At 39.7% G+C, this 144,179-nt stretch overlaps 3 protein-coding genes across 6 annotated transcripts in view; all 3 read left to right on the plus strand.

The window, feature by feature from the left end:
- The window catches only part of LOC114456877 (uncharacterized), a 21,017-nt gene extending 12,153 nt beyond the window's left edge, over positions 1-8,864 (plus strand). The window contains exons 4-5 of the mRNA XM_028438913.1: positions 238-1,083; positions 8,053-8,864. Coding sequence (XP_028294714.1) covers positions 238-1,083; positions 8,053-8,563 — 1,357 coding nt within the window. The 3' untranslated portion in view covers positions 8,564-8,864. The remainder of the gene's footprint in view (positions 1-237; positions 1,084-8,052) is intronic.
- A 47,830-nt stretch (positions 8,865-56,694) lies between these two features.
- Positions 56,695-87,443, plus strand: galcb (galactosylceramidase b). Of its 2 annotated transcripts, none has more exons than XM_028438687.1 (17): positions 56,695-56,878; positions 56,946-57,014; positions 57,080-57,143; positions 65,179-65,292; positions 68,375-68,514; positions 68,643-68,681; positions 71,041-71,168; positions 75,478-75,633; positions 75,774-75,898; positions 80,254-80,381; positions 80,463-80,552; positions 80,628-80,717; positions 81,733-81,877; positions 83,198-83,378; positions 83,447-83,610; positions 83,700-83,776; positions 87,022-87,443. In XM_028438687.1, the coding sequence occupies exons 1-17, from the start codon at positions 56,738-56,740 to the stop codon at positions 87,163-87,165; spliced, it is 1,995 nt and encodes a 664-aa protein (XP_028294488.1). In that variant the 5' UTR covers positions 56,695-56,737; the 3' UTR covers positions 87,166-87,443. The 2 variants fall into 2 exon arrangements, with proteins under 2 accessions (XP_028294488.1, XP_028294487.1); XM_028438686.1 differs by lacking the exon at positions 71,041-71,168 and adding an exon at positions 72,931-73,061.
- Positions 87,444-91,184: 3,741 nt separating this feature from the next.
- Positions 91,185-102,629, plus strand: ak7b (adenylate kinase 7b). 3 transcript variants are annotated; one of them, XM_028438938.1, is made up of 18 exons: positions 91,185-91,462; positions 91,596-91,745; positions 91,845-91,953; positions 93,111-93,205; positions 93,402-93,512; positions 94,613-94,696; positions 96,647-96,735; positions 96,812-96,902; positions 96,983-97,060; positions 98,190-98,339; positions 98,441-98,566; positions 99,675-99,723; positions 99,819-99,941; positions 100,010-100,066; positions 100,541-100,738; positions 100,803-101,017; positions 101,915-102,073; positions 102,158-102,628. In XM_028438938.1, exons 1-18 carry the CDS (start codon positions 91,379-91,381, stop codon positions 102,206-102,208), a joined length of 2,019 nt encoding a protein of 672 aa, XP_028294739.1. In that variant the 5' UTR covers positions 91,185-91,378; the 3' UTR covers positions 102,209-102,628. The 3 variants fall into 3 exon arrangements, with proteins under 3 accessions (XP_028294739.1, XP_028294742.1, XP_028294743.1); XM_028438941.1 differs by lacking the exon at positions 100,010-100,066 and having other exon boundaries at positions 102,158-102,629; XM_028438942.1 differs by lacking the exons at positions 101,915-102,073; positions 102,158-102,628 and having other exon boundaries at positions 100,781-100,965.
- Positions 102,630-144,179: the final 41,550 nt, after the last annotated feature.

The raw sequence follows: 144,179 nt of genomic DNA on the forward strand, positions 1-144,179 counted from the left end.
TCTACAACACTAGCACCACACGATCCCCCTACGCTGTTAAAATGTCCTGGTGTGAACTCTTGTGAGAAGTCCCTACAGAAAAGTATCGGTATGACTTGAATCAAAGTGTTTAACAGAAAGGAGCAATAAATGAAAGTGTAGCAATAGTAATGTGTCACTTTTTCCTCTGAAAACGTTGTGATTAAAACCAAATCAACTTCTAATTAGGAGAATTCTATTTTCCCTGCTTTATTCCAGCTCAACTAAAGAGGACAGCTCTCCTGACTCCAACCTGACACTCGAGTCCGACTCCAGCGGCGTCTTTCTGTCCTTGTCCAACCAAAGCCAAGAGGAGACGGGCTCTGACAGCGACCAGCCAATCAGTGGTTCCGACCTGGGCAGCAGCAACACGTCGTTGGAGAAGGACGGAGATGATGATGGTTTGAAGGAATGGGGGAGGGAGGAGAGCGCAGAGCTGCAGTGGTGCTACCCAAGTCTTCTCAACACATCCCAACAAGACGTGGAAGGAGTTGGCGAGAGAAACGATGAACACCTGGAGGGAGATGAGAACATAAGTAGAGATGATAAAATTGGAAAAGTCTCCATTATCAAGACCCAAAAAGAACATTCCGTTATCAGGAGCTCTGTGACCCAAAAAGCTGTGAAAAGTGTGGAAACGGCGCCGAGGAAAAAAGTAACCCTGATGGGATTAGACTCGCCCCTACTCTCCAAAAAACACCTTTTAGATCCCTATCAGAAACCAATCCGAACATCAGGTCTGGACTGTGGAGACATAGACCCGTTTGTCCAATCAGATAGCTTTGTTTACCTCGCAGTATCTGCAAGATCGCCCTCCAAGGGCCATGCCCCGCCCACTGCAGGTCAAATGTCCCCCCATGGTACCAAACTGGACACGATGCTAACAGGACAGGAACGTACAGAACATGTGGAACAGCCCAATGTAGAACCAGACACCAAAGTGGCTCACCTGGTCCCACAGAAACCAGAAGAAGGAGACTTCCTGTGCACGGACAGCTTCGTCTACCTGGCTGCACCAGCCTGCCTCCTGCTGGACCCCACAGGGAAAACATCCTACAGCGGAAAGTGAGTACACGTTATTACCATTCTCCATCACAACAAACCTAGTAGTGCAGCTCAGAACAAGGCAAGTGGTGGCTGCATGGAGACCCCCAAAGTAAATATACAAAATGCTTCCAGAAATAAATAATGACAGAAAACTAGACAAAATGACAACAAATATACACAAAAATTACTGCGAAAACTTAATACGAAAACCAAAATGACACTTAAACACACAAAACAAATCGAGAACGCACACAAAATGTCTTTAAAACACACAAAAGGACAACAACAAAAATAGGCAAAATAACAAGAAAAATGACCACATAAACAAACAAAATCAAAATGGATCTTTTCTGTATTAATGCTCAGATTTGGTCAATATTCTGAATGCTCACATTCATTCTGATAACGTGGCCTTAACATTTAGCTGAAGGACTTTTATGATATTTAAGGAAAACTAAACAATGATTGGACTTAAAATCATACAAATAGTTAACATTTCATTTATGATGGTGTAGTGCAGAAACTATTGGTCCAGGATACAAATAAACACAGAAAAACACACAAAACAAGATCACTCAGAGAGCTACACCTCCTCCAAGCTCCAAATTCTGTCAGTGTTCTAGATATTGTCAGTTTTAACGATCAGTGATCCTGATCATGGATCATTCAAATTTTCATGACTTTCTATCCCCATTAATAACCATACAGTAGGTCACAATGTATGGACACCGCCATTTTTCAAATGACTACTGTTAGTTCTCGTTAGATCAGAATACAGTTTGGTATGAATACTCTATGAATGAATATGATGAGACGCTCTGAGCCCTTCTTTTGAAATGGGGCTCGGGGGCCCACCCCCCATTTTCAGTAAATTTATGGGAACATAGTCATGTGATATATCGTTTCAAAGGTAATTCGACGTAAATTACAATTATGCCTCACAGAATTTGATTAGGGGCCCGGGGGGCCCGTAAGCCCACCCCCCCTTTTTTCAGCAATTTCATGAAAGTAATTTTCTCATTTATTTGTGAGTCAAATATTGCGACAGCTGGTGGTACTGAATCATTGACACATGCCAATATATGAATGGGGCCCATTACGCCGCCCCTTTTTTCAAATGACTACTCCTCTCTTATTGCTCGTTGAATCGGGCTGTAATTTGACATTTATATTCTATGAGCGGATGTCAAGAGCCTCTCGGAGACCTTTTTGAAAGGGGGGAGACGGGGGACAACCCCCTTTTTCGGTATTTTCTAAATTTATCGAAACATACGTAGTCGTCATATGTCGTTTCAAAGGCAAGCCAACGTGGTACGTGCTATTCGGCGCGGAGACGTTCCGCAAGCCCGGCCGTAGTTCATCAGAAAACCAGATAAAATCTGGATCCAATCCGGATGAACCTTGGTGAGGAAATGGAGGAACTCACCTGACATAAGATCAGTTTATGACAAACCGAGATGTGATTTTTTCCAATTTCTCCAATAATGAGAGATTTTAAATTTTTTCCAAACTGATCCAGAATCAGTATATTGATCCAGATCTCGTCTAAAGTTGAATGTAATCTTCCATGGTCAAAGCCAAGGTCTGTTTTTGGTTTAAATTAATCAACATCCATTAAGTACTTTTGAATTAATTCTGCTGACAAACAAACAAATAAATTAAAATATGACCTCCTTGGATGACACAAAAATGTATAAATGAAAACAAAAATACACAAAATGGCTCCAAAAACGCAAAATCATACAAAATGAGAAAAAATATACAAAATGGCAACTAAAAAACACAAAAACAAAACTGATAAATCCTTTATTGTTTCCTTCTTTTACTTATGACTGCATTTGAAAAGTAACTTCACGACTTATTACTTTACTTTTCCATTTCTTAATTTACTGTGTAGATACATCAACGAACATCACGCAGCCAGTCTGCTTAGTGTTTATGGATTGATTGATGTTACAACCTCAAACAAATAAAAATGTACAATAAGTACCAAGTAAATATTCATAAATATGAATATAAAAAGTATGAAATATTTGAATAAACAATTAGAATGTTATAAAATGACAGTGAACAGTGTGAGTGTAAACACAGAAGGTTCTTGTTATTTAGTCTGACGTTCAGTTGGAATGAACCACCTGTTTATTATAGACATGTATTTATGATGATTGGTTTCTTCTTATACCAATAGAGTGGCTCTGTTATTACTGTAAGTAGCACTTTATGCAGCATCAGACTGCTCTGCACTACTGTAACATATCATAGTTATAGTTATATATATTTATTTTCTCACTGTAAATACTTGTTGTAATGTTGTTGTCCTGTCTTTATGATTTATATATTGTACATTATCATGTTTTTGTGTTTGTAAACGACTCAGCCAATCAGAACGTGCTGCTACTCCCACTGCGATTAACAAAGATTCTCGTGTTTCCATCTACACATAGACTCACCTCTTCACTGCTCCACGTCTGCATATCTTTTATGGTTTCATTGATACAGTAACTGATCCAGTTCAGTCACTAGACCAGTGATGAAGGCTCTACACTTCATCCTCCTAACACCAGCTAAATGTGTGTCTACTAGAAATATTGGTAACACCAGAACGCACATTCCTGTAGTATAGTAACGTAATGTAGTTACCAATATTATAAGTGCAGAGCATTATTTCACTTTGTGACTTTATAAGGCAACACTGCCTGAGGGACCTCTGGTCTGTCTGTACTGACTGTAGATACAGTATGGCTAACATCTCATGCAGGCTAATCCTTGTTGTCAGTCGGGGTTTTCCCACAGCAGACCTTTGTTGTGTTCCTACACAGGAAGAATTGTCAATTTAAATAATCTTAATGTCTGTGTTCTGAAGGCTGCATTCATTCAGATTAAACCTGTGCCAATGAAGTGACCCAATCTTAACATTCTGGTCCTGTACTACAAAGCTCTTATCACGCTAACTTCCTGGATTTATTTGGAGTGTGTTGACAGCTGAAAGAATGGATAGATGCACACCTTTCATTCACTGATGACGTGCGTCTCTGAAGGTACATTTATTTATGATTAATTCATGTATGTATATATATATTTATAAATATGTTGTGGTGACGCAAAGAGCCTCAGTCCTGTAAAATATCCAGGTTGTATAAAAAACAAATATTGCCCACATTATGATGTAGCAATTTTGTTGTTGCTAGCGCCGTTGAGCGTAGGGTCCTCCAACGTTGTCATTTTGCTCCCGTACAGAACGATGGCGCCGCCTACGCTTTGTTTTCAACAACATATGGGGATTTTCTGTTGTTTTTTTTCCTTTTTTAATCGAAACCATTGTAATAATTGTTGCACACTTTTTTTTTATCTGAATAATCCAGCCGATCTGCTCGGATGCTCCCGTCTTTACCCGAGGACCCCTGCCGGTACTTAGCTGCCCCCGATGCTGCCTGTGTGCATCATCCGCGTAATTACCGTCCAATATAAACAGTCTAGCTTCAACCGGGACGTAGCGTGTTGCGACACATGTTCATATCTCACAATGGATCATTCTACATGTGTGACGTCTGGTTGAAACGTGTTTGGTCTTAAACAGACATCGGCTTCATTCAGGTTCCACAGGTTCAGGCCTTGTTCTCTCAGGTCAGATCTTCTTTTTTTGGCCCGATTAAAGCTCTACTGTGTGTGTGTGTGTGTGTGTGTGTGTGTGTGTGTGTGTGTGTGTGTGTGTGTGTGTGTGTGTGTGTGTGTGTGTGTGTGTGTGTGTGTGTGTGTGTGTGTGTGTGTGTGTGTGTGTGTGTGTGTGTGTGTGTGTGTGTGTGTATGGGGGGTGAATCCATTATTCTAAATTCATGTGCACCAATCCAACGAACACGTAAACGAACGTGCACCCTGTGCCTGCACGTCTCATCTACATTTTCCATTGTCACGGGCAAAATGTCGGCATTAACACTGGTCCATTATCTGCCTGTGTTCTTTTCTTCCTGATTTTTCTGCAGTTGTTTTTGGTCTGAGCTTTGGATTTTAATTTTTCATATTTGTAGAATTATTCCTCACTTGTGACGTAAGTTGCTCCACGGTTTCTCTGCATTTGAGATGGTTCTGACCCGTTCCATGTGAGTGCATGAGTCTGAAATCACAGGAGTTAAGTGAACATGTTTATATCAGAATCACAGAATTCCTTTATTAATCCCAGGGGGAAAATTGCTTTTGTTACAGCCAGAGAAAAAAAATCACAAATAAAAGAATAAAACGTTTAACAAAGACGAAAGAAAGAATAAACGTTAAATAAGTGTATAATTAAGTAAAACACTGTTAAAAAAATAGGGATCAGATACACACACATTACAGTATTAGAAAATAAAGTAGGATAGATAATACTAATAATAATAATGTACAAATTACATACAACTATGATACAGATATTTACAAAAATAATACAAATATAGAATTATGATTTAGATACATCATTTATATCCTGCTTCATAGTACAGGGGCTCTGTAACAGAGAATGTTTGGATAGTGAAACTAACGCAGAGATATCAGGATATATTCATTCAGCTACAGGCCCTTAGATATACTGTATATTAGTCTAACACATTTTCACTAAACTACCATCAGAATTGGTTTATAATTGTATTGTCAAATTCCCATATTCCACTGAAGCTTGATTGTATTGAACACGAAGCTTATAGATGGTGGTTATCTGGTTATTGTCCATTGATGACACAATATTTGTTGGACAAGTGTCATCCTGGACAATCTGTGCGCTCCTTATTTAATACACAGAAGGCTGTGAGACTCTGTGTGTCCTCACACGTTTTAAAGCAGAATGACTTATCTCTGAGAGTCTGTCCGAGCTTCTTATATGTAAATATGTAACAATTCCTCACTTTTTTTTCTAAAGATTACCGATCACTTTAGAGCAGAGATATGTGACTTTTCATCACCGTGAGAGACACAAACGTGTGATTTTATCTGATCTGAGGGTCACATGATCAACATTCATGTCAGCATTAGAACAATGAACAATCTGAGCATTATTGTTGTCATTCATAGTGTGTTTTTGGTGTCATTTTGTGTATTTTGGTTTGTTTTATTATTCTGTATATTTCTCTGTTACACTTTGTGTGTTTTTGTTGTTGTTTTAGATTTATTATCATATTGCTTTATTCAGTTTAGCAGTCCAACAGGCCATACATGTACATACACTGTACATTTACAACAGCAAAGACAATAATAAAGTCAGTACACTGACAGAGATGCTCATTTCCACGTCAGTATTTAGGCAACATGTAGTTCAGCGTCCAACAGGCATTAAAATAAACTCACAGTATGTGGTCATGTTGGGAAATCATTCCTTTAGCCTTTTTAACCACAACCTGTTTCTCCCAAAATGAATGAACTCATTTTATCAATGCTGTAGAGACAGACCATCAAACCAACAAACAAAAGAAAATCACAAAAGATTTTCAATAAAGGACTTGTAAAAAAAACTACACAGCTTTTGTCACAGGCATTAAGGGTCTGTACTACGAAGTTGGATCAATATATCCAGGATATTTCTTCTTTAGCTTCACCTAAGCAAACATTCTCTGTCAGAGAGCAGCTGTACTACGAAGCAGGATATAAATACGTTCACTTAACCCAGGGGATTTCAGTGTGCGCTCCAGTGACAGGTGGAGATTGCAGCGTCAGACCAATCACAGTCACAGAGAAACTGTGCAGAGCAACTTCCGTCACAAGTGAGGAAGAATTCTCTCAAATCAAAAACGAAAGGAACATAGGCAGATGGGTTTCTATTACAGATTTTCTCTAAATAAAAGTGGTTTCTAAATGTAACGTGTGTAATGTGACCAGGTACGTCACGTTTTGTCGTGTGTATTTGCACAAAAAGTGTTCCCATAGCGACATATTTCAATATGGAAACGCCTGAAATACCTCTTTATGGAAGCGTAGAAACGTTTGAGCGATATTTGAGTACTTGTTCAAAATTCAGTTGTTTCCATGACCAGTTTCTTTTGCGCTATTTAGATTTTGTGAATTTCCAAGTGTAATGGAAACACAGCCACTGTTAATGCATAAAAGCGTGAGATTATCCAATATGAATCCATGGGATGATAAACAGACAGCGCTCTGATCAGTTCCACTTTATTACAGCACAGACGTGTTTCTATTCAGGTAGTCCTCCATTTATCACACACACACACACACACACACTGTTTCACTGTAGTATGTTCCTGATGATGCTCACAGCCTCACTATAGAGTATGAATGAGTGAATGAGTTGACGGTCTCTCTCCACAGGCTTCATCAGCTGACTGTAGATCAGTCCGTCAGATATAAATCTATAAGTTTCCATTAATATCCATTAATAATCTTTCTTTCCTAAACTCAGATGTCACAACCAGGATCTTTTTACATGAGAACTGATTGGTCAGGAGGCGGGGCTTTAGTACTCGCTCAAATCTTATCCACTTCATAACCTGGTCCAGACCAGTTTAGGTGTTCAGCCTAAGTTACCATGGTGATTTAGCCCAGTAGACGTTAGCCAGTGTCGTAGTACAGCACACACCGAATAAATCCTGAAAGTTATCATGATTAGAGGAAATCTAGCTTTGTAGTACAGGCCCTAAAAAACAGTTTTTGTGTGTTGTTGGTAATAGTTAGTATTTTTCTCTCTCAGTGTGTGTTTTTGGTGTCGTTTTGTTGTTTTTTGTTTGGTTTTGTATGTTTTTCTGTTATTTTGGTGTAATTTGTTGTGATCCTGTGTATTTTTCTGTCATTTTGTGTGTTTTTGGAGTCAATTTGTGCGATGGCTACATGTGACGTGTGGGTTGCCAGTGGCACATGTCGGCTGTAGATATGAAACCCCCAATGGGAGATGGGGGGGTGTGATCTCATTGACTTTCTGCATTCTGATTGCATTAAACACAAGCTGTAATAAGATGATTTGGATTGCTTTGATGACTCTTCTACTTCTCACCCAATGAATGTGTTTTCCAGAGAATCAGACTCAGAGAGTTCAGGCTCTGGACCCGTGGACGTGTCCGTCCTCGGCTGTGGCTCAGTGGTGGAGGACAGTGACTGGGATTCCGATCTATCTGACTCTGATCCCACTCGATCCTCCAGATGTGCCGGCGTGGGCCGACAGAGGCGCCTGCCCACCGACCCTGACTGGGACACGTCGGAGGACACTCCAGGACCTGGAGAGCAGAGCGATCCATTCACCGATGAAGGCACGAGCCACGACGCAGAGACGGTTACCATGGAAACTACCATGGAAACCCAAGCATCCACTTCAGCAGAGAAGCCAGCAATAGGAGAGCAGCACTCGACCAAGAAGGTGACGTGGCAGTTTAAACCGGCTCAGAGGTCGGTTTGCACAGGAAGCAGAAAAGAAAAGGAAGTCCCGCCTTCATCTCAAAGCTTCACCGAGGTGGGTGCGAGGAAGACCTGTAGGCGTTCCTCCTCATCTTCATCGCAGTCGTCACCTTCATCATCGTCATCTGGTTAAACCGGCAGAGAAGATCATTTTTTGGGGGAAGATTTTCAGGAGTTTTAAAAAGATTGAAACTCTTTTAAAGTTTGTGTAAAAAAAAACCTGAAGCTTGAACATTTCTTCCATTTTCGCTGCTGCCATCGCCTCCTCTGACTGTGAACATCAACTTTCTGTAGATTACACCTCACAATACTATACACAACACCAGGGTTGGAGTCAATTACATTTTTCACTTTTTTAATTATAACTCAATTACCTTAACAGTGACCTGCATTTTTTTCCAATTACAATTACAATTAAAATTGCAATTATTATTTTCCCCCTGAATGTCAATAACAATTACAAATACTGAGCATTTAATAAATAAGCCCAGAAACATAACTTTCCTCTTGTGTTAGCTTTGTGTTAGCATCTCTCAGGTTAGCTTTGACCCATGTTTTAAATCAGCTGTAAAATACATGAATAAATATAATCTATCATCTAATTAGTTTCCCATCTATTGGTTACCTTGTTAGTTTTTATTATCCATGAAAATATTGGTATTAATATTTTTGGTGTCACTATACCCTTGGATTTTGTATTTTTTTTAATGGTAAAATGATCATAAAAAGAAGTGACAGGTATTGTTGAAACACATTTTAATATTTGTTGACTATGTATGTGTAAGCCATAGAACTGTAACAGGGTTCAATTATCACCTACATTTTTTGTAGAATTTCCATGAAATTCCATAGAATTACAATTGCAAGATTTCATTTACGATTAAAACAGCAACAGATTTTTACAATTACAATTGTAATTACGACATAATTGTAATTAATTATCAATTATGCGATGACATTTATAATTGACTCCAATCCTGGACCACACAACGCTACAGTATATACCGGTTGAATGAAGGTGCGCTAACACTCAACAGGTTGGATGTAGAAAACCATTTCAAAAGGATAATATTGTTTGATTTTTCATTGCTGTTCTTCCAAATATGATTTGAATTGTGGAGTAAACACTTAGAAACAGTCAACCGTTGTCATTTTAAAGGTGAACTAAGTGTTTTTAAAACGACATGAAGGACTTTGTTCAAAGGGAAGTGCAGCTCATACATCGTGTTTATTCCACAGAATGTTTATAACTTTGAGTTAAACAGTGAGAGACTTCTACCATGCAATGGGAGCACACAGTGTAAATAGTTTATTTATTTGAAATGTTTTATCATTGGATTAAATAGTGAATGTACTGACTGAGCAATATGCTTACAGATTTATGCTATACTCTGTGTTTTATATGCGTGTACTTGTACAAGAATAGCAGGGTTGACTTTATTGATAATGAATGTGAAGGCTCCCATTCAGGGTGCTTTACTGGTACGTGACATTTCATGGTCATCAGGTTGTTTAGAACAAGTGCCATAGACAGAAGACCCTGGATGAGATGATTGACGGCTTCTGATGTCACAAAGTTTTGTTTGAGTTTCCAACGTGCAGTAGCACTCAAGTAAAGAGAAATCTTTATTATTGATCAGTCCAGACTCCGGGGCGGATTCAAATAAAGGGTGGGACACCAGGTGCGTCCCTAAATCCTTTGGTGGCGCTGTTTCCTCACCTGTTGTGGTAATTCACTAACATTGCACCACTAATAGGTGTGACGTGGTGGAGACCACCCTATTTAAATGAAGGTTTTGCTCGTGCACAGAAGCACAAAATGACATTTGAAGAAGTTCTATTGGAGGCAGATGCACAAACATGTGATCATGTAGAAAACTAAATAAACAAATAAAAACTTTAAAACCAAACCTAAAACCAATATTTCCCCCCTACTTTACTGTGGGTGCTCCGCTAGGTCCTGTAACTTTGCTCTAAAAACAGGCAGATTTGAAGATGATCTACTGACCATCATACAGCAGGTCTGAGCTCCGAAGCAGCGCTTGTCACACAATCTCATTTGTGAACATTGTACCATAAATTGTGCAGCAACTCAGCTGATTCTGGCCTGGCATCAACGCGACACGAGAGTTTTAGGGTCAGAACATGGAGAGAAAGACACAGGAGCTCCTTGGAGCGGTGCGTCCAACTCAGGAGGAACATCCATGGATCTCAGTGCAAAGCATCCTCTGCACAGCAGCCACACACTCCACACGCGCCGCCTTTTCTCTCCCTCACACACTTTACTCTGCATTTTCTTATTCGGTGGCTGTTAATATTGACTATTGTTTTATTTAAATGATTTTCTTATACTTGAAAGGTTAACTGCATTGCACCCACTGCATTAATTTATTTGTATTTCCTCCTCCCATTTTTTTTTGTGTCCCTTTTGAGCTCCGCCTACATTACCTATTCATCAGAGGGAAGTGTGCTAAAGGGATTGTGTGTGTATTGTGATGCGCAGAACACTCACAGTCCTGGTTCCATGGGGTTTGTGCTGCTTATTAGCGCGTGGAGTAACGTTTGCACACGTTGTAATAGCCCTAAACCTTTAGTGAATCTGCCCCATAGTGTAGGCTTATATATCAATAAATCAAAGATTATGTAAAAAGTTTAAATTGCAGCTCAAAAATTTGTTCTGACCTCCACTGTAAACACTCAATTTATTGACATTGTCATTAAAGTTTTTGTGCATTGCATTGTGGGATGTGAGTCCTGTAGACCAGTGGTTCTCAACCTTTCATGCCTGTGACCCCCAAAATAAAGGTCCCAGAGAGCGGGGACGCTTCTGGTTCCTTTTCACGTCCTCACACACGTCCTCACCCAGAGAGAAAATGATGCACAGCAAACAAAGCAGGAGCTGTCAATCATCTCAGCAGTGGTTTTTGTTGTCAAATAATCACACTAATGTTTAGCAATGAATATGGAAACCATTATGAGTGTTACGTGGCTTTTTAGGCCAGTGTCTGTTTTGGTCATTGAATTTTTCGTTCAGAAAAAGAAATTGAAAAACAAAAAACAATTGGTTATTTGATTTTCTTTTTCAAATTGAAAAAAACAAAATTTAAATTCAGGGCATATTTCTTTATCAGGGTCAAGAAGTGATAAACAAACATTCAAAAATCTGTAGATTTGCAATGTTTGTTTCTAAAACCAAAAAACAGAAATACCAAAAAAACAAAACAAAAAATGCTCATTTTTCATTATGGTGAGCATTAAGTTGTTCTTTTCAAAATAAGAGCACATATATGAGGACGCTGCTTTTTTTCTGGCGCTAAAATATATTAATTATCTTTATATTTTCCCTGCTGTTTAAAATGTCTTTTAAACTGTTTTCTGTGCAAAATCTCACGTTTTGCTGGAAAACCTCTTCCACTCCCACTTTGTTGCCGTATATATTTGCAGCAATTTCTGCAAATGACAAGCCTTGTTTTTCCATTTCAAAACTGATGTCAGAGAAAAATTAATTATTGCTAAAAAAAAAATAAATTAATTTTTGTTCATTTTTGTTTTCAAAGTGAACGGACATGTGTTTTATATGTTTATTGTATTATGTTAGGGTTGTAATCTCAGTACGGAGGTAAACTCAGACTGTGACACCGATGTCATGAGTTTACCTCCGTACTGAGATTATAACCCTAACCCTAACATAATCCATTAAACAAATAAAACATGTTAGTTCACAAAAAACAAAAATGAATTTTTTTTTTCAGCAAAAATTAATTTCTCGGTAGTACGCATGTGCGCACATGCGCATATACAATCTCAGTACGATGTGAACTCAGTACATAACACCGGTCTCACCATCGTGAAAAACAAGCATTTTTTTGTTTTGTTTTTGTAAGTAGATAAGTAAGTAATCTTTATTAATAGAGCACTTTTCACAGGTAAAAACCACAAAGTGTTTCATTCATCCCGTCTAAAGAGAACATGGAAGAACAGTCACAAATAACATGGGAGACAAGAACGGGAGAACTCTGTATTTTGGTTTTATAAAGACAAAAACTGGAAATCAACCGATTTTTAAACGTTTGTTCATCCCGTCTTGACCCTGATAAAGAAATATGCCTTGAATTTAAATATACATTTTTCAAGTTGATGACAAAAATCAAATAACCAAACGTTTTTTGTTTTTCCTTTTCCTTTTCTGAAATTCATTGACCAAACATACACTGACCTTTTTAACCAGTGTGAAAAGAAGGAGGAAAGATAGACTTTTTGATGCATGGAGCGACTGTGAAAGGACGTGTTTGGCTTTGCAGACGAGTTATGAAACATAAGCCCTTTATCTGTGTGTTGAAACAGAGCACAAGTTCAAATATTAGCAGATTATACTTGAATAGAGATGCGTAAATAATGGAGACAGTAATTCAATGAGACAGAAAACAAATAACACAGACAAACTAAGCTAAGTGAACTCCAATGATTAGTATGTTTGCAGCAGAGATCCTCCACTGTTTTTACAAATGTGACCTAAAACCTTTGAAATGTGTTTATTTAAAACCAAAATATTTGTTTAAATAACTTTTAAAAATGGGACTACTTTACAGTTTTAGAGCCTGTGTTCCTCCATCTTCAAATCACATGATTGATGATGTCACACAGCTTCACTGCCTGTAAACATCCCTTTGTTTTCTATTATTTCTAATTCTGTACAATGACGTCTCCAAAGAACAATCTATGCTATGCTAACTAGCTACTCAATACTCACTATTCCTCTCTAGTCACAATTCTTTTAATCCAACCTACTCACCACAGACTCCACAGGTGTGGGTTCTTATAGAAGGGGCGGGGCTAATAGTGACATAAGAAACCTCCATTCTCAGCCAATAGCAACATTTGATTGTAATCGCTGGGTTTCAACCCTAGAGGGCAGTCACTGTGACATTTTTACAACAAAATACGCTAAATTAAAATACGTTGACTCAAATGTCAAGAGTTGGACTGGAATCAATCACCAACACTTCTTCATATTAATTAATACATGCATTTCATTTTGTGCCTCTTTAATCATTATGATGTGAGAATATCAAAGCTAATTGATTGGCCAGCACTCAAATTTGGAAAACAGACGATGCCATGTTAATTAGCTACAAAAAATGTTTGTTAGCTTTTAAAGATGCCAGTGGGCTCAGTATTATTTTGATTAACACTGACATCAGCCCCAGTGTTAATAGATTATTGGAGTTTATAATTGGTAAATAATGCGTAATATCAACCAGCATTTACTGACAGCAATTGGTTTCAAACGTCTGTAGTGATCACTGTAGTTTTTTATGCTAAATGTACACAACCAGTAGCTCAGATTACAATAAATATCAGAAGTAATGTGGATTTTAGTTGCAAGCTATCAAAGATCAAATATGAAACTGGAGGTTTAGTCATGTTATTTTCTTTAACAGCAGCAGGAGGTGGAAAACCTTCTTACGTATTTATCAGACAACTTTATTCAGGAAATTTACTTTGATCTCCTGACATATTTTGACTGTGAACTTTGATGTTTTTTTGACTTCCGCATAATGAAACAATATTATATATTTTGCATATATTATTCAAAAAGAAGACAAAATTAACTTCAGAACCAACTTTATTTGTCATTACACATGTTACAGAGCAACAACATTTCATTTCAGTTTCATCCCGTCCAAGAAAACATGAAAAGACAATCACATACTGTAGAACACGGGAGGACCGGAGCGGGAGAACTGTGGCTCGCCACAAGGGCGGCGCCCCGTATTCAGATGAAAAAAAAGGGAGAACAACAGAAGGAGAGGTGAGGGGAAAAGGCAGGTTTTAAACTGAGTTCCCTATTGGAGAGGACAGTATACAACTTGCTGGAATTATTACACGGAAGTCAAGAAAACATCAAAGCAATCAACAGACACCTCTGAAGAAGACTGGCAGTTGACAGTTGAAACATGTCAGGAGATCAAAGTAAATTTCCTGAAAGAAAGTTGACTGAATAAATGGAACTTTAACATATTATTCAAAAAGAGGACAAAATGTACTTGGTGGAATTGTTAAGTAGAAAACCTGCTTGTTGGTGTGAGAGACGGTTGCCGCCATTAATGCCCCAAGTTGTAAGCAGGTGTTGTGACAAAATCTGTGACCCAACAAAATGGTGGCTCCAGTGGCTGAAGTCTCCAGTCGTAGACGGGCTGTTAACGTCATTAACATAGTTGATGCTATTACGGCTGCCTGAGCTTTTTATTGTGCTATGAAAAATGTTGCCTTGTGCTGCTTTCACAGCCAGCCTGACAACACTGGGAGTGTGTGCCAGTGGAAGGCTTTGTGATGATGATGCTGTGTGTCACCCACAGGATTTAAGAGAGACTTCCGTGCACCTGTCGACTTTCAGTGTTTTTTTAGAGCTAACGTGTCCTCAGAGGAACTAAAGGATTTATTTGGACTTTTCTATTTTACATTTTGCAGTTTGGGTTTTTAATGAATGTTCATGAGGACAAAACTAATGCACACTGAAGGTTTGAATGATTATATATGATGGTTACATTTGTAAATCTTATACAATTTTGTACAGACACAAGAATGTTTGAACTTCCTGTAAAAAAAAATCCATATATTTAAAGCTGTGTAGGCGACTGAGCTGCATCATGAACACCTACACTAACATCTACTAACATTTATGTTACAACAATATTACCTTGTATCAGACTATTTATCTCCTTTACGTTGGTGGCAAACTATTAAAAATGATTAAAGGTGGAGTCTGCAATCATGTTCAGAAAGACTTTTTGTTGTTTTGGGTGAAATGTTCCTTCCATCCTGAGAGTTTTTATACATTATCTATTCAGAAAAAGAAAGGAGAAGTATCAGAGCTCTGTAGCAGCTGGAAACCTGTAAAAACTTTGACCAATCATTCCCTTTCTGTCCGAATGGAAAGAACCAATCAGATGCCTTCATGTCTCTGTCCCTCCCTTTTCCTGCAAATAAGGATGTGAAGGGTCTGGAAAAGTCCTGTCGAGGTTTTTTCTTTACTTAACTTTGGGAGGATTTGTTATTTTTATATCAGAAGCGTTTTCAAGCTTGCGGGGGCGTGGCTTTGGACAGATACATGGAAAGGGGTGGAGCTTAAAGGAGGTCTTGCTAGCAAAATTAATCCTAGCTTTCTAAGATTGTGGACTTCACCTTTAATGATGAAAAGCGTCATCATGATTATAAATATATTTTTCCAAAAGGCTGTGTTGTAAATGTCCCACTAACGTACTACACATTATGAACTCAATGAGTACATACTGTCTACTATATACTATTAGTATGATTAGAAATTAGCGTTGATGCATTTTGAACCTACAAGGACAAAAACCTGAATCACACTGAGGCTAAATATCGCTTTGAAAGCTCTGAAAACATTTTTAGTGAGAAAGTGACCAAGTAGAATATCAACATGTGCTCATTTCATCCATAAAACTCATTTCAGTTTTTTGGAGACTCTCCATTGGACTTCTGACAAAACTTCCTGTTAACTGCAAAAACAAGAGCCCTATTTACAAAAGAGTTCGAATGAATAGAAGACAAGAGCAGGTGCTTTTATTTTGAAAAGGGGATTTTTTTTTTCATTTTTAGCTTGAAGCTGGTCCCAGGATAATTTTACATTCTGCTCGCAATGCATTATGGGACGGTTAAGTATGACTAGTGTGCCCACGTGCACACTTAAAAAATATCTTGTCATACTATCTAATGTGAACGCACTACATACATATTTAGACGTCAGACTTAGTAGTACTAAGTAGTACGTTAGTATGACATTTACACCACTGTCCTAATGTCAGCTTTCAACATTACTGTATAAGGTTTGCATTCTGGATTATTGTTGCCCTGGTGACGAGAAAAACATATTAAAGTTGTTATTAATTTGCAATGCTGTGAGGTTTGTTTTGTGTGTCCATAACTGTAAGTGTTTGTATGAAGGAGTTAAACTTAAACTGTAGGACTTCTACAGGTAAGCCATGACGTGTTTGCAATAAGTACATGTTAAGCTTTTAGTATTTATAAAAACTATATACAGGAATATAATTCTATCCTAACATCGCTGATCCAAAGTAAGTTTGTAGATCTTTGCTGGGATTCTTCGTGGCATTCATGAGTCCTGCTCCTATCTATAGATCTATGACTAATATCTGGAACATGAACAACCTGGTTGAAGACTGACTGACTGCTTTTAGATTCAGCAGGAGCTGTAATGTGATTCCATTTTACAATAAAATTTCATATGGCAAGTTTTGATCGAAATTGTTTAAACTTTTACCAGATCCAATGCCTCCCAAATACGATGCATCCATTACAATGAAGAGAATATTTTATTTTCATCAAACTCACCTGTTCATCTTTTGCAGAACTGACAACTTTAAAAAAAAAACCTTGGAGTGAAATTCAGCGGAACCGACCACAAATTTGTCGTTCAGGCCTACACATAGGCATATGCCATATATCAAGATTCAAGATATATCAGGTTTTCTGTTTTAGTGATAAAGGAAAGTACAATATATATCAATACATTTTTATTTTATTTATAATAATAATAATAATAATAATAATAATAATAATAATAATAATAATAACAACTAGGCAAGACCTGTATTCGTAAGGTGAATGTATTCGGCAATTTAAAATGAAAAAAATTGGCAAAAATGATGACCTGTATCTGGAATTGTTGACAAGTTTGTTCTTTTTACTAATTAAATTGAAAATAATAATGCAGGAAAAACACAAGACTGACCTTGAACTTTGACCCCTACCGATCTTTTTACTGGTAGGTCGTACAGCTTTGATCCAACAAAATAAAAAACTCCACTTGAAATGAGCTTTTCATAAATATAAGCATCAAACTTGTACGATAAATATTCATATAGATATGAACATTTTTGGTTTTTGACACTTGACGCAACCTTGACCTTGACATGAAAATTTTGGCTTCAAAAAAGGTTGATTGTACATTCTTGACATTGTCCCTATGAGATGACATACGTGTCATTAGTGCTACGTTAATAACCTATAGGAGGAGTTCTAGGACAAAGCAGTTGTTTAAGAAAAATAAGAAGAACTCCTACGATTACAATGTATTGGTTCCTCTGTTGACACTGATTTGTTTTCACTTTTTTTATATTTGCAATGGAACATATTTTCACCTGAAAATTACAACATTCCTAAATCTTCTGAACTGAAAACAAGTCCCAAGTATAAAAAAAATAGAACTTTTAGAAGTTACCGTAAAATATAAAAAAAATTTAACAAACTGCTGAGTTTTTTTTTTTGCTTAATTGTGAAGAAACAAAATAAATAATTATAAAAAAAAGAACCATAATTAAACAAAAATGTAATTTAAAACCATGTGTAAGCTACAATCCAAAGGTAGATTCATATTGATCTGACGTGGATTATTCTGACTGTTCCTTTTTGATTATGTATATGTCATATAAAGATGTATAAGAGCAGCATTAATGTCACCTGATTTCCCCTCAGGGATCAATGTTTACTGACTCTGATCAGGATTTGATCAACTTAAGTTAAACTAACCTAATTTAAAGGATCTCGATGACATCATTCCAGACCGTAATGATTAAAACAAAAATGAATAGACACAACGATCAGTTATTTCATGATGTTTAATACCCTGGCATTGACGGTCTCGTCCACAACAACACAACTGTTCTCACAGAGCTTCTGTAGCACTGATGAGCTGTTACTCAAACACTCTGAGCAGGTGAAGCTGACTCAGCGCTTAATGAGAAACAGGCGGAGCTTCACAGACAATTTATAGTATCGTGGGAACTGGTCTGTATTTTGGAGTGAGAGATGAGTTGCGTAGTGTTTTGGCAGTTTAGACGGTAAAACAGACGGTGGCTGTTTTAACATGTTGAAACGGCCAAGTGGGGGGGGGGGGGGGGGGGGGGAATAATGTGGACGGCGTCAGACCGAGTGAAATCAAACAAATTGCGTGAATCTCATTGACGAATGCGTGAGTGTTGTCTTTCGTACATGTTTGTCCAACACTAATTTATACCATACTACACAATCGACTGGTGCACACACACTGGATGAGAAGTGCCTTCCTACAGCAATAAGCCTTTTCACACTCTCGTTCAGCTCTCGCTGAGGTCAAAGGTCAAGGGAGATAAACTCTCCATGGCTGACGATGAGTCTGACAGAAATTTAGACACATTTTTACCGTTGAAACATTAATTTCTTGAAAGATTGTTTGCGGAAACGAGGTATCGCTGTCCAAGGTAGAAAGACCGAGTTAGCTGCTAAAGCTAATGCTGCTAAAGCTAATGCTGCTAAAGCTAATGCTGCTAAAGCTAATGCTGCACAAAGCTGAAAATTCAAGTTTTTCCAGGCTTTAAAACAGTGACTAATCAGCTGATCAGTGCTGTTTCACTGATCCGCCTATTTACTGTCCATCTTGTGCACTTCCTCAAAATGTATAAACTGAATTAAAATGATATCTTAATAAATATAATCATGGACCTAGTCAAAGTGAGAACTCATACTGTCCTTTTCACACTCAGACATCTCGCTTCACCATCAATAATAATAATAATAATACATTTTATTGATAAAAACTCAGACACTACACAAGTCAAAAAAAGACACAAACAATAATAAAGGTAAATACAGAAAATACATAACAATCACAAGTTAAAAGCTTGGGAGAAGAAGTGTGGAAGCAGAGAAGGTCTGTCGCTGTGATTCTGCTTCTGTCATCGGTTTTACTAAAGTGATCAGATCAACGAAAAGCCATGATCCCCCCGAGTCTGAATATGTGCGTCGTTCCAGGGTAGAGTCTGAATCCCACCCACTGGAGACCCAGGTAGTCGTGTTGTCCTCCACCAGGGGTCACCTGTGTGGAAGCGAGGGGACTGCGGCTTAGCTGCTCCCAGAGGTTTTTAAAAGTGCTCGGATCGGCTAAAAGTGGAAAGCCCTGGTCCATCCTGGAGTCTGAATATGTGTAATATGAATAATATAAACACTATTAAAACACCAAACATCTCTGGAATGACGCCCCTCTGTCCACGCAGAGCAGGGCCACATTATGCACAAGTGGACGCATTTGCATTAAATTATATATTTTTTCTCCTTATCCCTATCATACGCTCCACAGAAGCAAAGATGTCAGTGAGTACGTTCTTAGGAAATTTAAATATGTCATTCAAAGCATTTCTGAGTTAAGGATAAATGTGAACATTTACAACAGAATAATTTATTAGCATTTCATATGATTCAGACACAGAATGGAAAATAAAATGTTTCCACTGTAGTTATAAATGATTAGATTGTTAAGCTCTCTGACTCAGTGTGTGTGTGTGCGTGTCAGTGCCTATCCTCGTGGAATTTAAAATACTAACAATAATAAAAGAAACTTGTCGACTGCGCTGTTCTATAGCTTTCAATATTTTTATGGTGAAAATCAATGAAGTGACGCCTTTTCTGTTGAAATCCAGTGGAAAATGTGGAGGAGAGGCACTGACACACTGACTGTCTCTCTTTATATCACCAATATACGTGTTTGATTACTCATTTACTGCACGTTCCACAGTCTGTTTGATACATTTAATATATATATGAGGGACGTCTTTCTGAGGGGTATTACATAAAGTGGGTTATGTTCAAACTCTGAGTATGTTCAGGCTCAAATGAGGGAAACTCTGAGTATCCCATTCCTAAATGCGAGGTATGTTACCATGGTAACATTGTCCTGAACTAAACCTGTTTGCTGGCAGGTTTAGTCAGTAGTAGTAGTTTAGTCGTGACTAATCCATACCTGTCAAGTATCCCGTTTTGGCCGGGAAACTCTCATATTTTACCCCTCTTTCCCGCCATCTTCCCATATTAGTATTTTCCCGTAAATATCCCGTATTTTAATGTAATAATAATTAAAAGATGCCTTATTTAACTGAACGCCGTCACTAGCCTCATGAGAACTTCCACCTAAAATGACCTGAGTGGCAGTTATCACGAGATTAGTGCTGACATCAGCAACAAACCCAGAAACAACAGAACAGAGATGATGAATGAAGACGTTCTGGTGATAAAAACAAAGAACTGGTGTAAATACGTTGTAAAATATAACATAGAGTTTATCTTCATAAAGACCATCAGGATGTGACACAGTTACACGTTCTGTTAGATTAATAACTGATATTTTAACGTCTACCACAGCAGAAGGAACCACGTAAGTCACCATGAAAAATCAAGCTCCACAAATATGCACTCCTTTCAAAGAGGTTTAAAAGGTATAAAGTCTGTAATAAATGTGTCTAATAAGTCATTAGTGAATATCAGAGAACCACATGAGTGAGTATGAGAAATTAAAAGAAAATATATAATAAAAATAAAATGTTAATGTCTAACTTAAAAACAAACAATGTGAAATTAACAGTAAATATTCAACGTGTTGACTTGTCTATAAACTGTAAGTATATTAAATAAACACACGTGCTTCATATACACATTTATGTTCTTATTTAGGCTGTTTTATATATTAAACTATATTTTAGGAATTAGGGCTGGGAGATATATCGAGATTCAAGATGTATCGAGTTTTCTATTTTGCCGATATAGAAAACTACAATATTTCATATATCAATATATATATATATATATATATATATATATATATATATATATATATATTTATATAGTAAGCTATTATATATATTACAATGTGTATCAAAACATTAGTTTTAGGAGTTTTACTTCTCAGAACAACATGTAAAGCTCAGTTAGATGATTAATAAGTGTCACATATTGATCAGCTGTTTATTAATAAATGAGCCTGTGTAGCATTTTTCATCAGCAAATTTAACCCAGAATTGTTTTTCTAGTCAGACTTTATTTAATAAAATGATCTAGATTTATATCATATATCATCATTTTGAGAAAATATATTAGATATGAGTTTTGGTCCATATCACCAGCCCTAGTAGGAATGTTCACAGCATTTTAATGTTAATAAAGGTCGACCTACCAGATTATAATCACATAATTATATTTAGTAAGTGTTTGATAAGTGGGTATTTTAGATTTATTGTACATCTATATTAAAATATAAGAGATACTGGAGCTTGGTTGAACTTAGTGGGACGGCTGGTCGTGGGCACCAGAAAATTTCCCTTATTTTCAAATCCAAAACTTGACTGGTATGAACCAATCACGGGCGATTTAAAAGACTATAGTCGCTGAAGTGGCATTCTATGTGAACGCACCTTTAGAACAGGCTCATATTCCACAAACACCAGCTTATTTCACCCATCAGGGAGAAAATAAATCACTCGCTTCCAGGTGGTTGCCATGGCAATATTTGACTCACAAATAAATGAGAAAACGACTTTGATGGAAATTGCCAAAAAAAAAAGGGGGGTGTGCCCCTCAGGCCTTTAATCAAAGTGTGCAAGGCATAATTGTAATCTACGGTGAATTACCTTTGAAACGATATATCACACAACTATGTTATGTAAATTTATGTTCCCATAAATTGGTAATTTACTGGAAATGGAGGTTGGGCCCCCAGGCCCCATTTCAAAAGAAGGGCTCCAAGCGTCTCATCATATTCATTCATAGAGTATTCACACCAAACTGTATTCTGATTTAACGAGAACTAACGAAAGAGTAGTCATTTTATAAATGGGCCCCCTGGCACCCTCGTGACACGTACAGAGTAATGGGCCCCATTCATATATTGGTATGTGTCAATAATTCAGTACCACCAACTGTCGTAATATTTGACTCACAAATAAATGACAAAACGACTTCAATGGAAAATGCCAAATGTGCCCCCAATCGAATTGTGTGAGGCATAATCGTAATCTACGTTAAATTACCTTTGAAATGATATATCACACGACTATGTTCCCACTAATTTGTAATTTACCAGCAATTAGGGGTGGGCCCCCAGGCCCCATTTCAAAAGAAGGGCTCCAAGCGTCTCATCATATTCAGTCATAGAGTATTCATACCAAACTGCGTTCTGATCTAAAGAGAACTAACGGAGGGAAAGTCATTTTTAAAATGTGGCCCCGGGGGCCCCCTGTCACACTTACATGGTGATGGGCATCATTTATATATTGGTATGTGCCAATGATTTGGTACCACCAACTGGCGTAATATTTGACTCGCAAATAAATGAGAAATCAACTTTTGTTTTTTTGTTGCACCAAATCGAAAATCGGGTTCTGAGCGTCTATGCGTAAACATCTATAGATTATATCTACCACATTTCAGCCTAATCGGTTCACAAATAAAGAGGAGTAGTGATTTTAACAAGTGTACACAACGTCAACAACAACAACAAAGTGAGTTTGAGTCCGGTAGCCCAACCGAAAAGTTTCTTAGATTCTTTCCAAAAGTAATGTCCAATAGCGTTACTTACACACACACACACACACACACACACACACACACACACACACACACACACACACACACACACAATACAAAGACGTTTAAAAAAATGTAAGCTTCTATTGGGTTCTTAATTTATCAACCACCTCCAGAGGAGTCAGATCAGCCTCAGCGCACGCTACTGGTATTAGTGTATGAGATGAGCTGAGATCACATGACTGCGCTCCATCAAAGGTCCAGTGAACCCTGTTCTTTCTCATCCCTCACAGCTTGGCAGAAGCCACATGGCACCTCACTGCTCTACTGGTTATCCATTAAAGAGCAGACGCTGTCACAGCATCATCAATCTCAGCAATAATCACACCTTTATATCCACAGCGTTATCGACAGCTGATCACAGGGAAAGGATGAGCAATACGTACGGATCAGAGACGCTTTTTGACTTTTCACTAATCATCTCATCTTTTAATCACCCTACACACATACATTTATATAAGCACGGTCGGCAAGATTACACAACACGATCTCGACACACCGTTCACTTCATCTTTGTCATGGCAACCACATATCTCTCATCTTCTTCCCTCTGCTCACTTTTCATCCCTTTAGCTTTGCAGATGTCCTCCAGAACTGTGTGTGTGTGTGTGTGTGTGTGTGTGTGTGTGTGTGTGTGTGTGTGTGTGTGTGTGTGTGTGTGTGTGTGTGTGTGTGTGTGTGTGTGTGTGTGTGTGTGTGTGTGCGTGCGTGTGTGTGTGTGTGTGTTTCCCAGCAACTCTACACAAACAGGCTGATTTGCGTCCTAGTTATGCATATTCATGAGTGGGCGTGTCTATAGACGGGACACTGACTTCCTCCTCCCCGCACAGTGACATAGGGCCAGAGGATGACCCGCCCTCCTCCCACCCACTCCGTAGCTGAGCTCACGCTGCTTTATAAACACGAGACAGAGCGTGGGGGCGGGGCGTTCACTGGTACATACGTAGACTGTAGAAAATACATAGCACTGTGTGAAGGACGCTGAAATGCTCACCTTTGTGGGTGTGTCTGTTTACATGTCAATCACGGCAGAGAGCTTCCTGGAGGCGTGGCTTCTCCAGCTCAGTCATCAAAGTGGGAACGCGTCATCAAATTGTACCCTGCAGTGAAAAAGGAGCAAATCACCCTCCAACTAACAATTGATTGAATCAATGAAAAAAACACTTCAGGCATGTGTATGAAGCCCTAATAGACCTTTATCATGTTTAAAGCACAGAAAAGTTAGTTTAGCGTAACATGGGCCATTAAAACATAAATGCAAATATAATCATAGCTTTGTCGTTGCATACATTCAATATTCAATCATCTTTTATTAAATGTTCTGTCTTCGTAAAAAGACACAATGTTTTACGAGACACTGTGAGATGTCAGTAAAATGCTGCCGGCTGTAGTTTTTCCTCTAGTGATTACATTCACTGAAAAACCACAACGAATAAATCTGCCTTCACAAAAACCATAGTGTTGAGGCTGTAATTAATCAGTATATAAGGGTGCTTATGTAACAGTGTACAGTTGTCACATCACAGTTTATATATATATATATTTACTGCCCTTACTGCCATTCCTCATGCATCAACACATGACCTCTTTAAAGTCTGTTAATTAGAAACGGTCATGTGACTATGCTCAGCCAATGGTAACATCAGAGCAGCCATTTTACCTGCAATTTCTTAGTCACACCTGGGGAGAAAGTTTCCAACAGTCTGAGCAGGTTTGTCTCCAAACAATTCTAAATATCTAATCCCTCACTGTATGTAACACTCTGTAAGCACAGTACCTTATGTTTAACCTTTAGGGTCTATACCAGAGCTGTTTAGAGAAAGAGTTGCGACAACGAAAGTTTGAAATAGACTCAAATAGTTCTTGGTGGGCAATTTGAATCCGAGTGACATAACTGAGATTTTAGGTAATTTGTCAACAATAACTGCACTGATTTACAATATTTATACAGTACACCGCCATATGCACACGTTAACACACTCAGTGCCATTGACGAGATAATTCATCATTTCCAATACAAACTCAGTGTCATTGATGAGAAAACTCGTCATTTGCTTTTAATCACGGAAATGACTAGAAAACTCCCTGGCGGAGGTGGCAGATACAAAATACAGTAATCAAAACATTCAACTGTTAGCCAGATAGCACAATAATAGGTGACATGTAGGTGGCAGCAGAGCACCTTTGGATGAGAGATCACCCATGATGGGCAGAGCTCAGAGGGAGAGGAAAGGAGTTTATGAGACAGAAAATAGTGCTACGAGAGTTGATGCTGAAGTTTCCACCAGCTCACTGCAGCTCACACTCAACCAAAGCATGTGTGGAACTCAGTGGACTATTGAGAGTGTGGCAATGGTGAGAAAAAATGATCAAAAAAACGGGGTGAGCGGTGATACTCGGATGTCCGGGAGGAGGAGGAAGTTTTGTGTGGGGAGAATGACGGGGGAGAGACTTGGAGGAACGCCAAAATACAGTAACAAATCAATTTAACTCTGACATAGATAGTAAAATAATAATAATTTTGCCATCAAAAGCCTGGTCTCAGTGTTGTTTTTGTAGTTTTATAGAAGGAAACCAATGTTGAGGTGTCACTAAGGCAAAAAAAGCAATGCTTCAAAGTCACTAATAGATTTTTTCAGAAAAAGACGTTTTTCTCATCTTTTTGTCACAAACTGGGTGATTTGTGTGAAACTTGCCTCTATTCAACTGCTGATTACAGAAGAACGAAACAAGCTAGAAACAAAATTATTTTTCTGATGAAATTAGATGTTTCAGAATCTGGTGTCAGAATTCAGATTGTCATAGTACTGTGGGTCTTTAAAAATCAGTCAAAATGCTCAAAAACGGCTGGCACTGAATAATGTATTATTAATTAATGAATAATTAGTTAATGGGTTTAGACACGCTGATGATGATATGATGTGATATGGATTTTAATTATTCATATTTTTAAAGAATTATTCCTCAATTGTGACGTAAGTTGTGCTCTCCAGTTTTTCTGTGATTGTGATTGGTCTGATGCTGTAATGTCCACCTCTGTCACAAGAGCGTGCACGCAGCCAGGCTGAAATCAACTCGCTTAACTTAGTGAGTTGTAATCGAGATTCATAGGACAGCTTCTGTGTGACTGAGAATGGTTGCTTAGGTGAAGCCCGCTAACGGAGATAAATCCAGTTCTGTCAGGACCGCTTTTGTCAAAATAAATGACTTATTAACAATGAAAATGCATTAGTTTTTTATATAGCGCCTGCAAGCGCTTTACAGTGATGTGCATGCAATCTTGTATAAGTCTGTTCCGGGACCTCCTTGCCCTTTACCGCATGCTTACATGGAAAGCCAAAGGTAGGGAGAGCACTCTTCCCTGACCTTCCATGAGCCCTAGCTAAAGGCTAAAGCAAGGAGAGCGGTTTGCAGAAACCCCCAAGACAACATACACCGCCGGGCTAAAGCATATGAAATGCTATGGGTCCTCCTAATCCAAGGAGACAAGGTACTCCTTGCTTTTCCATGCTGGCCCAGGGCTAGGAGAGCACTCCCTTTCCTTCCATGAGCCCTCATGGAATGCCTGAAGCAAAGAGCGCGGCCAACCAGACCCCCCAAGACCATATAATGCCGGGCTAGCAGTTTAAGCAGCATGAGTCCCGAAAGACAGCATTATGCCGGCTGGCAGCTGAGCAATATGAAATTAATATGGACTTGTTATGGGTGCTACTTGCTTTTCCACGCACCCACGTGGAAAAGTCCAGGGTGGGGAGAGCACTCCCTTTCCCTCCATAAGCCTTTATGGAATGCCTGAAGCAAGGAGCGCAGTCAGCCGGACCCCCCAAGACCATATTATAACGGGCTTGCAGTTAAGCAACATGATGAAAGATTAGAGGTTTTTCAGAGGAGTTTACATACTGAAATGTCAGCAGTTAGAGTGCTCATTGCTTTTTGAGCATTAAAAATGGCTTGAACCTCGGGTACCTTTCATAGGCAGAAGATGTCCAAAGTCCAAAGCCTTTAGTGTGGAGACTGGTGCTATGAATGCTGCACTGGTTGCTGCTCCGATGTGGAATGAATGAGTCGTGTGACGTTGAGGAGAAAGTCTGCAGGATTGGCAGCATTGAAGCAAACCAGGCACAGGATATAGACTACCCCTCCCCCGTAGCAAAGAGAGGCTCTTGTTTGCTAGCCTGAGATTGGCTCCTCGGGTAACAAATCATAGAGGACAGAAATTAGAATTGATGTTCCTTTATATTAGTCTTGGAGTGCTTGAGAATAGGGAAAAATGGTGACTGTTGATATTGACATTGGCTATGGTGAGATCCTGAGAGGGATCAAAGGATCTTGTGCATGTAACGAATTTGCCACCTCTATGCAAGCCATGGAAAGCAGAAGGACTGAAAACACCTGTTCCTTAAATACGTAATTTCTTTAAGAGTGGAAAAGTGAGAGGGATCGAGTATCATTGCTTTGAGGGTGTACTTTCCTGAGGCCGTTTAGCAGGAGATGGATGGATGGGTTTTCCAGCAGGCTGATCGTAGATGGAATTGAATATGAGACCTTTGATGGGGCGAGTGGCGAGACTCAAAGCTATGTACTATGAAGGCGCATATGGAGAAAATTGCAATGAAGAAATTGGCTCAAAAGCAATTAAAGTAAGACCATGTGGAATCGTGCATTTTTTTATGTAGATTTAGCCAAGCCAGAGCACATGTAGTATGCCACGGAATGTATGTAGTCCTACCATATGTAGCTCAATCCAACACTGTTTGAGCGAAATGGGGGGCAGACCAGGCTGGATGGAGCTGCTCCCATAAGCAACTGGTGGACTTTCTGAATTGAAATTGAGACAGAAAATCAGCAAGTTAGTTATCCAAGCCTGGAATGTGGGCCACTCGGATAATGAATTACCAGGTTAGCCACCTCTCAAGTCTTGTAACACCAAGTTTGTGTTACAAAAATCAAAGAAGGAATTCTGGTGTTTACAAGTTTAAGTTTTGCTCTACGGTTTAAAATCTACAAGCATGACACTGGTTTACAAATAATGATGTGTCGAGATGAATAAAACATTTTTCTGCCACTTCATGATCTGTAAGTTTCCATCAATGTCTCTCTCTAACGGTTTTTATGTCTTCATGAAACAATTTACTGTATAGACATTGTAAATTAATCAAAAGATAGAGAAAAGTGTTGGTTGGAAAAAAAGATCCAAAAAATGAACCAAAAAGCTAAAGTGATCAGTGAAAAACATTGATACAGATCTCGACTGTTTGTGCTAATTCTGCCATGAATATTCACTGCTGAGATATTTATAGACAGCTATTCTAAATGTGTTTGTATCCTCCGCATTATTCAGCTGTTAAATGTGACTAATCATTGTGTGCAGAAGCTTTTTGAAACAGGGAGGAACGTTGAGACTACGAACAGTGGGTTACAAAGGAAACAACGGTGGCTCCGCCCCTATTTTGCAGACTTTTAGTTTCTTAAAGCTGATATCCAGAGTTTCTTAGAGGACGTCTCGATGTCCCGCCCTCAACAGCTCCACTTTCTCTCACTGCCTCTGCAACCTACCAGAAGCCACACCTCTACTTTTCTGCACACGCATCGCGGAACATGCAACACAAGCAACAAGAAAAATCAACACAAAGCCACATTCCTCTTAAATACACGATGGACTAAACCATTAAACCATTGGTGGGTTTGGTCCATATTTAGTCCATTTCAAAACACACAATAAATATTTACACATTCATTAAAAAACATATTTACCCACATAGCTCTACAAAAAAAGCAGGCTCAATGCTTCACTAATGGGATGTTTACAGGCAGTGGGGCCCTGTGACATCATCAGTCACGTGATTTCAAGATGGAGGAACACAGGCTCTGAAAATGTGAAGTAGTCCCATTTATAAAAAGTTAATGAAACAAATATGGTGTGTCATAATGTGTTTTGTTAGGCATAGATCTACTAATAAGTACATTTTCAAGGTTTTAGGCTACATTTGTTAAAACAATGGAGGATCCCTTTAAAGCTGATATCCGGACGTCTCAATGTCCTGCCCTCAACAGCTCCACTTTCTCTCACTGCCTCTGCAACCTACCAGAAGCCAAACCTCTACTTTTCTGCACACGCATCGCGGAACATAACAAGGTCACATTGATATATGTCTACGGGTCATGTAAGAGACAACATCATATTTACCTGTTTGCTGTTGTGACGCGTGGCTTTGTTTCCGTGCTCAGTTCCACATTCACTTTGATTGACAGTCTCAAAAACAGGAAGTCGAAGCCCATTGGCTGAGCGCAGTCAGCGATCGTTTCCATTCGTATCGGGGTCTATAGGACGAAGGAGGGACTTATATACAATAATGTATATGAATGACCACCGACAGTAGACCATTGTAAAAGACTAGTTAGGGATTTTTCACATTTCAAAAGAATCAGACATAAATATAGATTTCTCATAAACTCCAGATATCAGCATTAAAGGATGTGTTTCAGGACCAACAGAGAAGCCTGATGGGATGTAATGATGGATAGATGAATCATTCATCCATCCAGCCATCTATCCATTCATCCAGGGGTGTCAAACTCCAGTCCTCGAGGGCCCGATTCCTGAGACTTTTAGATGTGTCCCTACTCAAACACTCTTGGTGGAGACCAATGTGTTGTGATCAAGCTCTGCAGAAGCATGATAATGAGCCTTTCATTTGATTCAGGTGTGTTGGAGCAGGGACACATCTACAAGTCTGAGGAGTCCAGCCCTCGAGGACTGGAGTTCGACACCCCTGGATGAATGGATGGATGGCTGGATGGATGATTGAAAGTAACAATGGATGGTTGGATGGGTGGTTTGTTGGTTGGATGGATGGTGTAATGGATGGTTGGATGGATGGTGTAATGGATGGCTGGTAGGATTGATGGATGGTTGAATGAATGCATTGATGGATGGATGGATAGATGATTGGATGTAACGATGGACGTAAAGATTGATGGATGGTTGGATAGATGGTTGGTTGGTTGTTGGATGGATGGACGTTGTGATGACTAGATTGATGGATGGATTGGATGAATGGATTGATGGTTGGATGGATAGATAGATGATGGGATGGATGAATGGTTGGATGTAAGAATAGCTGAATGATGGATAGTTGGATTGAGGGACAGATGGATAATGGATGGATGGATGGTTGGTTGGTTGGTTGGTTGGTTGGTTGGTTGGTTGGATGGCGTAATGGATGGTTGGTTGGATGGATGGTTGGTTGGTTGGTTGGATGGACAGTGTAATGGCTGAATGGATTGATGGATGGTTGGATGAATGGATTGATATGTGGATAGATAGATGAAGAGATGGTTGGATGTAATGATGGATGGATTGATGGATGGTTGGATGAATGGATTGATATTTGGAAAGATAGATGAAGAGATGGTTGGATGTAATGATGGATGGATTGATGGATGGTTGGATGAATGGATTGATATTTGGATAGATAGATGAAGAGATGGTTGGATGTAATGATGGATGGATTGATGGATGGTTGGATGAATGGATTGATATTTGGATAGATAGATGAAGAGATGGTTGGATGTAATGATGGATGGATTGATGGATGGTTGGATGAATGGATTGATATTTGGAAAGATAGATGAAGAGATGGTTGGATGTAATGATGAATGGATTGATGGATGGTTGGATGAATGGATTGATATTTGGATAGATAGATGAAGAGATGGTTGGATGTAATGATGGATGGATTGATGGATGGTTGGATGAATGGATTGATATTTGGATAGATAGAAGAAGAGATGGTTGGATGTAATGATGGATGGATTGATGGATGGTTGGATGAAGCCTTGCTCTGACTCTTTCTTCATAAAGTCAGAAACAAAAACCTCTGTTTATTCTGTCATTCTGAGTCTTTATTCAGTTCTTGTTTGAAGATCTTTTTCACTCTAATGACTCTAAATTCACCTTAACTTTTCATTGCTGGTCGATTTACACGTTTTAATCAATGAAATACAATTCAATGTCTGCAGTTTCCAGTCCTGCTGTTCATGCCACTGCTGATCTATTCTACTTCCACTGCTAATCAGCTCAGGGCTGATTAAAAACCATTTATTAGAAACCTCTGCACATTTCCACACCTTCTTCAGTCACACAACAACTTTGTTCTCTTGGTTTTCTGCTTCACGGCAATGCAGGGCTTTGGTTTGAATCTCAGGGACACAACTTGGTTTCCTTCCACAGTCCAATCAGGTTGATGGGACTCTCCTAATTATCCATAGCAGGGAGTCCATGTGAGGATGTTTCCCTGCTCCTGGACCTGAGACTTCACAATGAACGAATGTCTACTCCACTCTGTTACAGTGTGAGTGTGTTGTGACTCATTAGATCTATGGTTCTTAAACTTTTCAGCCTGTGACCCCCAAAATAAAGGTTCCAGAGAGCGGGGACCCCCACTGTAGCTGAAGGTGGTTGAACACAGACATGAACATTGAAGAACATTCATGTGGAGACAGGACCATCTATAAAGGGGAATAAAGGGGAGAGATTTTTGGGGTCCATCCATAAAGTCAGTAAAATGATGGTCCATTGTTCTATGAATCTGTGATAACCACATTTATTTATTCATCCAGGAATGTTTATTATTATTATTATAATCATCTTAAAGATGGAAATCATTGTTTCATTCAGAAATAGAATTTGGCAAAAGTGACAGAAAATTGTAAAAAAAGGTGGGGAAATGGGATTTTAACAAAAACAGAAATTGATTAAAAGTTGCAAATTAGAGTGGCCAAAAACTGACAGATTTTTTTTTTTTAAAGGGTTAAAGTGTCAATATTGGAACAATTAGTTGGCAACTGGCAAATAATGGGCATGACAAATCGTGAATGTGGTTAAAAGATAAACATGAAATATGGTGACAATAATTGGTCAGTTAATATGACATCAGGTAAGAAAAGTGGTGGAAAGGGTTTATACAGTAGGTGCTGAAAATGTCTTGAAAGTGGAAAAAATGTGTAGAAAAGAAATTGAAATTTCACGGAGAAGTGGCAGAAATGAGAGTAATGTAGCAAAAATGCATTAAAAAGAGCAAAAATATGACAAGTTTGATGTAGTTGCAGAGAAAGGATTTAAAAAAGTTCAAATTTGGTCAATTTGTTCAAAAAATATTCTTAGTTTTTTGAAGGTCTGGTGACCCCCTCAAACGGAGTTCTGGCTCTAATTTGGAAGTAATGATTCTAAATTAACTTATTCAGAATTAAAGTTTTCTGCTTCATGTTTACATGGTATTAGTAATTCCAAATTGAGGTTTGCATGCAAAACAGGTTTATTCGGCTTTATCTAATTCTGCCTTTGGTCTGTAGGTTGGGAATGGTTCTGATTGGACTGGGGGCGAACAAGACGTATTTACATCTATCGGGAAAAAACACACAATAAACTTTTTCTTTTCGGCTCCAACATAGAAGTCCACATAATGAGAACTATTTTCACTTTTATTTTGATTGTAGTTTTAAAGCAACAGCTTAAAGATAACGCACAGTTTCACTTTCATCCGCGGAGCAGGAGAAGGAGATAGAGTAGCGGAGAAGGGAGGGAGAAAACCATAGTTTGGTCAATCAAAGCCAGCGGTTAATGCAACAGCTGCTCTACCTCCACTATACAGGACGTTGAGTGAAAAATGTACTTTATAATGATCTGCGTGGGTCTGGTGCTTCATATTCCCATGAAGCCTGTTCCTTTTGCCGATGTCCATGTGTGTGTAATAAGTCCCTGCTCTAGTCCGTGTGAATGTCCGCATGTTTATTCTTCTATTCATCCACTCTGTTCATTATATCCATGTCTTTTAACGCTCTTATTAAATAAATAGTTTTAACTCTAGTCCGGTTAGCCACCATGACTATGTCGGTCAGAACGACCGGAATTAACTTAAAGCGTTTGATGTTTACAAGATTGAGAAATTATTTAATTCAAAATTAAAATCGGAATAAACCAGCCACCTAATTCAGATTTAGGTTTAATTCAGAATTACATTTGCATTCGGAATAACTGTAAGTGTTTACAAGGTCAGTTTAAAGCGGAATGAACTTTTATTCTGAATTAAAGAGGAATTAAGCTCTCATGTAAACATGGCCATTGTTTTGTGTGTTTGGGGTCATTTTATACATCTTTGTTGTTTTGTGTATTTCATTTATAATTTTTTTTTTTCTGTTATTTTGTGTGTATTTTTGTTATCTTGCGTATATTTGGAGTCATTTTGTGTCTTTGAGTCATTTTTGTGCGTTCTGCACATGTCTGAACTACTGTACATTATTTTTGAGGATCATAAAAACTTAAAGTGTTGACATTGGAAAGGTAACGGTAGCTATCATCACAGAGACGGCACGGTGTCACACACCCTGATGTGTGATGTGTGATTTAATTACAAGCTCTATCAAAAGATGGTGTATAATAAATGAGGGGTGTACAGGTAAAGTTAGTCAAAAATGCCTGTGGAGCAGAGAAGAGCACTAAGAATCTGACCCTCAGAGGACTACTGTATGTTTAGCACCATCGTACTGGCTGACTGACAGTGACGCAGTGCTGACACTAACCTATCATTGTTTCTGAACAATGAAGAAGTGTAAAGCAATTTGTTGCTATAACAACAACAGAAAAACCCGTTCACATTGAACGTGACTTCAGCGACTGTAGTTGCTTAAATCGCCCGTGATGAGTCGCTTGAACATACTCGCGCTTTTTGCTCACTTCATCGCTCCAGTGACGTGACGACCGGATGCAGCACATAGAGGAGCGGGCTGCACTGAGAGGGCTGCACTGAGAGGAGGGGGCTGCACTGAGAGGGCTGCACATAGAGGAGGGGGCTGCACTGAGAGGGCTGCACTGAGAGGAGGGGGCTGCACTGAGAGGGCTGCACATAGAGGAGGGGGCTGCACTGAGAGGGCTGCACATAGAGGAGCGGGCTGCACTGAGAGGGCTGCACTGAGAGGGCTGCACTGAGAGGAGGGGGCTGCACTGAGAGGGCTGCACATAGAGGAGGGGGCTGCACTGAGAGGGCTGCACATAGAGGAGCGGGTTGCACTGAGAGGGCTGCACTGAGAGGAGGGGGCTGCACTGAGAGGAGGGGGCTGCACTGAGAGGGCTGCACATAGAGGAGCGGGCTGCACTGAGAGGGCTGCACTGAGAGGAGCGGGCTGCACTGAGAGGAGGGGGCTGCACTGAGAGGGCTGCACGTTTACAGCACTTATCATAGACAGCTCCACTTGTACTTAAGGTTTAAATGATCAACTTACAGACTTAACAAAGAAGAGTTCATTCAATATACACTGAGAATTGAAAAGGCTCATTAGAGGAGTATGCTACTTTCATTTTGGCCCCAGTAAGTTGAAGAAGTGTACAGCCCTCTCAGTGCAGCAGACAGTGACGACCGGGTGAATGACCTGGGGAGAAAGTTTATGCTGATTGGATGTTGCGACACAGCTTCACTCGACGTTGCATGAAAAGTTCAAAATGTGACTTCTAGTTGCTGGAAGGTAAGTCGCTTGACACTGTGTCATTTACATTGATTTTAAATCTAATCTACTCGCCAGAGTCGCTGATGTCGTGTTTGGTGAGTTAATCAGACGTTGTCTCCATGATAGTTAGGTCCAAAACATAAATTCCGTGACCAATCTCTGGTTAGTAAGGTTTGACAATTGATTTGACTTCTATTGACCCCCACGTCCTTCGCAAAAATTCCAGCGTTTTTCACTAGGGGCCAAAATCCAAGATGATTTAGAAAATTAGATTTTGAACCAGACAGAAAATTATAAATGGTAAATGGACTAGATTTATATAGAGCTTTATCACCACTGAAACAGTCTCAAAGCGCTTTACATATCAGCTCATTCACCCAATCACTCTCACATTCACACACCAGTGGGACAGGACTGACATGCAAGGCGCTAGTCGACCACTGGGAGCAACTTCGGGTTAAGTGTCTTGCCCAAGGACACTTCGACACATAGTCAGGTACTGGGATCGAACCCCCAACCTCTTGATCAGAAGACGACCCTCTACCACCTGAGCCACAGTCGCCCTATAACACCTATAATCATGTACAGAGACACTTTCAGGTAAATTGACCTCAAAAATACCAAATCTGACATCAGTTTGAATTATGAAATCCAGAAAACTTAGATGGTCCCTATTCGTCAGAGCTAAAACATAACTTTGGAATGGGACATAACCATAATAATGCTACAGGATACACACTTAAAACATTTCAATTCGGACTAAAATGGGGGGTATGTTGAGGACCGCTTCAAGCCGAGCTGCCATGAGAGGGATCTGTGGGCTAAGCTAATGGGCTAAGCTAATAGGCTAAGCTATAGGGCGTGAAGACAAAGTTACGTCTGAAACCAGACAGAATTCCTTCACCGAAAGTCCTTCAATGCAGCTTGTAAACGTACTTGTTCAGAGCACGACTGCTTTCTGCTATCGGGATACTATGGGGGGGTGTCGTGGCACTAACCGCACCCCCACCACATTGTTCCCTCTTATTTCCTTGTGGCTAAATGATGAACTCTGTCAGGAGAACTTACCTGTTACTTAGGGCGCTGTCAGTGCACACACGGAAACATAACAACAAAAAAAACTACACTTCCTGTTACGCCTCTACCTCCCACAATGCACCATTTCTTTAAAGTGATCATATCCTGACCAAAATGGCAGCTCCCCATATTTTATGTTTAAAATCATTCTAAAAAGTCCTTTTAATGTGTTTTATTTTTCATAAAACGGGGCACATGTTTTGTTTATTGGTAATACATTAAGCACATTTTTGTCATATACATGTACACTACAGGTACCCTTTAAGTCTTTTGACTTTTGACACGATTTGCTTGCTTGAAAGTTTTTTGAGTACTTCTAATATTGTTTTAAATAACAACATGAAATGTAAAGGACACTGGGAAAATTGATGTTTCTGTTTACTTTTCCTATTATTTGGTCTTAAGATGCTGGGGTCAGTTTCAGGGGGTCAGAATGGGTTTGGAGGCTGAAAGCAAAATAAATTGGTTGGACTTCCTGTGAACAGTAACCAATAGTCCAAACATCTGAGTCACCAGTAGAAATAAACTGTGATTGTTCCATCATAGCTTTATAAAGTCAGATATTTCAGTATGACCACAAAAATACCCCAACCTAGAAAACACCAGTTCAACGCCTCAGTGACCCCCTCAATATGAAGCAGCCATAGCTTGCAGTGCCATCTGTGCATTAAATAGTCAGTAATGTGGGTCTGTCTGTCTATTTAAAGCTGATTAATTAGAACACTTTAAATCGGGCCAGAGAGGAGGAAAGAAAGAAGAGAGAGCACCATGAATAGTTCATCTGTGTACCAGTTCAACACTTTACACATTCACTGGGCCAGATGACACAGTGTTTGTCACACAGACTGTAAAAATATGCAGCCAGATTTACAATCATTGTTCTGCTAACTTCTGAGGACCTCTGCGCTCTGAGACAGACGTGGACTTGTTTCATAACCCAACTCCAGAACTGAAGCTAACATCATCACTTCCTGTTTGTCAACAACAAATGTGACGTCATTACAAAATGTGCAACATCACAGTCACTCTTGAACAAATGAGGTCAAACATCACCTTACGTGTCAAAATTAGACTCAGCAGTATAGATGACTTACCCGCACTGTTAGACAATGTGAAGCGACGTAGCAACGTGGCGGCCATCTTACCTCAGACAGCGGCCCCGATCATTACATTGATGTCATTGGTGCATGTATTATTCAAATAATCATAACTTGCTGAATTTTCAACCAATTTTTAAATGGCAAGCAGTAATTTCAACATGTACAAGCATCCTATGTCATACCTACAGTACATATAATACGGTAAAAGCAAACTGTTAAATCTGTCAATATTTCATCGAGTAAAGAGTATTTTTGTTTCAGCTGATCAGTCACCTTCCAACAGCTACCATAGAGCGCGTCAGAATGTCAGAACGTCAGTCGACTGAGGAAAGATGGCCAGCGTTGAGCTACGTTGGCGAATCCCGCTTGCGCCATCTAGTGTTTTAATATATCTATGCTTTAGCCAGCGGCGTTTCCTATTTTTGCCTCGAGCCACGTCACTCTTGACGTGGGCCATTAAGGGGGTCATTCCATGTCTTTTCCACAAATGTTCAGGACGTCCCACGCACTTCGGTCTCAAAACTTGAAATTTGTACAAATTGTCCGGTGATTATTCAATAGGCATACTGTAAATGTTTTGCTTAATCTGGTGAATACGTTTTGAAATATGGTTAATATAGTGAGGGGGGTATGTGTCAATTTTCAAGCGTCATTTATTTATTTATTTTTTTTCATTTTCAGCTTTCAATATCATACTGTATATGAAACTGAATAGTGGTATAGTAATGTAGCTCCACCTACTCTCTCAGAATATACAAAAATATCCTATTTTTTTTACTATTTTCATTGGGCCATAACAGCATGTGGGAAAGAAAGAAAAAATCTGATCTCTCTTTTAAAGGTTACTCTTTCTTAGGATATAAAACAATTTTTCTTTATGTGACTTCTTGGTTTTTATTTTGGACCCCAACGTTGGGTTTTTTCATCACTTGTGAATATTGAAGATGGATTCACAGCTCACTGAAGCCCTGCCATAGACTTACAGTGTTTCCCACCTGGCAACCAAGCCAAACACTATGAGGAATATGAAAATAAAAGAAAAAATACTTCATTTATTGTTCTCTTTTTCTGTCACATCAATTTCACAAACAGTTGAGTTTTAAATGTACAAAGGTTTCTTCAGTTTTAGGACTTCTTTTTGGTGCAAGGTACAAATCTGTAACACATTTGGTTGATTTGTTGTGAATTTTCAAAATTATTACATTTAGAGGCTTGCTGTCACACCATTTTTAGCCTATTTTTGCAGCTGAAGAAATCTGGCATTGGACTGGACCTTAGTGCAAAATATGGTGACTGTTTACTCATGGGAAGTAGGATTTCCTCTGAAGAAAAGTAAAAAATTACTCCAAAAACACACAAAATGAGCAAAGAAATACACAAAATGAAAAAAAATCAATAATTCAAAAGATACAGAGATATAGAAAACAACAATAGCACACAAAATAACAACATAAAAACACAAAATAAGAGACAAACCCACATAAACCTTACATTGTTTTCTGTGTTAATGCTCTGATTTGTCTTTATTCTAATGCTGACATGAATGTTGATGAAGTGATCCTCAGATCAGATACAGTCCCATGTTTGTGTGACAGGTTTTATCACTCGACTGCTTCAGGATTTAAACAATCATTATGTATCAGAAAATGTGTCCAAAAATCTTTCCAAATGTTTGTTTCTAGTCTATCTGTACAGCTCTAGATCATTAACTGTGTGATGGAGGATTTTAGATTCTTTGTGCAGAGCAAACCAATTCACAGCTGAGGAAGTAGGTCACCTTTAAGAATCTATTTCTGCCAGCAAAGATGGAAACTGTTGCCAATAGTGACCGTTCACATTACCAATCCTCCAAGCATTAGCATTAGCACGCAGCAGTGTGCTCTGTTACTGAGTGAGTCAGCCACTACACATGAAGAGAAAGAAAAGGAAAAGCTACAGTTAGATTATGCATGCACAGATTTGTATTTCATTTGTGATAAACAAATATGAATTAGAAAAATCTGAATAAGTTGAACCCCTCACAATCAGTATTATTAAAACAGTAAACTGTATTAATGTGTTCACTGTTCCAATAGGTTTGAATGGGAACATTTTAGTTTCATTTAGCCAATTAATCAATAACCATTAAACCATACCTGTCAAGTTTTGGTTTTGAAAATAAGGGAAATTTCCCGTCCCACCCGTTCAAACAAGCTCCAGTATCTCTTATATTTTAAGATAGGTGTACAAAGGTCGACCTGTATTAACATTAAAATGCTGTGAACATTCCTACTAGGGCTGGTGATATGGACCAAAACTCATATCTAATATATTTTCTCAAAATGGTGATTTATGATATAAATCTAGATAATTTTATCAAATAAAGTCTGACTAGAAAAACAATTCTGGGTTTAATTTGCTGATGAAAAATGCTACACACGCTCATTTATTAACAAACAGCTGATCAATATGTGACACTTATTAATCATCTAACTGAGCTTTACATGTTGTTCTGAGAAGTAAAAGCAAACTAGTATTTTAATACATAATAAGATATTATATGTATATATATATATATTGATATATCAAATTATATAGTTTTCTATATCGCCAAAAGAGAAAACTCGATACATCTTGATTCTCGATATATCTCCCAGCCCTAATTCCTAAATTATAAAACAGCCTAAATAAAAACATAAATGTGTTTATGAAGCACATGTTTATTTAATATACTTACAGTTTATATACAAGTCAACACGTTGCATATTTACTGTTAATTTCACGTTGTTTGTCTTTAAGTTAAACATTAACATTTTATTTTCATTATATATTTTATTATAATTTCTCATACTCACTCATGTGGTTCTCTGGTATTCACTAATGACTTATTAGACGCATTTATTACAGACTTTACATTATTTAACACTTTATAAACAGTGTATATTTGTGGAGCTTGTGATTGGATGATATTTCATGGTGACTTATGTGGTTCCTTCTGCTGTGGTTGACGTTAAAATATCAGTTATTAATCTAACAGAACGTGTAACTGTGTCACATCCTGATGGTCTTTATGAAGATAAACTCTATGTTATATTTTACAACATATTTACACCAGTTCTTAGTTTTTATCACCAGAACGTTTTCATTCATCATCTCTGTTCTGTTGTTTCTGGGTTTTTTGCTGCTGTCGGCACTAATCTCACTAGAACTGTCACTCAGGCCATTTCAGGAGGCTAGTGACGCCGTTCAGTTTGGTAAGGCATCTTTTAATTATTATTACATTAAAATACGGGATATTTACAGGAAAATACTAATACGGGAAGATGGCGGGAAAGAGGGGTAAAATACGGGGGTTTCCCGGCCAAAACGGGATACTTGACAGGTATGGATTAAACAGAGGATAGCAGGAGTGTCCTTAGTATTCTGTGTGCTGGTTGGTAAAACTGGAGAAATAGTTTATAGACAAATAAAGTGCAGGGAAAACAATAGTAAGAAAGCTCTACATTTTCACTAACAAAGTACAAAGTAGAGTGAAATGACCTCAGATGCGAATCTAATAGAACCTTCACTCTGGACAAACACTGTCTACATTATTTTATCTGATGTTACACAACGTTTACAGCAGAGGTTCCCGACCTTCTTTTGGGTCGCGACCCCATTTTGATATCACAAATGTCCAACAATCCAGAGACATTTTATTTATAACTACATTTATATTTTAGGAAGTTTAAAGGAAGGGTAGGCAATTTTCAAAAGCTAGCATGATTTTGAATGTAGCCTCCCTGACGGCTCCGCCTTTACCCCCCTCGCCCCTCCCCTCTGTGCTCCGTCTAACTCACATGCATGCTCACAGCTGCTGCAGAAGAGAAGCTCAGCTCATTGTTTGTATTGTGTAGAAACGTTGTTGTCTCATGTCTCATTCAGCAATAAGTAAACAATAAACTTTATCATGAAATATGTTAAAAACGTGACCAAAAAATCTGTTTTAACTCTGTCAGCGTTGACGCTCTTTCAGTGTGAACTCGTGCATGTGAGAGGTCGAGAACGAGCAGGAAGACAGGGAGACGTGATTGGTTAAAAAAAAAATGGTTCGTTTTTTTCCCATTGGTTGAAGTTATTACATATTTACAGCTGCTACAGATGATGGATTTTTTTAATTCCTTTTTCAGAACACATAAGATATTAATTTCTGTCAGGACATGAAGACAATTTAAACCAAAAACTTAAAAAGTGTATCAGGAGAAAATTGCCTTCCCCACTTTAAATATAGGATACAGTTATTTGATATTTATTGTGTGTGAAAAATATTAATAAAAAAATTAATAAATAAAATCTGAATCCAGTTTTTTTTTTTTTTTCCGCCAATTACTAGACATTTCAGGCGACCGCATTTTAATTCAAGGTGACTCCACATGGGGTCCCGACCCCAAGGTTGATTTAAAGGGTAGTGGAAATGTTTTCAACATAAAATATGTTTTCACCAATGAATAAAATACGTGCTGTCAAAGGTCGACACGACAAGAAGTGTAATGTTTTTTATTTTTTTTTTTTAAAGGATTTTTTTGGCTCTAGTGGCCTTTATATGACAGTTGCTTGACAGGAAAGGGGGTCAGAGAGAGCAGGGGAATGACACGCAGGAAAGGGTCCCAGGCCGGGAATCGAACCTGGACCTGCTGCAGGTGAGGAACTATAGGGGAGGGAGCAGGGAGGAGCGATTCAAGGTGGAAAAATGGAAGGGTGGGGAAGAATTGATTATTGTAAAGTGAGAGTGAGATGTAAAGTTGTAGACGTGACGCTTAACTATAATAGTAGTGGCTGTGGACAGAGGGGAGGAGTCAGTGGTAATACCTAAAACAGGTGTTTGGGATCAACGTGTCTAAAGTTAAGCCCAGTATGAGTTTTATCCCACAGGCTAAGGCGTGCCAGTGCATCGTAGACAGAAGTATGAGCAAGAATCCGCCACTGTAAACCCAAGCACTGCCCCGGACCTGAAGATGCAGCCAGGCCAGCAGAAAGAGTGGGGGCCAGGGAGCACAGGCGACCCCCCCATGGCCGAGCAGCCCTCCAGACGCCCCCAAGACACCAAGCCGAGAGGCAGCCACTGCCCCCCACATACACACCCGAGAAAGCACCAAGGAGCCGAGGACCCAGCGCACCCCGCCACCGACCCCAACCCCCAACCCCAAGGCCCCCCACCGACATCCACCATGCCTGACCGCACCATCCTGATGTATTTGCACTCTACATGGTGGTCCAGCCATCAACAGAAGGTCCAGGCCCCTACCCACCTCCCTGTTATAGTGCCTCCCCATTCGAGGCACTTCTCTATCCCCTGTGTGAATGTGTGCGTTTAGTGACTGTATGAAGTGCAATTAAAAGAAAGGGGATGAAGGGGAGCGGTGCTTCTTTAATATAGTTTTATTTATGACTACAGACAACATGAGGATGTGTGATGGAGCCATTACTGTGAGCTCTCTGTTTACATATGAGATGATATGGAGGCGCTCTGCACATGCCTGTCAAGTATCCCATTTTAGCCGGGAAACCCCCGTATTTTACCCCTCTTTCCCGCCATCTTCCCGTATTAGTATTTTCCCGTAAATATCCTGTATTTTAATGTAATAATAATTAAAAGATGCCTTACTAAACTGAACGCCGTCACTAGCCTCATGAGAACTGAAATGACCTGAGTGGCAGTTATCACGAGATAAGTGCTGACATCAGCAATAAACCCGGAAACAACAGAACAGAGATGATGAATGAAGACGTTCTGGTGATAAAAACAAAGAACTGGTGTAAATATGTTCTAAAATATAACATAGAGTTTATCTTCATAAAGACCATCAGGATGTGACACAGTTACACGTTCTGTTAGATTAATAACTGATATTTTAACGTCTACCACAGCAGAAGGAACCACATAAGTCACCATGAAATATCATCCAATCACAAGCTCCACAAATATACACTGTTTATAAAGTGTTAAATAATGTAAAGTCTGTAATAAATGTGTCTAATAAGTCATTAGTGAATACCAGAGAACCACATGAGTGAGTATGAGAAATTATAATAAAATATATAATGAAAATAAAATGTTAATGTTTAACTTAAAGACAAACAACGTGAAATTAACAGTAAATATTCAACGTGTTGACTTGTATATAAACTGTAAGTATATTAAATAAACACGTGCTTCATATACATATTCTATGTTTTTATTTAGGATGTTTTATAATTTAGGAATTAGGGCTGGGTGATATATCGAGATTCAAGATGTATCGAGTTTTCTATTTTGGCGATATAGAAAACTATAATATCTCATATATCAATATAAATATATATATATAAATATATATATATATATAATAGCTTATTATGTATCAAAATACTAGTTTTAGGAGTCGCTGCTTTTACTTCTCAGAACAACATGTAAAGCTCAGTTAGATTAGCTCATTGCTCATATTGATCAGCTGTTTGTTAATAAATGTCCCTGTGTGGCGTTTTGTGACAAATTTAACCCAGAATTGTTTTTCTAGTCAGATTTTATTTGATAAAATTATCTGGATTTATATCATAAATCACCATTTTGAGAAAATATATTGAGATATGAGTTTTGGTCCTTATCACCAGCCCTGGTAGGAATGTTCACAGCATTTTAATGTTAATAAAGGTCGACCTACCAGATTATAATCACATTATGTATTTAGTAAGTGGTTGATAAGTGGGTATTTTAGATTTATTGTACATCTATATTAAAATATGAAGAATACTGGAGCTTGGTTGGGGGTGGGACGGCTGGTAGTGGGCGCCAGAAAATTTCCCTTATTTTCAAATCCAAAACTTGACAGGTATGGCTCTGCACCCACCAGTGAGTTTGACAGACAGTGGACTTACTGGTGGACATGAAGACATTTAGAGGAGGAAAATCCAGCAAAGCCACCGGCAACGCTGACTGCAACAAGATGACGTCACAACACGCGTCTGAGGTGAGCAAAAAAAAATGGTGGCGAATGTGTCCAACCGTAAATCGCTTGTATTATACTGTATATGATCTTTTGATAGAGTTTGAAATTAAAATTCACTGCCCTAGCTTCTTTGTTGCCCTAGTCAAGATTTTCTTTTGGTTCCCCCTTATATGGCATTTTTTTCTACCAAGTAAATGATATTTATATTTCTGTAATATTATTATTATTATTATTATTATTATTATTATTATTATTATTATTATTATTATTATTATTATTATCAGAATAATTTATAACGCTAACAGGAGAAAACATGAGCATAATTACTTTTGACATTTTTTTTTATTTTATTTTGATAAAAGGGTTTCACATGCACATATAAAAGAACACAAACAAGTAAATATAAGCCAATTCTTATTCATCATATTGGTGCTTGAATTACAGTTAGTTACCAATTATTTATATCATAATGTATATTGTATTGTTTAGTAATGAGATATATTGTATCGTGACATGCAAATGGTGTATCATATGGTATCATATCATCAGATTCATGGCAATGCACACCCCTACTGTGGTTTAGACGTAAATGTCAGCAATAGTTTCCCTTTGCTTCACCACGATCACGCTTAAAGAGGAGAGAGATGTCTATGTGTTGTGTTTATCTCCACTGCACAGTCAGCATTTCCATCTGCTACCAGGTGTTTCTGTTTAGCCAGAAAACCAATGAGAGCCCACGTTTAAAGCTCTTATTGTGGTGAGCCACAGGAAACTTTACATCAATGGTGTTTGCTTGAATATCTTTATTCTATCGTCAGTTCACAGTGCATGTACAGTATCTCCTCTCTGTGTTTTCCTCTGTGAGGTGTGTTTTCTCTCTTTAGTGTTTTTATTGTTTGTCACTGTGGGTGTGTGTGTGTGTGTGTGTGTGGGCAGCTGCTGGCTTTTGTATTGTCAGCGGGTGTGTGAGTTGTGTGTGGGTGCTGACTGTTTGTATGCAAGGCATGTGTGAAGAGGACAAAAGGAGCTGCTGAATATCAGCAGAAACGCTCACAATGGGAAGCATACGAGAATGCAAAGTGGACGGATTCAAGGTTGTATCTGTGCTTTGTGTGATGGAGTGGCATCAAAAACCTTCTGTGCACAGGAATCCATCACTTTTATTACTGAGTATTGGTAATTCTATCAATTATTGTAGATATTTCATCACATTTACGATGTGAGGATTCCATTTCCTTAAAGCTGATATCCAGAGTTTCTGAGAAATCTATGTTTATGTGTGATTCTTTAAAAATGGGAAAATAATCCCTAACTAGTGGTCATTCATATACATTAATGGATATAAGTCCCGCCTTCGTCCAATAGACCCCTATACAAATGGAAACGATCGCTGACTGCACTCAGCCAATAGGCTTCCACTTCCTGTTTTTGAGACTGTCAATCAAAGTGAATGTGGAACTGTGCACGGAAACAAAGCCACGCGTCACAACAGCAAACATGTAAATATGATGTTGTCTCTTACATGACCCGTAGACATATATCAATGTGACCTTGTTATGTTCCGCAATGCTTGTGCAGAAAAGAAGGGCGTGGCTTCTGGTAGGTTGCAGAGGCAGTGGGATGAAGTGGAGCTGTTGAGGGCGGGACATTGAGACGTCCGGATATCAGCTTTAAAGGGATCCTCCATTGTTTTAACAATTGTAGCCTAAAACCTTGAAAATGTACTTATTAGTAGATCTATGCCTAACAAAACACATTATGACACACCATATTTGTTTCATTAACTTTTTATAAATGGGACTACACATTTTCAGAGCCTGTGTTCCTCCATCTTGAAATCACATGACTGATGATGTCACAGGGCCCCACTGCCTGTAAACATCCCATTAGTGAAGCATTGAGCCTGCTGAGCTATGTTTGTAAATATGTTTTTTTTTGAATGTGTAAATATTTATTGTGTGTTTTGAAATGGACTAAATATGGACCAAACCCACCCATGGTTTAATGGTTTAGTCCAGCGTGTATTTAAGAGGCTGTAAATGTGGCTTTGTGTTGATTTTTCTTGTTGCTTGTGGAGGAGAATGCATGTGGTGTGTAAAAATAAATATCCAGCGTTGTGACTCATGAGGCATCATACCACTTGAGCCGATTGATTCAAGAATGGGTTCATTTCTCGAAGCTTCACACGCACACTGAACCACCTACTGGCCAGATTTATAAACACAGGCAGCTGTATCTTCACCACATGAATTGTTGCTTCTGTTGGGAAGTATTGTGGCTCTTGTGAATGACTATGAATCACTAAAATGTTTAAATAATATATTTCTCTACATAAATTATCACATCTCTGTAATAAAAATATTTTCAGTGTATTCATTCTGTGTAAATTTTCTCAAAAGTGTTTTAAATGGGTTTTGAACTCTACATCAGAATCAGAATCAGAATCATCTTTATTCGCCAAGTGTATGTTGTACACACGAGGAATTTGACTCGGTCAACTGTGCTCTCTCCAATAGTGAAAACATTCAATAATAAACAATCAACTAGAAGAGATGATAATAAGTATAAACATAAGTATAAATATAAACAGTAGTTAGACTAGAATGTGCAAACTCGATAAAATAACAAGATAATAATAATAATAATAATAATAATAATAATAATAATAATAATAATAATAATAATAATAATAATAATAATAATAATAATAATATAAAAAAAGTTTTTTAAAAAAAAATAAAAAAAAATAAAAAAAAAATAAAAATAAAAAATAAGATGAAAAGAAGGAAAATAATAGAAAAGAAAGATAATAATAAAATATAATAATAATAATAATAAAAGGAAAATAGTGCAGTAGAGCATTGATAAGTAGTGCAGGAGAACATTTAAATTAAAGGTATGTACATGAACATTGTCAGTGTCAGATTGATCCAGGGTTGTTATGTTTGGTTCCAGGATTTTTTCACAGAACCAGGTCTGACACTCTTTGACTGTTTAGTATTGATCAGAGTGACAGCCTGGGGGAAGAAACTGTTTACATGTAATGTTGTGCGGCGTAAATACATTTCTGAGCGACTGATGTGCATTGTTTTGTGGAATATGATCAAGATATTGTTTCTAGTTTGAGCATAGGATTCAACTTTTGTTTTTAGAAAACTAAAGAAAATTAAAATCATAATTAGGCAAGACCTGTATTTGCAAGGCAAATACGTATTTGGCTATTGAAAATTGAAAAAAATGACAACCTGTGTCTGGATTTGTTCAGAAGTTTTTTTTCTTTTTACTAATTAAATTAAAAGTGGCCTTAAATGTGACCTTGAGCGAAGGTCAAGGTCACACGTTGAAAGGAAATGTTGTTCAATGGTACCAGTCTGAACATTGTATCTCAATGTGGCCAAGTTATAGAGAAAAACCTTTTTTTTGTTTTTTGTTTTTGTGATGTCATGAAATTTGACCCCTACTGATCTTTTTACTGGTAGGTCGTACAGCTTTGGTCCAATTAAATAAAATACTTCACTTGAGATTAACTTTTTATAAATGTAAGCATTGAACTTGTACAATAAATATTCGTAGAGATATAAAAAATTTTGGTTATTGACACTTGATGCAACTTTGACCTTGACCTTGTCATTTTGGCTCCACAAAAGGTTGACTGCACATCCTTGACATTGTCCCTATGAGATGACATATGTGTCATTAGTGCTGCATTAATAACCTCGGAGGAGTTCTAGGACAAATAATAAGAACTCCTACAACCACAATGTATTTGAAACACAGTAATTGTTACTAAAGGTTATTGAATTGTAATACCTGTCGAATGATAACATAAATAAATTGAGCACTCATGTGGGGCGGTAAAACCACATAGGGACCAAAGCTCTATTAGATATATATCTATTTTAATGAGCCTTGTACCCTCATTGATCGCTGTTAAGATGTGAAAATCAAAGCTAAGCTCTGTACGTACAAGCAACACAGAAATCTTCCAAACGGACAATTTTAGTTTTCTATAAAGCTACGTTGTGAAAAATGTATGTCAACATGAGCAGAATCAACCACAGGCATCCAAAATGGCCGTACCCCAGTAGAGACCTGCATTAGAGCCTCAACTGAACACAAGTTTTCCCTCCTGTATTGACTTTGTGATGATATCATATAAGCCATTGTGAATCTATAAAAATAAATATGTCCTCTGGGTGCTACAGATCCACCCGATGGCGCTTTGGATTCAGCTGACCCAGTTTGCTCAAAGTCTGTCAGAGCTCCATGTGCTGCCCCCAGAGAAACATGACGTTTTGCCAATAATCTGACATGTGAGTGACCCACTTAAGTTCCCTCACTTCTCATATTTCCAACCACCATAATAAATCATTATCTATTGGACACCAGCAGGTGAACTCTAACGGTGAGATCTATCAACCAAAAGGTCGTCTCATTTATGAGAGCTTAGGACAGGATGAAGAAATAAGTCTCAACAGTGACACGACGGCTGCTATGGTAACTGCAGCCATCGGCCAAGCATTCAGCAGCCACAAACAGCATGGCCTGTGGACATGGAAGAATAGAGGCTATTGGCGGGGGTACACCCTGGACAGGGCGCCAGTCCATTGCAATTTTGAGAAAAGTTCAAGGATTCTTGTGTGTGTGTCTGAGTCAGTAGAAAAAAAGTGACAAACGTTCAAGTGGTACATCAGATGAAGAGGCTAAATGTTAAAAAAAAAAAAGAAGCAATATTTAAACCAACCCAACCAGGTTCTTCTAAGAACGGGCAGTGAACTGATTGGTCAGGAGGTCGTGCTTTTATCCTCAACATAAGCTTTTCCGGAGCAAGTTACCATGGTGATGTAGCCTAGTAAGAAGTGAACCAGCGTCGATAAGAGCAAATCCAGCTTCGTAGTCCAGGCCCAGGTCACAATCTGTGAATAAGTCTGCTTTCTACTCGCCTTGTTTTACTGAGAGTTTATAATGTGTTTTTGTTGCAGTGACTGACAACTGGAGGACGTCCGTTGACAGAGCGACTCCCTGATTCTTTCACCAGTGCTGAAATACGAAGTACGTAGAGGACCAAACATAGGCAGGTGGAACGGCTCCAAACATGAAGCAGAAAAACAGAACGTGGAAGTGTTGGTTACATAAGATCATCACAAATATGATGGTTGAGAGGGAGCGAAGCTATTTAAAACCTGGGCTGGAGCTCAGAGAGAGGAGCAGTGTGGGCTGCAGAGTTGGCCCTCACACCAAACCAGTGTGTAAAGTGTGCACAAACCTGCCTGATAGCAGACACTTTAAACAGCGTTACATAATACAGACTGGGGACGTTATCTCAGACATTAGTTTCTTCACTAAAATTCACTTTCAAGAAGAAAAAATAGAATAGAAATAGAAAAAGAATAGCATGTGCAAATGTTATGGAAGCCCAAAAGATTCATAATTAAACAAATAAAAACATTTTGAAATAAACACCATTTTGATAAATAACAAACAAGGGTATAACATGGCAATTGAATTGTAAAATAAGGTAATATTGTTATGAAATATGTTTTATTATTCTTTAATCTAATTCTTTTGATTTTATTATAATTACATATTTCATAATGATTATTTTAACAATGTCATACTTTTAAAACTATAACTTTTTATTTATTTTCCAAGATTTGATAAAATGAAAAACATTTTCTACAAAGTATTTTTTTATTTAATAATGTCCGTTTCCACAATGGCCTTTTTATTTCATAATGTTGTTGCAAAAGCCCGAAAAAGGACATCATGATAAAAAAATTATTTTAAAAAGTATGACATTGTTAAAATAATCATTATGAAATATTTAATTATAATAAAATAATGATAATTAGATATTTAAGAATAGTAAAAACATATTTCATAATAAATTGACCTTATTTTACAATGTAATGGCCGTATTATATATTTGTCTGTTATTTATCAAAATTATATTTTTTTCAAAATGTTGTTTTTATTTATTTGATTGTGAATCTTTTGGGTTTCTGTACAATGTGACCCTCACCTTTATTTTGTGTGGCCCCATTAGTAAATAAATAATAAAATGACTCTCAAACCCAACAGAGTGATGGAAAACAGAAGCTAAACATTACTAAAAAAAAATACACAAAATGACTCCAAAAACACAAAATAAAAATTTATATATTTTTTACGCGCATGCACGTACTGTATCTCTTCCACGTATTTGTCCATACAGACTCCTGCCACAACCACCACATGTAAATAGACCCAACAGACATAAGTCAGTAAATGAATTATGTGGTTCATACTGTATACAAGGAGTCTGACTGGGTCTTGATGTCATGTTTTTTGCTGTCTGGAAGTCATTGAGTTTTCCACACGCTTGTAAATGTCATGGAAGCCATGGAAGAGATAAAGCATGAAAAGCATGTAACAGGTTTATTTTATAAGATTATTGCAGTGTGAGGATCGGACACATTTTTCCATCCTCTATTGTTCACCAACGCAGGGGTTTTCAACTTTAGGGTCAGGAGCCCATTTGGAGTGGCGAGACCGTGGGAGGGGGTTGTCAGATGCCTTCAAGAAACTAGAAGTTGGTTTTTTTTTCTAGCCCACTTTTGCTTATTTTTGCCCTTTTTCTGCAACTACATCAAACCTGCAATATTTTGACCTATTATCATTGATTTTTCTTGCCATATTTTTGCTCCTTTTAATCCATTTTGCTTCATTACTCCCATTTCTGCCTCTTTCAAGACATTCTCAGCACTTATAAACCCTTTCCACCCCTTTTCCTACCGAATTTCCCATATGTTGACCTGTTATTGTCACTTTTAGAATTTAACCACATTCACGGTTTGTCATGCCCCATATTTACCAATTTAAACTAATTGCTCCAATATTGACACTCCTTTTTACCTCTTTTTCTGTCTGTTTTTGGCCACTAATTTTCACCTTTTAACCAATTTCTGTGGTTTTTAAAATCCCATTTCACCACCTTTTGATCAATTTTAACCTTTTTAATTTCTGCTTAAAACAAATATTTCCATCTTTAAGATGACTATAATAATAATAATAAACATTCCTGGATAACAGTGGATATTATTCAGATGAATAATGTGGTTATCACAGATTCATAGAACAATGGACCATCATTTTACTGACTTTATGGATGGACCCCAAAAATCTCTCCCCTTTATTCCCCCTTATAGATGGTCCTGTCTCCACATGACTGTTCTACAATGTTCATGTCTGTGTTCACCTTCAGCTACAGTGGGGGTCCCCGCTCTCTGAGACCTTTATTTTGGGGTTGAGGGCTTAAAAGGCTGAAAACCTCTGGGATAGATGACAGCTTGTTTCACTTGTTATTTACTGGATCAAAATGTGGCTTTTAGTTGTACATAGTATGAAAATAGTTGGAGACTGAATAAATCCTGCAGAAAGCGCGATGAGTAAATCCACCTTCGTCGTACAGGCCCATGATGTCAGTAGTGGGCGTATTACTTTTTTAGCTGTATCCAAACATGTTGTGGTTATGACATCATGAATGAGTTACCAGGTTGATCTCACAAACCACTTTGAACAGGTGTTCTGTTGACGGTGCCAGCATACATACATAATGCATAACAAAGAAGAATAGGGCCTTGCAGCAGCTTTACTGTGTGGAGTTATTGATCTGACATGGTGAGTCATTTGCTTCTGAGTCGCTGCATGAAACGAGATCATATTGCTGTTGTAACCTCGAAGGTGTGTGTGTAAAAATGGATGAGCCAACAGAGATACATGTGCTGCAATATGGATTGTTTTTTTACCTCAACCATGGATTACACAAAGACCTCATTATATATCAGAGCTGGTTCTCAATATGTGGCTTGAATAAGTCAAATTATTAAATATGCACATCATTGATTTTCAACATCAGATATGCAAAACTTTTATCACTCAATATTTAATATAATGACCAATCTGAGAATTTAATACAAGTAAGAACCAAGGGATTTGTGTGTTTTTGGAGTCATTATGGCTATTTTTGTTGTTGTTTTGTTTAATTTTCTGTTTTTCTTGATGTTTTCAGTCATTATTTCTGTCATCGTTGTGTGTATTCTTCAGTCACTTTTTGTAATTTTAGGGTCATTTTGTGTGATGGTTTTATACCACGGACCACCAGTTGCTCTAATCGATTCTACATTGAAAAGTTTCACAAAAAGCACCAGTTCTTTATCCACCAAAAAGAAACAATGAGCAAAAAGAAGACAAACACACACAGGACCACAATAGAAAGACTCAAAGAAAGTCAGTGAGGAGAAACAATCGTTTGTCCGCGAATTGATGCCAAACAATTTAAAAATGAAATAAAAAAAATTAAAGACAAAAAAATAAATTTATGTTGTTAAAAAAGTAACTTTTATTATATATATTACATAACACTAAAAAAATGAAAGTTACAAAAAGTATAACAAATTGACAAAATGCAGTGACAATAAACACAAAAAATACACAAATAAAAAACTAAGAAAACAAGTTTGGATGAACTACAGCAGGGCCCGCAGAACGTGTCCGCACCGAACAGCATGTACCACGTTCCCAAGAATTCAGTAAAATGGCTCGGTTCCACCAAGTAAAACAAATCAAATTGTGCAACGCAAAATCATAATCTACGATGAATTGCCTTTGAAACGATATATCACACAACTATGTTCCGATACATTTAGAAATTACCAAAAAAGGGGGTGAACCCCTGGGCCCCCGTCCCCCTCCAATTTCAAAAAGGTCTCCCAGAGGCTTTTGACATCCGCTCATAGAATATCCATGTCAAATTACAGCTCGATTCAACAAGCATTAACGGAGGAGTAGTCATTTGAAATATTGGGTCCCCGGGGACCCCCTGGTGCCCCTCTGGCACATATGGAGGAATGGGCCCCATTCATATATTGGTATGTGTCGGTACCAACAACTGTTGCAATATTTAACTCACAAATAAATGGAATGGTAAATGGACTTGATTTGGTAAATGGTCTTGATTTAAATAGCACTTTATCACCACTGAAGCAGTCTCAAAGCGCTTCACATATCAGCTCATTCACCCAATCACTCTCACATTCTAACCAGGGCCTTTATAAGAAAGTGGAAAATTTGTCTTATTAACATGTACGTCTGCCAACATTAAAAGTCGAGCATGTTGCACTGCATTGTATTGTACTAGATAACGTAGCCTTTTGAACACGTGCTTTTTGTGTGCTTTAATATTGTAACAGGTTTTTTGTGTGTTTTAATATTGTAACTGGTACTGTCATTGTTGTTATTGACTTGTACATGTATTGTCATGCTTGTATTTTATTGCCTTTTTACATCTTGGCCAGGGGACTACAGATGAAAAATAGCCTCCTGGCTAATTCTGGCTTTTTTTAACCATGTTTGTTCATAGGTTATATGAAATTGTCCCCTTTCAAATAAACCAATACTATACATTCACACACCAGTGGGACAGGACTGCCATGCAAGGCGCTAGTCGACCACTGGGAGCAACTTAGGGTTCAGTGTCTTGCCCAAGGACCCTTCGACACATAGTCAGGTACTGGGATCGAACCACCAACTTCTCGATCAGAAGACAACACTCTACCACCTGAGCCACGGTCGCCCGAAATGAGAAAACAACTTTAATGGAAATTGCAGAAAAAAAGTGGGTGGGTCCCAAATCAAAAATCGGGCTCCGAGCGAATAACAGATGAGTAGTGATTTTAACTAGTGTACACAACAACAACAACATCAACAACAACAACAACATAAACAAAGTGAGCGGTGTTTTGAGTCTGGTAGCACGGCCTCAGAAGTTGCAGATCAAGAAACACTTTGGGGGAAAAAACAGTTACAGGAACACAAAAGAAGAAGAAGAACTGTTTATTTTTCATCTCTCACTCACAGCAAATTTTATGGAACACTTTGAATCAAGACTAAATGTTTGAGATCTTTTATGCTGCATCTTTTCATACAACAATCACTGTCTCTCCCACGTGAATGGGAGCCGATGATGATGATGATGTTGCAGTAGTCCAATAAAAGCCTCACTAGAGCTGTATAACAAAGCTGGAACACAACACTGGGAGCTGGATGAGTCCAGGCCTTGGCCAGTGTCATGTCTACGCCTCCTCCATTGAGTGCCAACTGATATCACACATCCCATGACGTCCGTCTCGCCCACTGAGGATTATGGGTCAGGTTCACCTTGAAATGAAGGACAGAGCTCTTTGCTTTGAGAGAGGACTCATTGTGAAAGAAAACAAAACACCATCATGAATGTAATCCTGACCTTTGCGTCGGATACATTCACATCCCTCATGTGAAGCTGGAGCATTTTATTAAACACAAACCCAGTCCTGCTGTTTTAAAACGCTTTCTGTCGAAACACAATTTGTGTTCTAATAGTCTGCAGCACCATCTAAAGGCCAAGATTATTACTGCAGTGCACCATATTCTTCTGTTAATGTGGTCCTCTTTTAAAAACGTGGCCTAAAATCTTTTAAATGTTCCTATTAGAAAATCTGTGCCTAACAAAACACATTATTATGCACCATGTTAATGTTATGTCTTTTTAAACATGGGACTACTTTACAGTTTTAGAGCCTGTGTTCCTCCATCTTAAAGTCGTGATGATGTCACACGGCCCCACTGCCTGTAAATATCCCATTGTTTTCTATTGGAGTGAAACATTCAGGCTGATTTTTACATCATTAAACATATTTTTCAGTCAAAATGACAACTTGTGCTGCTTTTGGTTGCTCTAAAACACCAGGAAAAGTTAAAGATGTAGATGTAAACCTTCTTTTGTTTAACCAAAGACGATAAAAACAGGAAAAAAATGGACAGTTCCAACTCTGCAGTTTGGTAGTAGACAATGAAGCAGAGAAGAAGAGCTCTCCTAAGGGACCTTTACTCTACCTTAAACAGTGCGTTGCTGATACTCTGATTGCTGAAGTTAGAGAGTAATCACAGATACTTATTATGAGAATAATTTTTTTTTATCATTATTCTTTATTTTTTAAATGAAAACAACACACGATCTTAAACAAATGTCACTTAGTGACATATAAATCTAGTTCAACTAAATCACAGTTAAAAAAACATATGATCTCAAACTTGATCAAAAAAAATGTTAGCGCAATTAAATTTTTTTTTTTTTTTAATAAAAAACATGATTAAAAAAGTCGATTTGGACATCTTTTAGGATCGATACTATAATTGTGCGGTGAAATATTGTGATGTATCACCAAATCAATTTTTTTCTTACACCCTAAGTGAGCAGACGCCACCGCAATGTGGTTACAGTATAACAGGACACTCTCTATCACATGACCAGAAGCTGGAAACCACAACAAAGGCTGCTGTTAGCTCCGTAAATTAAACAAGTCTAACTAAACAACTGTATTTCTATACTTTCACTTGGTGAAATATAAATCAAGTTCAACTAAAATGCAATTAAAAAATGTCTGAGCTCAAACATTATCAAAAACTAATTCTAAAAAAAAATGTCTTTGGGGTCTTGACAAATTCTTGATATCAAAATAGGGTCATGATCCAAAAACGGTTGGGAACCACTGCACTAAATGATACAAATGTATACAAATGTATTCAAATCCCACTGAAACGTTTCAAACAACACAAACTAAGAGTTTGATCAAGATTAAAACTAGGATTGGATTTCATGATCTAATCTGATTTCAGATTCCTTCTTTCCCTTTTGAACAACCCACTTTCAAGATTTGATCCAATCCGATAACCAAAATCCAGAGGTGGCAAATGTACTAGTCTTTAGTACTCAAGCAAGTATAGAGGGTTTTCACCGACGTCACGTGCTGGGCAGTAACCCGGATGCACGGCCATGTTGGAGGCACTTGGAGGCAAACAATGCAATGAATAAACCAGAAAAAAGCTCCTCAAAATGAGGTATAAATGCAAAGACATACAGGGAAGGACTTGTCCACAGGAAAGAGCCTGATATTTGGAAAAGTTAGGCTTTATTGGTGGTGCAGATCCATACGAGTCGTCTCCCTCGTCTAGGATCAGTGACGACCTGGAGAGTCTTCCATCTATTATGTATCCTGATATCGTCAACTACCTGCTTTTCTCACCAAGCCCATACACAGCAGAAGACCTTAAATCTTATTAAAGTTTGGAGTTCTATAACCAGATGGTGTGTAGATAGATGAGGGAGATGCAGTATCAAGTCATCAACGACAGATGTGTTGTGACAGATGTGCTGTGAAGGCCAAAGTAAGTAATGCAATAAACCTAACTTTAATAACCTAACCCAACCTGACCATCAGATCCTGGTTTAGCTTCACTAGCCACAAGCTCTTCCTTTCCCCTGAAAATTTTTGACATTATTCTCCTTGATTTGTGATAAGTTTTGGAAGTCTATAAAACTCCAAATGTTTTTCACTGTTTTTCACAGTCTGACCGATTGGTAGAGCCAAAAAGACGGCAATAGTTCACCATTTCCTCTTGAAATTCGGGATTTGCTTGTGTGTGTGTTACTGCTGAGTACCTCCAATATGGCGACTTCCAGGTTGACGGTGCACCATGAAAACCTTCTATAGATAATTGAATAAAAAAAAATGACTCTGATAAAAGTAAAAGCATTGACGTTTCTCACTTACATGAGTAAAAGTAAAAAAGTACATGCTCCTAAATGTACTTAAGTAAAAAAGTAAAAAGTAAAACTAATGTCCCTTCAATAATTTTTAAACCAACATTTTCCATGTCTTTTTTTTTTTTTCAACAACTTGTAGAATACTGGTACATGGAAACAAGTTAAATCTGTCACCTTTGAACACCTGGAGAATTTAGCTCTGATTATAGATAATATTTGTAAATGAAATATTTCTAACTTCTTCTACAGTTTTGCGATTGTTGGTTTGCGTCTTTTTACATCGTGATGTAAGAAGCTCCTTTTTAAGATGTAAGGAGTAGAGATGTTTGCTTTAAAACGTAAGGAGTAAAAGTAAAAAGTCGCCTAAAAATATAAATACTCAAGTAAATTATTGATACCAAAAAAAAACTACTTAAATTCAGTAACAAAGTATTTGTATATGGTTAATCCGATCAGATTACCGTTGAACATCTGGCCAATGTTACCACTGTGTTGTGATTTGATTCTCATTGCAAAGCAGCAGCAGCAGCAGCAGCAGCAGCTCCCTCTAGCGGTGGTTTCTGCTACTGTGGTGTCATATGACAGGTCATGTGACAGGTCATGTGACTGACTGACTCCTCAGTACTGTAATGGACTGCAGGGGCTTCAGTGAGTTTCTGTGCGTCCTCCTGCTGTCCGCGGACCTTTGCTGCTGTCAGGTTTACCTTCTGACGGATAAAGGAGGACTAGGGAGAGTGTTTGACGGTGTTGGAGGTCTGAGCGGTGGAGGGGTGAGTTTATTCGCCGCTTTTTAAAACACTTCCGGGGTCCGATGACTGAGCCGTTCTCTGTCACCAGGCGACCTCCCGCCTACTGGTGAACTATGAAGAGCCCTACAGGAGCCAGGTGCTGGACTACCTGTTTAAGGTGAGTGATCCAGTAGATCCAGTAGATCCCTGGTATCAGAGCTGCCACTGTGTTTCTGTGCTCAGCCCAACTTTGGAGCCTCTCTGCACATCCTGAAGGTGGAGATAGGAGGAGATGCTCAGAGCACAGGTGAGTGTTCCCCAGGTCACGTGATGCATCACGTGCATTCACATCATTAACCAGAACTCCTTTCATACACACATATATAGGTAAATGTTTGAGGAGAGAGCTGGTACCAAAGTAACACTTTTCAAACATCACAAACTAATGTTACTTTTCATTGTGATAAACTACCTGTCATTAGCAGGCTCTATATTTATAATTCATTTATTATTAATAATAAGCCTTTTCACACTCTGGAACTGTGCATGTGCGACCTGGGGGGGGGTCATAGGTCAAGAGGGATAAAAACTCTGTTGATACTTCCAACCTAACAGCGTTTTTAATGTTATTCCAGAGATCTTTAGTGTTTTAATAGTGTTTATATTATTAATATTACACATATGGACTCGAGGAGGGACCAGGGTTTTTTGCTAAAGCCACTTTCAGCCAATCAGAGCTCTTTTAAAAACCACCAGGAGCAGCTAAGCAGCAGTGTAGAATAGGGATGTAACGATTCACTCAACTCCCGATACGCTTCGATTCACGATACTGGGTTCACGATGCGATTCTCTCATGATTTATTTTACAAAATGGGACTGTAGACAAATGATGATTGAAAAATATTCCTTTATTTTTTGGGGGGAAAAAAACAAGAAAATACTGTACTATTTTCCTTTTATTTTTCATGGTCTAAAGAATCCCTTGATAAACTATTCAAAACAATGTAATTTAACTAATAATAAATCTTGAATGAAATAAATAAATAAAGGAATAATACAAATGAAGAAGAAGCCTATTCATTTAAATTCTGGTTCTATAGCAAACAATGCAAAACTGCATAATAGTTCTTTTTCTTTTTAAAAGTGCAACTGAAAATGTATTTTGTGCCTTAACAATTGGAAGAAAAAAAACTCATTTCACTGTATTTAGGTCAGATATTTGTTTGGACCAGCAGAGGGCGCTGGTAACCCAGTGATTGGTTGGCATGCAGATATCTTGCAGTGAAGAAGAGATGCTATGCTAGCAGACAGAGCTAATAGAAAAACGTGACTTTTACAGATATTCACGTAATATTCCAGATATTATTTGGTGCTAAAGGGGTAAGGAATCATTTATGAACATGTTAAAAAGTAGAAGGCAGCCAGAAAGAAAGTATTAGCAGATTCCGCCCGCCGCCAACACTTCTGGATAGCGCCCTCTGCTGGTTAAAAAAAAAGTACTGGGATTCAATTTTCACAGTATCGATGTGAATTGTGATTACTATGAATCGATTTTTAACTGCCTTACGATTAATCGTTACATATAACAATAATTAATAAGAAATGCACTCAGTAGAAAATAAATAACACTTCATTTTTTTCAATCTTTCGAACGTTTAAAAGTTATAAAGTTTAAACTTGGATTGTTTTTATTATTTCATTTTTTAAAATTTATTTTAATGAATTTATGATCTTACGATGCTTCTCAACAGGAAATTATTTTCAACATCCAAAACATTCATTCATTAATATTCAGCCGCTTTAAGTAAGATTTGTTGCTTTTGTCCTGATGGTCACTCAGCAGTTTTATGGAATTCTTTGTAAGAAGCTGCAGGATTTTAGAAGAGTTCAGCGTTCTTTCCACAACTGAGAATAAATTGTGATTAAAAATGACTCTCATTAAGGTGAATGTTAAATGTCCCCTCCTACTATTTTAGGGTTTCATTAAATTTGTGGTTTTTTTAGGGGCTGAGATATGTACTAGGGATGTAACGATTCACTCAACTCTCGATACGATTCCAATTCACGATACTGGGTTCACGATACGATTCTCTCACTATTTATTTTACAAAATGGGACTGTAGACATATGACTGAAAAATATTCCTTTATTTTTTTTTTGGGTTCAAAACTATAAAAAACTATACTTTTTTCCTTTTATTTTTTATTGTCAAAAGAATCCCTTGATAAACTATTCAAAACAATGCAATTTAACTAAAAATAAATCTTGAATGAAATAAATAAAGGAATAATACAAATGAAGAAGAAGCCTAATAATTTAAATTCTGGTTCTATAGTAAACAATGCAAAACTGCATAATAGTTCTTTTTCTTTTTAAAAGTGCAACTGAAAATGTATTTTGTGCCTTAACAATTGGACTTTAAAAAAAAAAACCGTCATTGCACTGTATTTAGGTCAGATATTTGTTTGGACCAGCACAGGGCGCTGGTAACCCAGTGATCGGTTGGCAAGCAGATACCTTAAGGTGAAGAAGAGATGCTATGCTAGCAGACAGTGCTAATAGAAAAACGTGACTTATACAGATATTCACGTAATATTACAGATATTCTTTCGGCGCTAAAGGGGTAAGGAATAATTTCTGAATACGTTTAAGAGTAGAAGGCGGCCAGAAAGAAAGTAGTAGCAGATTCCGCCCGCCGCCAACACTTCTGGATAGCGCTCTCTGCTGTTTAAAAAAAGTACTGCAATTTTACTTTGTGAAATATAAATGTGGTTGAAATATAATGCAGTAAAAAAAAATCTGAGCTCAAACACGATTAAAACTAATTCTCAGAATCAACTTTATTGGCCAGGGGTGAATGAATACACACGAGGAATTTCTTTTGGTGACCTGTGCTCTCTCAGGTAATGTAACATTAAATAATAACAATCTACTAGAATAAAGAAAAATAAATTAAAAAAAAAGTATAAACATAAATATAAGAGTAGTTAGACTAATATGTGCAAACTAAATAAAAATAACAAGATAATAATAATAGTAATAATAATAATAATAATGAAATAAAATAAAAATACAATAATAATAATAATAAGATAATAGTGCAGTAGTGCATTGATGAGTAGTGCAGGTGAACATTTAAATGAAAAAATTATGTCCATGAACATTTCACAGTGACAGGTTGATCCAGGGTTGTTATGTTTAGTTCCAGGTTATTTCACAGTAACAGAAACAGGTCTGACACTCTATGACTGTTTAGTGTTGATCACAGTGACAGCCTGGGGGAAGAAACTGTTTTTATGGCGGGTAGTTTTGGCGTACAGTGATCTGTAGCGTCTGCCGGAGGGGAGGAGTTTAAACAGATTGTGTGCAGGGTGGGAGGGGTCTGCAGTGATGCTACCTGCCCGTTTCCTGACCCTGGACAGGTATAAGTCTTGGATGGAGGGCAGATCAACACCAATGATCTTTTCTACAGTCCTGATTATCGTTTGTAGTCTGTGTTTGTCTAGTTTGGTTGTAGATCCAAACCAGACAGTGATGGAGGTGCACAGAACAGACTGAATGATGGAGGTGTAGAACATGATCAGCAGCTCCTGGGGCAGGTTGAACTTCCTCAGCTGTCGCAGGAAGTACATCCTCTGCTGTGCCTTTTTTCTGGTTGTGTCTATGTGGGAGGTCCACTTCAGGTCCTGTGAGATTGTGGATCCCAGGAACCTGAAGGAGTCCACGGTAGCCACTTTGCTATTCAGAATGGTAAGGGGGGTGAGTGGGGGGGGATTTCTCCTGAAGTTCACTGTCATCTCCACAGTCTTGAGCGGGTTCAGTTCCAGATGGTTCTGACTGCACCAGAGAGCCAGCTGTTCCACCTCCCGTCTGAAGGCAGACTCGTCCCCATCCCTGATGAGACAGATGACGGTGGTGTCGTCTGCAAACTTCAGGAGTTTCACAGAGGGGTCCCCTGAGGTGCAGTCATTGGTGTAGAGGGAGAATAGAAGTAGGGAGAGAACACACCCCTGAGGGGCGCCAGTGCTGAGTGACCGGGTGCTGGATGTGATGCCTCCCAGCCTTACTTGCTGCTTCCTGTCAGTCAGGAAGTTGGTGATCCACTGACAGGTGGAGGCCGGCACTGTGAGCTGGGTGAGTTTCTGGTGAAGGATGTCCGGGATGATGGTGTTGAACGCAGAGCTGAAATCCACAAACAGGATCCTAGCGTAGGTCCCTGGGGAGTCGAGGTGATGCAGGATGTAGTTCAGTCCCATGTTGACTGCATCCTCGACAGACCTGTTTGCCCGATAGGCAAACTGCAGGGGGTCCAGGCCTTGTGATGTCCTTCAGGTGGCTCAATACCAGCCTCTCAAAGGACTTCATGACTACGGACGTCAGGGCAATGGGTGGATAGTCATTAAGTCCTGTGATGGCAGGTTTCTTTGGGACTGGGATGATGCTGGAGCTTTTAAAGCAGGATGGTACTTCACACAGCTCCAGTGATGTATTGAAGATCCGTGTGAAGATGGGGGCCAGCTGCTCAGCACAGGCTTTCAGGCAGGAGGGAGATACTCCGTCTGGTCCTGGAGCCTTTTTGATCTTTTGTTTCTTGAATAGCTGGCACACATCTCTTTCGTTGATCTTCAGGGTAGGTGGGGGGTCAGAGGGTGAGGTAGGGGGGGAAGTGGGGGGAGCAGGAAGGGCAGAGTCCAGGTGATGGGCTGATGCTAATGAGCTCGGGGGTGGGTGAGAAAACCTGCAGTAAAAGCTATTCAGGTCTTCAGCCAGTCTATTGTTACCTGCAGGGTGGGGGGTGGGTTTCCTGTAGTTGGTAACCTCACGCAGGCCTTTCCACACTTCTGAAGGGACTTTGTTTGAGAAGCTTTGTTTTAGCTTCTCAGTGTAGCACCTCTTGGCTACTCTGATCTCTTTGGATAGTGTGTACTTAGCCTGCTTAAACAGGACCCAGTCCCCACTCGAGTAGGCTTCCTCCTTAGCCTGACGCAGCATCCTGAGTTGAGGTGTGAACCAGGGTTTGTTGTTGTTGTATGTGCAGAAAGTCTTGGTCTGCACACACATGTCCTCACAGAAGCTGTAAGATGTCACAGTGTCAGTCAGTTCATCTAGGTTGTCTGATGCAGCTTCAAAAACACTCCAATCACTGCAGTCAAAGCAGTCCTGTAACTCCTGCTTTGACTCCTCTGTCCACCTCTTAACAGTCCTTACCACAGGTTTAGCAGATTTAAACTTATGCCTGTAGGTCGGGATGAGGTGAATCAGACAGTGATCAGAGAGCCCCAAAGCTGCACGGGGAACAGAGTGATAGGAATCCCTTATTGCAGTGTAGCAGTGGTCCAGTGTGTTAGCACCCCTGGTGGGACACTTTATATGTTGTCTGTATTTAGGGAGTTCGTGGGTTAGATTTGCTCTGTTAAAATCCCCGAGAATGATTAGCAAAGAGTCTGGATGTTTTTTCTCCATGTCTGCTATCTGGTCGGCCAGGTGCTGTAACGCCTCTGTTACACAAGCCTGAGGTGGGATGTAAACACCGACCATAACAAACGAGGAGAACTCCCGCGGAGAATAAAACGGTTTACAGTTTATGAAAAAACTCTCCAGATTAGGGCTACACGTCTGCTTCAACACTGTGACATCTGTACACCAACCTTGGTTAATGTAAAAGCATATTCCGCCGCCCCTCGTCTTCCCAGAGAGCTCTTTTACACGGTCCGCTCTGAGGAGCTGAAAGTCCGGTAGATGTAGAGAGCTGTCCGGGATGAGTTCACTGAGCCAGGTTTCAGTAAAACACAGAGCGGCGGAGCTGCAAAAGTCCGAGTTTCTAGTGTTTAGGAGCAGCAGTTCATCCATTTTATTTGCCAGGGAGCGGACATTCGCCAGGTGAATGGATGGAAGCGCAGTGCGTAATCCCCGCTGCCTCAGTTTGACGAGCGCGCCTGCTCGTTTACCCCGTCTGCGTCTGCGGCGTCTCCTGCAAATTCCATAGAGAGCTGCTGCTCCTCCAGTGAGAATCTCCGCATAACTTTCTGGTTCAATGAGAACCGGTGAAAAAAGATCAGCAGAGGACTGTCCAACGTTTATTAGTTCGTCTCTGGTGAAAGAGACCAGAGAAGGGGAGCAAGAAACTACAAAAAAGAAGAAAAACGCAACAACTACGAGAGAGCGCAGTACCGAGGCAACCATCCGCGGCGCCATCTTGGATACCAAAAAAAAAATTCTGTCTTTGGGGTCGTCAGAAATTCTTGATATCAAAATGGGGTCACAACCCAAAAAAGGTTGTGAACCACTGCACTAAATACTGTTTCTGTTCACTTATTTACAAAATGAGATTCTTCAAAAGAGTGTTATCACTCGTTCTTCCCATCATTATGCTCTATAGTTGTTATTAAGTAGTTGTAGTTTCACAAAGGGAGTATTTAGATGAAAAATGTGAGAACAAAAAGAGGAGAGGTGAGGGGGAAAAAGCCGCTTTTAAACTGACTTCCCTATTGGGGAGGAAAGTATAAAACTAGGAAAAAACCTCCTCGGCATATGAGCACCAAAAGCAGAACACAGTCACAAAACTTGAGAACATAGCAAGTGGGCAGGCTGGTGGTGGTGTGGGTGGGGGAAGGGGTAGGTGGGGATTTCGGGTGGAGAAAGGAAGGATTGCAGGAAGGAGAAATGAAAGGATTGCCAGCCGCTGGGGGCGCACACGTGCAGCCTCTGTAGGCGCTTCACATGCTCCTTTGTAGCTTATGGGGAGGGAGGTGAAGTAGGAAAGTGCTGAGTCAAACCCTCTGAAAATTCCATCTGGTCGCATCTGTGCGAGTGCGTAGGGTGATCTTATTTTGAAAAGTGACAGAGCGCATGTGGGGCGCAATTATAGGATCAAGATATTAAGATATAACAATTTGTTAACCTAAAATAAATTACAATGTCCAATGACTCAGCACATTCCTACTTCACCTCCTACAACATCTACAGACCATCAACTTTCCTCCACCTGTGACTAACCTTAAGTTTTAAATCCCCGGTAAGATAATTAAACCAACATAAACACTATTCTGGAAGAAAATAGAGATTTTAATTGTGTGGGAACAGATTCATTTAACCACCAATGTACAGGTTAAATATGTATGTTTTATGTGTGGCAAGAAATGAGTAATTAACATGTGTTGATCACATGATCATGTGTTATCAAATTCATGTTACTTTTTGTAGCCTTTCAAAAACATTAACTATAAAAATCTTCTTTATATAACATTGTGTTCATGTAAGAATTTGAAGATGAAAGATACTGTATTATTTCTTGATGTCAATTTATTTTATTTTATTTTAAACTGTTTTTAAGTTTCCATTTACATGATCAATATAAATCCAGTCAAATTAAATCAAACATTATTCTATATAATTTTAACTGTATATAATTTAATCCACTGTATTGTCTTTATTGAGAAGGTATTTTTTGGCTCCAGAAGGACTTTAATCCAGGTGAGATGAGGTTAAATGGCTGTTGTGTAAACCCCGCCCCCCCCACCCCCCATTAAATGTTGCTCAAGAGAACTGAAATGTAGTTGTATAACTTGATATGAAACATATTTTAATAATTGTTAACTTCTAAGGCTGCCAACTTTGGTCGTCCAGTCGACTCATTGGTCGATGCCGTCATGGTCGACCAGCAATGTTATCAGTTTCAATACAGCTTGGGAAAAAAATACAATGAACTTGTATAGGTGATAAGGATTAAATATCAGATGTAATTTATTTAATGCCTAAACATGATTCTATGTCCAGCAGCAGCTGTGAGTGAGTGAGTGCTGCAAAAAAAAAAGTGTCTGCTGAGAGCAGCATAATTGACCCCAACCCTGACAAGAGCACAGAAAAGTTATCACGGCTTGAATCACAAGTGTGTTGTTTGTCTCCCACGCTCACTCAATGTCCAATTTTTTTATTACCAATGATGTTTAAAAGCAGTGGGCGTGCACTGTAGCTGTTCCCACTCAACGTTCTTGAAGCCAAAATACGGCGCGTTGGGGCGCTTTCATTTTGCAATTTTGGAACACAATGTATGGTGATAATAACTAATGATCACAGCTGAGTTTAGGTTTGGAAAAAATGATGTGATGAGTATTTTAACTTTAGAATTTGACCGACATCCCACCTGTTATCATTGAGGAGGCGGGGTTTATGACCTATACTGTAGCACGTCAGCAGGGGGAGCTCTAAAAATGAAAGCTTCACTCCACTGGGGAGTTTGTCCTGTTCATTCTTCTTACAGTCTATGGTTTAAATTAGTACCAACATCTTCTGTCTTCCAAACCTCAGTAAACATTGTGTGTTGACTGGTATTAACTCATCAGATGGAACCGAGCCGTCCCACATGCACTATGAGAACGATGAGAACTACTTCCGGGGCTACGAGTGGTGGCTGATGAAGGAAGCTAAGAAGAGGAATCCAAACATCACACTGATCGGTGAGATGCATCGCGCTCATCAAACATTAGAAAAATTCATGTTGCCATGATTTACCTTAAAATACACACACTGTGCGTGCGTGTGTGTGTGTGTGTTCACACAACATTCACACAAACGTGATCTAAGAGTCACAAGATCAACATTCATGTCAGCATTAGAATAATGACCAGTTGGAGCATTAACACAGGAAACAACAAAGGTTTGTGTGTTTTTGGATTTGTTTTTCTATTTTAATGTTGTCATTTTGTATATTTTTTGGCTCATATTGTGTGTTTTGGGCGTCATTTTGTGTGTTTTCAGGGTCATTAGGTGTATTTTTTTGGATTTTGGTGTTCATTTTGTGTATATTTCTTGTCGCTTTGTGTGTTTCTGGACTTGTTTTGTGCATTTTCACTGTCATTTTATATAATTGTCTGTTCATTTTGTGTGATTTTTGAAACATTTTGGGTATCCTTTTGTTTTTTTGTTTTTATGTTGGAGTCATTGTGTTTTTAACAACAAAGGGTTTGGTCTATTTATGTATTTTTCTTTAATTCTTGTATATATGCATATATATATTTTTTGTATATTTATTGTTTAGTGTGTTTTTTTTAGAGTCATTTTGTGTATTTTTGTTGTTGCTTTATTTATTTTTAGTAATTTTGTTAATTTATTTTATTTGGATATTTTACTATAATTTTTTAATATTTTTTCCATTTTGTTGTTCTTTTGTGTTTTTTTAGTAGTTTTAGCTGTTTTTCTGGGTAATATACTGTAGCCATCGTCATTCATTTTAAATACACGCGCACACACACACACACACACACAGACCCCTCACATATATTTTCATTCACTCTGTCTGTCCGTGTCCATTGTTGTCTATTCTCCCGTTTGTTCTATTCCATCCTTTATTATTATTTAATCTCTATATACCTACTCTTTAGATTAGGATCGTTTTAACTGAGTCAATTTGCATTATTTTTAATTGAGTTCATGTTGATCGCTATGTACAGTATACACTGTCACGTGTGCGTGACTATCACACCACATATTATGTTCTGTTGAATTGTGATAATAAATGACAACATTTAATCTCTGGATTTCGGAAATTTATTACGATGTCTGTCTAAACTGTAGATGAATAGGTTTTTCCGACTCTATCACCCTAATTAAAACTTTAATGGGTTTATTTGAATTAAACTGTATTTTCCCCTAAATTTAGGGGTGGCACCCTGGCAAATCTTTTCATACTAGTACAGTGCCCGTCAGAAGTATGCATTCATGTGGAAGCATAAGGGGTAGATTTGCGGGTGCAAATTTCCTGGTTTGATTCTCATCACTTTTATATTTTTTTGTTTGGTGTATTTTTCTGTAACATATGTTTTTTGGAGTTGTGTGTATTTGTGTATCTTTCTGTTGTCTTTTTGTGTATAAATGTTTGCTGTTTTTTTTTTTTAATTTGAATTTTTTTTGTAATGTATGTTTTCTAGTGAATTTGAGCAACAGTTATATGGTTTAAACAATGGGAAACATGTCTGCAAAAGACTCACCAGTGGCTGACGGTTTCAAATGATCTATTCAGAGAGTTCCCGTGTCTTGGTGTAAACTATCTTCTTGTCTCTCACTCATGTGTTTGCAGTCTGTGTCTGCTTTGCTGTGTGCGCAGCGATTGGCTCGGGTGAGGAGCTGTGCAGTGAAATAGATATAGATGGTGCACTAGCGCCCCCTCACATTCTGAGGTCAAAAGCTGCCATCCAGAAGTAAAATTAAAATAAACATTTTGAAATTACCAAATGACTCCAAAATAACAGATGCATACATTTGGAACCCGTTGACCAAGTTTCAGGTCGAACTTGCACCGCGTCGGGGAGATATTTGCTCCACGCACCCACGCATGCACACACACACACAGACGTTCCTTGCTTTTTAGATAGATATTAAAACTTCTGCTCCTGCTGCTTGCTTTGTCTTGTGCTGTCTTCTTGTCTGAATCTATCAGGAGCCTCTCTCTAAATCTATATCCAAATCAAAATTATGGAATTGATAGCTTTTTTCGACAAGAAGAATGGGCAGAGGTGAGCCCGCCTGTCCTAGCGGAATGTTTGAGGCGGGATACGCGATGGACTCGTGGAAGTGGAGGATCATGTGCCTGTCCATCTTTTTCGTGGGGAACGTGGAAGACATCTATATGATTGGATTATGATAGCAGATATGCTGCTGATTGGAGCTGGCAGCTATACGACCTATCGCAAAGTCTGTATTACATCAGCAGCTGTTTTGGGAAGGCTGCCAGTCATTTCTGATGGATTGGTCAGGACTCTCAACACTCAGACTCATGGGATGGAATCGAGCTTGGAGAAGTCGATCGCCCAGCACTTGGGTCAAGGCCGCCATATTGGATTTGCTGAGTGAGAGGAACTATGAGCTACATGGAAAAATTGTGCTGCCGGCCGAAAAACAAATCCTTATCTGCATTCAGCTCCGTCACAGCCAGCCGTCAACGCTGGGTTATCTATTCACTACGGGCCTTTTTCTCTCTTCTTGCCTCATGTTTTTCCCACTTCTCTTTAAAGACAAGACCCGCAGTTCTCTCCGTTCCTGTTCCCCCTTGTTATATGATTGTGATTGTGTGTTATACAGTCGGGATGTAACTGAAACTGAATTGCCCCTCGGGATAAATAAAGTATTCTGAATTTGAATAATTAATATTATCAATTTTAAAACTCTTCTTCCCCCTACTACAGTTATTAAATGTGTCTGTGGGGATTTTGCATCAGCAAATTTAACCCAGAATAGTTTTTTTGGTAAGACAATTCTGGTAGATATGAGTTTTGGTCCATATCGCCTAGCCCTATTCTCTATTTTGTGTATTTTGTTGTTGTTTTAAGTTTTTTTGTGTTTATTTTTGAGTCATAATGTGTATATAAATATTTTAGTTTTAATTTTTTTTTGGAGTTTTTTTGTGAAGTCACTTTGTGTATTTCTCTTGTTTTATTTTTGGTGTCAGTTTGTGTCTTTCCTTTGGGGGTCACACAACATTAGAGCCAGTGTCCCATGTCTGGTTCACAGTGACTTACTGAGGTGTGTGTGTGTACTGTGCAGGTTTGCCCTGGGCCTTTCCTGGTTGGGTGGGCCATGGGAAGGACTGGCCTTATGACTTTCCAGACATCACTGTGTCATACGTGTTGAAGTGGATCCTCGGGGCCAAGCAGTACCATGACCTGGACATTGATTATATCGGGGTTTGTATTCCTCCTCTCAGAATAAGGGAATTCTCTCAGTGAATTTTCAGAAGGGAATGTGGTCACTCTTCCAAGTCTGAGAAATGCAAATAAAAAGGTTTCCTCTAATGTTTTTGTCCTCCCTTTAGATTTGGAATGAGCGAGATTTCAACGTCAAGTACATCAAGGTAACCCAAATATTTTTCATCGTTTCTTCATGTAGCGTTAGATGAAATATGGGTTCCAGGTGGCCCCGGGGGACACGGTCTGATTTTGGTGCTGCCCCTCAAAGTAAACACACAAAATGACCAAAAACAAAACACACAATGACAGAAATACACAAAAGGACAACAAAAATACACAAATGGACAACAAAAATTAGGGGTGTCCTGATATGATATTGATGTCTAAAAAAAAAAATAACATTTTAATATGTTAAGGTTTCATTTATTCAGACAACTTTTTCAGGTAATTTACTTTGATCTCCTGTCGTGTTTCGACTGCCACTGTCAGTCTTCCTCAGAGGCGATCGCTTTGATGTGTCCTTATGAGTTCTTTCTTGGCGTGGCCAACTTGACAGTTCTGTCAGGCTGGCCACGCCCCCTGTCGCCAGATAACTAGAGTCCCAGGTGTGTGCGCTAAAAATAACTCACAAGGGCCCATCAAAGTGATCAGCAGGCACCTTTGATGAAGACTGACAGTTGGCAGCCAAAACATGCCAGGAGATCAAGTAAATTTCCTGAAAAAGTTGTCTGAATAAATTAAACCTAAACAAATTATTCAAAAAGAAAAAAAATGAACTTGCTGGAATTAAATTATTTTTTATTTTATTGTAAAATATTATTTTGTTTAAATGTGTGTGTAGCCAATTGGTGGATAATAAATGGGTCAGTTTTTTCATACCTATTGTTGCATTGTTCTCTGAGTAATATCACTTGATCAAACATTTTATAACATTCTTCACAACCAAAAGAGTCAGAAAGGAAATATGGATCGTTTTGATATTGTATCGTATCGGCCAATTCTCAAGGCAAAAATATCGGGTTTGTATCTGACGTGACAATGTTGTATCGGGACACCCGAAACAAAAGTAAACAAAAAGACAACAGAAAAGTACAGCAACGAAGCACACAAAATGAGTGGAAAACATGAAATTACAACAAAAAAATACACATTTCTGACAAAAATACACAAGACAACTCCAAAACCAACCGTGGCTTAGGTGGTAGAGGGTCGTCTTCTGATCGAGAGGTTGAGGGTTCAATCCCAGTACCTGACTATGTGTCGAAGTGTCCTTGGGCAAGACACTGAACCCTAAGTTGCTCCCAGTGCTCGACTAGCGCCTTGCATGGCAGTCCTGTCCCACTGGTGTGTGAATGTGAGAGTGATTGGGTGAATGAGCTGATATGTAAAGCGCTTTGGGACTGTTTCAGTGGTGATAAAGCTCTATATAAATCAAGTCCATTTACCATTTACCACAACACATAATAATAGTGCAGCAGATTAGCAACAAAAATCGTTCACTTTGGTGTAAAACCATGAAATTTGGCACAGATACTCTTTAAGGGTCACTATTTATGAAAAAGGCATTGGCCACTCAAAAATTCAATATGGCCGCCATTGCTATTCAATGTTTATTATGTAACCAAAAAATGCTCAAATTGGCCAAACGAAGTCTGGTTTGCCCGAGTCTGAATATGTGCACCCCCCGAGTACAGTCAGGACTGCGCCCACTAGAGGGGAAACACTCAACACCTCAAAAAACATGGGAAAAACCCATAAATGCTTGGATCTGGTCAAACAAGGCGTCAGCAGAAATGTCTGGTCTCGATCAATGGGAGAAAGCAGTTTCAAAGTCATCCCTTTTGCTCATACTCCTCTGAGGTTACCCCTGGTGCAGGAAGAAAACAAACTTCCACTGCCTTCTGAGGGCGCAATTCAGCCTCTAGCTGAAAACAAACCACATATTTGGTGTTGGGGGGGAATAAAACATTTTTTACAAAAAGGTTTTTTTTTTTTGCACTGCGATTGAGTGTTTTGCCTCTAGCGGTCTCAGTTCTAGCTCTACTCGGGGTGGTGTGCACATATTTGGACTTGGGAGGACCAGACCTTTCCGCTGACACGTCATTCGGCCTGATCCGAGCATTTTTTGGTTATGTAATTTGGTCAACAGCTTTTTCCAAAATAGTGGCCCCTTGAGAGTACTGTATCTGTGCCAAATTTCATGCTTTTATACCAAAGTGAACGATTCTCTTGAAATATGCAATTAATCTTCTGCACTTTAACAGAAACACATCAATCAACAACAGAAATACACAAAACTACCAAAATATAAAAACAGAGAAATGTACAAAACAACAAAAAGACACAAAAGCCTTTGTTGTTTCCATTGTTAATGTTCAGATTGGTCATTTTTCTAAATGCTGACATGAATGTTGATCACGTGACCCTCAGATCACATACAATCACATGTTTGTGGCCCCGCCCCCTGTGCTAAAGTTCATCTCTGAGCAGCCTCGAGAGTGAGAGTGTGTGTTTGTCGCTAAGGTGCTGCGGAGCATGCTGGATGCGCTCGGTCTAAGCGCTGTGGGCATCATCGCGGCCGACGGCGATTGGAAAATCGCAAACTTCATGAATGTTGACGCAAAACTTAATGATTCAGTTGAGGTGATTGGGTAAGTACAGGCCACTGTGATGTCCCGTTGTGCAATGAGCAGCCCACATACTGTAGGTGGAACATGTGTGAAACACAACCACAAACTCCTGCTTTCATCCAAACATGAAATCTGAGGCTGTTCTTCTTTTTTTTCATGAGTGATCTGAACACTAATACAGGAAAGAACAAAGGCTTTGTGTGTTTGTTTTTTGTTGTTTGGTATGCTTTTCATTTTCTCTCATTTTGTGTTTTTTATTTTATGTTGCTTTGTGTGTTTTTGTTGTCTTTTTCTTACATTTTTGAAGACATTTTGTCTATTTTTGTTGTCATTTTGGATATTTTTGGTGGTAAATTTGTACATTTTTCTGTAGTTTGAGTCATTTTGTGTAATTATGATGTTTTGTGTGTTTTTGTTGTCTTTTTTGCATTTTTGGAGAGTTTCAGGTATTTTTTTTTATTTTGTTTGTTTTTTGTTGTCATTTTGTATACTTTTAGTGGTAAATTTGTACATTTTTCTGTAATTTTTGCATCATTCTGTGTAGTTTTTTTGGGTTTTTGTTCTTGGGTTTTTTGCATTTTTGTTGTCATTTTGTATATTTTTGGTGGTAAATTTGTATTTTTCAGCAAAACTGGAGTGAAGAAAACATTTGCTAGTAAATAAATGTATTTATTTATCAACATTTATCAGCTTCCAAACATTTAACATTGATAAATAAAACATGTTTTGCTCATTTTAGTCTAAGTGGGTTTTTCTGGCCCTCTGGTATAAACTGACAAACACGGCACTGGGAGTCATTGTGCCTCATTGGTTGGCTGCAGTATGTTGACATCTCGATACCAAGGTTAAATCACAAAATAAATATTTTGGTTTCATTTCAACAAATTTTCAGGACATCCAATGATTGCATAAATACTTTTTGAGATATGGCCAGATATGTGTCCTTATTATTCTTCCATTTTCATCTTCCAATATGTCAGGAACTCCAGCACATAGTAAAAGGTAAATATGGTATAGTAATAAGCTCCACCTACTCTCTCAGAATATAGAAAAACATCTGCTATACATTCTATCTGGTGGACATGTCAGCTCCTCTAAAGTGTGTTTGGGTCTGGAACATGTTTGGGTCTTCAGTACACTACTTAGCATATGTCTCAGCTCCCTGTAATGTGATTAGCTTAGAGCTATGAACATAGACTGTTCACATCACTAATGATTAGTCACATATATGCATTGGTTCTTGGGTGACACGCTCATGAATATCCCCCAAAAATACATTATTTTCTTTTTTTTTTACTATTTTCATTGGCTCATAACTGCATGTGGGAATGTAAGAAAAATCTGTTTGAATTTATAGTATATAGATATGAAGCAATTTTTATTCATGCGACTTCTTCATTTTGATTTTGGACCCAAAGTTGCCCAAGTGCCTTGCCCAAGGACACAACGTCATTGACTTGGCTAGAGAGGGATTGGAACCCCCAACCCTTCAGTTATTGGACGACCCACTCCCTAACCGAGCCCCCTTGTAATCATTTATTGTTTTTTTTTTTACTGGTAACGTTAAAAAATATATAAAAACCATTGCATCAGAAAAAACTGGGATTTGTGAAAAGATTGTATTTATTCTAAACACATTCCTCATACTCTACATTTTCTCTATTTGGGGGTTAGTGCGTGGAATGGAATGACCCGTTTGTAATAATAGTGGTAAAGAGTAACAGTTGTGACTTCCTGTCTTCTTCTGCTCTCTCTGATCCATGGCTGTGATTGGCTGCTCCAGCTGCTGCGTTACACTCTGGACAAGAGTGGTTTGGAGCGAGTCAGGATCATAGCCAGTGACAACCAATGGGAACCCATTGCACTGAAGGTGCTGCTCGACGCTGAGCTCAGCAGGGCGGTAGACGTGCTCGGGTAGGAGCATGCACAGCTCACACGGCTTCACTTTGTCTCCAACTCCATGTTTGTCAAGCATTGAGCTGCTAATGTGATCTCCCCTGCTTCTCTAACCAGGAGGCCCGCGGGCCACATGCGGCCCTCGGCCTAATTTATTGCGGCCCACAAAGTAAGCAAAAAAACATAAAATTACAGAAATATGAAGAAATGAGCAACAGAAATATGGAAAATTAACCAAAGAAATGGACACGATGACTAATAATTCACAAAAATAACTGAGAACTTTACAAAATTGGCAAAAACAATACACAAAATGACACTAGCATACATTACAGAAAAATACACAGAAAAAACACAGAAAGGAAAACAAAATAACACCAAAAACATAACCACTACACAAAATACACAGGACCACTACAATAATACACAAAAATGACAGAAAATTATGCAAAATAACAATAACATTGAAAACAAGATTGTTCAGAGAGTCAAACCTCAATGATCCTGATTACAGTATCATTGATTGTTAAATGATGATTGTTAGACATTTTTATCACGTGCTGTTGTATAATCAGAACAGAAAGTGAAACACTACTTATGACTTGGAATGTGCTAAGTTACCAGCAGGAGGTGTGTAGAGCTATCTCTTAGAGCTGAACATTATTTTAAAACTGATCCAGAATCAGTATATTGAATAGGATCCATTCCAAAATAGTATTACTTTGTATTTGTATAAATTAAAGCTGCAGTCTGTAGAATCCTCTTTCCGCTCCGTTTCAAAACTGAAACTTAGCTTCCGGAAGTGTACTGTCATCCGACGCTAACGGCTATGCTAACGGCAGTTCGGCATGACAAGATCGCTGCTTCCAACTGTGCATCTGAAACGTGTCCTTTTCGCTTTAGCTGGTGTTGGGTACCGAACACAGAACCTCCTCACGGACATTTCGGAGGATTTGCAGAGCTTAAGATATCTCGTAATGTGTAACGCTTCACTTCCAGGTCACGTACTCTGGCAAATCCGTGATGGAGAAAACAAATAAAGGTGTTCGTTTTTCTTTTTCCGTTTTCTGTACCGAAGCAAAAGAGCTTGAATTTGAAAAACAAGGCGTTTTCCGTTTTTTCATTTTGGTTTTGGAAACAAATATCAAATAATGAGTGTTTTTGTTTTTTATGTTTTTGTTACATAATGAAAAACGAATGAACAAATGATACATGGATTCGTCATCACTGTAGAGCTAGGACTGATGACATTATCACTGTAGAGCTAGGACTGATGACATCAGCACTGAGTCCGTTGACTCAGGGGGCGGGCGTGGGGCATCCAAACAAATCCGACGTTGCACACCTTTGAACCAAGCAGCAGCCATGTTGAAACTCTCAGGTCAGTCTGATCGTGAGCCTCAGAGATATTTGAGAAACACACACACACATATTCCTTGCTTTTATAGAGATTATTAATAATACTAAGTTTGGTATGCTAATAATATCAGCACTTTTTTATCCCTCAGCCAATTTGTCACCCCCTGGCTGTATGATGCCCTTCACATTTGCCTGTATTGCCTATATAACGGGCCGGCCCTGCCAAAAAGCCATTCACAATAAAAACAAAAACACAAATTCCTGTATTAATGTTCAGATAGGTCATTATTTTAAATGCTAACATGAATGTTGATCATGTGACCCGGCCTCAGATCAGATACAATCTCACGTTTGTGGCCCCTGCTGTGATTTAGACTATTAAATCAACAGTTTTATATACAGTTAGTAGCAATAAAAAAGCCTGTGTTGTGTGGGACTGTGTGTAAAAGTTTGTGTTGTTTTTGTGTTTGTTGGTTCAAAGCTGAGCCTTTGTTTCTGCTGTTTGTGTGAAACGCTACAGTCATAAAGTTTTTAAAATATGTTATGATGGGGCTTGGGATGATGAAAAGCTCTTCATTATCGTCCTCCATGTGCAAATCTATCATCAGTCACTGGTTCTTTTAGAGCCTCAAAATTTTCCCTCTCAAAGTTTACCCATTTCCACGTCCGGGTCTTAAAGATATTTCCATTTCAGAAGGTGAAGTCCGTTACATTCATCCATTAGACATTCAGTCACCCATTTTCTAAAGAAAAATAGAATATAAATGCATGATATTGTTCCTAAACGTGCATGTAAGGGACTTCCCTATCGCATTGAGGCCTTATTTTAAATAATAACTTCTAAGTTAAACTGTTTCAGAAAATGAATTTTCCAAGCAGATTGTTTTTTTTTTCATTATTGAATATTTGTCGTTCTGTCAAAGTCACTGTCATTCAGATGAAGAACACAGAAGTTCCAGCTTTTGTTTGTGAGACACAGATCAGCCAAAAGTGTGACGTAGCTGATAGCATTGCTAATGGTAGCGTCACAACTCTTTTTTTTCCCTCGTGTGTGTGTCTAACATGGGTCGATCAGGGCACACTACCCGGGCACCAGGACGGTACCAGAGGCTCTGAAGACGCAGAAGAAGCTGTGGTCGTCTGAGGACTACAGCACATTCAATGACGAGGTGGGCGGGGGCTGCTGGGCTCGCATCCTCAATCAGAACTATGTCAATGGACACATGACTGCGTAAGTCTGCCCTCGGTGAACATATGGTTATACTGAATCTAGATCTTCTCTACTGTTATATGGGTTTTGGTATTATGAAATGTTGCTTCAAACTACGTAGTCTGATAAAGAGATGTTCTGTACGTGGGTGTAACCTGCAGCACCATCTCTTGGAACCTGGTGGCCAGTTACTACGAGGATCTGCCATTTGGAAGAGATGGCCTCATGACGGCGGAGGAGCCGTGGAGCGGGAACTACGTGGTGGACTCTCCTATCTGGATCACAGGTCTGTGCACGCGACCAGGACGGACTAACACACTTCGCTTTAACACAGGCTCACATCTGCCCTCTCAAAGATTCAGAGTAACCCCCATATTTACGCCAGGTTACACATTTCACTCTCGTCTCTGTTTCACTAGTCCAAACTGGGAGGTGCGCCTCCTGGGGGGAGGCATGATGTCATGACGGGGTGAGGGGTGGGTTGCTGAACCTTGAGCATAATTTATTTAATTTTTTTCTTTGCGCTGAATTAATAGAGCTTTGATACTGTTCTAAAATCATTAGTTATCAATTGTTATTTTTTTACGAGATTTTTTTTTTTTTTTAACCTTTCGTTTTAATAAAAAAGATCAAATAAATTGTGATGGGGCCTGAGAGGTTTTTTTTCTTTGCACTTTATTAATAAAGAGCTTTATTCCTGTTATAAAATCATTAGTTATTAATAGTTATTTATTTTTATGAGATTCAAAGGGGGCGCAGCTGAAAAGGTTCAGAAACCACTGCCTTAACCTGATCACATTATAGGACATTAAACTTCCTGAAATTATGCCCAATGACGTACTAAACATTTTGCCCAACATTTGACGTCTGTCCGCTTGCTAAACTAACTTTACATTAGCCCTCCTGTTTTATTCTGGAAAACTGTGTGAATGTGTGACATTGTCCTAAAACCTGTGGGTTAGGGTTTAGGTTGTGTCATTGCGATATTTCCATTTCAGGAGATGAAATTAAGTGGTATTAAGTCATATTTTGCTCAAGAATGAACATTTTTGTTTCTCTGACCTCCTGTTTACAGCAGAAGTTCTAAAACTCTTTCAGGTGTCCCCTACTTTAAACAAAGGTGAACTTTCAAGCCCCACCTGCACCCATTCCCCCCCCAGAAACCTGACAAATAACACATTTCCAGATTCATTGATTTTACAGGAAACCTCATGTTTCCTAATAAATTAAAACCTAGATTAAAGTAATCACCTGCATTTTTTAATGCATTAAATAACCAAACATTGTTTCCAATCTGTGACAAAAAGCTTTTGAAAACAACAAAAGAAATAAATTTTTTAAGTCCGCTATTGAAAGTTTGTGGGGGGGGGCATGTCACTCACTTTGATAAGCAGTGGTTTACAGTGACAAATTATATGTAAATGTGTGATATTGTCTTAAAACATAAATGTGAGGCTATATTCCCTCTCATATTGCTATTTCAGCTTCATTTTGTTTAAAAAAAAAAATTTAAATAACTATCACTGTTTTTTTTTTTTTTCAGGAAGTAAATTTTGTATTATCCATAATAATTAAAAATCAAAGTTTCTAGTTAAATGAAAGTAATGTGGAAGAAGATGGAGGATAATGTGGAGGGGAAATAACTTGGTGTAGCTTTTAAGGTTGAAATAAAGTCTTTATTTTAGGGATTGGATTTTATTTATTTTATTATTAAGAAATAAACGTTCAATATTAAATAATATATTTGGTTTTCCTTTATATATCTGAGACCTATCATATGTTATATGAGTCTTGGTTAATGTCACGCAGTTATTAATGGTTCATATTTGCTTCTTTTTCAGGGCTTTAAATTAACATCCACCAACTCGCCATTTGCAAGGAAAAATTAACTTTGGTGTGTAACATTGTAGCGTTACTAACCAGACCAAAGGGGTCAGAACACATTACTCCATTTTTAAAGTCTTTACACTGGCTCCCAGTCAGCCTCAGAATAGACTTTAAAGTTCTGCTGCTGCTGGTGTATAAATCTGTGAATGGGTTTGGTCCAGAATACATCAGTGAGATGTTAGTCAGGTATGAACCCAGCAGGTCTCTCAGATCTATGGACACAGGTCAGATAGTGGAGCCCAGAGCTCACAGATCTATGGACACAGGTCAGATAGTGGAGCCCAGAGCTCACAGATCTATGGACACAGGTCAGATAGTGGAGCCCAGAGCTCTCAGATCTATGGACACAGGTCAGATAGTGGAGACCAGAGCTCACAGATCTATGGACACAGGTCAGATAGTGGAGCCCAGAGCTCACAGATCTATGGACACAGGTCAAATAGTGGAGCCCAGAGCTCTCAGATCTATGGACACAGGTCAGATAGTGGAGACCAGAGCTCACAGATCTATGGACACAGGTCAGATAGTGGAGCCCAGAGCTCTCAGATCTATGGACACAGGTCAGATAGTGGAGCCCAGAGCTCACAGATCTATGGACACAGGTCAGATAGTGGAGCCCAGAGCTCACAGATTTATGGACACAGGTCAGATAGTGGAGCCCAGAGCTCACAGATCTATGGACACAGGTCAGATAGTGGAGCCCAGAGCTCACAGATCTATGGACACAGGTCAGATAGTGGAGACCAGAGCTCACAGTAAACATATTGATACTGCGTTTAGTTGTTATGCTGCAAAGAAGTGGAACAAACATGTGAACATTTTTAAATCATAGTTAAAGGCACTCATTTTCTCTACTGCGTATGACTGAGAGGGAAATTTTTGTTGATGATTTTAAATGTTTATACTGATGATTTTAAGCTGTTTTCTGTTGCACTTTTTGATCATGTAAAGCACATTGAGTTGCCCTTTCCTTGCCTTACTAGCCATTTTGGCTGGTGAAGAGCGAAACAAACACCACTACGTCTGTTTAAATCGGCTGGCTGCAGAAACGATGCGACAAGTCATTGTTGCCAGATTGGGCTGTTTTTCCGCCAAGAAATTTGAGGGTTTTTGTGTGTGTTTAGATTTTAAAACGTAATGTATATCTGGCAACACTGCTGGTTGTACTAATCCTACATTTCCCATGAACACTATGTCGTGACGTGTCGTACAACAATTGGCTACGTGCTTACGCTAGCGTGATTGTTATGATTTGTTACGTACATACGTAACGGCGCAAAACAAACAATAGGAGCTGAAATTCAATTATAAAATTAGTTGTAAAAACAAACATGTTGAGATATTTATTGGGTGTTAAAAACCTGAACTGTCAAAAAGGAAGGCTGCTGCTGACTCAGGGAAAAATGAAGATGAAAGAGGATCTGAAAAGAAGAAGAAATTGAGGAGTTTTATTAGTAAATGGATGTTGGGTCATGAGTGGCTGGTATTCCACCATTTGTTCACCTTTAAAATGTGCACTATATACAGTTTGTACAGTACATGTAATTCTTAGTACTGATTACTTCTATTTTTTCTAACTTCAATGTTCCAGGGATCCAATTTTCATCTGAGTTTAGTTTGTTTATTAAGTTATGAGAATATACTTTATAAAATGTTCACTTCTACGACACACCCAAAGTTCCATATTTCACCTTTTAGGCGTTGTTACAACATTGTTTTTAAATAAAATGTTTATATTTTTACCATTTTAATGTATTTCTGCAATCAACTAAAATAAAAACTATTTCAAGAAACATTAATGCTTAAATCTATTCTGTGGCTCATAATGTAGTTTATTTTTGCTGGAAAAAACTGTGGCTGGCAGGGATGTAACGATTTATCGTAAGGCAGTTAAAAATCGATTCATAGGTATCACGGTTGATATCGATTTTCTGACAATTGAATCGCGGTACTTTTTTAACAGGCAGAGGGCGCTATCCGGAAGTGTTGGGGGCGGGCGGAGTCTGCTAATACTTTCTTTCTGGCTGCCTTCTACTCTTAAATATGTTAATAAATGATTCATTATCCCTTTAGCACCGAAAGAATATCTGTAATATTACTTGAATATCTGTAAAAGTCACGTTTTTCTATTAGCTCTGTCTGCTAGCATAGCTTATCTTCTTCACTGCAAGATATCTGCATGCCAACCGACCACTGGGTTACCAGCGCCCTCTGCTGGTCCAAACAAATATGACGTAAATCAGTGCAATGACGTTTTTTTTTTTTTAAAGTCCAATTGTTAAGGCACAAAATACATTTTCAGTTGCACTTTTAAAAGAAAAAGAACTATTATGCAGTTTTGCATTGTTTATTATAGAACCAGAATTTAAATTAATAGGCTTCATTTTCAATTGTATTATTCCTTTATTTATTTAATTCAAGATTTATTTTTAGTTAAATTGCATTGTTTTGAATAGTTTATCAAGGAATTCTTTTGACAATGAAAAATATAAGGAAAATAATACAGTATTTTCTAGTTTTTTTTCCCAAAAAAAAAATATTGTCTACAGTCCCATTTTGTAAATGAAAAAATCGTGAGAGAATCGTATCGTGAACAGAGTATTGTGAATGGAATCGTATCGGGAGTTGAGTGAATCGTTACATCCCTAGTGGCTGGTGTAAAATGTGTTTAGCTGGTAACTTTAAGAATCTACTAGTCATGTGGCTGCTGATCATAAAAAGTGAATTTAAAGCCCTGGTGGTGTTTATTTGTAGCTCACACGTCCCAGTTCTCCCAGCCTGGATGGACGTACCTGCAGACTGTTGGACATCTGAGCCAAGGTGGGAGTTATGTGGCTTTGACTGATGGGAAAGGAAACCTCACCATCGTCATAGAAACCATGGTAAGTGGGAGGGGATTCCCTCAGCTCTCAGTAGGTGCATGTGTAAAGTCAACTGACGAAGCTTTTTGCGTTTCTCTGTAGAGTCACGAACATTCAGTGTGTATCCGCCCTCCACTCCCACCCTTCAACGTCACATCCCAGAATGCATCTTTCCTGCTGAAGGGATCGTTTGTGGGTTTCTCAGAGGCAATCATGGTTTACTATCGTCGCTTTTCTCTGAATAGCTTTTTCTTTTAATCTTCATAGGCTTCCATAACGGAGCTCCAAGTATGGCGCTCACAGTTCAACTTCAAAACAAAGAAGCCGTCCTTCTTTGAGAAACTGAGCCCACTGAAGGTGAAGCAGCTCCTGCATCACACAGCAGCTCCTGTCTAACACTTCACCTGTCCAACAACACTTCACCTGTCCAACAACACTTCACCTGTCCAACAACACTTCACCTGTCCAACAACACTTCACCTGTCCAACAACACTTCACCTGTCCAACAACACTTCACCTGTCCAACAACACTTCACCTGTCCAACAACACTTCACCTGTCCAACAACACGTCACCTGTCCAACAACACGTCACCTGTCCAACAACACTTCACCTGTAGTGCAGCAGATTAATTGCATATTTCAAGAGAATTGTTAGCTTTGGTATAAAAGCATGACATTTGGCACAGATACAGTGGTTCCCATCCAGGGGTACGTGTATTATTTTTCTAAAATGATGAGACAAATTTCCGCTTGCTCACAGGCTTTTTCCTTATCTATCAATAATACATTGTGGCATGACTCTTTAAAATACATAGAAACAGGTGAAGATCAACATCTAAAATGGTCAAAACATCATAAAAATATGAGTGAAGCTTTCAGATGAGCCATCTGACACAAATTAACAAAATAAAGGGGTACTCGCCTTAAAACAGAAAAGATAAGGGGTACATTGGTCCAAAAAGGTTGGGAAACACTGCTATGGAGGACCAGACCTTTCGCTGACACATTGTTTGAACAGATCCGAGCATTTTTGGATTTTTCCCAAATTATTTGAGGCGAGTCACGGGCACAGTCCTGACTCTGCCCGGGAAGGATGCACATATTCGGACACAGGAGGACCAGACCTTTCCACTGACACCTCGTTTGGCCCGAGCCAAGCACTTTTTGGTTATATAATAACCATTGAATAGCAATGGTGGCCATCTTGAAAAATGGACGCCATATTGAATTTTTGAGTGACCAATGCCTTTTTCCAAAATAGTGGCCTTTAGAGAGTATCTGTGCCAAATCTCATACTTTTATACCAAAATGAATGATTTTCTTACCAATCTGCTGCAATCTGTCCAACACGTATGTTCTGTGTTCTTCAGGTTACAAACGGCTCCGTCAGCCTCAAACTGGCTGTTGATGAGGTTTACACTCTCACTACCATCACCACAGGAACCAAGGGGAGCTACCCAGCCCCCCCACCCTCAGCGCGCTTCCCCAAAACATACAGCGACAACTTTAACGTGCGTAAGTATGACACACAGCAGAGCAACATTTACACAGCGGGACCACATGATTAACATTGATGTTAGCATTAGAACCTGGACCAATGTGAGCATTAACTCAGGAAACAACAAAGATCATTTTGTGTGTTTGTGTTGTACTTTTATTTTTTGTATTTTTCTTTGGAGTCCCTTTGTATTATTGTTATCGTTTGTGTTTTTGGTGCATTTTGCGTGTTTTTATAGTACTTTTAATTTTTGTTTTTGTGTGTATTGCTGTAAATTTGAATGTTTTTTTGAGTCCTTTTGTATTTTTGTTGTCGTTTTGTGAGTCATTCCAATTCATTCCACACACTTTGGTCTCAAAATATCCTGGAATTTTAACCAATTGTTCCATAATTATCCAATAGGCATACTGTAGATTGTTAGTTTGATTGGATAAATACTTTTTATGGACAATTTAGTGAAGGGGGGGTATGTGTCCTTATTATTCTTATATTTTCATCTTCCAATATATCAATAACTCCATCACATAGGAAATGTAAATATGGTATAGTAATAAGCTCCACCTACTCTCTCAGAATATAGAAATAGATCTGCTATACATTCTATCTGGTGGACATGTCAGCTCCTCTAAAATGTGTGTTTGGGTCTGGAACATGTTTGGTCCTTCAGTAAACTACTTATCGTATGTCTCAGCTCCCTGTAATGTGATCAGCTTAGAGCTATGAACATAGACTGTTCACATCACTAATGATTAGTCACAGATATTCATTGGTTCTTGGGCGACACTCTGGAATTCTTGAATTGAAACTAATTTCATTGGCCGATAACTGCATGTGGGCATGTAAGAAAAATCTGTTCTGTTTTAATATATAGTATAAAGGTTGCTCTTTCTTTGGATATAAAACCATTTTTATTTATGGGACATATTCATTTTTTTATTTTGGACCCCAACTTTGGGTTATTTCACTACTCTGGGATATTAAAAATCCTCTACATGAGGACATTATTTTAGCTTGGCTCTGTGTCTCATGATCATTTATTGTTTGTTTTTCACTAGTAATATGAGAATATGATAAACATTGCATCAAAAAACATTTATTTTTGAAAACATGATATTTATTATGAACAAATTACTCATGTTTTACATTTTTCCATTTTGGGGGTTTTTCGTTATCATTAACGCCACATAAACAATGAGCCTAAATATTCATGCATTTGTTCTTGGGGTTAAATAAAAAGGTAAATAGATTCTCAAAAACACGTTTGTGTTTTTTCCTATATTAAAAAGTGACAGCCTCAGTTAAAAGATGAAATCATTATTTTTGCATCGTGTGTGTAGGAAATCCTCCTTTCTCCGAGGCGCCACTCTTTGCTGACCAAACGGGAGTCTTTGAATACTACGTGAACCTGAGTGAAACCGGTCCTCACGTCTTCACCCTGCGTCAGGTCCTGACTGTGAGGCCTGTGACGTGGACGGCCGACGCCGATCAGACCATCAGTGTCATCGGGGACTATCAGTGGTGAGTGTCAGGTGGAAGGTCAGCAGAAGTCATCCCAGATCCTGAGTCATGTATTTAAATGTGTGCAGGCGGGACCTGAGCGTGACTTGTGACGTCTTCATGGAGACGATGGACAAAGGGGGCGTGTTCATCGCAGCCAGGGTGGATAAAGGAGGCCAGTTCGTCCGCAGTGCAGGAGGAGTCTACTTCTGGGTGTTCGCTGATGGAACCTACAACGTTACCAATGATTTAGGTCAGAGCCCCTTTCCCTCACACTCAACCATAAACAAGTCAAATATTTAACCTAGATAATCTGACAACACTTTTTTTGTTTGCTAACAGCTGGAAGGAGCGTGCTAGCAGAGGGACACTCTGGTACCCGAGCTAATCGTTGGTACACCCTGTCACTGACTGTAAAAGTAAGACATCTACTAATCCAACTCTGTTCTATGGTCAATATGCAGATGTAAAACATCTACTTCAACATTTGAATTGTCCATATTAGAATATCTATATCTAACAAAACACATTATTATGTACCATATTCATTTTATTGCCTTTAAAAATAGGACTACAGTAAAAATCCCATTGTTTTCTATTGGAGTGAAGCATTCAGCCTGCTTTATAGATCATTTAGTAGCTTTATAGATCATTTAGTAACTTTATAGATCAATTAGTAGCTTCATAGATCATTTAGTAACTTTATAGATCATTTATTAGCTTTATAGATCATTTAGTAACTTTATAGATCATTTAGTAACTTTATAGATCATTTATTAGCTTTATAGATCATTTAGTAACTTTATAGATCATTTAGTAACTTTATAGATCATTTATTATTATTATTATTATTATTATTATTATTATTTTTTATTTATTCAGTTTATTTCCGACATGGTTGCAATCACAGAAATTCACTTTGACATCCAGAGCAAAATCACATCATTGTTTTTTTTTTTGTCCTTTTGCATGTCGGAAAGGGCGACGGAAAAAAGCATTTTGCTTATCCAGATCCGTCCCCTGATTTGAACACAGATAATTTTACATCAAACCTCGTTTCTTCCCTAGTCATACATTCTTATCTTCTTCATACCATAATTTCATCTCTATTGTTTTTGGAAATGTACCTACAACCGTCAACCAGATGTAAAAACGATGAAAGCAACCCTCGGAGGACTAAATAATTACTGTGAACCACGAACTTAGTGATAACCAAAGGTGATAGATCACCTTTATTGTCATAGATATAGAGCTGCATACGTAGATGAAATGTTTTCTCTGCATTTAACCCTTCTCTTTTGGAGCAGCCTAACTACTAGCATGTTGACCAGATCCTGTTCTACACTAAAACTAGACACTCCAAAGCACTTGACGAACATTAAAAGTTTCAGTTGACTAATATATACTAATACGTTGTTTTGTACATGTTTACATCCTTTCTGATGGAGGTTTTATTCTATTTATTTCAGTTGAAGTATAAAATAAATTGATGAATAAATAATCATAAAATGACCCAATGTGATTTTATTCAGTCATTCAAAAAAAGCCGGTTTGCTTTTTCTTTTTTTTTTTTGGAACTGTGACAAATTTCTAGAAGTTTAGGATTCAACTTATGTTTGAATAATGAAAATAAATATGTGATAATCGTTACTGTAGAATCGCAAGACTTGTAAATAGTGTTGTGTTTAAGACCACACTATCCGAGACCAAGACTTGCCCGAGACCAGAATGCACCGAGACCAAGACAAGACCATTTTTAATTAAAAATATATATAAATAAATCAAATTATGACAAGGTTCAACAGTTAAATAACATTCTCTCTTTAGATTTTGTTTATTTTAAATACATTTGACAGACAAAAAAGGTGCCTGCAGAAAATGAACTAAAATATTAAAACTGCTACTGATAAATTCACAATTATTCTACATATTTGAAAACAAGATTTTTATGTCAGCTGAATGTACAGCAAGTGTTTAAAAGTATTTCTACCAAGAAATAACATGTCTGGTCACCTACACACCACAGAGTTTCCTCTTTGTTGTACTTTTACAAATGTATTCTTTGTGGTTCGTGAAACCAAATTACACAACCAACAAGTTAGCGGACATGTTTAGCTCCGCCTCTCTCTCCTGCTTGTGTGTGTGTGTCACACACGTCACTCAGTCACATTAAGGAAGGTTGTGGTCATTATACAGAGTGGATTAAAGAATGAATAAAAGATTGTTTTATCCGGTTCTTCAACTTGTTATTATCACATTATAAAAAAGTTTAAAAACAGCAGGAATTAGTGCTGGTCTCCAACGGTCTTGACGGAAAAGCCCGAGCCCGAGACAAGACTGAGACCTTTAAAATTTAGTCTCAAGACCGGTCTCGACTACTACAACACTACTTGTAAATGGAGTCGTTAGCCAAGAATAGGGATTAAAATGAAATCAGGACAAAAGGGTCCCGTCCCAGCCCTAGCACTTAGGGTGCATATAAGGGACTGATCAACATCCCACCGTGATGTTAGATTAGAATCAATGACCCTCCCATTACAAACCTGCTTCTCTAACCACTAGACCACCACTGTCAAACCAAACACTGTCAGATGCAGCAGCCTCAGCCTTCAAAATAAAAGTCATCAGACTAAACAGCTTCAAATAAATCGGCCTCAGGCTGTAAAAACACGACATGACGATGTATTTTGAAGAAACCGTAAATACACGTGATGTCATCAATAAGTGCTGCTTCAGATACAAGATTAAGTTGAAAGCTGTTATTTTCTATTTATTTTTAAAGCTTAAGAAATACCAACGTTTAATTCATCTATGTTTCTATTCATAAACAATACATTTGATTTATCTTAACTGTTAAAGAATAAAAGGAAAGAACGGCTTTTCAACTTTTGTCATAATGTGTACTTCCGGTTCCTTCAAAATAAAACGCCAGGTCGTCAGTTATGGCCTGAGGCCGTTTCATCTGATGGAAGTTTTCCTGATACCTGAGGATGTCCTAAAATGTGCACCGTACTTTTGTTTAAACTTAAAGGTTTTAGAGGTAGTGCTGTCAAGACATTAAAAAATTGAGGGATTTATTATGTAATCTGTAATTAATTAATTTGATTAATCTCTTTTTTTTATCTCTGCTAAAAAAAAAAAAAAGAAAATAGCTGAAAAAAGCCTTAAATTTGAGGTATTTTCATTTAAATTCATCACATTATTGTAGCAGATCAAAATATTGATATATACAGTAATAAATAAGTGGCCTTATTAACTCATTTATTATTTTTAACAAACTTCAACGGATGTTTGTATTACGGTGTTCTTTTGTCGATCTCCAAATAATTAGAAAATAAAAATAAAATAAAACATCAGATTCATATAATGTGCTGAAGTGACCTCATCATAATAACAGTAAGAACATTCTAAGCAATACAAGTATTACAATACAATGTAATTAATTCATCGCAATTAACGCAATAATTTGACACCCTTATTTAGAAGTAACTTCATTTGTCAGATTCACTGAGTCAAACTGAGAAAAATACATTTTAAACAACATAACCAACATGAGGACGTGTTGATTCGTATAAGGATAGTTTGTAGACATTAGACTCATTCCTTGTGCTTTTAATGCCAAATGTACACGATGTGATGTTGACTGTGATCCCTCCTACTTTAGGGTCAGTTGGCCTCAGGATGGCTGAACGGATACCTGCTGTGGAAGAACGCTGTGGTTCTGACTCCAAAGAATGGATGGGCTGCGATCGGGACCAAGTCCTTTGAGCTGGCTCAGTTTGATAACTTTACTGTTACAGCTCAGTGAAGTTTTAATAATGACCTGCAAACGGCTGTGAATGTGAATTACTAACAGTTTTTAGATTTCTCTTTTACTGTAAATAATTCTTGGGGATGAAGTTTACTTCAAAGAATCAGGGAAATGATTTCACTAGATGGACGACATCCTGTGACTTTCATATTTTAAATGATTTTGTGATTTTGCACAAAGACGATTTGTTTGTAGTACTTTTACATTTTATGGGTGCATCACATGGAGTGCATCATGTTTTTATGATACAGTAAAACTGATTTGCCTTCACTAAATACATGAAGCAGTTGATATACATGTCATCTGTAAATGATGTCATAATAAATCCACTTATCTATTAATTTTCTTCCGCTTTTATCCGGGGCCGGGTCACGGAGGCAGCAGTCTCAGCAGAGATGCCCAGACCTCTCGATCCACACACATCACCTCCAGCCGTTCTGGGGGAACCCCGAGGCGACACTAGGCCAGCTCAGAGACATAGTCCCTCCAGCGTGTCCTGGGCCTTCCACGAGGCCTCTTCCCAATAGGACATGCCTGAAACATCTCCAGAGGGAGGCGACCAGGAGGCCTCCGAAACAGATGCCCGAGCCACCTCAGCTGGCTCCTTTTGACGTGAAGGAGCAGCGACTCTACTCCGAGCTCCTCCCGGGTGACTGAGCTTCTCACCCTATCTTGAAGGGTGCTCCCAGCCACCCTGCGAAGGAAACTCATTTCGGCCGCCTGTATCTGCGATCTTGTCCTTTTGGTCATTACCCAAATCTCATGACCATAGGTGAGGGTAGGAACGTAGATCGATCGGTAAATTGAGAGCTTTGCCCCCCGACTCAGCTCCATCTTCACCACAACAGTCCAATACAGCGACCGCATCACTGCATCCGTCTATCGATCTCACGCTCCATCCGTCCCTCACTCGTGAACAAGACCTTGAGATACTTGAACTCCTCCACTTGAGGCAAGGACTCTCCACTGATCCAGAGAGGGGAAGTCACCTTTTTCCGGTGGAGAACCATGGCCTCAGATTAGGAGGTGCTGATCCTTTCACACTCGGCTGAAAACTGCCCCACTTAGTAAATTGAACTTTACTGAAGCCCAAACATGTACCATAGTTAGTCTTTGAGATACAGTATGTCAATAATATAATCTATATTCTATACTAAACATGGGCAACTAATGTACCTCAAAGTAACTGCACAAAATTACTCCAAAAAACACAGAAATTACAGCAAAGAGCACAACGGGACAAAGAACTCAGACGACGACAAAAATAACAGAAAAACACAAAAATAGAATAAATGACTCACGCACACAGAAAAACACAGAGGGCCTGTACTACAAAGCTGGATTAACTTTTATCGTGCTAACTTCCAGGTTTTTATTGAGTGTCCTAAACTATGAGGCTGGTTAACGTCTTAAGGTGCGTTCACACCGAATGCGACCGTAGCGCTGCAGTCACTAAAATCGCTCGCGATTAGTCGCTTGCACATAGTGGTGCTTTTTGGTCACTTCATCGCTCCAGTGAAGCGATCACCAGGGAACAATGTGTGTGCGTGCGTGCGTTGACAGGGTAAAGAGAGAGAGAGGGGGTTGATCACTTATTTTCCTTCTTGCTCCGCTTTTACGGTTTAAATGATAAACTTGCGGGGATATTAAAGGATGAGTGCACTCAAAATGTGTCATGATCAGTAGTTACTGTGGTTTTCAAGAAATTAACCGCTTTAATTGAGGAAGTTGTACAGCGTCCGCAGCAGCTGTCTGCACTATGGCGGGAGGGAGCAGGGAGGGGCTTCAGCCTCAGCTCTACAGACAGTGAAGAACAGGGGAGTTGTCACTTAAAGTTGCTTAAAAAGTTCACATTTTTCAACTTTGAGCAACGAGGTCGCCCTTGACCTATTCACTCAAATCACGCAAGTCACGTCACTTGAGGGCGGATAACTTGAGATCACGTCATTTACATTGATTTTAATGTGATCTAGTCACTTCAGTCGCGTTCGGTGTGAAAGCACCTTTACTAGACTAAATCACCATGGTAACTTAGGCTGAACGACTAACCTGGTCTGGACCAGGTTATGAAGTGGATCCGATTTGAGTGAGTGCTAAAGCCCCGCCTCCTGACCAATCAGTTCTCTTGTAAAATGAGCTGCCCATTGTTATTAGATCCTGGTTGGTGCAAATCTGACAACTGAGTTTAGGAAAGAAATATTATTAATGGATAAATTAATCCTTTCATTTAGTGATGACATCATTTAGGAAACGTATATATTTATATTTGATGGACTGATCTATGAAGCCTGCGTTGGACACTCTCCGTATGTACAGACGGATTAATTCATTTATACATTCATACTCTATAGTGATGCTGTCAGCAGGAACATACTACAGTGAAACAATGTGCTCTCATCCCAGTGTGTGTGTGATAAATGGAGGAGGACTACCTGAATAGAAACACGTCTGTGCTGTAATAAAAATGAAATAAAGTGAAACTGATCAGAGCGCTGTCCGTTTATCATCCCATGGATTAATATTGATCATCTCACGCTTTTACGCATTAACAGTTTCAGCAGCTTCCTGTCTGTGTTCTTTTCTTCCTGCTGTTTCTGCAGCAACACTGTTGTTTTTGGTCTGATTTATGGATTTTAACTCTTCATATTTTTAAAGAATTGCAGTTGCTTTGCAGTTTCTCCGTGTTTGTGATCGGTCTGATGCTGTCATCGCCCCCTGTCACAGGTAGCCAGGCTGAAATCACCTGGGTTAAGTGAATGTGTTGATATCCTACTTCATATTACAGCTGCTCTTTGACAGAGATAGATTGGTTAGGTAAAGCTAACAGAGAGCTATCAGGATATACTTACACAGGACTGCAACAATAACACTTTTATTTTTTTAATGACAAAAATAGAATAAATGACTTGTAACACACGTAAATACAGCATCCCACTAGCACGCAAAATCATACAAATATTAGAAAAAACACACACACACTTTCCTATTGTTATTAATTTTCAGATTGTTTTTTTTAAATGCTGACATGGATGTTGATAAAGTGGCCTTGGGTTCAGACTATCACATCTTTGTGTTCCTCATTATGATAAAAGTTACCCATCTCTGATCTACAACGTAAGCACTTTCTTTTATATATGTATTTATTTTCTCAAATCCCACTAATATTTCTCCTTGACTACTGAGCTTCACTATTTGGTATTATTCAATAATTTGCACCAATATTAATTGTTTGAGGTGCTTCAAACATTAATGAAATCATATATTCAAACAACTTTTCTGCTTTTATTAAACTAAAGTTTACTGTGTATTCTAATACGATGTTAGTGCTTTGTGTATAATATTCAGTAACACGTTTATAGCAATATAAAATATCTAGCACTCAAAATGTTTTAATGACATATCTTTATTTTTGGCTACCAAATATTATATATATATATATATATATGTGTGTATAAATTGAATTATTGATTAAATATATACACAAAAGTACAGAAATGTTCAGGAAAAAAGACAGTTGAATATCTTATCAATACAATAAATGTAACATATCTTACAAAGAAACAACAAATAACTAGAAACAAAGTAAAAAGGAGGATGAATAAAACTCAGATCACATATTTTTCACACAGTGTGTTTTAGTCGCTTCAACTTTTGTTAAATATTAAAATACAACCATAATATAAATGTGGTACAGTGAATATTAAACATGACTATAGCTATGCGAAGGTTGATTAGAAATATGTTGTTTGAGTTTAATTTCTCACAAAAAAAAACAGTGTTGAATTTTTTAAGCTGGAGCTTCACAACTCCCGTAAAATCTCATCCCGCGAGACTTCGGGATATATATATATGAAAGATATATATATATATAATGTTAAGAAATGTCACGGGCTCCTCTTCGCTCTACACGTACCTGCGTTATTTTTACTCAAAGAGAAGTGGTCATGTGACCAGGTACGTCACGTCCTGTGACGTGAAAAAGTGTTTCCATGGCGCTTTTGCGACACATTCCAATATCGAAATGTCTGAAAAATAAATAAAACCTCTTCATTAAAGCGTAAAAAATTATTATTTTTGCGATATTTGAATGTTTCCATTACCAGTTTTTATTGCGCTATTTAGATTTTACGCATTTCCGAGGTTAATGAAAACGCAGCTTCTGTTGCCATAGAAACGGTTTGTTTGGACGGGGTAAGGACGGATTTTGAAGATGGAGGAACTCTCCAAACAGGCGACGAAAAAACGAGTTTTTATCAACAATGTGGACTCGTACACATCCAAGCACATTGCCAAGGTAATATAAACATGGACAGTTGGTGTGAAGAAGTTGTTTTGCTAATTAGTTGTGAAAGCTAAGTTCGCTAGCACACCGCAATAACTCGTGCATAGCTAAAGCTGTTAATAATAATAATTTGTGTTGCCTATAGCACCTATGTGGCCATGCACCTGCTGCTGATAAAGAGGAAAATGATAACTTTGATGGAGAAACGATGTCTCAGAGCAAAGCATTTACCGTCATCGGGACTATTTCTGATCAGGCAGCAAACGACACGCCCTTTGTGCTCGAACGCTATTTTGTAAGTAAATCCATTTTCAGATCTAACAAACAGAATCACGTGGACTATGATAAGATGTGAGATGTACATTTATTTATTTATTTTTTATTGTAATTGAAGCGACCTGACAAAGGTGACCTGCTGTCAAAGCTGATGGAGTGTGATGTCATCATCTATGACGTCAGCCAACACGTGTGTCAGGTGGAGGAGGCTCTGTGGGCTGTGTCAGGTCAGATATCTATAAGTATGGTTACTTTTCACATTGAGAGAGAAAATCTGACTCCAAGAATAAATTATACATTGATGAGAGAAAATAAAACCTTGTAATAATATTATTAAAATGAGTTCCTACTGTAGGTTTTTTCTTTTTTTTTTTTTTTTTTTTAATAAATTATCATAATAATATGGCTATATTATATATAGGGGCGACCGTGGTAGAGGGTCGTCTTCTGATCGAGAGGTTGGGGGTTCGATCTCTATATAAAATCAAGTCCATTTACCATTTACCATATTCTTGTAATAGTATGAAACTATTCTTGTGACTTTATTCAAACTAATCTAAATGTGCTTCATTTACAACAGAAGCAAAGTTGATTCATTTTATAACCATGCAAAAAAGTAATAATAATAAAAAAAATGTTTCTCAATTCTAGCAAATAATCTTTTTTTTTGTTTTTTGTTCATGTTCCAAACAGTCCAGTCATTATAATTAAAGCTAGGGTTGGTAATTTTCTCCAAATACACTTTTTAAGTTTATGGTTTAAATTGTCTTTATGTCATGACAGAAATTAAGATCTTATGTGTTCTGAAAAAGGAACAAAGAAAATCCATCATCTGTAGCAGCTGTAAACCTGTAATAACTTCAACCAACAGAAAAAAGACGTTTTTTTTTTCTTAACCAATCACGTCTCCCTGTCTCTCTGCTCGTTCTCGACCCCTCTCGTAAACGAGCTCACACTCAAAGCGCGTCACCAGTTTTTAGTCATGTTTTTTAACATACATGATGGTTAAGTTTATTGTTTATTTACTGCTGAATGAGACATGAGACAACGAAGTTTCTACACAATACAAGCGATGAGCTTAGGTCTCGTGCTTGTTAGTGAGACAGAGCACACAGGGGAGGGGGAGGGGGTAAAGGCATAGCCGTTGGGGAAGCTACGTTCAAAATCATGCTAGCTTTTGAAAATCACCTACCCTGCCTTTAAAGAACAACCCTACCTGTGTCTAACAGTGATTGTCTTATATTTACCTTTAACAAACACACATTTTTATTTTACATTTATCAGTGAAGTCACTGACTTTCAGTTCCCAGAATGCTTTTTTTGAGTATTTAGTTTATTTTGTCAGTCAGTATACAGTAATATCAATAAATATTTTTCCTGACAGCTCTTCACAGTGAAATTGGACAGTTTTCCAGCCCAAAAACGTTTGTACTCGTTTCCACGGTGATGACTTGGGCCTGCAGCAAGCCTCTGGATCCTGTAAGTGAACGCAAATAGCTCCTGTACACTGATTTAACTGCTTCCATTTAGTTTTAGATGAAGTATCCAGGTTGAAACACAGAAATGTGCTTCCTGTAACCTTTATACGCTGACTGATGTGTCGTCTACCACACTTTAATCTAGGAAAGATAAACACTTTTTACAAAATGATTAACATTTTGATATTGTATAACAGGATGACGACGAGCTTCCATTTACTGATGAGCATTACTGGATGAGAAGAGCTCATCCCAACTTTAAACGACACACTGAGCTGGAGAAGAGGGTGGTTAAACTGGGCCAAAGTGTAAGTAGGTGATTTAGTCTCACTGTGCAGCAGATTAAGGATTATTTTGGAAAAAGGCGTTGGCCACTCAGAAATTCAATATGGCGGCCATCTTGAAAAATGCCGCCATTGCTATTCAATGATTATTATATAACCAAAAATGCTCAGATTTGGTCAATGGGTCACTGGAAAGGTCTGGTCCGCCCGAGTCCGAATATATGCATCTTCCCCCGGGTAGAGTCAGGACCGCGCCCGCTTGAAGCAAGACACTCAATCGCGGTGCAAAAGAATTGCATTTCTTTTTTTTTTTTTAAATGTGGTACTAGGGGACGCGTTTTATTCCCCCGAGTCAGAATATGTGGTTTGTTTTCAACTAGAGGCCGAATTGCGCCCTCTGGAGGCTGCGGAAAATTGGTGTTTTCCTGCACCAGGGGTAACCTCGGTCAATGGGAGAAAACAGTATCAAAGTCGCTCCGTTCTGCTCATACTCCTCTGAGGTTACCCCTGGTGCAGGAAAACACCAAACTTCTGCTGCCTCTGGAGGACCAGACGTTTCCACTGACACCTCGTTTGGCCTGAATCGAGCATTTTTTGGTTATATAATAACCATTGAAATGCAATGGCGGCCATTTTGAAAAAGGGCCTCCTGCGGGCACAATTCCGCAGGAGGCCACAGAAGTTTGGTGTTTTGCTGCACCAGGGGTAACCTCAGAGGAGTATGAGCAAAACGGAGCTACTTTGATACTGCTTTCTCCCATGACCGAGGTTACCCCTGGTGCAGGAAAACACCAAACTTCCACGGCCTCCTGTGGGCACAATTCGGCCTCTAGCTGAAAACAAACCACATATTTGGACTCGAGGGAATAAAACGTGTCCGCTGGTGCAATTTTTTTTAACAAAATAAGCAATGTCCTTGCACCGTAATGGCGGACATCTTGAAAAATTGCACCATATTGAATTTTTGAGTGGCCAACGCCTTTTTCCAAAATAATGGCCCTTAGAGACTATCTGTGCCAAACGTTTATGCTTTTATACCAAAGTGAACGATTCTTTTAAAATATGTAATTAATCTGCTGCTCTATAGAGAGAGGATGACGTTGTTCTTTTACTATTGCTTTCAGAACACAACAATGTTCTCCACATACGTGGTGACATCAGGACTTCAGTATGGGATGGGAGAACACATCTTTCACTACTTCTTTAAGGTGAGATTTAGGAAATGATTGACTGGTGTTTTTCTGCTTTAAGGCGGTGGAAATGCAGTAAATCCCACAGCTACTAGAATAGAACTGATATGAATGTTTTGGACAAAATAGATCCTCCCATAATCTACTTATATCTAAATATACATTGTCAGTTTAGAACAGATATGAGCACACTGTGGCCTGAGGGCCACATGCAGCCCTCCGCCAAACTTTGTGTAACACACAAATTATATTAAAAAAAACACAAAATGACGACTAAAACACAATAACTTAAATCAAAAACAGACAAAACAACAACAAAAACCTATAAAATAAAGAAATAAAATACACAAAATGACAAAACAAACACACACAAGTTGCAAAAAGACATAAAATACACAAAAATAGAGTAAAGGATTAAACATCACCCAAAAACACACCAAACGACATAAAAAACATACAAAATGAGGAAAAAATATACATTGTAAGGGAGAATTATGCAATTGATAACAAAAATGTACAAAATGAAAACAAAACCCCTTAATTTCCTGCGTTAACGCACAGATTGTTCTTCATTATAAATACTGATATGAATGTTAATAAACGTGAGCTTCAGTTTAGATACAATAACATTTTTGTGGGCTCGCTATTATAAACGTTGCCATCTCTGAAATAGAATAAGCTGAAAACAGACACAGATTACACACGCTGTGATTCTTAAAAACAGGTTTTTAGTTTGTGTCATTGTCATTCAGCCAAATATATAGAAAAAATATATGGGATTTAAAAAAAATCACATTAGTCACTGTTTTACTTTCTCCTTTGTACACAAACACCTTTATGCTGCACGTTGCCTTTCTACAGTGTGTGAATGATCAGTTATTGATGATATAAAGAACTACATGCACAATGTGTGCGACTTTGTGTGCAGTCATTTTTAAAAGGTCACAAATCAATCGTTCCATCACGTGTTTCTTTGTAGGGCTGAGCATTGCCATGTATCTCACCATACGATACAATATATCCCGATACTAAACAATACCATATACATTGCAATATATCACGATATCAATAATTACACATTTAGCCTTTACAAGTACAAAATGGTATGAAATACAATTTATTTCAAGTAAATGGTAAAGTGCAATTCAAGTACAAATATCAAAAACAAGTGGTACAGTATGTTTATCAAACTGTTAAATTACATTTAAGAGAAAAAAGAGGTTTAACTTGTGCTTCTACAACAGATTCCGTTGTGCTCGGGTCATAACTATATTTCATAATGGCTGAATTGGGATGACTTGTTGTATTTGGTGCTCTATTAATAAAGTTGTATTGACTACTATTCTGTATCTGTATCTATATCTATCTCTATCTCTATCTATCTATATCTGTATTTATACTGTATCTGTACTGTATCAATATCTGTATCTATATCTGTACTGTATCTTTATCTGTATCTATACTGTATCTATATCTGTATCTATATCTGTATCTATCTCTGTATCTATACTGTATCTGTACTGTAATATATCTGTACTGTATCTATATCTGTATCTATATCTGTATCTATCTCTGTATCTATATCTGTATCTATACTGTATGTGTACTGTAATATATCTATACTGTATCTATATCTGTATCTATACTGTATGTGTACTGTAATATATCTGTACTGTATCTATACTGTATCTGTACTGTAATATATCTGTACTGTATCTATACTGTATCTGTACTGTAATATATCTGTACTGTATCTATACTGTATCTCTACTGTAATATATCTGTACTGTATCTATACTGTATCTGTACTGTAATATATCTATACTGTATCTATATCTGTATCTATACTGTATGTGTACTGTAATATATCTATACTGTATCTATATCTGTATCTATACTGTATGTGTACTGTAATATATCTGTACTGTAATATATCTGTACTGTAATATATCTGTACTGTATATTCAGACAGCTTGGATGGGAAAAGAAGAGGAATTGCCTGTTTTTGGAGATGGAAGAAACGTGGTTCCTATGATCCATGTGTGTGACTTGTCCAGGTAAAACACACTGTGTCTTTAAAGGAGTCGTGTTAGTTAAACCTTTAATACGTGCTGTGATTGGTTTGATCTCCAGAGTCATCCAGAATGTGGTGGAACATCAACCAGGACCACGGTATCTGCTGGCTGTAGATTCCTCCAACAACACCATGGAAGACGTCTTAAAAGTAAAGACTGTCAAATAACACTAAAATATTTCTCATAGCTTTTATTTGTGCAGTAATCATAAACATAACCTTTCCCACAGGCTGTAGCGTCTGAACTGGGACCAGGGAAGGTCGGCCACAGACCAATGGAGGAAGCCTTCCTCACACGGGACCTGAGTGTAGGTACTTCCTGTTCACAGGGTCCTGGAAGTCCTCCATACAGTTAGAAAACTACATATTTATACACTAAATAAACATCAGTTTATATGAAAAACAGTAGTTTGGGGGGCGGGGCAACATATGAATCAGTTACATGTTATGTTTAATGATCATTGAAAGAAAGAGCCTGGGTTTACTGGTATACTGGGTATACTGGGTTTACTGGGTTTACTGGGTTTACTGGGTTTACTGGCTGTACTGGGTATACTGGGTATACTGGGTGTACTGGGTTTACTGGGTATACTGGGTTTACTGGGTATACTGGGTTTACTGGGTTTACAGGGTTTACTGGCTGTACTGGGTTTACTGGGTATACTGGGTTTACTGGGTTTACTGGGTTTACTGGGTATACTGGGTTTACTGGGTATGCTGGATTTACTGGGTATACTGGGTTAATGGGTATACTGGGTTTACTGGGTATGCTGGGTATACTGGGTTTACTGGGTATGCTGGATTTACTGGGTATACTGGGTTTACTGGGTTAATGGGTATACTAGGTATACTGGGTATACTGGGTTTACTGGGTTTACTGGGTATACTGGGTTTACTGGGTTTACTGGGTATACTGGGTTTACTGGGTTTACAGGGTTTACTGGCTGTACTGGGTTTACTGGGTATACTGGGTTTACTGGGTTTACTGGGTTTACTGGGTATACTTAGTTTACTGGGTATGCTGGGTATACTGGGTTTACTGGGTATACTGGGTTTACTGGGTATGCTGGATTTACTGGGTATACTGGGTTAATGGGTATACTGGGTTTACTGGGTATGCTGGGTATACTGGGTTTACTGGGTATGCTGGATTTACTGGGTATACTGGGTTTACTGGGTTTACTGGGTTAATGGGTATACTAGGTATACTGGGTTTACTGGGTTAATGGGTATACTGGGTATACTGGGTTTACTGGGTTTACTGGGTTTACTGGGTATACTGGGTTTACTGGGTATGCTGGGTTTACTGGGTATACTGGGTATACTTGGCATACTGGGTATACTGGGTATGTTGGGTTGTCCTTTGTCTTAGTTTATAGAGGATGAGTTGTACTTTTATAGGAATATTTAAAGCTAACCCATCTCTGACGTCTCCAGGTAATGGACGTTGACTCCCTGATGGTGAACCTGGTCATGGACGCTGTTCACATCAACACTTTGTTCTCTATGGACTGGGAGTGTGGTTCAGGTCTGGTGCAGAACATGGAGCTGGTGGTGGAGCAGTACCGGCAGGTCCGAGCGTTACAGGTAGGGCGGAGTCACACACACACACACACACACACACACACACACACACACACACTCGTGTCCTCCATTCTTCAACTAAGTTGTGTCTCTCCCATGTGTAGCCCATCCGTCTGTGTGTACTGGGACCCCCTGCAGTGGGGAAAAGCTGTGTGTGTAAACGTTTGTGTGATCACTACAAGCTTCAGTACATCAGTCTGAGTGACTTTAAAGTGAGCTGTAGCTCTGAGGTAGGAACACACCACTACACACTCTATGAGTACATACTGTCTACTATATACTATCATTAGGATGATATGTATGCTTCCAAGTTTCCCAAGATGCATTTGAAACCTACAGCGTTAAAAACCTGAACCACAAATGTTACTAAATATCTCTGTTGATTCTCTACCTTTACTTTGAAAGTTCTGAAAACTTTTGAAGTGAGAAAGTGACCAAGTAGAATATCAACATGTGCTCATTTCATCCATAAAAGTCACGTAAACACAAGAGCCATAGCATTAAAAAAAACTAATGGAAAACAGTTAGAGATGCTTTTATTTTGATTTTTAGTTTGGAGCCGGTCCCAGGACCATTTTATATTCCGTTCCCAATGCATTATGGGACGGTTTAATATGACTAGTGTGCCCACCATGCATAAAAATGTCCCCATATAGTATACTGTACATCCTGGTATTTCTCATGTACTCTACTCAATCCTTTCACACTATCTAATGTGAATGCATTCCATAATATAATAATAATAATGTAAAAAAATAAATATATATATATTAATGTTTTATATATACTGTATTACACATTATTTATACTAATTTAGGCGTCAGATTTAGTATGAGTAGTACATTACGATATAATATAATAATAATATCAATATATATTTTTCATATTTATATATACTGTATTACATGTATTATTTATAATAATTTAGACATCAGGCTTAGTATGAGTAGTACGTTACGATTTAATATAATAATAATAATGTAAATATATATGTATATATATATGTCTATATATTTATGTATATATGTATGTATATATATATGTTTGTAGATATATATTATTGTTTTATATATATGTATATACTGTATTACACACATTATTTATAATAATTCAGACATCAGACTTAGTATGAGTAGTACAATACGATATAATATAATAATAATAATGTAAATATATATACTGTATATGTATATATATATATTATTGTTATATATATATATATACTGTATTACTCATATTATTTATATTATTTATAATAATTCAGACATCAGACTTAGTATGAATACGTTACTAATGCTGTCATTCATGTGTTCATTGTCCTCATGGGTCAATGTTTAGGAAGAAATGGAGGCTGATTCAGATGCAGAGGAAGAGAACACAGAGGAAGGTTGCATGTTCTCACTATCAGATTGTTCTTCTATGACTTCACTATTTCCCACTAATGGACGTGTGCTCAGCTCACTCAGCTTGTTTGTGTTGCAGGTACCATGACTGAGCAGCTGAGGGCGCTGAAGGACAAACTCATGTCTACCCAGTGCAGGAATCAGGGTTTCGTTCTGGATGACTTTCCTCTGACTTATGAACAAGCCAAAGAGTTCTTCTGTGGTGAGATTCACTCAGTGTGACGCAGGAAGGTGACATTTAATGCATCGACTTTTTCTTTTCTTCATAAGATGATGAACAAGAGAAGGCGTCTGACGTCACTGCGTACAACAGGAAGATTCTACCTGGTCTCTAACACATCTTTCATTTTCTTTTTATAATGCAGGGGTTCTCAACCTAGGTGTCAGGATACCTTTAAGAAACTAAGAATATTTTATCTTTAACATTTTGAGCCCATTTTTGCCTTTTTTTACCATTTTACTGCAACTGCACCAAACTTGCCATATTTCAACTTGTTTTCATCACTTTTTCTTGCTATATTTGCCATAAATGATTCTTTTAATGCATTTTTGCTACATTACTTCTATTTTTGCCACTTCTCCATCAAATTTCAACACCTTTTCTGCACATTTCTTTCACTTTCAAGACATTTTCAGCACTTATAAACCCTTTCTACCTAATGTTACATATGTTGACCCATTACAGTGGGGGTCCCCGGTCACTGGAACCTTTATTTTGGGGGTCGTGAGCTGAAAAGGTTGAGAACCACTGGTCCAAACGATGAACTAAGTGTCATAACTCATGTTGTGTGTGTGTCACAGAGTTTGTGGTGTGCCTTGATGCATCGGACACTTTCCTGACGGATCGAGTGATAAACCTGCCTGAGGAGAAGGTTCTGATTCACAACTATGAGCCCAAACACTTCCTGAAACGACTGTCCACGTACAGAGCGAGCAACATGGCAGACAATCCCGTCGTGGACTTCTTCACAGAGCTGGACATTAAGCCTCTGATCCATGGTAAGATGGTGAAATCTAGTGATGTCATCTCCACAGAAACAGATTTGTGTATCCTTCTCTCTAGAAATGTCCAGCATCAGCGATGACCAGTCGCTGATGCAGAAGATCTTTGAAACTATTGGCCCGCCGAGAAACTACGGCCCAGCTACGCCGGAGTTGGAGGAGGAGGAAAGGAGGAAGACTGAGGAGAAGATGAGAAGAGAAGCTGCACTGAGGGCAGAGGAGGAGCAGTGGGAGGCAGAGGAGGCCAAAGCCAGAGCTGCTCGCTGGGAGGAATGGGTGAGTAGTGGACATGGAGACCAATGATTCACACATCTGTTGAGAACGTTTTAGGTTTCATGGTTCATGGCTTTTCTGCAAACGACAGGAATCTCAGTGCATTTGTTACTGGATCGACAATTGGATGAATATAAAACTATTTCGACCAATGAGAATGCTTGTAGCATTTCACTCCACAAATTCATGGAGTTTTCAACAGAATGATCAGGTTTTACACAAAAGCTCAGGAGTCTTCAGTGCTAGGAATCAACAAAAGTATTAAAAATGAATTTAGATCTAAGTGGTTTAAGCAAAAAGTCACCGTAAAAAAACTTGATCAAGTACGATGAGAAAATGGTTTATTGTTTTATGAATCAGTGATAACCACATTTATTTATCTGAATTATATCCACTGTTATCCTGGAAGTTTTGTATTATTTGGGCCATAATATGTAGTCATCTTAAAAATGTAAATTCTTGTTAATAATGGGCAGGAAAAATTGTAAATTTAGTTAAATTTGCTAAAAGGAGCATGAAATATGGTGGGAAAATGTCTTGAAAGTAGAAAAATGTGCAGAAAAAAGCATTGAAATTTGATGCAGAAGTGGCAGAAAAGAGAGAAATGTAGCAAAAACTCATTAAAAGGAGCAAAAGATTAAAATATGTGTGGTTTGGTGTAGTTGCAGAAAAATGGTATGAAAAAAGAAGCAAAAATGGGTTCAAATTGTTACAAAAATATATTCTTAGTCTCTTGAAGGCATCTGGTGACCCCTTCCTTGTGTTTCGCGACCCCAAGGTTGAGAACCCCTGATCTAAAGTGAAAAAAACATGCAGAAAAACTGTCAATTCTTTGGGAACTTTGGCCAAACCGAACAAAGTGAACTCACTTCCACCTTAAAATGTGTGTGTGTGTGTCAGAGTCAAGGGTTGGCGGAGCTGAAGCAGCAGGAGGAGCAGCTGCTGGAGGCCCAGTCCCTCCCCATGAGGAAGTACCTGATGGAGCACGTGATGCCCACGCTGACCTCTGGCCTGGTTGAATGTTGCAGAGTGAATCCACAGGATACCGTGGACTACCTGGTCAACTTCTTATCTTTCTTTTTATTCTCTGCCCTCACTCCCACATCATTCATCCTGACGTTGTGTCTGCTCGTCTCTTTTCAGGCGCAGTACCTGCTCCAGAACAACCCCACATCGAGCATGCACGATGTCTGATGAAAAATGGACCAAATTATTTTCATTCTGATCGTTTCTGTTCGTAAACCTTGATAAATTCATACATGTCTGCTTCCTGTGTTCAGATTGTCACTGACTGACTGTGTACAAACTGGTACGAATGTAGCGCTGCATGCTTGGTGTTTTTCATTCTGATCTACTTCTTTGACTCCAGCCATCATGTTGCACTTGCACCTCTGTTCCACTGCGTGGCAGTTAAGAACAGTCAATACAGTAATTGTTGATGCAAGGGACCACCATTTTAATGCAGCGACTAGTGCGGCCCCCAGTCTAATATTGTATGGCACAAAACTCACAAAAAGACAGAAAAATACCCAAAACAGCAGCAAAAGACACACAAAATTACAGAAAAATACACAAAAGGATGATAGAAACACACAAAACTATCAAAAAAATACAAAATGACTCCAAAAACACACGAAATGAGAGTAAAATGCACAAAATGAGAGAAAAGTATACACAGTGATTCCAATAACACACAACTGCCAACAAAAATACACAAAACGACAGAAAAATTAATCGCACCTTTTTGATTTGATTTATTTGCAAGAGCCAGTTTTAAGAAAAGCTTTTCTATTTTTATTCTGGAAGTGCCAGCCAGACATCTTGAACAATTCTGCAATATTGCCAAAAATAGTGGTGATATAAACCTACAGTAAAAACTGTAAATTGGTTGTAAACATATTAGTTCTGTACTGCTATTTAAGTACACAGCTTAAGATCATACATTTAAGATGATCTTCCTACAACCAGGTACTTAAAGCACACCGTGAACCTAAAGACTTGACCAATATGAGTTATTTTAAATGATTCCGACTATGTAAGTTTGGAGAGACGGACCGTCTTTGGCCAGGTCATGTGACTTTACGGTACTCACGTGACCACAGGCTTGGATATACATAGTTTCCACATGACGTCGCAACATACAAGCATTTGTTGACCCGGTGCCATTGTTGTGCGCGGCTGAAACGAGTTTAGCCTCTTTTTACAGCCAAAAGAGGACAATATGGTAGTTTAGTCTTGGGTTAATGGTGAACTAATCGCTGTGATAGTTAAGTTAAACGTGATTCTTTAGTAAGGGAAGTTGGCAAGTCAGATCTGTAACTTGGGGATAAGGATTGGCTCTCAGGGTTGGGTTGGTCGGGCTAGAGTGCAAAGGCGGGCTTGGCTCGCGCCGCGGCTGGAGGAGCAACCGCCGCCCCCCTCTCCCCAGTACTCGGCCCACCTCGCCGCATTGATGGCGCTACCCCCTACTCCCTGGCCTCGCCACCCTTTGCCTGAGACAGAGCGAAAGGGTGACCCGGCATGCACGGGGCGGTGCCTGGGGCCGTGTCTCGGCGGTGACTCTGGACGCGCGCTGGGCCCTTCTTGCGTATCTTTCCAGCGCCAACCCCCAGCGAAGGGGGCCAACGACAGAGACAAGGCCAGGGAGTAGGGAGGGAGCGCCACCGATGCGGTGAGGAGGGTTGAGCACTCGGCCTCTGGCGGCGGCGGCGGCTGCTGCTCCTCTTGCCGCGGTGTAAGTCCAGCCCCGCGTCCCACCCCAGCCCTTAGAGCCAATCTTTATCCCGAAGATGACAAAGCTGATCTTCTCTTTTGCACAATGTGGCCAGTATATTGCAAAGTGCTGTGGAAGCAGGTGCACCCCAGTACTTTTGTGCAACTTGGGCCATCTTTCTGTAGGCACCACTATGTGCTGACCACCACTCCAATGGACATGCATCCATGCATCCACAGGGCTCTGTTTTGTAGCTCTCTACTGTGTTGTCTGATCCCTCATCCTCTGATTCGGACTCTGACCCCATGAGTAGACGAGACATCTTGTTCTGTGGAGGTTCTTGCACAGATTCCTTTCTGGACCTTTGGGCTGCAGGTTCTCCTTTCACCATTACACTCAGATTTTGCCACTTGAGGTCCTTAAACCTGGGACCTAAAGCTGTTGCTACCTTTAATCAGGCCAGGTTCATGTTCTCTCTTCTTTTGTTGAGATTCCTTGTGAATGCATTCTTGAAGTGGACTATGTAGGCTGGATCAACATCTGACATTTGCATGGTACGCAGAAGATGGCAGAGCACAGGCAGGACAACAGAGCAGGATGTAGAGAACTCATCACTACACCCTGCTCTTATTGATCGTCCCATCAGTGTGTTTTCAAGTAAAATTTGCCACCGAGCAGCACATGGTTTGGTTTCTGCCACTTTCTCGCCCCAGAGTTGGTCAAGCCAATGAGAGCCGAACAGGAATAAACATCATATCCTCTGTGCAAAGCAGCATCATAATAAACATACTGTAGCAGCCGACACGGACAAGACCATCACAGCTGAGCTCTGCTGTGTTTTAAAAGACCTAGATATATTGATGAGAATACAGACAATGCATTTAATCTGAGTTCAAATACAGCAAATGCATTCATTTAGAACAATTAATCGCATGCGTTAACGTGTTAAATTTGACAGCCTTTATATACTGTAACCCTCTTCAGTCGTCTTATATATAAGATGAACATGCTGCATAATAATATGTTTTGTCAGATATTTCAAAGATTTTGGGCTACTTTTGTAAAAACAGTGGAGCATCTCTTTAAATCTGTAATTGTTTGAATCAATATCGTGGACCAAAACTGTCCAACGCTCGTATACATGATACATGTTGCCTTTGTCTTTCTAAATGTTCTGACTGGTGGAAAACAATAGGTGCCCTGGAATGATGAGGTGAAGCTCTGAAACGTCACGTGAACGTAGCAAAAAGGCGGTGTTTGAAGTGAACTTTGCTGTATTGTAATGAGGATGAGCTGCTTCTCTCTCTCCTTTGTTTCACAGTGAAATGAATACAGTGAGTGTCACAATGAGGAAGTGACTTTCCCTTTAATCCAGACAGAGGCCCCTTAACACGGTAAAATAGCCTGAACCCAATTAGGAAATTGATTAGTTGCTTTTATTTGCCTCATTTGCATGAAGCTCATTGAGGGAAGATGAATGGACGTCCATGCTTTTGTCCACGCTGTCGTTCCCGCTGTGAGACGATTTAGAGCCATGAAATGAGCAGTGCTGCTTTAATCTGCTGTTGAACACTTGGAACCTGCAGAAGATCTCTGACCTTCACAATACAGTGAAGGTGAAACAATCCAATTAGTTTTTATATTCTTTCATTCAACCTTTAGGTTAACTTTAGCTATGATTAAAAGTGTTTTTGGATTTATTTTGGACATTAATGTTGTCATTTGGTGTATTTTTCTGTATTCTGGGGGTCTCACACAGATCCCTACACAGCTGCACACGTTTCACAGTTAATCCTCTGACCTTCATCAACAATGTGCCTGGTCCTCTAAAGTAAAAGAGTGGATGGTAAAGGCTGAGGGAGTAGAGATGACTACACACCACCAGACATGTCTGAATCACACACAGGGCAAAACACTGGTGCAGAAACAGGAGCTAATGAATGGATAATGTAATGAATAACACTTTGTTACACAAATGAGAAATAAAAACAGTTAACATTTGTTTTCATTCTTTATTTTTGAAGCAAAACACTCCCACACGCTGTCTATATTGTATCGTTAACCCTATGTCGTCTGCTGTCGTGAGGCTTCTGTGTTGTCAAATAAAGACATTTTTGGTCAAAAATGTTCAATGTTAAATATTCACAGTCATGGTTAATGTCAAAGAGACATCATTTTTAGAATCCCTGAGGTTCAAAACTCTGGAAAAAAGTTTTGAATTTTAATTTCGTGACTTTTGGTTGGCTAGTAACAGAAAAACCTGTTTTTGGGTGGTCGCCATTTCGAACTGTACAGTACGGCTCCTTAAAATCCTTCTGACAGACCAGATTACCCATGACCAGTAATGACTAATGCTCAGATTGATCATTATTTATGAACGTTAATAATTTGGCCCTTAGTGTTTAACAGCACCAGTTAAATATTTGCCCTTTTGTTGTGTGTGTGTAAAACTGGGCTTAACGTCATGTTAAAGTTATTGTACCGTGAGAATATTTCTTGTGTCATTTAGAAATGTTTCAGTGAGGAATAATAATGATACATAACTGTAGTCATGTGTGATTTATTGATGGTTGCACATGGTGATTTTAAAACAGCAGTAATGTAATGTAATGCTTTGTGTATCTGAATGCGTGGTCCAGTTGTGTGTGTGTGTGTGTTTATGTTCCCACACACACAGAGTGCAGGGGGCGACAGGGAGAATAATGGCTCCCTGATAAATGAGAGTGTAAAGGTTGAATCCCTCAGACGTGCACAGGCACAAATTGTGAGTGTTGTCACTTATTTTTGGTCTTTGTCACTGTGATGGATTGGTAAAACACCTGCATGGAGAAAAGTGTCATTATGATGATTAGAGGCCTGCAAACAAAGGCAGAGCAGAAGTAAAGCTAGGCATGTGTTTACGTGCAGCGGAAATATCTGTCCACCTCCATATCTGCAGGCAATATGTTCCAGAGCATGAAAAATGTCACGGCCCCTAAATCTGCCTGGAGGAGTTTGACTTCCAATAATTCATTCTCCCATTCACCACGTCCGTGTTCCACATCTCACATCAACCAGGGTTTGTCGGTCGTTTCTCAAAGAGCGTGGATGAACCGGTACAGCAGTGGGCACACCATTAATCAGTGATTTATGACGGGAGACACGAGCTATAAAACTTCACCCTGCAGCTTGAAGCAAACGCCGAGCATCCTGTGCCAATGAAAGCTGCTTCCTTTATTACAGATAAAGCTTCACTCACTAAACACACGTTTCCCTCTCAGCAGTCAGTGGATGGAGCTCAGTTCATTCTGAAAGCCTTTGTAAAGACGGAGCAAACAGCAGAGCTCGCTGGGCGACATTGTCTGTGTTGGAAATGTCACACTAACTTAGTATGTAGTGTGTTCATATTAGGGTGTGTTCATACTAGGGTGTGTTCATATTAGGGTGTGTTCATATTAGGGTGTGTTCATATTAGGGTGTGTTCATACTAGGGTGTGTTCATACTAGGGTGTGTTCATATTAGGGTGTGTTCATATTAGGGTGTGTTCATATTAGGGTGTGTTCATATTAGGGTGTGTTCATACTAGGGCGTATTCATATTAGGGCGTGTTCATATTAGGGTGTATTCATATTAGGGTGTATTCATATTAGGGTGTTTCCATATTAGGGTGTGTTCATATTAGGGTGTATTCATATTAGGGTGTGTTCATATTAGGGTGTATTCATATTAGGGTGTGTTCATATTAGGGTGTGTTCATATTAGGGTGTATTCATATTAGGGTGTGTCCATATTAGGGTGTGTTCATATTAGGGTGTGTTCATATTAGGGTGTGTTCATATTAGGGTGTGTTCATATTAGGGTGTGTTCATATTAGGGTGTGTCCATATTAGGGTGTGTTCATATTAGGGTGTGTTCATATTAGGGTGTGTTCATATTAGGGTGTGTTCACACCAGTTTAGGGTGGAGGACAGCTGATAATTTCATTACCTCAGTTTGGCTCGGTTTACGTTCAGAGAACATTTTCTGATCCGCTCCAAACAGCCTCTGTTGCTGTACAGGGCCGTCTCTAGGCAGGGGCAAGCGGGGGCAGCGCCCCCTCAAATCACATATTATGATTTCTCACTCCATGCTCAGATTTGATGAGACACATCTATTACACTCTGTTCCTGCACGTTTTTACACGTGTATTAGCAAGCAAGCCTGCCTGAAGAAGGTCCTTTTCAGGACCAAAACGTTACGTTACCAGTGCTTTTTCTTCCTTTTGGCTGTTTTACTCCTGTTATGATAGACAGGGATATGAGGGCGGGAGGACGGTGGTCTCCTACCGCCGTGCTTCTCAAACCGCTGCTATGACAACCGTGAGCGGCGCACCAATGCGACCGTGGTCCGCTGTGCTACACACGGCTACAGAGAGCCAGGCTTTCACCCGTGGCGTTGCTCCACGAGGCTCCAAGCACCGCACACACAGCTTTCCTGTTTTTGGCCATTTCATCACTGGAAGTGCTACTGTAGAATTGAATGTGTTGCCAACTTTTGTAGCAGTTGCATAAGTTTAATCACCTTTGCGGGAGCGATAAAAATATAAGGTTTATTCTGCAAGTTAACCAACATCTTCAAATGTAATTATAACAAATGTTATAGAATTTGATGATGAATACAAATTCCATTGTCTGTTAAATTTACATTCAATTTGAATAATCTTCCATTAAAATTGCCTTTCTGCTGTTGTTGACTAAACTGAGAACATAAATGAGTTTTATCAGTGTGTAAGACACTAAAAAGGTAAGACCATGAATACACCACTGTTTTATTTTTATTGAGTATGAATTGTGGAATTGCAATAGCAAATTAAAAAAGCAATGAGGGTGCAACGCATATATATATATATATATATATATATATATATATATATATATATATATATATATATATATATATATATATATATATATATATATACAGCTCTCATCATACCTCCTGTAGAAGATGTGAATGAGCAGGTGGAGGAGGTGAGAGAGGGTCTCATCACCACCAGAGAGCCCCTCCCCCACAGCCCAACCATGTCCCACCATCACCACCAGGGCTGAGGTGCACATTTCATCTAGCTCCAGGGCCGTAGCAGAGGTAGCCAGGGCCCACTTCTGAGCCTGAAGCCCCCCCTGGCCCCCCTTCCTCCATTTCACCCCCTGTTTGTCACCAGACCGTACTCAATGGTTACCACGGCTACCATGGCGACCATGACAGAGCCAACAGGGGATTGGTCACCATTTAGGGAGTTTGAAACAGCCTCTACTGTTGAAATTCACTCTAATCCGACCCAGTTTCACCAGAACCCCAGAGGACCCCACGGCCCCTCCCTCTGTGTGACCTCATCAACACAGAACCAAAATCATTGTTTATGTTGTTGGTTGATGAAATTTGAATGAAGGTTATTGAATTTAATTTATTTGATTGAATTTTTTTCAGTTTCCGCTCTTGAGGGATTGTCATCTTGTTGTGGTCAGGGGGTTTGTGTGCCTCAGTGACCTTAAGAGCTATTCCAGCAGGAGCTTAGTCTTCAGGTGGACCACCCTAGTTGGACAGGTGTGAAGATAGAGGCCTGAAGAAAACACTGTTACTATAAGCAGAGGGGAAACAAAGTGCTGGATGTGTTCATATGATGCCCCCCCTTAACATTTCTGACTGCCCCCTCAGATAGGCCGGCCTACAACCGGCCCTGGGTGCAGTTCCATGAGCTAACCAGGTGAGGGCCGTTACTGGTGTAGAAACTTCTCTAGGCAGTGAAACAAAAGCCTGAAGAAGAGCTTCTCATCTCAGCTCTGTAGAGTTCTCACAAACTTCTTCTTTTCCCGTTTGTTCTTTACCAACATTCAACAGTGAAGCAGCAACAAGTAGTCGTGCTTTTGGTGGTTTTGAAGCCCAGTTTTGTGCTGTCGTTGCTTCTTCCAGATCACCCACAATCCTGTGCGCTCTACGTCATTGCAGATACTTATTCTGCTCCGGGTGTGTTCACGGCGCTCCTCATCGCTCTGGACTTTGATTGGAAACGCTCCGAGACCAACAGAAACACTTGCTCTAGAATTCTCCTGTTTGATCTGCTCTAGACTTTGTTTGCATGTTCACACCAACCAAACGAGGAGGGTTATCAGAGCAAACATGGATCCTAGAGCGTTTAAACAGCTCCAGCATCCATCAGAGATAGACTGAGTACGTCAGAATGTATCACACACTAATGTACTACTTATACTGTGATCCACTTTTGAACAGTGAGATGTTTAAATAATCAAATTGGATATTATTATTATTATTATTATTATTATTGTCAGCATATAAAAACCCATTAATGTGTGTATTATTAATAATACATTATTAATGTGTGCATATAACGTGTACTGTACAAATACAGTTAATTGACAACAAATTACCCAAAATTCCAGTTATGTCACTCGGAATCAATGGATTTGAATTGCCCGCCAATAACTTCTGGAAACTATTGAGTCTACGTGAATCACGTGACGGTCAAGCATTTCGAACTTCTGTTGTCACAACAAACGCCTCTGACCCTCGTGCGTCACCAACTGTCACTGTTGGCTCCGCCTCTCCTATGAAAGCTGGGAGGAGGGAGGAGGGTTTCCTCCAATCACAGCTCAACAATGGTCACTGAGCAGCTCCATGTTCTGCTGTGGTTAATGACACTGTGCTTCTGTAAAGTTAATCAGAGGGATCAACACGCATGGACTTGTTATTGTGTGTGTGTGTGTGTGTGTGTGTGTGTGTGTGTGTGTGTGTGTGTGTGTGTGTGTGTGTGTGTTCTAGCTCCGACTCAGACTTGAGCAGAGGCTGTTTAGTGATAGTGTGTTTAGTGTTGTGTGTGCGTGGGTACAGCTTCATGTGTATTGTATTGTGTACTTCTGTGAATGTCGTATTGTGTCTTACTGCTACAGTAGTAACGCCCATAATCAAGGCAGTTTTTGAATTTCCCCCTAGTGGCAGGTCAGCAGAGAGCAGGGGTTTAAAGTTACTCTTCAATGTTTTCAGAACTTTCAAAGATGGAGAATCAACAGAGATATTTAGCCTCAGTGTGACTCAGGTTTTTATTCTTCATCATCCTAATCATACTTATAGTATATAGTAGACAGTAGGGATGTAGCGATTAATCGTAAGGCAGTTAAAAATTGATTCATACGTATCACTGTTCACATCGATACTGTGAAAATTGAATCGCAGTACTTTTTTTTAAACAGTCCAGAAGTGTTGGCAGCGGGCGAAATCTGCCACCTTCTACTCTTAAACATGTTCATAAATGATTCCTTATCCCTTTAGCATCGAAAGAATATCTGTAATATTACGTGAATATTTGTAAAAGTCACGTTTTTCTATTAGCTCTGTCTGCTAGCATAGCATCTCTTCTTCACTGCCAGAATATCTGCATGCCAACCGACCACTGGGTTACCAGCGCCCTCTGCTGGTCCAAACAAATATATGACGCAAATACAGTGAAATTACTGTTTTGTTTTGTTTTTTTAAGTCCAATTGTTAAGGCACAAAATACATTTTCAGTTGCACTTTTCAAAAGAAAAAGAACTATTATGCAGTTTTGCATTGTTTACTATAGAACCAGAATTTAAATTAATAGGCTTCTTCTTCATTTGTATTATTCCTTTTTTTATTTCATTCAAGATTTATTTTTAGTTAAATTGCATTGTTTTGAATAGTTTATCATAGGATCATTTTGACAATGAAAAATAAAAAGAAAACAGTACAGTATTTCATTTGTCTACAGTCCTATTTTGTAAAATAAATCGTGAGAGAATCGTATCGTGAACCCAGTATCGTGAATCGAATCGTATCAGGAGTTGAGTGAATCGTTACATCCCTAGTAGACAGTATAAACTCATTGAGTTTGTGGATAGTACGTTAGTTGGACATTTCCACTTTTCTGCCTTCAGAGGTCCTGTACAGCACCAGACGCTGTTTGGAGCGGATCAGAAGTTGTCCTCTGAACGCAAACCGAGCCAAACCAAGGTGATGAAATTATCAGCTGTCCTCCGCCCCTTCGGATTGAGTCCATGACTAAACTGGTGTGAATACACCCTAATATGAATGCACTACATTCTAACTACATTTCCAACACAGCCAAAGTCTCCTCTCTGCCTGGGTAAATGAGTGAACAGGGAAGATTTAGGACTTCCTCTTTCTCTTCTTCTGCCCGTTTAAAAGCAGAAGCTCCAACTCTTCCTCCCGTTGTAATGAACGTCTGCAGGGCCTGAAGATGCTCGAGTACCGGAGCGATTCATTAGCTACAAATGTGTGCTTCTGTTCCGTTTGTCTCATTAATCTTGAGCTGCCTCCTGGCATGCAGAGCAGGTACTCTTGGGTAATTACAGTTAGCCATCAGTCAGACGTGCACACGCACACACTCATGCTTCCTCACACGTGTGTCGACCTGCATGTGAGTGCAGCTCCCTCCACCATGTGCTTCATAAGGATCAAGTCATTAGCAAAGAGAAATACTGTATGTAGAGATCCTGACTCAAACAACCGGGTGCAACAAGCAGCAGGAATCCATCTGTGTTAGAACCCAAGCTGTACAACAGCAGAATCATAGCTAATATTCATACACACCGTCTACAGCAGATATAGGCAACCAGCGGCCCGGGGGCCACATGTGGCCCTCGGTCTAATTTCATGCGGCCCCCAGAGTAAATATACAAAATGACAGAAAAATACACAAAACAAGAGCAAAGATACATTAGGAAATACAGATAATTACAACACGGTAAAAGTCAAGAGAAAAACACAGAAAATACTCCAAAAACACACAAAACTACGACAAAAAAAACAACAATATGCAAAATTACAGAAAATTACAAAGGTTAAAAAAAAAAAAATCAAAAAATGACTCTGCAAATCCACACTACTAACAAACAAGCAAAACGATAACAGAAATACACAAAAATACTGCAAAAAAAAATGCCAAATGGCAGCACAAATACACAATGACTCCAAAAAAACATGTAATTTACAGAAAAAATACTCAAAAGGACTACATAAATGCACAAAAATGCCTCACAACAAACAAGACAACAAGAAACATACACAGAATGACAGAAAAACACAAAATGTTGTTCTTTCCTGTATTAATGCTCAGATCACTTATTATTCTAAGTACTGACATGAATGTTGATCATGTGACCCTTCAATCACATTCAACACATTTTTTTCGGCCCTGCTGTGATAAACGTTGCCTACCTCTGGTCTACAGGTTCAACATCTGTTCTATTAGATTTCACTGTCAGTCTACATCATGTGACCCCTCATTCTAATAGAAAATCTTGTCTGTAAAACAATTACTTCAAAAACAGACAAAATGATGAAATACACAAAACAAAAGTGTTATATACGGGGTTGTTATCCTTTCTAAGCAGTGGTGGGAATGGCTGTCCTGTTAATGCAGGTTTATTTGTTTCGTGGGGAGGGTCTTCTTTTGTAGATCGGGGGCTGATACCGGATTCAACGGCACTATAGGGGTTGGGTCAGTGTTTGTTTGAGCCGGCCCTCCAGGTCCACCTTTAGTTTGGAATTTGGTTTGGACGGTGAGGATGTTTGTTTTCTCCAGCAGGCTCTCCAATGGAAAGTTAAAGATACATTTTTTTTCTACTCTCTTTTGGCCTCTTGTGACCTCTTGTAAATATGTTTTAATTCATGTTCTAGGTCGTAACATACGTATGGGGGCTTGTGTAAAAGCGAAACTCGGGCGCTAAATCATTTGCCGGTGACCTGCAGGTACTTTCGTATTTGGGCTCTTTGGTACTTGTTCTGCAGGGAACAGCTGGTTTAGTCTCCTGTACAGCTGTTTCTGCTGGGTAGTGGAGCTGGCTGAGGTTTTGTGACTTATTTTGGGTCGTAATTTAGTGCGTAATTGTATTTTGGTCTTTAGTGAGGTGTTTATTTTGCGTTAAATTATGGCGTTTGTTTTTGACATCAATGAATTTGTAGAAGCACCCACGTACAGTGTATTTGTCTTGTCCCACAGTTCAATGAGAAGAATGTGGATAAGTATTTCAGTCTTTTTGAAAGGGTGGTTGAGTCCCTCACTGGCCTCGAGAGGCGTTGGTCATGTCGCTGCAGTGCTCACTCATTGGGGGCGTATTCATCTTGATAAAACTTTGATTTGATATGGTTGTGACCTAACTCACCCTGAGCCATGATAGGTTAAAATCCACAGTTATATTTGGCTGGAGAAACAGAAAAGAAGGCTTCGGAATGTCTTCTCAGGGCGTGGAGCCAGCAACACACAGCTGGTCGTTGCCATGACTCCCTTTTCTCTCTTGCTGCTGCTATCCTTGGAAAAGTTACTCCGTGCACGGAGCCAACAGCACACAGCTGTCCGCTGATCCTTTACTCGTCATTGGCCCGGGCTACCTGACCCAATTTCTCATCGTGGAATCTACAGCCAACAGCTGTCCGCAAAAGTGTTGAGTCATCCTCTTCAACTCCGTCTAGTCACGTTGAACTCCATCCTCTACCACCTCCTTCATCATTTCTGCTCACGCTAACGCTCTGTGATTTGGTTGGAAGTTACATCAATCTAATCACTATGATCTTAAGAGGAGCACTGATTTTCTTCAACACAGTCAATACGGTGTTGGAGATTAGTGCCAAGCAGGAAGTATCTGAAGTCAGGAGGATGTGATGTGTTTTTATTGTAAAAAGAAAGAACAAGTCATTTCTAATTCAACTGTGCTAAACAGAAGGAATGCAATGCCTGTGGCTTTGATTAAAACAACACCTCCCGTTAGGGACAGACCAGCATGATCCCACCTGGATTTAGCCAAAGTTTGATTCAGAAACTAGTCATGTGATTCCTTCACCAGGTGAAGCGGAGGTGACAGTGCTAGACGTGAGGGTTTTGTCTTTGTCTAGAAAACGATTGATTGCTGACCTAAAAGCGGATAGTAGTTACGCACGTTTATTGGAAAATGCTGTGACTGGTCAGTTAGAATCTACATCTACTGTTACTTTGTAAATGCAGGTTTGTTAACACGGACATGGAATGTTTCTTTGTAGGCTGTGATTACACAAACGCTCCTCAGTAAGGAAAGTAGCTATTGGCTGTCCCAAAAGACGCTAGAAATCGGTAAATGACGTCATCGCCTAATTTGTATAATTGACCATTTGCATGTGATTTTAATAGATGCCGCAGGAGAAAAATAAAAGAGAGACGAAAAGTTAGTAAATATGTTTAGAACTACAAATGAACTTTCTTCTGTTGATTCTTGTTTTTTGCTTTTTTATTTTGCCATTGAAAGAGGCCATTTTTGTCTCAAAATAACTTCACTAATCAATCACTCTTTATCTGTATATTATTTGTATTATAGTGTGGAAGTTGCAAATAGCAATGATGATAAAGAAAACTTCTCACTTTCAGCCCAAAACGAATACTCTCTGGCACCTGCACATAACCAACCCTCGCTCCACACGTCATACCGGTCCTTAAAGGGGCCGCACTGTTTACATTAGACAGACAGAACCCTAAATATCAACGTTTCCATGTAATGGTGAATAGTGTCCATTGCCATGTCTGCAGAGATCACTAGAATCGCACCAATTCATAACACTTGCAAGACCTTACTGTTTGTTGTCTAATTAATCCATGACTTTGCTGCTTGATTTCATAAATCACTTTATCCTGTATTGTTACATGTCAACTTTAGTTAAAAGATTGTTATGTGGGGTGGAATTATTCACTAAAATGTCCAACCCTCCTCCTTGGGATTGGGGGATTGGGCTTGGGAAAGGCAAAGTGACCTGAAAGAGACACTCTGGCAGAGTTACTTAGGTTTTTGTCTTTAACTTGTTTTTTCTAATTTTGTATTATTTATTTAGTTATTTATTTATTGGGGTGGGGGGGGGTTGTTGTTTTTTGGTTTAGTTTTCTTCATTTTGGTTTATTTTCGAACCTTGTGCTCCACGAAGGCGTCTCCTCTGCTCTGACTGCATCTGGGAGCGCTGCGCGATGCTCCTGTGAGTGCTTTGGAACTGGGGGGGGGCTCACGGCAGTACCCGCTGCTTGTTGAAGACAGTAACTGCAGAGCGATATGTGCTTTCACGTCACGTCAGAGTCTCAAGAACATCAGAAAAATCTCAAATAACACCATGAAAAGTAGCTAGATTTGCAGCAAGTAGTTTTTGACAAAAACGTCACCAAGAAGATCTGAAAAGGGGGGGCGCTGTCCAGCGAACAATGGAGTAGGTCGTGTTTTGCCGAGCGGAGCAGAACAATATTTTAAAAAGTGTATTATAGGGCACAGTGTAACTAAGAAAGTTCCAGTCTGGGCTTGTTTGAAGTTGCTAACTCGATATAAAAAGCTGAATTGGCTGGAAAACCATCCAGAGGAAAGCAAACACCTTTTTTGCAAACGAGGCCAACTACTCCAAGTCAGCCTGCAGCCTCTACTAGCAAAGACTGCCCAGGTGAGGCGGACTCAGCGGCGACTACTTCCTGCCCGTGCAGCATTCAATGACGTCAGACGCAGCTCCGTGGGAACGCGGGGGTGCGCTTTGGCATCCTCTATCCAGCCCGGCTCAGGATCACCGATAACAACGAGGAAAAAACGCTCTCCACTCCAGATGAGGCCCAGAGACACATAACTCAGAACATTAAATGACCCTGAACAGGTGACAAAAAACTGAATGATGGTGAGTAACAAACAAAAGGCTTAGGGTTCTTAGATATAACAATATCACAGATTTCAACATATTCTGAGTTTATTCAAATCTTTAAAAAGAAAGATGCGATGCTCTTAAAATTAAGGATTTTTTTTTTTCTTATCTTATTATATATCTATATCTTATTATTTTTACAAAGTTTTACTCTGCAGTATTTGACTAATCTTATTTCACATAGAGCATGTTTCAAATCCATATTGCCCATTCTGGCTTTCAGAATCACTTAATAAGTGTGTTTGTTCACCCTGTGCACTTTAGGAGTGTCGTTGCGATCTCCATTGGTTCCTGGGAGATCAGCAGCACATTTGGGGACTCATGTCACTGTATGTGTTTTTTTTTTTTTTGGTTTTCTATGTATTTATTCATTTCTTCTGCTCCTTTTCTATTTTAAAGGCTCTGAGTTTGATTGGTTTGCATGAGTAGACCAAATTCAAGCTTTTCGGGCTCCACTGGTTTTATTAGCTGGAATGTGAAAGGACTGCACCATCCTATAAAACGCAGCAGAGTTTTTGCACACCTGAAAACTTTGGGGCCTGACGTTATGTTTTTGCAGGAGACCCATCTCCATTCCAATGAACATTTATAACTAAAACGAGGCTGGATTGACCAAAGTTATCACTACGGCAGTAGATCTCGAGGTGCGGCCATTTTAATCAGAAAGGGTGTCCCATTCGTACCGACTAAAACAATAGCTGATACTAAAGGTAGATATGTTATGGTTATGGGGAAGTTGTTTGGCACTGCGGTAATCTTAGTCAATATCTACGGCCCAAACTGGGACGATCCACAGTTCTTCTCTAATTTTATTACAAATATCCCTGATCCTTCCACTCATCATTTAATCTTAGGGGGCGACTTTAACTTGGTTTTGGAGCCGAATTTGGACCGATCCAACCCTAAGTTTCTGATCACACTATCCAAATCTGCAAGTACAGTTCTGTCATTCATAAATTATTAGACCCATGGAGACGTATTAACAACGCAATTAAGCAGTACTCTTTTTTTTCCCCCTGTCTATCGGTCATATTCAAGAATAGATTTTTTTCTGATTGATGAGAATATCTTCTCCTTAGTAACTAAATGCCAGTACCATAATATAGTGATCTCCGACCACTCCCCTGTTCAACTAGACTTGATTTTCCCAGACAATATTGCAACCCAACGTACATGGCGATTGGATCCATTGTTATTATTCCGCAAACCCTTCCAAAAATATATTTCAGATCAAATAGTTCTTTATTGATATCAATAGCACACCTGGCATGTCATACACTACTATCTGGGAATCGCTTAAGGCCTACCTTAGGGGACAAATCATTTCCTTTGCAGCCCATGAAAAAAAAGAACGCGATCTAGAGATCTAGCAGATTTGTTTCGACAAATAAAAGTGATTGATAATAAATATGCTATATCTCCAAGTCCAGACCTGTATAAAGAACGATTACTACTACATTCTGAATTCAGCAACCTTTCCATTAAAAAAATAAAAAAGCTATTACTTAAAACAAAGCAGACCTACTACGAACATAGTGATAAGGTTGGCCGATTGTTATCTCATCAAATTAGACAGTCCTCTGCTAACCGTCCTTTAATAGAGGTCCGCACTGAACAGGGAGCGATCTCCAACCATCCCACAACTATAAATGTCCAATTTAGGAACTTTTATTCTAATCTTTACACATCTCAGGTTTCAGCTGGCCCATCGGCGTTCCAGGCATTTTTTGATCCTCTTACGATTCCTAAAATAAGCACCGAAGATCAGTCTAAAATGGATTCTAAAATATCAAGTGAAGAAATTACACAAGCCATAAACCCCATGCAAAATGGTAAAGCTCCTGGGCCAGATGGGCTGCCTGTAGAATTCTACAAGACCTTTTCTGCCAAATTGTCCCCTCTTCTACGTAAACTTTTTAAAGAAATATTCTCCAGTAAAAAATTACCATGCACTATGACCCAAGCAATTATCACAGTTTTGCCCAAAAAAGGAAAAGATCCTTCTGAGTGTGGCTCTTACGGCCAATAAGCCTACTTTGCTGTGATTATAAAATTCTTACTAAAGTATTGACTCACCGTTTTGAAACAGTGATCCCTAAGATAATCAATCCAGATCAGTCGGGTTTTATACCCGGAAGACAATCGTTCTACAACATGCGCCGTCTGTTTAATATACTGTACTCCCCCCACTCCACCCAACAGCCTGAGGTTGTAATCTCTCTAGATGCTGAAAAAGCATTTGACCGGGTGGAGTGGGAATGCCTATTTAATACTCTTGACAGGTTTGGATTTGGCCCCAATGTAATCTCTTGGATAAAAACTATGTACTCTTCGCCATTGGCCTCGTTATGCACTAATTCTGTTACTTCTGGCTATTTTAGGTTGCACCGGGGAACAAGACAGGGTTGTTGTCTGTCGCCATTCCTTTTTGATTTGGCCATTGAACCTTTAGCTATTGCCTTAAGAACGGATGATGGCGTCAGTGGAGTGTCAACACAAGATGCAATACTGTACATAAGGTATCTCTCTATGCAGATGACCTTTTAATATATTTATCAAACCCTATTCAGTCGCTTCCGAATACTCATTGATATACCAGAATCATATAGTAAAATATCAGGATACAAATTACATTTTTCTAAAAGCACCCTTTTTCCTATTAGTTGTTTGGCAGTGGCGATGGACTTCACCTCTTTTCCTTTCAAACGAGCCGAAAAATATACTTATTGGGGAATCGAAATTTTGTGTACATATAAAGATCTCTATCAACGCAACTTTAAGACCTTATTAGAACGCACCAAACAAGATCTAATACGATGGTCAACATTGCCCATTTCACGAGCTGGGAGAGTGAACTGAGTTAAGATGACAGCCCTTCCTCGCTTTTGAGATGTTTTTCAATTTAGTGAGATTGATACAGTTCCCAGAATGAGAAGAAGGTTTCTGGAGGTACCAAAGCAGGCAGGGGGCCTGGGCCTGCCCAGTTGTATTCACTATTATTGGGCCTCGAACATAAGCAAGATGTCACATTGGATTTCCACGTGGCGTGATGGCCAAGGTCCTGTCTGGGCCAAAATGGAATTAAATGGCGACTCAGCAATTTCCCCTATTTCATTATAAAGCTCTTCGCTTCCTGTGGTTTTGCATCCTCCGATCCTCAATCCTGTTCTAAAACATTTCCTTAAAATTTCGTTTCAATTTAGGAAGCATTTTCACATTACCCATCTTTCATCATTCTCTCCTTTGTCGAATAATCACCTCTTTCTACCGTCTCCAATTGATTCTGCATTTCAAACATGGCATAAATCTGGTCTGGTTTTTTTAGGAGACCTTTTCTCCAAAGGAACTTTAATGTCATTCGAAACACTACAGAAGAAACATAATATCCCCAAATCCCATTTTTTTAGATTTCTTCAAATTATAAGTTTTGTTAACAGACACTTTAAACCCCCACAATCATGTAATAAAAGTACAATGGATGAAATACTAGCACTACATCCTTACACAAACGGCAACATTTCAAAAATATACATACAAATTCAGAATATTAACCCTCGATGTTGGGCTAAAACTTTCCAAGCTCTATTACAACGTTAGCTCTGCATGTTAAAGATGTAAATTAGGTCCGGCTACTTTGGGACATATGTTCTGGAATTGTGAGTCATTGAAAAGTTTCTGGTCAAACATTTTTGAGGTTATTTCTCGTGTGACATGGGAGGGTGGGTGGGTGATTGGGAATGTTTATGTGTGTGTTCATACACATTATTCAATCTATGAATAAAGTCTTAAAAAAAAACAAAGAAGATCTGAAAAGTCACCAGATTTAGCGAGAAAGTCGCCAAGTTGGAAACACTGTACGCAAATTGTGATTCCCACTCCATATCGGGCTGAAATATTAAGACTAGCTCATGACAATCCAATGGCTGTTCATCTTGGTGTTAACAAGACCTATGATTGTATTTTGCAGGCCTGAAAGGTGACATAATGCATCATTGTAGATCATGTCATTGGTGCCAAGTCTCTGGTAAATCCAACCAAAACATCCCTTTCTCAGCCCAAATTTCTGATTGTACATGCTTTGGAAGGTGGGAGGAAACCAGAGAACCTGGAGAAAACCCACACAAGCAGAGGTAGAACATGCAAAGACAGGGAGATGTGCTAACCACTACATTAACTCTAATCAATAAAGTACACATCTTCTATATGTTAACACTGCCCCCATTTTCCACCCCAGTCTTTTTTTTCTAGATCCACCCCTGATGACATTCCCCATAATACTCACCTTTGAGCCTTCAATGATGAGCTGGAATGTATTATACATGTGTAGAAAGTCCTGCAAACACAAATACTTTGTTCTAAGGACAACTCTTTGAGAGGTTCCCTCTGATTTTAGAGGGTGTCCATCCTTAACCTAACATAAGGGTTTTTTGGATATTCAGAAGATTGCAAATAAAACCCACACAAGCATAAGGAGAACATGCAAACTCGTGAATGTCCAGGGATTGACCCCATGACCTTGTTGTGAAGCAAGGTCATAGGTGCTTATCACTGCATTAACTCTAATTAATTTCAGTGCATCTACACATTTCAGGGCGACCGTGGCTCAGGTGGTAGTGGGTCGTCTTCTGATCGAGAGGTTGGGGGTTCGATCCCAGTACCTGACTATGTGTCGAAGTGTCCTTGGGCAAGACACTGAACCCTAAGTTGCTCCCAGTGGTCGACTAGCGCCTTGCATGGCAGTCCTGTCCCACTGGTGTGTGAATGTGAGAGTGATTGGGTGAATGAGCTGATATGTAAAGCGCTTTGAGACTGTTTCAGTGGTGATAAAGCGCTATATAAAATCAAGTCCATTTACATCTACTATATGTTGTCACCCCTAAACATTTCCACAACCCCCCAATCCTCATGACCCTATAGTTGTTGTTTTTTCTAGATCATCACCTACTCACGTTGCTCCAGGCTAATCAAAACCATCCCACCTGAGCTGGGACGTCATACTCTTTTATTGATGCAGTATATACAGCCCTGGTCAGGGCAGGTTACGCTCCCAGTTAGGATCATGGAAAGTGACATTTTCTCCATTTCAGTAACTAGTTTAGAAATGTTTTAGCACTGTGTTAACGAGGGGAACAGTACACAGCCATGTTGGGAAGTCTAGAAATCACACAGCAACCCACCCTACCGTAGTATTGGTCCTGGCCAAAATATACCACGGACCAAGAATTTGTAGTGGAGTCATAGCACTCGACAATGTTTTTTAGCCAACAAGAGACAACATAGATCCGCTTGTTCATCACTGCAATGCCAAAACTGCTGTTACAATGGACCATTCCGGGGACATCATGCCAGGTGTCGGTCTCTGGGTCGTAAGCCTCAGCAGACCTCAGATTTATAGAGTCATTTCTGCCGCCAACTGCAAAAATGTGGCCCATATATGCAACAACCCCAAGTTCATACCGAGGTGTTCTCATGGGAGCAATCCGTGTCCACTGGTTGGTGTCTGGGTTGTAGCACTCAGCATCATTCAGTACTCTATTGTCATTAAATCCTCCACATATGTAAATCTTGTTGTTCAGTGTGGTGCAGCTGGCGTTTCCTCTCTCTTCATTCATTGATGCAATGAACGTCCACTGGTTGATGTCGGGCTGGTAACGTTCAGCAGTTTTGTGATTGGTAAAAGGACAACAGCCTCCTATAGCGTAGATGTCTCCTTTTAGCACAGTAAGACTCACAGAGCCCCTTGACTCCTGCATTGGTGATACCTCCTGCCAACTGTGACTGACTAGGTGAAACCTCCACACTCTGTCAAAAGGGGGTGACCAACTTAAACCACTACCCACAAAGTAAAGGTAATCATCAAGGACGATAGGCCTGTATAAGGATGAGCGAATCATGGGATCTATCAAATTGTAATGAGTGTGAACTGTGAGCCAGCTGTTAGTGCGGTCGTCAAAGGCCTCTATGGTCTTATATGTAATCATCAGTAAAACTGCATTTGGCAAGCGACAACAAAACAAGGTGTTGTTGATCCCAGGCTCAGAGCGGAGTAACAAAGGTTTAGACATGACTTGAAGGGTGTTAGAGACCAAGAGGTGGGACTCAGGGTTTGCTTTTACCACATCATTGTTAAGCACATTGTCAATGATGTAACTTTCGTCCATCAGCCCCAGTCGTACCTTTGGTAACAGAGTAGCAATGGCTCCCTGTCGTTCCTCCAGCATGTGGTTTATCCACCTTAAAACACTTTGATAAACTGTGCTCTCATGGGTCACATTAAGGTCATCCTGGCTCAGGATATCAGCCAACTCCTGCACCGCAAGCTGCAAAAAATCTTCACAGAGTGCAACCTCTTCGAAGTTCTCACAGATTAAGCGAAAGGATTCATACTGCAGTTTGTCAGAAATGACAAGACAGAAGGCATTTGAAAACTGCCAAAACCTGATGCAGTTTTCTGGGCAGAGATCATATTTAAGGACTTTGAAGCATGATTGCATCAGACTCTTTACTTTGAACTGACGCGGTTCCATCATTAGATCAAAAATATTGCTGTTGTCAGATCTACAGAAGCAGTGTAAGTAAAATTACTGTCCAATGATTTGTCAAAAGTTTGCTTTGTGTTAGTGTTAGGGTTGGAGTGCTCTTGGTGGGGGGCGGGTGTAGGGGTCAGATTCTCCTTTTCGCTCATTAATGTGTCACTGACTCCATCTTTTCTTCTTTCTTCTTTTTTGGTTATTGGCATGTGGCACAAAACTTGAATAGGTGCATATCGCCACCTACTGTACATGTTTTGTTTCATTGCTTTCAACATCTGAGGTTCAAATGACATCATCAATGTGTGATGATGTCACAGTGAAAATCACAGTGCTGGCTCCTGATTGGTGAATGACGGCAATCATGACATATGTTCCAAATCTGGTGGATGAAGTAAGAGTTTTTTTATTTCTTCTCCATTAGCTGCTGTTGATCCTTTTTTCTGTCATGGGGGGGGGGGTCATTGGGGAGGTATATTTGATTGGAGTAAGGGTAGGGAGGGAGTGTGCTGTCTAATTTATTGCTAGTTTGCCACTGTTACTGTGCCTACAGTTTGAAGCACGCAGGCAGTTGAGATCAGATGTCTTTCCTTGTTTGAACTGCTTGTGTTAATTCAAATGCTTTTAAGTCAAGTGTAGCTTTTCTTCCGGTCATTCTTTTTAGTGGCGTGCCCAGTGACTCTTCCACACATACTTAACGCTGTGACCAGCCTTGTCTCAATGTGAGGACACCCAAATAAATGCTTTTCTGTTTTGTTGGAGTTATTGACTGCTGATAACAACACAATCGTGCACATTTATTGATTACCATCTGACATTTGAGCAGAAACACCAGAGAAGCCATGTTTGCTGCTTTGTTTGTGAAAGAAGCCTCTAAAGAGTCAGTCTTTGAATTTTGGATAAAGTAACATGTTGCAGCAGAAATGATCAATGGTTTCAGTGAGGAAGGAGCCTAAGCTGGTGCATGAAGTTGAGGAGTTCCGACTAGATATAGTCGGCCTCACCTTGACACATAGCAAGGGTTCTGGAATCATTCTTCTTGAGAGAGGTTAGACTCTCTTCCACTCTGGAGTTACCACAGGTGAAAGGCCCCGTGCATGGGTGGCAATTCGTATTGCCCCCTGGCTTGGGGCCTGTACGTTTCAGTGTACCCTGGTGAACTAAAGGGTAGCCTTCCTCCGCCTTCAGGTGGGTGGACCCTAGGCCGCAGTTTGATGATGGACTTGTGTTCGGACTTGATACCGCATGTCTTGGGCACTCGGGTGAAGAGCGGGGTGAAGCTGTCATCCAATCACCACCTGGTGATGAGTTGGCTCCAATGGCGAGGGATGATGCCTGTCAGACCTGGCAGACGCAAACGTATTGTGAGGGTCTGATGGGAATGCCTGGCTGAGTCTCCCGTCAGAAGAAGATTCAACTCCCACCTCCGGGAGAGCTTTAACTATGTCTCAGGGGAGGCGGGGGACATTGAGCCATAGTGGGCCATGTTCCGTGCCTCTGTTGTTGAGGCAGCTGATCTGTGCTGTGGCCGTCGTGGCGGCAAGGGGATGCCGTGAAGCTGTAGAAGGAGTCCTACCGGCCTTCTTGGCCTGTGGGCCTCCTGGGGCAGCAGAAAGGTACTGACAGGCAAAGCAGACTGCAGTCACGGCGGTCGCTGAATCAAAAACACAGGGACAGAGGAGGAGTTTGGTGAGTACATGGAGAACAACTTCCGAGTGGTTCTGGAACACCTCGAAGACCTCTTCGATCCCAACCGCCTTCTGGTAAGGAAGCAGAGCCTGGAGACCCAGGAGTGATGTCTCTTATCTCTGGGGCTAAAGTTGCTGAGGTGATTAAAAAGCTCCTCGGTGGCAGGCTCCAGGGGATGAGAGCCCTCCAGAATTCCTCAAGGCCCTGGATGTTGTGGGGCTGTTATGTTGACACGACTCTGCAACATCGTATGGACATTGGGGCAGTGCTTTTGGACTGGTAGACTGGGTGGTGGCCAAGACTGCTTTAATGCACGGGCTTACCTGAGCTGAAACCCAGGGGCCTCCCAAGTTTAGGGGCCTCGTAATTTGTCAGGTTTTCTGTCAATCACTCTAATCGCACATTACATGGCTGCTGATTGATCCAAATTAGGAGTGACCCACGTGGCCTCATAGGTAATGCGTGTGCACAAACGTAGAGGCGTAGCTTCTGGTAGGTTGACAGAGACAGGTGGAGGGAGTACAGCTCTTGAGGGTGGGACATAGTAGCTTTAAGTGGAAAATGTCAAGGAGGACGTTTGAGAGTGCTGCCCAGAAAAGACAAAAACTTATTCAAAAAGAGTTGCGCAAAAAAATAATTACTGAGGAGCATCCCTAAGCTCACCAGATTTTTTAAACCAGCTGCTGCTGAAGATGGACCCAGCACCAGAAGAAGCTTGCCATCTCACACACCGGAGGGAGCGGAGGAGGCGCAGCCCACGCAGGTGGATGTAGGTGGAGAGGAGCATGGGTCCGGCCGCAGCAGTGGAGGTGAGGAGGAGGGGGGAGCACATGAGCCCCAGAGAGAGGACCAGGCGGCAAAGCAATCAAGGATAGACCAGTCAGACGACCCAAATAACAGTGACCCGTGCAGCTAGGGAAACAATATTCATGCAAAAGTGAGTGCTTATTAGCAAAAATGGGACCAAAGTCCTGTCAAAATAAAAAAAATTTTAAGTGCATCGAAACGCCAACACAAAAAGTAGAAAATATTTTTCTCAAAAATGCATTTCAATTGCAAACTCAGGAACGGAGAGTGTGTGCCCAGAGAATGGCTTTGTTATTCATCATCAGCAGGTCATGTGTTTTGTTTTGCATGCCAAATATTTGGCGAGAACAAAGAAAAGTCAGCATTTGTTAGCGGAGAAGTTTTTGGCTGAACGGGGATTTGCTTTCTGGGGTGATCGCTACAGGTTTGGAGACACAGACAACGGTGGTTATTTGGGGTGCAATGAGCTGATCAGCCAGTTTGATCCTTTTTTGATGAAAAATACGGAAACGCTGGTCGAGGAACCCCATCCTACCTCTCCCTGAATGTGTGTGAGGAATTCATACAACTGATAGAACAGAAGGTGCTCGAGAAAGTAATCAGTAATATTTTGCTATCAGTGTGGACTCCACGCCAGATATCACAAATGTGGACCAGCTTACTTTCACCCTGCAGCCCAGTGATAACAAACGAACAAAGTCTTTGAAATCACTTTCTGACACAAGATGGTCAGCGCACGCTGTCGCAACCAAAGCCCTTTGTCAGAACTACGCAGGGACCCAGTCATTACTTAACATTGCTGATGATGAGCACAATAATTTGAGCACAAGAGAGGAGGCTAGGGCACTGCACAAAAAGATGAACAAACTGGGAAATTGCATTAATGTGCAATATGTGGAATGCCATCCTGCAATGTTTGCAGGGTGTGAGGACTGCACTACAAGCAGTGGAATTGGATCTGTGCAATGCTGTGGATCTGGTTTGGTCATTGCGTGAATATGTAGCAGGCCTCCGGGATCAGTTTGATAGTTTTGAGACAGCTACAAGGAAAATGTCCCCCATTGTGTCTCATGAGTACAAAAGAGACACCCAGCGAAAGAAAAAAGAAAAAGACAGGCTGATGAGTCATCTGAGCCTGAGTGCGAGCTATCAGGCCGCTAACGCTTCTGTATATCTGTGTATATCTATGCCATTGACTGTTTAGTATCAGACATGGACAGAAGATACCAGTCATACAAAGATTTGTGTGAAAACTTTGGGTTTTTAAATGGGTTGCACTTGATTTCCCCCCAAGACCTCCACTCAGCAGCATTGAGCCTGCAAAGGAAATACAACAGTGACTTGGAAGAGGAGGTGGTACAGTTCAGAGATTTTGTACAGGATGAAAATCTGAGCAGAACGTCTACAGTGGAGTTACTGAAACTCCACACAGTGTTTCCAGACACAGACACACTGTAGCTCTACGGCTGTTCCTGACTATGCCGATGATCAACTCGAGCGGAGAATGGTCCTTCTCCAAACTGGGCTTGGTGAAAAATAGACTGCGATCAAGCGTCAGAAAGACCGAGTCAGTCATCTCACACTGATGTCTATTGAGCACAACTTCCTTTGTGATTTCGCCAAAGAAAACCAGGCAAAAGCACTTTTAAAATGAAAAGAAAGTGATGCATTTAAAGCTTTTGCAGGTTTTAAATTGTTATGGTCGTGCATTGTTTTAAGAGAAATGCAGGCCGTGTTGCTATCCACGGTGCTGAATGGAGTGTGTTTGAACCAATCACATGCACAGACACACACAGAACCCGCTGAGGCCAGAGAAGAGGCTCCTACTTTGATCTGTTGCTTATGCTGTTATTAGTTATTATCAATGTTTGTGCAGACAGGTGATGGTTGGTGATGTTTTTCAAACTATCATTTTGGTTTTATTATCATGATAAGTTGCTGTGTGTGGTTGTTAAATAAAGTGTATTGTGTTTACGCTCAATTGGGCTCAGTGATATTATGGTGTTTGCTGGATCAAAGAGGGAAAACTCACTGTTGTACAGTATGTCTCGAAAGAAACTAATGCATTTTGTGATGTAGATTACCGAGATCATATTACACTTTTTTAAAAGGAGATTATAAATCGAGGGGATGGAGGGTCTACAAAACCTCTCAGCCCTAACATTAGATTAAGGCGGTCCTAGTGGTGGACCCTCTTTTTTGAGGGGTGTTCCAACTATAGAGCGATCACACGCCTCAGCCTCCCAACAAATAATGTTAGGTAAAGGAAGAATTCTTCTTGAGCTAATGTATTTGAAGGGCTAAAAAAAATAGCTTGAATTTGATAACATGATCATGAAGGTCAACACATGCTAATTGCTAATTTCTTGCCACATATCAAGCATGCGCATTTAGCCGACATGTTGGCAGTTAAATTAATCGATCCCTGACACAATTAAAATCTTCATTTTCTTCCAGAATAGTCTTAGTTGATTTAGTTTTCTTTTTAAGCGTAAGGTTAACCACAAGTGCAAGACAAGTTGATGGTCTGTAGATGTTGCAGGAGATGATGTAAGAAGTTGTTATTGCACATGTGATTTATTTTTAGGTTAAATTGTTATATCATGATTAAACAGTATTTGGTGTCAACGTCATTAACCATTAACACCCCCTGTAAGAAAATAACAATTCTTTATTTTGATATTTTTTAAAGCTATAGAGAGCCATTGCAAATGAGTTAAAGAGCCACATGAGGCTCCAGAACCGCAGGTTGCAGAACCTTGGTCTATTCAGATGCCTCCTCTGCACATTTTTTCTACTTTCAAGACATTTTCATCACTTATGAACCCTTTCCACCACTTTTATAACCTAATGTCAAATATGTTGAACCATTATTGTCTCTTTTAACCTCTTATCACCACATTTTATGTTTATTTTTGGCAATTTAACCACATTCACCATTTGTCATGGCCATTATTTACCAGTTTAAACTAATTGTTCTGTACCTTTGAAAAACCATGACCCACATTTTTAAAATCCCATTTCTCCACCTTTTCCAGCATTTTTTGTGCCTTTTAACCCATTTTATTTCTGATTAAAACAAGGATTTACATCTTTAAGATGATTATATGCTATGGTGTAAATGATAGTAAATGTTCCTGATAACAGTTGATATTATTCAGATGAATAAATAAATGTGGTTATCACAGATTCATAGAACAATGGACCATCATTTTACTGACTTTATGGATGAACCCCAAAAATCTCTCCCCTTTATTCCCCCTTATAGATGGTCCTGTCTCCACATGACTGTTCTTCTATGTTCATGTCTGTGTTCAACCACCTTCAGCTACAGTGGGGGTCCCTGCTCTCTGGGACCTTTATTCTGGGAGTCGCGGGCTGAAGAGATTGATAGTCGCCTGTCCGAGTTTATGAATTTGTGAAAATAATCATCATACACGTATACATACATGGAGTTATTATGACCAAGGGATGGTGAATTAAATGGACCAAAGAACAATGTCTTACCAACCGGTTTTACCATTGAGACACCTGTCCTTTTGCACACACACACACACACACACACACACACACACACACACACACACACACACACACACACACACACACACACACACACACACACACACACACACACACACACAACCCTCTGAGGTGTGTGTGTGTGTCTGTGTGTGTCTGTCGTTTGGCACTTTTTGATGTTGAATGAAAAACGACCACATGAGAGGAGGTGGGGTGGTGGGGTGGGGGCTGTTTCAGCTCTCTGCTCCAGTGAAAGAGACTCTTTGTTGACCCCCTGCCCCCCTCCCCTCCAAAGCAAAGCCCTGCTGGATTTTTTTCATGAAACGTTATCAGAGAAGTGATTGGTCCTATTCATGAGCAGATGGGGCTGCAGACCAACAGCGTCAGTGGAGAATGGAGGGAATCATCGTTCTGAGAGTGAATCGACAATAAAGAGGAGGAAGGGACTGCACTTGCTTTCCTTCTCATATTCATAATATAAAGCTCTCTGAGCCATAAAGCTGCTTGATTCTCAACCAATCCCAAGCTCTGGTTTTCTCTGAGTTGTCCTCGTATTGGTGAAATGATCAACCCCGCCTTCTGACCTCCAAGTACGGTTTGAAAAAGCTACTCAGAGAGTTAAGAGCACTGCTTAACCAAAACAAGGTGAGCAGATCCATCTGTTACTCAATGATGTCACCGGACAATAGAAAGGCAGCCGGCTGGAAGATGATTTCCTCTGCTGTTCAAACGTGACACAAAGTGGACAAAGACGAGGAGGCCGGCACAAATAAAATCCCCTTAATCTGAAGATTAAGCTTCCTAAAAAGAGAATCCTTTGTGCTTTTGAAGTCAGCGAGAGACTCTGTCTTTGTGTCCCACAGCAAAACCACCGCCATGCTTTCATCTAAGGCCGATTCTTCAGGTCTGCATGTGGAGGCTGTTGGACTCGTTGGAACAGGACCTTGTCAGAAGTTTAATAGGACCTCATTTGCCTCTTCAGCTCATGTCCATGTTTGATTAGAGGAGCCAATGTTTGCTGCCCAGATGTGGAAAGAGTGCTGATATATCCTACTGAAGTAGAAGTACTGTTATTTGTTTGAAATGGTACTCAAGTACAAGTAGAATAGCTTTATTCGTCATTGCACATGTTACAGAGCAACAAAAGGGGGGTGTTTGGGGCGGGGTCCAGGGCGGAGAAGAGGAAAAGGATTTCCAGCCGCTGGGGGGCCGACGAGGCGTTGAAATATAATCCATTCGCTTCGTTTCTGAAAACAGTCTGATGACACGTGATGACTTTGAATAGATCCAGTTCAGAACAAAGTTCCATGTGGCGTGAGCGAGAGGAGGCGGTGACGACGGCGCATTTGTCTGCATCACATCAGGTGATAGATAGACGAGGCGGTCTTCAATGGCTGGCTTTGGAAGCCAAAAGAAGACAAGTAACGTGTTTTTGATTCAGGTTAAGTCCATTTCAAATAGCCTGATTCTGAACTAATCCAATAAAGTGGCCTTTTTAACTTTCAAGCTGGTCACTCAACTTCTCCAAGTTGGTTTCAATTTCACGTAAACGATCCAAAAGCAGCTCCTGCTTGTAAGTCATACATAAAATACTCAAGAACAAGTCAAAAGTAGCTGAATTAAATAGTTGTTTTGCACCCGTCTAGGAGGTAAGTACATAACCATATTATGCCGGAAGTAATTTGTCCCCAGTCCCCAAATAAATGATTTAAACGACAGACGTAAGGTACATTGACAGTTTATAGTGTTCAACAATATGGTACAAAACAATAAAGCACAAAAATAGGATCACAACTAAGGACCAGTCTAACACTCACGTTTTCTAGAGATCCAGAGAAATCACGGACAGACAAAACAACGGCAGAGAAACTGAATAAAGTCACTATTCGAACCAAAAGATCTCAGTCTTTGGAGGCTGGGAACACCGCGGTGTGCTGCTGTCAGAGGTTCCCACCGTAGTCAGCTGCATGCTGCCTTTTATAGGTAGAGGATCAATCAGTGCAGCTTGTCTCCTCCAATCAGACAGCAACACCTGGCACACGAAGATCCACTCACAGCACTCACTCTGGAAAAATACAAGAGACAGACAAAGATCCACACGACGACAGAGCACTCACTCTCCTCCAAAACAGAATACCAGCTACAAACAGCTCTCATTACGGCCACAGTCGTAACACCCCCAACCCTAAGGAAAAAACATCACCCTCAATGTTTTTTTTTTTTTTTTTTTTTTTTTTTTTACTTTTTCCCTTTAGGGTGAGAGTGCTGTGCAAGAACACACTCGGCCCTGTCAACAACAAAAGACAAACTAGCATCAGTTGGCAGCAAATTTTCAGTCACATGTTTCACAGATTCCCTAACAGTATTTTCCATTGTCTTAGAATAATCAGAGCACATAAATGAATCAGATAAATCTGTCACATCACCATACTTGCGTACCTGGGCACGTGTAACGGCACAAGCCGGAAACACGGAGGAATCTTTGACAGCAGCAGACGTATCCACAATAGGAATATCGATCACTTCGGGCATCGGAAAAACATTTTTACCTGCCAAATCGTTGCCGAGAATGAGTCCCACACCGTTCACCGGTAAGCGAGAGCGAATGCCAACCTTAACTGGACCAGAGACAAGAGGTGAGCACAAAAAAACAGTGTGCAGCGGTGCTCGGGTTACGCTCATCTCAACACCCCACAGAAGGACGTTAGAACCACAACAAGACTTATCGGAAAACGGCAAAATGTCTCGCAAAATAAGGGTCTGGGTCGTTCCCGTGTCACGCAAAATAGTGATTGGAACCTGATCCCCCTGCTCACCCGTCAGTGACACAAACCCCCTGAGAATGAACGGGCGATAAGCTTCATCCACCTCAGTAGATCCTTCAGTGCCGGCAGAGGAGAGAGGAGCAGGCTGAACAAAACAAACCCCTTTAGGCTCCCTACGATTTTGTTCTTTGCGCTGCAGAGTTGGGCACTGTGCAATAAAATGCCCAACTTCATGGCGGTAGAAACACTCAGGGTTCTCAATATCGACAGGGTTTGTGCACGGAGGACTTTTGAGTGGAACTCGATTTTTTACTACACCGGTAGTGGAGAATCCATGACGTACTGGAGAAAAAGAGACACGGTGAGTTAACACAAATTCATCAGCAAGCACGGCAGCCTTGGACAACATATCGACTTTTTGTTCATTTAAATAAACAACAATGTTATCAGGGAGACACAATTTAAATTCCTCCAACAAAAACAACTCACGAAGCCGTGCAAAATCAGAAACTTTACTAGCAGCGCACCACTTATCCAGCAACAAAGTTTTCTCTCTCGCAAACTCCACATAAGTTTGGTTGAAAGATTTTCCACAGGTGCGAAATTTCTGGCGATAAGCCTCAGGAACTAATTAGTAGGCCCGCAACACTGTAGCTTTCACAACATCATAATCCAAACTCTCACCAATGGTCAAGGTTGTACAAACCTCCTGGGCTTTCCCCACAAGTTTACATTGAAGCAGCAAACTCCAGACATCTCTGGGCCAACTTAAAGTCGTTGCAATGCGCTCAAACGCATTAAAATAAGAATCGACTTCTGATTCCCGGAATGGTGGCACCAGAGCAATATGTTTACTAACGTCAAACTTTTCAGTGGCACTGTTGGGAGGATTTAAAGGGCTAGGCTGGGGAGAAGCTCTGCTCAGCTCCATCGCTCTGATACGGAGGTGCATGAGCTCAACCTCACGAGATTTAGTCTCAAGCTCCACCTCTTTCATGCGAAGGGCAAGTTTCAGATACTCCCTGTCAACTCCTGCCTTTAGAAGCGCAATAGGGTCAGTGACCTGAGGAGGAGAGAAAGCCTCTTTTTTGCGCGTGAACGTGGCAGTTTCCGGTGAGTAAAGGAGTTTTCTCTGCATTTGTTTGGTTGACCTTTTTCTAGGGTATGTTGAGATGGGAATAGATTTAGATCAGTTTGCATTAGGTCCCACCCTTGAACAGTTGGATAGGTGCACCAAAGCTGATTTGTTGCTAATCGCTCAATTTTTTGATGTGTCTGTGCCCTTGCGTGCCAAGAAGGCTGAAATCAGAGCGCAATTGGCAAAGGGTTTGGTTGAGCAGGGCATCATTAAGTCAGAGCCTGAAGTTGTTGCTGGAGTTCTGGAGGATATGGAGGCGGAGGCTACCATGACCCAATCGCTCCTCAGTGGCTTGGGGGCGGAGGGAGCGGAGGCTTTCTCTCCTCCTCAGGTCACTGACCCTGTTGCGCTTCTAAAGGCAGGAGTTGACAGGGAGTATCTGAAACTTGCCCTTCGCATGAAAGAGGTGGAGCTTGAGACTAAATCTCGTGAGGTTGAGCTCATGCACCTCCGTATCAGAGCGATGGAGCTGAGCAGAGCTTCTCCCCAGCCTAGCCCTTTAAATCCTCCCAACAGTGCCACTGAAAAATTTGACGTTAGTAGGCATATTGCTCTGGTGCCACCATTCCGGGAATCAGAAGTCGATTCTTATTTTAATGCGTTTGAGCGCATTGCAACGACTTTAAGTTGGCCCAGAGATGTCTGGAGTTTGCTGCTTCAATGTAAACTTGTGGGGAAAGCTCAGGAGGTTTGTACAACCTTGACCATTGGTGAGAGTTTGGATTATGATGTTGTGAAAGCTACAGTGTTGCGGGCCTACGAATTAGTTCCTGAGGCTTATCGCCAGAAATTTCGCACCTGTGGAAAATCTTTCAACCAAACTTATGTGGAGTTTGCGAGAGAGAAAACTTTGTTGCTGGATAAGTGGTGCGCTGCTAGTAAAGTTTCTGATTTTGCACGGCTTCGTGAGTTGTTTTTGTTGGAGGAATTTAAATTGTGTCTCCCTGATAACATTGTTGTTTATTTAAATGAACAAAAAGTCGATATGTTGTCCAAGGCTGCCGTGCTTGCTGATGAATTTGTGTTAACTCACCGTGTCTCTTTTTCTCCAGTACGTCATGGATTCTCCACTACCGGTGTAGTAAAAAATCGAGTTCCACTCAAAAGTCCTCCGTGCACAAACCCTGTCGATATTGTCGTTGGTTTCAATTTCACGTAAACGATCCAAAAGCAGCTCCTGCTTGTAAGTCATACATAAAATACTCAAGAACAAGTCAAAAGTAGCTGAATTAAATAGTACTCAAAGTAAAAGTAACTAGTTACTTTCACCCCCCTACGTTTATTTTTGGTAATAAATCTTGCCACGGTTCGCGTGTAAAAACTTACAAAGGACGAGACCAAATTTGGCACAATTGGAACTTAGTTTATTTTTCACAAAGGCATTTGTATAAAATAAAAGGTTTGTCAAAATGTACAATTCTCTTTTAAATAAAATAACACCAATGAATTCATTTCAAAATAAAAATGAATTCTCAGGCTCTAAGTATAGCTAAATGTATGAACAGTGACATGCCAAACGTGCCATGCTAAACGTGCCATGCTAAACGTGCCATGCTAAACGTGCCATGCTAAACGTGCCATGCTAAACGTGCCATACTAAACGTGCCATGCTAAACGTGCCATGCTAAACGTGCCATGCTAAACGTGCCATGTGGGTAACAACATAATAAATAGAAATCCCAACCTGAGCCCAAAAAGGTGGCACGACTAAGACCATATGGATGATGATGCCCAGGTCTGGGCCTGGTTAGTAGATGATGGAGACCACTGAGAATTCCAGATGCTATAGTGGAGGACAGTCACCCCAGTGGTATCTGTCACTGTGTCCTTGGGCAAGGCACTTCACCCACATTGCCTCGTATGAATGTAGTGTGTGAGTGAGTGTTGGTGGTGGTCGGAGGGGCTGATGGTTCACTATGACAGCCTCGCTTCTGTCAGTCTGCCCCAGGGCAGCTGTAGCTACTACAGTAGCTTACCACCACTAAGTGTGGAGTGAAAGATGAATGCCTTAATTCTGTAAAGCGACTTTGAGTGTCTAGAATAAAGCGCTATATAACATTAATGCATTATTATTATTATTATTATTATTATTATTAGGTTCCGATGTCCCAGAATGGGACAGAGGAACCTATTGTTTTCGCTTTTATTAGGTTCCGATGTCCCAGAATGGGACATCGGAACCTATTGTTTTCGCTATTATATCGTTTTATTATTATACCCCGCCCGCCTTTGATCGCTAATTCGACCCCCTAAAAATGCCCGAAAACTCACCGAAATTTGCACGCACCTCAGGCCTGGCGAAAAATTTGATAATTTGGTGGCGTGAAAAAAAACGGACAGAAAACGCACGCGTAGCGTGCGTTTTCGCCGCCAAAAAAACGATGGAACCGCACGACCGCCAGGTTTGACCGATTTGCACGAAAATCGCCACATGTAGTCTTCGCCCTAGAATGAGCAAAAAGTTACATTGTGACCCCGCCCAAAACCAAACAGGAAGTCAGCCATCTTGGGTCAAAGGTCAAAAATGGCGTTTCGCCCTCGAAACGCATCTGCGCGAACTAGTCTGAGGGGATTCATCCGATTCGCTTAAAACTTGGCAACACCACATAGGACCCATTGAAGATGAAAAGTTATCAAAAGAATTTTCGTATCTGTCACGGTTTGGTCGTGGCGCCGCCACAAAAATGTAATGCTAATTTTCGTTAGCACGCAAAAAATTCCAAATCTCCATAACTCTGACACACAAACTTCGATCAGCTTCAAATTTCACACAAAGGACATGTGCCCAAGCTTGGTCATGACTGCTTTGAAACATTTCCCATCATGCCTTGTGTTTTCGACCGGTGTCATTTAAGGTCATGTACACGGTTAGCATCAACAGGACGCCGTTCTAGGAAAAAGCTTATAACTCTAGAATGCAATGTTCAAACTGCTTCATTTTTGATACACACGATCACTGTCCAGAGCTAAACAACAAACGATAACCAATTTACCCACAATGCCTTGCGTTCTCAGAGGGCGCCGCTTCTGTGGTCGTCCAACACGAGCAGCTGTAGCGGACAGACGATATGTCGTGTTGACTTCAAAACACTGTAGGATGAACCTACACAGAGGGGAGCAAATTCCTATTGAAGAAACAACAGACTGTGGTCAGTGGGAGGGGCTTATAATGACACACGAAAATCCCTCGCCATAACAACGCCATATATACGAAAACGCTTATAACTCTAGAGTGCAAAGTTCAAACTGCTTCATATTTGATACATACAATCACTGTCCAGAGCTAAACAACAAACGATAACCAATTTACCCACAATGCCTTGCGTTCTCAGAGGGCGCCGCTTCTGTGGTCGTCCAACACGAGCAGCTGTAGCGGACAGACGATATGTCGTGTTGACTTCAAAACACTGTACGATGAACCTACACAGAGGGGAGCAAATTCCTATTGAAGAAACAACAGACTGTGGTCAGTGGGAGGGGCCTAAAATATCACTGGAAAATTCTTCGCCCTCTGTGGTCGTCCAACACGAGCAGCTGTAGCGGACAAACGATATGTCGTGTTGACTTCAAAACACTGTAGGATGAACCTACACAGAGGGGAGCAAATTCCTATTGAAGGAACAACAGACTGTGGTCAGTGGGAGGGGCTTATAATGACACACGAAAATCCCTCGCCATAACAACGCCATATATACGAAAACGCTTATAACTCTAGAGTGCAAAGTTCAAACTGCTTCATATTTGATACATACGATCACTGTCCAGAGCTAAACAACAAACGATAACCAATTTACCCACAATGCCTTGCGTTCTCAGAGGGCGCCGCCACTGTGGTCGTCCTACACGAGCAGCTGTAGCGGACAGACAATATGTCGTGTTGACTTCAAAACACTGTAGGATGAATCTTATTTGATGGAAGCACAATGCTATGGCAAATAGAGCAGGCTGTGAAAAGTGGGAGGGGCCTATAATGACACGGGAAAATCCCTCGCCATCAACACGCTGTAATAGGAAAATGCTTATAACGCTTCAATGCAAAGTTCAAACTGCTTCATATTTGATACACACAATGATTGTCCATCGATAAACAACGCTCGATGACCAAATTACCCATCATGGCCAGTGGGAGGAGCCTATAATGACACACGAAAATCCCTCGCCATATCTACGCCGTTATACAAAAACGCTTATAACTTTAGAGTGCAAAGTTCAAACTGCTTCATATTTGATACACACGATCACTGTCCAGAGCTAAACAACAAACGATAACCAATTTACCCACAATGCCTTGCGTTCTCAGAGGGCGCCACTTCTGTGGTCGTCCTACACGAGCAGCTGTAGCGGACAGACGATATGTTGTGTTGACTTCAAAACACTGTAGGATGAACCTACACAAAGGGGAGCAAATTCCTATTGAAGAAACAACAGACTGTGGTCAGTGGGAGGGGCCTAAAATGTCAATGGAAAATTCTTCGCCATCAGCACGCTATAATAGGAAAATGCTTATAACGATTCAATGCAAAGTTCAAACTGCTTCATATTTGATACACACGATGATTGTCTATCCATAAACAACGCTCGATGACCAAATTACCCATCATGGCCAGTGGGAGGGGCCTATAATCACACAGGAAAATCCTTCGCCATAACTACGCCGTTATACGAAAACGCTTGCAACTCCAGAATGCAAAGTTCAAAGTGCTTCATATTTGATACACATGATGACCGTACAGCCCCAAACAACAAACGATAACCAAAAACACCCACAATGCCTTGCGCTCTCAGAGGGCGCCGCTTCTTGGGCCGTCCTACGCCAGCAGCTCTAGCGGCAAGACGACATGTCGTGTTGACTTCAAAACACTGTAGGATGAATCTTATTAGATGGAAGCACATTGCTATGGCAAATAGAGCAGGCTGTGAAAAGTGGGAGGGGCCTATCATGACACAGGAAAATCCCTCGCCATAACTACGCCGTTATACAAAAACGCTTATAACTCTAGAGTGCAAAGTTCAAACTGCTTCATATTTGATACACACGATCACTGTCCAGAGCTAAACAACACACGATAACCAATTTACCCACAATGCATTGCATTCTCAGAGGGCGCCGCTTCTGTGGTCGTCCTACACGAGCAGCTGTAGCGGACAGACGATATGTCGTGTTGACTTCAAAACACTGTAGGATGAATCTTATTAGATGGAAGCACATTGCTATGGCAAATAGAGCAGGCTGTGAAAAGTGGGAGGGGCCTATCATGACACAGGAAAATCCCTCGCCATAACTACGCCATTATACGAAAACCCTTATAACTCTAGAGTGCAAAGTTCAAACTACTTCATATTTGATGCACACGATCACTGTCCAGAGCTAAACAACAAACGATAACCAATTTTCCCACAATGCCTTGCGTTCTCAGAGGGCGCCGCTTCTGTGGTCGTCCTACACGAGCAGCTGTAGCGGACAGACGATATGTCGTGTTGACTTGAAAACACTGTAGGATGAATCTTATTAGATGGAAGCACATTGCGATGGAAAATATACCAGGCTGTGAAAAGTGGGAGGGGCCTATCATGACACAGGAGAATCCTTCGCCATCAGCACGCTATAATAGGAAAATGCTTATAACGCTTCAATGCAAAGTTCAAACTGCTTCATATTTGATACACACGATGATTGTCCATCCATAAACAGCGCTCGATGACCAAATTACCCATCATGGCCAGTGGGAGGGGCCTATAATGACACATGAAAATCCCTCGCCATAACTACGCCATTATACGAAAACCCTTATAACTCTAGAGTGCAAAGTTCAAACTACTTCATATTTGATAGACACGATCACTGTCCACAGCTAAACAACAAACGATAACCAATTTACCCACAATGCCTTGCGTTCTCAGAGGGCGCCGCTTCTGTGGTCGTCCTACACGAGCAGCTGTAGCGGACAGACGATATGTCGTGTTGACTTCAAAACACTGTAGGATGAATTTTATTAGATGGAAGCACATTGCTATGGCAAATAGAGCAGGCTGTGAAAAGTGGGAGGGGCCTATCATGACACAGGAAAATCCCTCGCCATAACTACGCCGTTATACGAAAACGCTTATAACTCTAGAGTCCAAGTTCAAACTGCTTCATATTTGATACACACGATCACTGTCCAGAGCTAAACAACAAACGATAACCAATTTACCCACAATGCCTTGGTTCTCAGTGGGCGCCGCTTCTGTGGTCGGCCTACACGAGCAGCTGTAGTGGACAGACGATATGTCGTGTTGACTTCAAAACACTGTAGGATGAACCTACACAGAGGGGAGCAAATTGCTATGGAAGAAAAAACAGGCTGTGATCAGTGGGAGGGGCCTATAATGACACGGGAGAATCCTTCGCCATCAGCACGCTATAATAGGAAAATGCTTATAACGCTTCAATGCAAAGTTCAAACTGCTTCATATTTGATACACACGATGATTGTCCATCCATAAACAACGCTCGATGACCAAATTACCCATCATGGCCAGTGGGAGGGGCCTATAATGACACATGAAAATCCCTCGCCATAACTACGCCGTTATACGAAAACGCTTATAACTCTAGAGTGCAAAGTTCAAACTGCTTCATATTTGATACACATGATCACTGTTCAGAGCTAAACAACAAACGATAACGAATTTACCCACAATGCCTTGCGTTCTCAGAGGGCACCGCTTCTGTGGTCGTCCTACTCGAGCAGCTGTAGCGGACAGACGATATGTCGTGTTGACTTCAAAACACTGTAGGATGAACCTTAATAGATGGAAGCACATTGCTATGGCAAATAGAGCAGGCTGTAAAAAGTGGGAGGGGCCTATCATGACACAGGAAAATCCCTCGCCATAACTACGCCGTTATACGAAAACGCTTATAACTCTAGAGTGCAAAGTTCAAACTGCTTCATATTTGATACACACGATCACTGTCCAGAGCTAAACAACAAACGATAACCAATTTACCCACAATGCCTTGCGTTCTCAGTGGGCGCCGCTTTTGTGGTCGTCCAACACGAGCAGCTGTAGTGGACAGACGATATGTCGTGTTGACTTCAAAACACTGTAGGATGAACCTACACAGAGGGGAGCAAATTGCTTTGGAAGAAAAAACAGGCTGTGATCAGTGGGAGGGGCCTATAATGACACGGGAGAATCCCTCGCCATAACTACGCCGTTATACGAAAACGCTTATAACTCTAGAGTGCAAAGTTCAAACTGCTTCATATTTGATACACACGATCACTGTCCAGAGCTAAACAACAAACGATAACCAATTTACCCACAATGCCTTGCGTTTCTAGAGGGCGCCGCTTCTTGGGCCGTCCTACGCCAGCAGCTCTAGCGGCAAGACGACATGTCGTGTTGACTTCAAAACACTGTAGGATGAATCTTATTAGATGGAAGCACATTGCTATGGCAAATAGAGCAGGCTGTGAAAAGTGGGATGGGCCAATAATGACACAGGAGAATTCTTCGCCATCAGCACGCTGTAATAGGAAAATGCTTATAACGCTTCAATGCTAAATTCAAACTGCTTCATATTTGATACACACGATGATTGTCCATCCATAAACAACGCTCAATGACCAAATTACCCATCATGGCCAGTGGGAGGGGCCTATAATGACACAAGAAAATCCCTCGCCATAACTACGCCGTTATACGAAAACGCTTATAACTCTAGATTGCAAAGTTCAAACTGCTTCATATTTGATACACACGATCACTGTCCAGAGCTAAACAACAAACGATAGCCAATTTACCCACAATGCCTTGCGTTCTGTGGTCGTCCTACACGAGCAGCTGTAGTGGAAAGACGATATGTCGTGTTGACTTGAAAACACTGTAGGATGAATCTTATTAGATGGAAGCACATTGCTATGGCAAATAGAGCAGGCTGTAAAAAGTGGGAGGGGCCCATCATGACAGGAAAATCTTTCGCCATTTCTTGGTAAATGCAATATCTCAGTTGTTTTTACACCAATTTACACCAAATTTGCTCAGGCCAATTCCCAAAACAGTGGTATACGTGATCGTGGGTTACCGCCCCCGGCCGCTTCATCGGAACCTATGACGCCGCTCGCGGCTTTAATTATTATTATTATTATTATTATTATTATATTCAATGTGTCTTCATAAACTGTTGACCTGAAAAAAAATCACAAAAAATGATCATTTACTCAGTTTCCTCTATTACTGCCTAATCAATATTTCACTGATAGAAGTGTAAATGAGGCCCCGCTGGTCTGTGCATGTGAGGGTTTTATCATTGACCTTTTCACTTTCCGCCATGCTCTCCTTTGACTCCAGGGATTTTCTTCTGTTTCCGACACAGAAGCTGCAGCGTCTGAAATTGGCCGTGGAAATAAAGTCTCCATTTGCATGACGTAATTTCATGCATTATTCAGAGCCTGGTGGAATCATTTCACCCAGACAATTCCTCTGAGGGCTGTGAGGAGATAACTATTAGTGACAGGATGGGCTCATGAAATGCAGAGTGACTTAACCACACAATCTGCAGATATTACTCCAGCCATTCACTGGGATGGGCTCTGACACAAGCTCACACTCGTCCTATTTCCACGTTCTAAGGCAGGGGTCACCAACGCGGTGCCCGCGGGCACCAGGTCGCCCGTAAGGACCAGATGAGTCGCCCCCTGGCCTGTTCTAAAAATAGCTCAAATAGCAGCACTTACCAGTGAGCTTTTATATATATAGATTTATTTATTTAGCTATTCTTGTTTAAATCACACTTACATGTAACTTAGAAATGACAATACATATATATAAACACTTAAAATGTAAAGTGTTTTTTGTGTTTAATACATACTTGCCAACCCTCCCGATTTTCCCGGGAAACTCCCGAATTTCAGTGTACCTCCCGAAAATCTCCCGGGGCCACCATTCTCCCGATTTTCTCCTGATTTCTGCCCGACATTGTCCGGGCGGACCATCCTTCACTGAGCGTCGTTTACGGCCGGACAATAATAACGATTACACCGCATAAGAAGAGGAAGAAGACTCTTCTTCCTCTTCTTATGCGGTGTAATTATATTATTGTAATAATAATATTGTTGTAATAATAATAACGATTACACCGCATAAGAAGAGGTGTAATCGTTATTATTGTCCGGCCGGAAACGACGCTCAGTGAAGGATGGTCCGCCCGGACAATGTCAGTGAGGAAATCGGGAGAAAATCAAATCCAACCATGTGTAGGGAAGTGTTTCTGTTATGGTTATAGCCGTTGTTGTATAGGCTATGTTTAATTTTCCTTTTGTTGATTATTTTTATTTCAAGCATACATTGCATAGATTGATGGATAATTTATTCAATGTATGCCTTTTTTGTTTAATTTTATGTTATTTATTTTATTTATTCTACTACTACCATCATTTACCATTTGCACGGGTACTGTGGAATTTGTTCTTTACTTTATATGTGTTTTTCAAATAAAAGAACACTGTGAAATTGAATTATTTCATTTTCTCTTTAAAAAGCAAACTACCCCCCCCCCCCCAGCTTCATACAGCTGTTATGAAGTGGGTTAATCAACCCTGACTATGTAAACCTTGGGTTACTGACGTGCACGCGGCAATAAAAAGCTGTCATCAATGGATCAGAGATGACTCCAGCTGCCATGGCAACCATCCGGAAAATAGTGATTTATTCACCATAATGGGTGAAATAAGCCGGTGTTTGATGAATATGAGCCTGTTCTAAAGGTTCAGTGATTATAGTGGCTTAAATCACCCGTAATTAGTCACACTTTTTGCTGCTTCATATCTAATCATTTATATTGATTCTTAATGTAATATTGTCGCCAGAGTCATCTCAACGTCCTAAAAAATGTCATAAACAAAACACTGAAGCGGGATGCGAACCCGTGACCCATCGCTTAATATAAAACAACAATCGAGCCTTAAAAGTGTATTTATTTAAATGATCATCTCCTTTATATTATCCACAGGTTTGTATTCAGAGAACTTTACTACAGACGTCAGTAGATGTTTTAATGTAGATCAACCTCTCAGTGTGTTTCACTTAATGATCTACATCTACAATGTTAGAAAGAAAATTACCGTTTGCACAAAACAAAAAAAACGTAAAGCAACACAACATTATTAATGATGTGAACACGTCTGTGGTGTGTGATGTTACTAATGTGTTTCAGAGAAAAGTGTTAAAGTTTATTAAAGTGTTCAGAAACGGTGTTCAGGTGGGCGGAGCCAGGTAGAAACCCAGGGTTTCTTTGATAAAACCTGCCAGCGACCAGGTTTAGTTCATGGACAATGTTGCCATGGTAACATACTCAGAGTTTGAACATAACCCGCTTTATGGAACACCACTCAACAACACACACACATCAACAACACACACACATCAACAACACACACACATCAACAACACACACACATCAACTGCACACACACATCAACTACATACACACATCAACAACACACACACATCAACACACAGACATCAACAACACACACACATCAACAACACACACACATCAACTGCACACACACATCAACTACACACACACATCAACAACACACACACATCAACACACAGACATCAACAACACACACACATCAACAACACACACACATCAACACACAGACATCAACAACACACACACATCAACAACACACACACATCAACAACACACACACATCAACACACAGACATCAACAACACACACATCAACAACACACACACATCAACACACAGACATCAACAACACACACACACACACATCAACACACACACACACACACACACACACACACATCAACAACACACACACACATCAACAACACACACACATCAACACACAGACATCAACAACACACACACATCAACAACACACACACATCAACACACAGACATCAACAACACACACACATCAACAACACACACACATCAACAACGCACACACATCAACACACAGGCATCAACAACACACACATCAACAACACACACACATTAACAACACACACACATCCACAACACACACACATCAACAACACACACACATCAGCAACACACACACATCAACAACACACACACACATCAGCAACACACACACATCAACAACACACACACATCAACACACAGACATCAACAACACACACACATCAACAACACACACACATCAACAACACATACACATCAACAACACACACACATCAACACACAGACATCAACAACACACACATCAACAACACACACACATCAACAACACACACACATCAACAA

This window comes from Gouania willdenowi, chromosome 22 (genome assembly GCF_900634775.1).
Source record: "Gouania willdenowi chromosome 22, fGouWil2.1, whole genome shotgun sequence".
Classification (NCBI taxonomy): domain Eukaryota; kingdom Metazoa; phylum Chordata; class Actinopteri; order Blenniiformes; family Gobiesocidae; genus Gouania; species Gouania willdenowi.

Bases quoted from the DNA above. Each gene is read 5' to 3' on its own strand.
- galcb (XM_028438686.1), top strand. From the start codon at position 56,738: ATGGACTGCAGGGGCTTCAGTGAGTTTCTGTGCGTCCTCCTGCTGTCC. The intron at 57,144-65,178 runs GTGAGTGTTCCC...TTAACTCATCAG, and splicing joins AGGAGATGCTCAGAGCACAG to ATGGAACCGAGCCGTCCCAC. The intron at 75,634-75,773 runs GTAAGTCTGCCC...TGTAACCTGCAG, and splicing joins GTCAATGGACACATGACTGC to CACCATCTCTTGGAACCTGG.
- ak7b (XM_028438938.1), top strand. From the start codon at position 91,379: ATGGAGGAACTCTCCAAACAGGCGACGAAAAAACGAGTTTTTATCAAC. The intron at 91,746-91,844 runs GTAAGTAAATCC...TTGTAATTGAAG, and splicing joins TTGTGCTCGAACGCTATTTT to CGACCTGACAAAGGTGACCT. The intron at 93,206-93,401 runs GTAAGTGAACGC...ATTGTATAACAG, and splicing joins GCAGCAAGCCTCTGGATCCT to GATGACGACGAGCTTCCATT.